At 42.7% G+C, this 132,530-nt stretch overlaps 3 protein-coding genes across 4 annotated transcripts; all 3 read left to right on the top strand.

Moving 5' to 3' along the window:
- The first annotated feature begins 10,581 nt into the window (after positions 1–10,581).
- nampt2 (nicotinamide phosphoribosyltransferase 2) lies at positions 10,582–33,953 on the top strand. The gene is made up of 11 exons (XM_029774993.1): positions 10,582–10,836; positions 14,182–14,320; positions 16,628–16,731; positions 16,897–17,025; positions 23,246–23,404; positions 25,185–25,315; positions 25,527–25,752; positions 27,952–28,071; positions 28,168–28,308; positions 32,028–32,153; positions 32,317–33,953. The coding sequence occupies exons 1-11, from the start codon at positions 10,789–10,791 to the stop codon at positions 32,488–32,490; spliced, it is 1,497 nt and encodes a 498-aa protein (XP_029630853.1). The 5' UTR covers positions 10,582–10,788; the 3' UTR covers positions 32,491–33,953.
- A 13,335-nt stretch (positions 33,954–47,288) lies between these two features.
- Positions 47,289–93,739, top strand: synpra (synaptoporin a). The gene is made up of 6 exons (XM_029774985.1): positions 47,289–47,396; positions 47,559–47,624; positions 91,568–91,695; positions 92,243–92,441; positions 92,643–92,834; positions 92,933–93,739. The coding sequence occupies exons 1-6, from the start codon at positions 47,379–47,381 to the stop codon at positions 93,188–93,190; spliced, it is 861 nt and encodes a 286-aa protein (XP_029630845.1). The 5' UTR covers positions 47,289–47,378; the 3' UTR covers positions 93,191–93,739.
- A 15,217-nt stretch (positions 93,740–108,956) lies between these two features.
- LOC115207665 (interferon-induced GTP-binding protein Mx2) lies at positions 108,957–118,784 on the top strand. 2 transcript variants are annotated; one of them, XM_029774983.1, is made up of 12 exons: positions 108,957–109,246; positions 111,648–111,785; positions 111,990–112,144; positions 112,284–112,422; positions 112,548–112,746; positions 116,025–116,103; positions 116,358–116,480; positions 116,565–116,703; positions 117,018–117,176; positions 117,825–117,901; positions 118,050–118,343; positions 118,430–118,784. In XM_029774983.1, exons 1-12 carry the CDS (start codon positions 109,057–109,059, stop codon positions 118,652–118,654), a joined length of 1,917 nt encoding a protein of 638 aa, XP_029630843.1. In that variant the 5' UTR covers positions 108,957–109,056; the 3' UTR covers positions 118,655–118,784. The 2 variants fall into 2 exon arrangements, with proteins under 2 accessions (XP_029630843.1, XP_029630844.1); XM_029774984.1 differs by lacking the exon at positions 108,957–109,246 and adding an exon at positions 109,257–109,398.
- The last annotated feature ends 13,746 nt before the right edge of the window (positions 118,785–132,530 follow it).

Genomic DNA, 132,530 nt, shown 5'->3' with positions numbered 1-132,530 from the left:
AAGTAAACCACAAATAAAAATGAAAGAATAGGATTAAGCCAGTGGCTCAGCTGAAACTATCCAAGCATTAGCATCTCCTTTAAATGTTGATAGTTGCTTGCATTGTCAACCAAACACATTTCAATATGACTTTTGTAATACGTTAACTAGCCTAAAGTTAAGGCTAATTAATGTAGCAGTATTTAATGACATTTAAAATGAGTAAACATGTCCATTGCCACATTGAGGTTACTGTAACTAAAAATGATGAAAATGTGGTTGAAAATACATTGTCTTTTAGGCATGTCATTTTGACCGAAAACGGAGTAGCCCAAATTGATATAAGATACATTTGAATGCTAAAAGTATGAATTACTTTTTTTCATTATCAAATAAAAATGTATTGGTTATGTACACAGTTTTGCAAATGTTATCGCAGGTGCAGCAAAATGCTTGTGTTTCTAGCTCTAACATCCTACACCGGGTCTGACACACTGTCAGACCCGGTGTAAGATGTGGCAGGGTTTGAAGGCTATTACGGATTAAAAAGGGAAAACCATCAGTGATTTGCCCAGTAATGCAAATCTCTCAGATGAGCTGAACGACTTCAATGCTCGCAAACAACACTGAGCCAGGCATGAGAGCCCCTACTGTTTCGTGGTATCCAATTGGTAGTTACAGTCTTGTCTCATCGCTGCAACTCCCGTACGGACTAGGGAGAGGCGAAGGTCGGGAGCCGTGCGTCCTCCGAAACACAACCCAGCTAAGCGGCACTGCTTCTTGACACAATGCCGCGTAACCCGGAAGCCAGTTGCAATGTGTCGAAGGAAAGACTGTACACCTGGCGACTGTGTCAGCATGTATTGTACCCAGCCCGCCACAGAAGTCGCTAGAGTGCGATGGGACAAAAACATCCCTGCCGCCCAAACCCTCCCCTAACCTGGACGACACTGGGCCAATTGTGCGCCACCATGGGTTGCGGCCGGCTGTGACAGAGCCTAGACACGAACCAAGATCTCTAGTGGCACAGCTAGCACTGCGATGCAGTCCCTTAGACCACTGCGCCACTCGGGAGGCCCGATGTAAGACTTTTAAATAGGTTAACACTCTCAAGGCCGCTGGGCCAGACAGAATACCAGGGCATATTCTCAGAGCATGAACAGACCAGCTGGCAAGTGACTTCACAGACATTTTCAACATGTCCTTGTCCCAGTCTGTAATCCTAACATGTTTCAAGCAGACCACCATTGTCCCTGTTCCTAAGGACCAGTGGTGGAAAAAGTACTCAATTGTCATACCTTAATAGAAAATGACTCAAGTAATAGTGAAAGTCATCCAGTAAAATACTACTTAAGTAAAAGTCTAAAAGTTTTTGTTTTTCAATATACATAGGTATCAACAGTAAATGTAATTGATAAAATATATTTAAGTATCAAAAGTAAAAATAATAAATAATTCCTTATATTAAGAAAACCAGACGGCACGATTTTCAGGTTATTTATTCACGGAGAGCCAGGGGCACACTCCAACATCATTTACAAACAAAGCATTTGTGTTTAGGGAGTCCGCCAGGGATGTCCCTTGATAAGTGCATGAATTGGACCCTTTTCCTGTCCTGCTAAGCATTCCGTAACAGCATCCTCAGATCCTCAAAAGGTTCTACAGCTGCACCATCGAGAGCATCCTGACTGGTTGCATCACTGCCTAGTATGGTAACTGCTCGGCCTCCGACCGCAAGGCACTACAGAGGTGAGTAAATCACTGGGGCCAAGCTTCCTGCCATTCAAGACATCTATACCAGGCAGTGTCAGGGGAAGTCTCTAAAAATGATCGCACGGCAAGCGGTACCGGAGTGCCAAGTCCAGGTCCAAAGGATTCTAAACAGCTTCTACCCCCAAGCCATAAGACTCTTGAACACCAAATCAAATGGCTACCCAGACTATTTGCATTGCCCCCCTGCCACTTTGTTGTTATCATCTATGCATAGTCACTTTAATAACTCTACCTACAGTTGAAGTCTGAAGTTTATATACACCTTAGCCAAATACATTTAAACTCAGTTTTTCACAATTCCTTACATTTAATCCTAGTAAACATTACCTGTCTTAGGTCAGTTAGGATCACCACTTTATTTTAAGAATGTAAATGTCAGAATAATAGCAGAGAGAATGATTTATTTCAGCTTTTATTTCTTTCATCACATTCCCAGTGGGTCAGAAGTTTACCTACACTCAATTAGTATTTGGTAGCATTGCCTTTAAATTGTTTAACTTGGGCCAAACATTTCGGGTAGCCTTCCACAAGCTTCCTACAATAAGTTGGGTGAATTTTGGTCCATTCCTCCTGACAGAGCTGGTGTAACTGAGTCATGTTTGTAGGCCTGCTTGAACGCACACACTTTTTCAGTTCTGCCCACACATTTTCAATAGGATTGAGGTCAGGGCTTTGTGATGGCCACTCAAATACCTTGACTTTGTTGTCCTGAAGCCATTTTGCCACAACTATGGAAGTTTGCTTGGACCCATTTGCGACCAAGCTTTAACTTCCTGATAGATGTCTTGAGATGTTGCTTCAATATATCCACAGAATTTTTCTTCCTCATGATGCCATCTATTTTGTGAAGTGCACCAGCCCCTCCTGCAGCAAAGCACCCCCACAACATGATGCTGCCACTCCCGTGCTTCACGGTTGGGATGGTGTTCTTCGGCTTGCAAGCCTCCCCTTTTTCCTCCAAACATGACAATGGTCATTATGGCCAAATAGTTCTATTTTTGTTTCATCAGACCAGAGGACTTTTCCCCAAACAGTACGATCTTTGTCCCCATGTGCAGTTGCAAACCGTAGTCTGGCTTTTTTGTGGCGGTTTTGGAGCAGTTGCTTCTTCCTTGCTGAGCGGCCTTTCAGGTTATGTCGATATAGGACTTGTTTTACTGTAGATACTTGTTTTACTGTAGATACTTTTGTACCTGTTTCCTCCAGCATCTTCACAAGGTCCTTTGCTGTTGTTCTGGGGTTGATTTGCACTTGTCGCACCAAAGTACGTTCATCTCTAGGAGACAGAACGTGTCTCCTTCCTGAGCGGCATGATGGCTGCGTGGTCCCATGGTGTTTATACTTGAGTTCTATTGTTTTTACAGATGAACGTGGTACCTTCAGGCATTTGGAGACTGCTCCCAAGGATGAACCAGACTTGTGGAGGTCTACAATTTTGGCTGATTTCTTTTGATTTTCCCATGATGTTAAGCAAAGAGACACTGAGTTTGAAGGTAGGCCTTGAAATACATCCATAGGTACACCTCCAATTGACTCAAATGATGTCAATTAGCCTATCAGAAGCTTCTAAAGCCATGACATTTTCTGGAATGTTCCAAGCTGTTTAAAGGCAGTCAACTTAGTGTATGTAAACTTCTGTCCCACTTGAATTGTGATACAGTGAATTATAAGTGAAATAATCTGTCTGTAAACAATTGTTGGAAAAATTAATTGTGTCATGCACAAAGTAGATGTGCTAACCAACTTGCCAAAACTATAGTTTGTTAACAAGAAATTTGTGGAGTGGTTGAAAAACGAGTTTTAATGACCTAAGTGTATGTAAACTTCCGATTTCAATTGTACATGTACATATTATTTCAATTACCTCAACACCGGTGCCCCCGCACATTGACTCTGTAACGGTAGCCCCAGTATATAGCTCCGCTATTGTTATTTACTGCTGCTCTTTATTATTCTTATCTCTTACTTTTCTTTCTTACTTTTTTGGGGTATTTTCTTTAAACTGCATTGCTGGTCAAGGGCTTGTAAGTAAGAATTTCACTGTACGGTGAAAACACCTGTTGTATTCGGCGCATGTGACAAATACAATTTGATTTGATTTGATTTAACCTGCCTAAACGATTATCGTCCCGAAGCACTCACATCTGTAACCATGAAATGCTTTGAAAGGCTGGTCATGGCACACATCAACACCATCATCTCAGACACCCTGGACCCAATCCAATTCGCATACTACCCCAACAGATCACACAATCTCTATTGCACTCTACACTGCTCTCTACCACCTGGACAAGAAGAATACTTATGTGAGAATGCCGTTCATTGACTACAGCGCAGTAGTAGTCGGCTGTCCTGTACCAAAACGCCAGTATTTTTCATTCATACTGTAGCTTGTTCTAATCTTTTTAAATAGGTAGCCAATTATTTTTCAGCAGTTTTCTTTCCATGACTGATCAAAACTCATTTTCTCATGGCTCTCTCTTGTTCCTCTGCAGCAGACAATTGTAAGATCTCACGATCTTCATAATATCATACCGTGAGGTCCCTGGAAATTCCCAGCCCTAGTAACAACACATCTGCCTAACTGACCCTCAACACGGGGACCCCTCAGGGGTGTGTGCTTTGTCCCCTCCTATACTCCCTGTTCACCCATGACTGTGTGGCCACACGTCTCCAATGCCATCATTAAGTTTGCTGATGACACGACGGTGGTAAGCCTGAGCACCGACAACGATGAGACAGCCTACAGGGAGGAGGTCAGAGACCTGGCAGTGTGGTGCCAGAACAACAGCAACCTCTCCCTCAACGTCAGAAAGACAAAACGGAGCTGATCGTGGACTACAGGAAGCAGAGTGGCGAGCACACTCCAAAACAGATTGACAACGCTGTAGTGAAGTGGGTAGAGAGCTTTAAGTTCCACATTACTAAGGACTTAACATGGTCCTCTCACAGCAGCACTGTCGTGAAGAAGGCTCAACAGTGCCTCTTCCCACTTAGGTTGAAAAGATTTGGCATGGCCCCTCAGATCCTCGAAAGTTTCTACAGCTGCACCATCGAGAGTATCTTGACTTGCTGCATCACCACTTGGTATGGCAACTGCACAGCGCTCTATCGCAAGGCGCTACAGAGGGTGGTGTGGATGGCCCAGTACATCACTGGGGCCAAACTCCCTGCCATCCAGGACCTCTATACCAGGCGGTGTCAGAGGAAGGCCTGGAAAATTGCCAAAGACCCCAGCCACCCAAGCCATAGACTGTTCAATCTGCTACCACACAGCAAACGGTACCAGAGCGCCAAGTTCGGGACCAAAAGGCACCCATAACAGCTTCTACCCCTAAGACATAAGACTGCTTAACAATTAATCAAATGGCTACCTGGACTACTGCATTGACCCTTTTTTTCCCCAATCACTCTCTTGCACGGACTCTATCCACATGCTCACACATACTTACACTGACACTCCAACACACCACACACTTTCACACACTGCTGCTACTCTATCCAGAGTGCCTTTTACCCCAACCTACATGAACATATTACCTCAACTACCTTGTACCCCTGCACATTGACTTGTGACTGGTACTCCTTGTATATAGTCTCGTTATTGTGTTACTATTTTTATTTGCACATTTTCTTACTTTTTAACTCTGCATTGTTGGGAAACAACTCGTAAGTAAAAATCTAATCAAATCAAATTTTATTGGTCACATACACGTTTGCTGATGTTAATGCGAGTGTAGCGAAATGCTTGTGGTTCTAGTTCCGACCATGCAGTAAAATCTAACAAGTAATCTAACAATTTCACAACTACCTCATACACACACCAGTATAAAGTAATGAATAAGAATATGTACATATAAATATATGGATGAGCGATGGCCGAACGGCATAGGCAAGATGCAGTAGATGGTATAGAGTACAGTATATACATATGAGATGAGTAATGTAGGGTATGTAAACATTATATAAAGTGGCATTGTTTAAAGTGACTAGTGATACATTTATTACATCCCATTTGTAATTACTAAAGCGGCTAGAGATTTTAGTCAGTATGTTGGCAGCAGCCACTCAATGTTAGTGATGGCTGTTTAACAGTCTGATGGCCTTGAGATAGATGCTGTTTTTCAGTCTCTCGGTCCCAGCTTTGATGCACCTGTACTGACCTCGCCTTCTGGATGATAGTGGGGTGAACAGGCAGTGGCTTGGGTGGTTGTTGTTCTTGATGATCTTTTTGGCCTTCCTGTGACATCGGGTGGTGTAGGTGTCCTGGAGGGCAGGTAGTTTGCCCCCGGTGATGCGTTGTGCAGACCTCACTACCCTCTGGAGCCTTATGGTTGTGGGCGGAGAAGTTTCCGTACAAGGCGGTGATACAGCCCGACAGGATGCTCTCGATTGTGCATCTGTAAATTTTGTGAGTGTTTTTGGTGACAAGCCAAATTTCTTCAGCCTCCTGAGGTTGAAGAGGCTCTGTTGCGCCTTCTTCACCACGCTGTCTGTGTGGGTGGACCATTTCAGTTTGTCCGTGATGTGTACGCCGAGGAACTTAAACCTTTCCACCTTCTCCACTACTGTCCCGTCGATGTGGATAGGGGGGTGCTCCCTCTGCTGTTTCCTGAAGTCCACGATCATCTCCTTTGTTTTGTTGACATTGAGTGTGAGGTTATTGTTCTGACACCACACTCTGAGGGCCCTCACCTCCTCCCTGTAGGCCATCTCGTCGTTGTTGGTAATCAAGCCCACCACTGTAGTGTCGTCTGCAAACTTGATGATTGAGTTGGAGGCGTGCATGGCCACACAGTCATGGATGAACAAGGAGTAAAGGAGAGGGCTGAGAACACACCCTTGTGGGGCCCCAGTGTTGAGGATCAACGAGGTGGAGATGTTGTCTCCTACCCTCACCACCTGGGGGCGTCCCGTGAGAAAGTCCAGGACCCAGTTGCACAGGGCGGGGTTGAGGGTACTATGGTGTTAAATGCTGAGTTGTAATTGAACAGCATTCGTACATAGGTATTCCTCTTGTCCAGAAGGGTTAGGGCAGTGTGCAGTGTGATTACGTCGTCTGTGGACCTATTGGGGCAGTAAGCAAATTGGAGTGGGTCTAGGGTGTCAGGTAGGGTGGAGGTGATATGATCCTTGACTAGTCTCTCAAAGCACTTCATGATGACGGAGTGCTACGTGGCGATAGTCATTTAGCTTTCTCTAATTGTTTCACGGTAAAAGTCTACAACTGTTGTATTCAGCACGTGACAAATACAATTTAATTTGATTTGAGAACACAATATGTATACTCAACAAAAATATAAAACGCAACATGTAAAGCGTTGGTCCCATGTTTCATGAGATGATGAATTTAATTAATTACACTTTGGATGGTGTATCAATATATCCAGTCATTACAACAATGCAGGTGTCCTTTCTAACTCAGTTGCCAGAGAGGAAGGAACCCCCCCCCCCCCAAAAAAAACTTGGGAAGGTTAGAATTATTTGGGGGTATGATATTTGTCACTCGTCATTATTCACGATTCATTCAGGATTATCCGTAATCATGGTAGCATCCATATTAATGTAGAAGTGTTTCGAAACATTCTATTCTTATTTACAGTAAAAGTGACTCCAAAAAGTGAGTGCTACAGGGCAATACTCATTTAGTTCAGTTACCTTCGCTTTCTTGGGTACAGGAGCAACGGTGGACATCTTGATGCAAGTGGGGACAACAGACTGGGATAGGGAGAGATTGAATGCAAGTAAACACTCCAGCCAGCTGGTCTGGACATGCTCAGAGGATGCCGCTTGGTATGCCGTCTGGGCCAGCAGCCGTGCAAGGATTAACAAGCTTGAATATCTTACTTACGTTGACCACAGAGATCGGGAGCACAGAGTCCTCTTGAGCGGCGGGAGCCCACGTCGGTGGCTCTGTGTTGTTTTGTTCAAAACGGGTGAAGGTGTTGAGCTGGCTTTCACTTTATATTCCATGAATGTCTGGATTCCCTCCCACATGCGTCTCGTGTCTGAGCCATTGAATTGAGAATCCACTTTGTCCCTGTACTGTCATTTTGCCTCTTTGATTGCCTTACGGAGGTCATAGCTGGGTTGTTTGTACAGAACCATATTCCCAGTCACCTGGCCATGGTTAAATGCGGTGGTTCATGTTGAAATTATCCACGGTTTTTGGTTTGGATAAGTTCTAATCGTCACAGTAGGAAAAACATCCAATATGCACTTCCTGATGAACCCAGTCACCGAGTCAGTGTGTACGTCGATACTATTCTCAAAGGTGACCCGGAGCATTTTCCAGTCTAGATTCCGATTGGTCAGACCAATGTTGAACAGTCCTTACTATGGGTGCTTCCTGCTAAAACGTTTCTCCCTATAGGCGGGGAGGAGCAGGATGGAGGCGTGGTCTGATTTGCCAAAGGGAGGGTCTTGTAGCCATCCCGGAAAGGAGAGTAACAATGGTAAAGCGTGTTCTCTCCGAGTGGAGTACAGGAGTTGTGTTGATAGAATTCCTGGAATGTTTCCTTTATCAAAGTCCCCAGCTACAATAAAATCGGCCTCAGGATATGCGGTTTCCAGTTTGCACAAAGTCCAGTGTAGTTCCTTGAGAGCCGTTGCAGTGTCGGCTTGAGGGGGAATATACATGGCAGGGACAATGACCAAAGAAAATGATCATTTGGGAGGTAATGCGGTCGGCATTTGATGGTGAGGTATTCCAGATCGAGAGAACAAAAGGACTTAAGTTCCTGTACATTACCACCATTTTTTTATTTAACTGGGCAAGTCAGTTAAGAACAAATTCTTATTTACAATGACGGCCTGCCCCGGCCAAACCTGGACGACGCTGGGCCAACTGTGCGCCGCCCTATGGGACTCCCAATCACAGCCGGATGTGATACAGCCTGGATTTGTTAATCATGAGACATACCCCACCATCTCTGTTTTTCCCAGGGAGTTCTTTCTTCCTGTCCACGCAATGAACTTAGTTTTACTGGGAAACTTGATGTAAAGAAGTTACATTTTATATCATTATGTGAGTGTCTAAATACCATATAAAATACACTACATGACCAAAGGTATATGGACACCTGCTCGTCGAACATCTCATTCCAAAATCATAGGCATTAATATAGAGTTGGTCCCCCTTTGCTGTTATAACAGCCTCCACTCTCTTGGGAAGGCTTTCCACTGGAACATTGCTGCGGGGACTTGCTTCCATTCAGCCACAAGCGCATTAGTGAGGTCGGGCGATTAGGCCTGGCTCGCAGTCGGCATTCCAATTCATCCCAAAGGTGTTCGATGGTGTTGTATGGACCTGTATGGATCTCACTTTGTGCACGGGGGCATTGTCATGCTGAAAAAAGAAAGGGCTTTTCCTCAAACTGTTGCCACAAAGTTGGAAGCACAGAATGTCATTGTATGCTGTAGCGTTAAGATTTCCCGTCACTAGAAATAAGGGGCCTAGCCCGAACCATGAAAAACAGCCCCAGACCATTATTTCTCCTCCACCTAACTTTACAGTTCACACTATGCATTGGGGCAATTAGCGTTCTCCTGGCATCCGCCAAACCCAGATTAATTCATCGGACTGCCAGATGGTTAAGTGTGATTCATCACTCCAGAAAACGCATTTCCACTGCTCCAGAGTCCAATGGTGGCAAGCTTTACACCACTCCAGCCAATGCTTGGCATTGTGCATGGTGATCTTAGGCTTGTGTGCGGCTGCTCGACCATGGAAACCCATTTCACGAAGCTCCCGATGAACAGGTATTGTGCTGACGTTGCTTCTAGAGGCAGTTTGGAACTCTATAGTGAGTGTTGGAACCAAGGACAGATAATTTGTACGCGCTACAGCCCTCGGCAGTCCCGTTTTGTGAGCTTGTGTGGCCTACCACCTCGTGGCTGATCAGTTGTTGCTTCTAGACGTTTCCACTTCACAATAACAGAACTTGCAGTTGACCGGGGCAGCTCTAGCAGGGCAGAAATGTTGACTAACTGACTCTTCGGTAAAGTGGCATCTTGTGACAGTGGGCATTCTATTGCCAATGTTTGTATGGAGATTGCATGGCTGTGTGCACGACTTCAAACATGTGTCAGTAACGGGTGTGGCTGAAATAGCCTAATGCACTAATTTGAAGGGGTGTCCACATAGTTTTGCATATATAGTGTATCTCTTACAGTTCTTACCATGCTCACCTTGGAACTATGGAATTCTGGCCATGTTTTTATGTCTTCTGCTAATAAATGGACAAAAGTTCCAACAAAAGATAGCTTACCTTTGGAGGGACAGACTATAAGGTCACAGCTAACGCTTACACCGACTAGCCAAAACCTAACCTTATCTTAACCTAATTTTAATACATTCTTAAATGAAATAGGTTTGGGTGTCAGGCGTGTCCTTATAGCCTTTTCCACGTTTGGAAAGCGGTTTGTTTTGCATTCGTTTATGAACATTTGCAATCCCATCTGTAGTAGTGGCAATATCAGGACTTTTGACTAGGTAGCCACTCACTAGGCCAGTCGTTCCCAACCTTTTTCGGTTACCTTACCTACAACTGAATTTTGCTCTGACCAGAGTACCCTTAAAAGTATTCCCTCATGTATTTTACCATGTAAGCATATAGTCTCATGGGTCTTCTCATCTTCCCCCGGTTGGAAACCACTGCACTAGGCCTATAATCAGAAACTTAGCACCTTTCCCTTAAATTAATGCTTTCCGGGAAAGTGAAACTTTCAGACAATGATAACCAGCACAGTGCTGAAATGAAACTTGTAAAACAGAGTGACCACGCCTCTTCCGTGCGTGAGAATATCAGAGTGGGAGCATTGACTACGTGCTTTCAAATCCGTCCTCTCAACCCAACCCCAGAATTCTCCTTCTCTGGGCGGTCAGTTTCACTACTAGAAAGACGTAACACAGGAACAACAGAGGAATAACAAAGTACGGTTGTGTAGCTGCTATTTACGCCCTAGTCAGCTTTCGATTTTGATAAATAGCGACGAAATAGAGCACCGTCGCATTCATCTCGTTCAATCATAACCATGGCAGCCCAGGATTTTAATATTTTGCTGGCGACAGATTCATACAAGGTGAGTGTCATGATCGCCCCTAACTAGTAGTTACTTACTTTCAGCAGTAGTATTATCATGTTACCAATACGATACGTGTCGCAAGCTGAAGCTGGCAACATTTTAGCATTTGCATCAGTTATATTCTCCCTTCCCAGAAATGGTTGACGAAATGTTGTGGAAGTGCGCCTAGCTAAGCTTCTGACATTCACTCGAGGGGACCTTATTTCAAGAACTAGTATTAGGAAACTAACGTTACATTATATACAGAAAATGCCACGAACCTAGCTACATAAACAAAACCGAAATAATGCAAAGTAACTAGCAAAATTATTCAGACCATGGCTGGTGTGCCGCCCTCAATCGTTAGTTCTAATTTAAACAACTCTCATACTGAGTAGCCTAGCAATTTGACGCCTGACAAATACATTACCAATAGAGGTCAAAACGTAGCCTGGCTAGCTAGCTACCTATGTGGAATCAACAACAATAGCTGACAGCTAATGCTAAATAAAGGTTAAATGCTAACTAGGTTATATGGTGTTTTGCTAGCCCTAGCTTAATACTAGCCCCATTTGCTAAAAGCTAGTTTGGTACTAATTGTCTATAGATTTTGGGGTGGCAAACTTACATGTATACAACTTTTTCTCAAGCCCAGCTAGGTAACTACCTCTGAGCGCACACGGCCAAACTTTAGCGGAGGGCAATAGCCGGGTTCAATAAATGTCAAATGTCACTACCAAATGGCAAGGGTCTGCGGGATGACTTCAAGATTGGAGCGACCCCCCAACTAATCAGTCAGTAAAAGTGTCCGTCTTAATCCTTTAGACCAACGTTTCCCAAACGTGGTTCTAGTTTTTGCCTGAGCACTACACAGCTGATTCAAAGAATCAAAGCTTGATGATTAGTATCAGCTGAGTAGTGTTAGGGCAAAAACCAAAACGTGCACTCCTTGGGATACCGAGGACCGAGTTTGGGAGATGCTGTGTTTCCCTGTCCTCGAGTATCCCCAACAGTACATATTTTTGTTGTGGCACGTGACAAGAACACCAGATTATACTTGTCAACTCAAGCCATTGACCTGTTGTATTCTGCGGCATGTGACAAATAACATTTGATTAGAAGTTGAATCAGATGTTTCTGTCCAGGGCTACAACAAAAATGTGTGCTGTTGAGGGGGTACTTAAGGACTGGATTTGGGAAACACTACTATAGACCATTGATTTCAATCTCTAGCCTAAGGATCAGTCACAGTTTTGCCACTAGATAAGCCTATTATGTTATTGATTTGATACTGATCAGAACACAGTGTTGTAATTCCTACCAAATGTAGATATGTTGTCAAATGAATGAAGACAATTCAGAATCGGCAAGCATCACCCACTTCACTGTTGTTGGCAGTGTCATTGACAGAAATGCCTGTCTACAAGTTCCCTTGGTAGTGCCAAATGCCAACAGGCATAATAACTGTAGCACTGAATGAGCAGTGTTTGAACCTGAAGCAGGTTCCGGTACTGTATTATATTTAGGTGCAGGAGTTCCATAATACTTTGAGCTAATATTTAATAAAAGGAACAGCAGCTCAAACAGTTGAAAATTTGAGGTTCCGGTACTCTGCTACAAGTGAGCTCGTGCCAAAGTCAAGCACTGTGCATGTCACCCTTTTTTCTCCAGTTTACAACCCAGTTGTCTCAAGGGCCTGGTTTGCTTCGCACATTGCCTAGTCATGGCATGTATACCTACATTATGTAATTCGTAGGCTCATGATAGAAATTATCCCTCTTACATAAGTGGAGTTCCACAGTTGGGTGGATGGTGATGCCAGGCAGACAAAGTCACAAGGTATGCATATGAATGGTATGTGTTCCTCTGAAACCCTTATTAGTTGTGTTATGTATACCTATCTGGCATATTGCCGTGTTCCACCCTTCAGTACAGCACCTGGAAAGGTAGTCAGTAGTCACACATTTATATTTATTGATTAGATGTGGTCAAGGGGATGATCTTACTGTATGTAGGCATAGCCCTTGTATAATCCCTTCTGAGAATCCTGGATCTGTGCGTCATGAGACTGTCAAGGTGAATATGATACGCTAAATATCCTTTATGGATATCCCCCAAATCTGAACAATGGTTACAGATACAACAACTTTCCATAACAGCATGGCCATAAAATCCTGGTTAGCCATCCTCTTTCTGTCCTCTCCCATCAATAGCTCTCTCTGTTGTTGCATAATCATGTTTATGCTATGGCTTACTTTTGGTTGACTTTGTGGTCCTACTTTTGTGTGACAATTGAGGGCCCAGATTGACTTATGTTTTCACTGTGAAAACTAACATCACCTGTTAACCTTTCCAAAACACCATCTCACCCATTATGGGAAGATATGGGCATCTACATTTTTTTTCTCTATTTGTCCCTGGTTGCGATGACTCCCATTCCTCCAGACCTGACACTCCCAGAATTCCAGTCATGTGACACATAATAACGTCTGATGCACTGGCACTCACTACAACATCAGCCGGAATGTTTGCAAAACATCTGATTTGTTATTGCTGAGATCATGAGCCAAAACCTTATGACTTCAAGATCAGCATCAACGGGAAAGGAGATTCTGAGAGGTAGGGTGAGTGAGAAGTAGAGGGAGAGAAAGTGAGAAAGGGCAGCTTGGAAAAAGATGGCACTGATATTGCTCACCCCTGCCTGTTTGCGCAAATTGTACATTTCCAAGTGAAGGGTAGTTGCTCTCAATTATTGAATTTGTGACCCTGGGCTCACAAAGGCCGACCTGTGTTTTGAACTGGAATGAGGAGAGAACCCCCACCCACTGGAGCTCATGTTTGGCAGTGAGAGACGTGGTACTGTGCAAAGCATCACGTTGCACACTAAGCTCTTCACTTGGCCTAATTTAAGGGCTTTTTTTTGCATTCACTCCACTTTCCCTCTTGGCACATTCAGGGGCGAACCCTTTGAAAACTAAACTCAGAAATAATGCTGTTTTTATGTGCACTAATGAGCACTAATCAGTTGGAATGATGTATATGATATAAAACAGGTTGTTCTCTAAATGTATAAGAGAAGTGCTTAGAACATCTTCCAGTGTATTAAGGTTCATTCTTAAGCTCTGAAACAAACAGCTTTGACATTAGTCACTGTTTGTGATCTTATTTTGCAGGACTAAGCTCTCGTAGGAACATGAAATGTACCTTTCTCATCATGGGCCTACACCTCATCTCTTCACTGGCCTGGCTTATTATGTCATTAATAACATGACCTCTAGATTCCAGTTAGTTTGTCTTTTCCCTTGACTCCCTTATGTTTCCTTTGTTGTAGCCTATTTGAACTGAAATTCTCCTCTTCCACAGATCACACACTACAAGCAGTACCCTCCCAATGTCAACAAGGTCTACTCTTACTTTGAGTGCCGCCGCAAAAAGGGGGGCGCCCAGTTCAATGAGATTGTGTTTTTTGGCCTTCAGTACCTCCTGAAGAAGTATCTTTCAGGTATGTCCATTTTGCCTGTACTAGAGGTTGACCGATTATGGTTTTTCAACGCCGATACAGATTATTGGAAGACCAAAACAAATGTTTGTTTTTTTTGTACAATTTTGTGTGTGTGTGTGTATATATATATATATATTACAACAATACTGAATGAACAATTAACACTTTTATTTTAACTTAATAATACATCAATACATCAATAAAATCAATTTAGTCTCAAATAAATAATGAAACATGTTCAATTTGGTTTAAATAATGCAAAAACAAAGTGTTGGAAAAGAAAGTAAAAGTGCAATATGTCCCATGTAAAAAAAAATAGCTACCATTTAAGTTCCTTGCTCAGAACATGTGAAATCTGGTGGTTCCTTTTAACATGAGTCTTCAATATTCCCAGATAAGAAGTTTTAGGTTGTAGTTATTATAGGACTATTTCTCTCTATACCATTTGTATTTCATAAACCTTTGACTATTGGATGTTCTAATAGGTACTTTTAGTATTGCCAGCCTAATCTCGGGAGTTGATAGGCTTGAAGTCATAAACAGCGCAATGCTTGAAGCATTGCGAAGAGCTGCTGGCAAACGCACGGAAGTGCTGTTTGAATGAATGCTTACGAGCCTGCTGCTGCCTACCACCGCTCAGTCAGACTGCTCTATCAAATCATAGACTTAATTATAACATAATAACACACAGAAATACGAGCCTTAGGTCATTAATATGGTCAAATCCGGAAACTCATTTAGAAAACAAAACGTTTATTCTTTTAGTGAAATACGGAACCGTTCCGTATTTTATCGAATGAGTGGCATCCATAAGTCTAAATATTGCTGTTACATTGCACAACATTGCTGTTACATTGCAAATGCGCTTTTGTTAAATCATCCCCCGTTTGGCGAAGTTGGCCGTCTTTGTTAGGTAGAAATGGTCTTCACACAGTTTGCAACGAGCCAGGCGGCCCAAACTGCTGCATATACTCTGACTCTGTTGCACAGAACGCAAGAGAAGTGACACAATTTCCCTAGTTTAAAGAAATACATGTTAGCAGGCAATATTAACTAAATATGCAGGTTTAAAAATATATACTTGTGTATTGATTTTAAGAAAGGCGTTGATGTTTATGGTTAGGTACACTGGTGCAACGACAGTGCTTTTTTTTGCGAATGCGCTTGTTAAATCACCCGTTTGGCGAAGTAGGCTGTGATTCAATGATAAATTAACAGGCACCGCATCGATTATATGCAACGCAGGACAAGCTAGATAAACTAGTAATATAATCAACCATGTGTAGTTAACTAGTGATTATGTTAAGATTGTTTTTTATAAGATAGGTTTAATGCTAGCTAGCACCTTACCTTGGCTCTTTGCTGCACTCGCATAACAGGTAGTCAGCCTGCCACGCCTCATGGAGTGCAATGTAATCGGCCACAATCGGTGTCCAAAAATGCCGATTACCGGTTGTTATGAGAACTTGAAATTGGCCCTAATTAATCGGCCATTCCGATTTAATCGGTCGACCTCTAGTCTGTACTATAGCCTTGTAAGGAAATTCCACTTGCTTCTTTCATCTCCATTCTTTTAGAGTTCCATTCTTGAGTTTCTTCTTTCTCATTGTAGTCAGTGTTTAGAGGTCACCTCAGCCCACACTATGTTCTATTTACCACCAGTGTTGTCCTTTGTCACATGATGTGCATGTATGACCCACTAAGTCACTTGGTGAAGGTTATGGAAAAACTTCCAAAACAAACCACAGATTACAGAAGATTTCATGCACACAACCTCAATGGAACATTTGCAAATTCAATCAAATGGCCACATCCACGCAACTATGACAGCCTAGATAAAGTATGTTTAAAAATAAATAAAAAGGACCAACTTCAACTCATCTAATTTTAGGGTCTCCAGACATGGCAGTCAGCAGTGTTTGTATCTGGTCCCATATGCAGTCATGTGTGAACAGTGACCTGTCACCCTGAGAGGACCACTGAGGGTTTTGTTTCTGACTGCTGAGGTCCTCCTCCAGGCTAGGGTTTCACTCCTCTATCCAATCAGAGAGTCTCCTCCAGCCATACTAGTCAACCATGCTCCACCACTGACTGTGTCTCTCTGTGGCACTTGATCACCCACTGACACTCAATTTTGACTGAATGAAAGGGAATTGCAGTAAGTGGGGGTGGGACAGATCTATTTTTACACTGTTAGCTCAAATGTTGCTTGACAAAATGTGGGCTAGTGGGTTTTTGGTTTGTTTGTTTCTGTCTGTGTTCATTTAGATTCATTAATTACTTTTTCCCATTGTCTCCCCTAATCAGGACGAGTCATCACTGAGGAGAAGATTCAGGAAGCCAAAGTCTTTTATCAGATGCACTTTAGACAGACTGTGTTTGATGAGGAAGGCTGGAGGAAAGTGCTGGAGGTAGGTGGGATGTCTTAATCAGAGACTAGACACACTCTTATTTTAGCTTTTCAATGAAGACTATTTTACTGATGCAGTCTCAACTGTTAGGCTACTCGCTGTAAGATGTTCATGTGAACACACACACACCGAGGTTGATTATAGATTTTGATGCTGTTCCATCAGAAGTATGATGGCCGTCTCCCAATTCGAATCAAAGCGGTTCCTGAGGGGAAGATCATTCCCAGAGGGAACGTCCTCTTCACAGTGGAAAACACAGACCCAGATTTCTTCTGGCTCACCAACTATATTGAGGTAATTTTCTTAATTTCCCCCTTAGTATCCCTTTCGTTGTCATTTTGTTGTACTTCCTTTCTCTAATACAGCATATGTTTCTTAACCTGTTATGGCTTGAATCCCGTTAGCGGGATCGATATGACGACAGCCAGTGAAGCTGCATAATTCCACTTTGACATTATGGGGCATTTTGTGTAGGCTAGTGACCAAAAAAATCTACATTTAATCGATTTTAAATTCAATCTGTAACACAACCAAATTGTTAAAGTCAAGGGGTGTGAATACTTTCTGAAGGCACTGTACGTTACATTACATTACTGTAGCTTACATTTATCCCTACCTGTACAGTTCATTTGGAAAGTATTCAGACCCCTTCCCTTTTTTTAAAAATTTTGTTACATTACAACCTTATTCTAAAATGTATAAAATATTTTTTCCCCCCTCATCAATCTACACACAATACCCCATTATGACAAAGTGAAAACAGGTTTTTAGAAATGTTTGCAAATTTATTACAAATAAAAAACAGAAATACCTTATTTACGTAAGTGTTCCAACCCTTATCTATGAGTCTCGAAATTTAGCTCAGGTGCATCCTGTTTCCATTGATCATCCTTGATGTTTCTACAACTTTTATTGGAGTCCACCTGTGGTAAATTCAATTGATTGGACATGATTTGGAAAGGCACACACCTGTCTATATAAGGTCCCACAGTTGACAGTGCATGTCAGAGCAAAACCCAAGCCATCAAAGGAATTGTCCATAGAGCTCCGAGATAGGATTGTGTCGAGGCAAGGATCTGGGGAAAAGTTGAATGTCCACAAGAACACAGTGGCCTCCATCATTCTTACATTTACATTTAAGTCATTTAGCAGACGTTCTTATCCAGAGCGACTTACAAATTGGTGCATTCACCTTATGATATCCAGTGGAACAGCCACTTTACAATAGTGCATCTAAATCATTTAAGGGGGGGTTAGAAGGATTACTTTATCCTATCCTAGGTATTCCTTAAAGAGGTGGGGTTTCAGGTGTCTCCGGAAGGTGGTGATTGACTCCGCTGTCCTGGCGTCGTAAGGGAGCTTGTTCCACCATTGGGGTGCCAGAGCAGCAAACAGTTTTGACTGGGCTGAGCGGGAACTGTGCTTCCTCAGAGGTAGGGAGGCGAGCAGGCCAGAGGTGGATGAACGCAGTGCCCTTGTTTGGGTGTAGGGCCTGATCAGAGCCTGAAGGTACGGAGGTGCCGTTCCCCTCACAGCTCCGTAGGCAAGCACCATGGTCTAGTAGCGGATGCGAGCTTCAACTGGAAGCCAGTGGAGAGAGCGGAGGAGCGGGGTGACGTGAGAGAACTTGGGAAGGTTGAACACCAGACGGGCTGCGGCGTTCTGGATGAGTTGTAGGGGTTTAATGGCACAGGCAGGGAGCCCAGCCAACAGCGAGTTGCAGTAATCCAGACGGGAGATGACAAGTGCCTGGAGTAGGACCTGCACCGCTTCCTGTGTGAGGCAGGGTCGTACTCTGCAAATGTTGTAGAGCATGAACCTACAGGATCGGGTCATCGCCTTGATGTTAGTGGAGAATGACAGGGTGTTGTCCAGGGTCACGCCAAGGTTCTTAGCACTCTGGGGGGAGGACACAATGGAGTTGTCAACCGTGATGGCGAGATCATGGAACGGGCAGTCCTTCCCCGGGAGGAAGAGCAGCTCCGTCTTGCCGAGGTTCAGCTTGAGGTGGTGATCCGTCATCCACACTGATATGTCTGCCAGACATGCAGAGATGCGATTCGCCACCTGGTTATCAGAAGGGGGAAAGGAGAAGATGAATTGTGTGTCGTCTGCATAGCAATGATAGGAGAGACCATGTGAGGATATGACAGAGCCAAGTGACTTGGTGTATAGCGAGAATAGGAGAGGGCCTAGAACAGAGCCCTGGGGGACACCAGTGGTGAGAGCACGTGGTGCGGCGACAGATTCTCGCCACGCCACCTGGTAGGAGAGACCTGTCAGGTAGGACGCAATCCAAGCGTGGGCCGAGCCGGAGATGCCCAACTCGGAGAGGGTGGAGAGGAGGATCTGATGGTTCACAGTATCAAAGGCAGCAGATAGGTCTAGAAGGATGAGAGCAGAGGAGAGAGAGAGTTAGCTTTAGCAGTGCGGAGAGCCTCCGTGACACAGAGAAGAGCAGTCTCAGTTGAATGACCAGTCTTGAAACCTGACTGATTTGGATCAAGAAGGTCATTCTGAGAGAGATAGCAGGGGAGCTGGCCAAGGACGGCACGTTCAAGAATTTTGGAGAGAAAAGAAGGGATACTGGTCTGTAGTTGTTGACATCGGAGGGATCGAGTGTAGGTTTTTTCAGAAGGGGTGCAACTCTCGCTCTCTTGAAGACGGAAGGGACGTAGCCAGCGGTCAAGGATGAGTTGATGAGCGAGGTGAGGTAAGGGAGAAGGTCTCCGGAAATGGTCTGGAGAAGAGAGGAGGGGATAGGGTCAAGCGGGCAGGTTGTTGGGCGGCCGGCCGTCACAAGACGCGAGATTTCATCTGGAGAGAGAGGGGAGAAAGAGGTCAAAGCACAGGGTAAGGCAGTGTGAGCAGGACCAGCGGTGTCATTTGACTTAGCAAACGAGGATCGGATGTCGTCGACCTTCTTTTCAAAATGGTTGACGAAGTCATCCGCAGAGGGGGAGGGGGAGGAGGATTCAGAAGGGAGGAGAAGGTGGCAAAGAGCTTCCTAGGGTTAGAGGCAGATGCTTGGAATTTAGTGTGGTAGAAAGTGGCTTTAGCAGCAGAGACAGAAGAGGAAAATGTAGAGAGGAGGGAGTGAAAGGATGCCAGGTCCGCAGGGAGGCGAGTTTTCCTCCATTTCCGCTCGGCTGTCTGGAGCCCTGTTCTGTGAGCTCGCAATGAGTCGTCGAGCCACGGAGCAGGAGGAGAGGACCGAGCCGGCCTGGAGGATAGGGGACATAGAGAGTCAAAGGATGCAGAAAGGGAGGAGAGGAGGGTTGAGGAGGCAGAATCAGGAAATAGGTTGGAGAAGGTTTGAGCAGAGGGAAGAGATGATAGTATGGAAGAGGAGAGAGTAGCGGGAGAGAGAGAGCGAAGGTTGGGACGGCGCAATACCATCCGAGTAGGGGCAGAGTGAGAAGTGTTGGATGAGAGCGAGAGGGAAAAGGATACAAGGTAGTGGTCGGAGACTTGGAGGGGAGTTGCAATGAGATTAGTGGAAGAACAGCATCTAGTAAAGATGAGGTCAAGCGTATTGCCTGCCTTGTGAGTAGGGGGGAAGGTGAGAGGGTGAGGTCAAAAGAGGAGAGGAGTGGAAAGAAGGAGGCAGAGAGGAATGAGTCAAAGGTAGACGTGGGGAGGTTAAAGTCACCCAGAACTATGAGAGGTGAGCCATCCTCAGGAAAGGAACTTATCAAGGCGTCAAGCTCATTGATGAACTCTCCAAGGGAACCTGGAGGGCGATAAATGATAAGGATGTTAAGCTTGAAAGGGCTGGTAACTGTGACAGCATGGAATTCAAAGGAGGCGATAGACAGATGGGTCAGGGGAGAAAGAGAGAATGTCCACTTGGGAGAGATGAGGATTCCAGTGCCACCACCCCGCTGGCCAGATGCTCTTGGGGTATGCGAGAACACGTGGGCAGATGAGGAGAGAGCAGTAGGAGTAGCAGTGTTATCTGTGGTAATCCATGTTTCCGTCAGCGCCAAGAAGTCGAGGGACTGGAGGGTAGCATAGGCTGAGATGAACTCTGCCTTGTTGGCCGCAGACCGGCAGTTCCAGAGGCTGCCGGAGACCTGGAACTCCACGTGGGTCGTGCGCGCTGGGACCACCAGGTTAGAGTGGCAGCGACCACGCGGTGTGAAGTGTTTGTATGGCCTGTGCAGAGGGGAGAGAACAGGGATAGACAGACACAGTTGACAGGCTACAGAAGAGGCTACGCTAATGCAAAGGAGATTGGAATGACAAGTGGACTACACGTCTCGAATGTTCAGAAAGTTAAGCTTACGTTGCAAAACTCTTATTGACTAAAATGATTAAAATGATACATTACTGCTGGCTGGTGAAGTAGGCTAGCTAGCAGTGGCTGCGTTGTTGACTTTGTTTGAAAGTGTAGCTGGCTAGGTAACCTCGATAGTTTCAGTATTACACCTTATGATACAAAGGCAACTATGTAGCTAGCTAACATAACACTAATCAAGACGTTCCTTTGTAATGTATTTAGTTTCTACAATGCTGCTCGTCAGTTGTAGTTGGCTAACTTCTTCTTAAATGGAAGACGTTTGGAACCCCCAAGACTCTTCCTAGAGCTGGCCTCCCTGCCATACTGAGCAATCGGGAGAGAAGAGCCTTGGTCGGGGAGGTGACCAAGAACCCAATGGTCACTCTGACAGAGCTCCAGAGTTCCTCTGTGGAGATGGCTGTCCTTCTGGAAGGTTCTCCCATCTCTGCAGCACTCCACAAATCAGGCCTTTAAGGTAGAGTGGCCAGACATAAGCTTTTCCTCAGTAAAAGGCACATGACAGCCCACTTGGAGTTTTCCAAAAGGCACCTAAAGACTCTTAGACCTTGAGAAACAAGATTGTCTGTTCTGAGGAAACCAAGATTGAACTCTTTGGCCTAAATGCCAAACGTCACATCTGGAGGAACCTGGCACCATCTCTACGGTGGAGCATGGTGGTGGCAGCGGACAGTCTGAGCACTGATGGAGGGATTGTGCGTTCCTGTTGTAACTCGGACGGTTGTTGTTGCCATCCTGTCCCACAGATGTGATGTTCGGATGTACCGATCCTGTGCAGGTGTTGTTACACGTGGTCTGCCACTGCGAGGACGATCAGCTGTCCGTCCTGTTTCCCTGAAGCGCTGTCTTAGGCGTCTCACAGTACGGACATTGCAATTTATTGCCCTGGCCATATCTGCATGCCTCCTTGCAGCATGCCTAAGGCACGTTCACGCAGATGAGCAGGGACCCTGGGCATCTTTCTTTTGTTGTTTATCAGAGTCAGTAGAAAGGCCACTTTCGTGTCCTAAGTTTTCGTAACCATGACCTTAATTGCCTACCGTCTGTAAGCTGTTAGTGTCTTGACGACTGTTCCACAGGTGCATTTTCATTAATTGTTTATGGTTCATTGAACGAACAAGCATGGGAAACAGTGTTTAAACCCTTTACAATGAAGATCTGAAGTTTTTTGGATTTTTACGAATTATCTTTGAAAGACAGGGTGCTGAAAAAGGGACGTTTCTTTTTTTGCTGAGTTTATACATCAGGTGTGTGGTAGGAAGGCCTGGAAAATCGTTCATGACTCCAACCACCCAAGCCATAGACTATTCTCTCTGCTTCCGCACGACAAGCAGTACCGGTGCATCAAGTCTGGCACCAACTGGCTCTTGAACAGATTCTATCACCCAAGCAATATGACTGATGAAATAGCTACACGGACTATCTGAGTTAACCTTGTATCCTCATTGATTGTTTTGGTCTATTCACACTCATACGACCCTACACACATTCTCACTTCTTCATCTGATCACTCACACATACTGTAACATGCACATACATTTATACTGACTACACTCACTCACACACACCCACTCACATACAAGCTGCTGCTACACTATTTATCCTATATCTTGATGCCTAGTCACCTTACCCCTATACATTTCTACCTCCATCACACCAGTATCCCTGCATATATGGTATTGAAACTGCCCCTTTATATAGTATGCTTAATGTTATTTACTTTTTGTGTTCTTTATATTTCTTATTTCTCGTGTTTTTATTTTCTTCTAGTATTACATTGTCATTGCATTGTTGGGTTTTGAGTTTGCAAGAAAGGCATTCTACTGTACTTGTGCATTTTAACATTAAATCATAACTTTATTCCTTTTTATTTTTCTATTTCAATTTTTTTCTCTCTGTTTTGTTGGGGACACCGTCATGGAGTCAAAGAAACCATTTCAATTCCCCTAATCGGGTCAATGAGGATGATTCCACCCAGTCACTCTTGCCTTTTTTTTCTGTTCAGGAGATAGCTTAGCCTGCCGGCACTGAGCCCAACACCAGCCACAGCTTTTGCTATCCAGCCCCCACCCATTTCCACTTCCCTTCCAGCACCAATGGCACAGCCACGTCCCATTGTAAAGGTTTTAGAAGTCGTCTCTGAACAAAATCAACTTCTTCTCAAATCAAATGGTGTTTTAACGATCTCTGTCTGTTTCTCTTTTTCTCTCACAGACCATGCTGGTCCAGATGTGGTATCCCATCAGTGTGGCGACCATCTCCCGGGAGTTTAAGAAGATCCTGGCCAAGCACCTGAAGGCCACGTCAGGCAGTCTGGAGGGCCTAGACTTAAAACTGCATGACTTTGGCTACAGAGGGGTCTCCTCGCAGGAGGTAAGACCCACGGCAAGCCCAGCCAGAAGAGGACTGGTCACACCTCTGAGCCTGGTTTCTTTCTAGGTTCCTGCCTTCTTGGGAGTTTTGGGCTGGGTATCTGTAAAGCACTTTGTGACAATTTCTGATGTAAAACAAAAAAGGCTTTATAAAATAGATTTGATGAAGAGCAACAGTCTAGTATAAAATATGCATATACAATGAACAAAAATATAAATGCAACAATTTCAAAAATGTTACTGAGTTATGGTTCATATAAGGAAATCATAATCTATGGATTTCACATGACTGGGAATACAGATATGCATCTGTTGGTCACAGATGCCTTTAAAAAAAGGTAGGACTGTGGATCAGAAAATCAGTCAGTATCTGGGGTGACCACCATTTGCCTCATGCAGCGTGACACATCTCCTTTTCTTAGTTGATTGTGGCCTGTGGAATGTTGTACCACTCCTCTTCAATAGCTGTGCTAAGTTGTTGGATATTGGCGGGAACTGTAACACGCAGCTGTACACGTCGATCCAGAGCATCCCAAACATGCTCAATGGGTGACATGTCTGGTGAGTGGAAGAACTGGGACATTTTCAGCTTCCAGTAATTGTGTACCGATCCTTGCGACCATTATCATGCTGAAACATGAGGTGATGGCAGCGGATGATTCACATTACAATGGGCCTCAGGGTCTCGTCATGGTATCTCTGTGCATTCAAATTGCCATCCCTAAAACGCAATTGTGTTCGTTGTTTGTAGTTTATGCCTGCCCATACACGTGGTCTGCGGTTGGACATACTGCAAAATTCTCTAAAACGATGTTGGAGACGGCTTACGGTAGAGAAATTAACATTCTATTCTCTGGCACTGCAGTCAGCATGCCAATTGCATGCTCCCTCAACTTGAGACATTTGCGGCATTGTGTTGTGAGACAACTGTATATTTTAGTGGCCTTTTATTGTCCTCTGCACAAGGTGCACCTGTGTAATGATCATGCTGTTTAATCAGCTTCTTGATATGCCACATCTGTCAGGTGGATGGATTATATTGGCAAACGAGAAATGCATATGGGACATTTCTGGGATCTTTTTTTTTTTTCAGCTCATGAAACATGGGACCAACACTTTACATGTTGCGTTTATATTTTTGTTCAGTGTAGTTGTTACCATTTACAGCATTTTGACCAGTTTCTGTTCATTCTGGTTAAAGTCACAGTAATGCTCCAGTGAGACCTAAAGGCTCTGTCTCTCCTTTGAATACTAATGAACATAGTCAGCAATAATCTGCTACAAAAAATATCTTCATTGTGGGAGGGACATCTCAAACTATGCTGAACAAAAATATAATCACAATGCAACAATTTCAATGATTTTACTGAATTACAGTTCACATAAGGAAAATCAGTCAATGGAAATAAATGAATTAGGCCCTAATCGATGGATTTCACATGACTGGGCAGGGGCGCAGCCATGGGTGGGCATAGGTGTTTATATTTTGTTCAGTATAGTTTGAGATGTCCCTCCCACTATGAGGGTATTTCTTGTAGCAGATTATTGCTGACTATGTTCATTAGTATTCAAAGGAGAGACAGAGCCTTTAGGTCTCACTGGAGCATTACTGTGACTTTAACCAGAATGAACAGAAACTGGTCAAAATGCTCTTCTCAAGGATGATGCTTAGGTAACGGGAAAGGGCCTGGGATTTTAGAGCAGACTTTCTTTCAATTGCACACTTCTGTCTGTGTGACAATTTTTGAAACTGATGATTTTCCCTCCTTTCTCCCTCTCAGTCTGCGGCGTTAGGCGGGGCGGCCCACCTGGTGAATTTCTGCAGTACAGACACTGTAGCAGGGCTACTGATGGCCCAGCGATACTACGGCTGCCCCATGGCAGGCTTCTCTATGCCTGCAGCAGAGCATAGGTAAGACTCATGCTCACAAACACATACACACACACACACACTCACGCTTTAACACACTCACTCACATATTCCCTTTCACATGTAGCATCACACATTTTGCTTTGTGGTTTTTGACTTGTACAGCAAACATGCAGCCCTAGGTGTAGGGATAAGAGGTCCAGCAAGTCTACTGAAAATCTTTCTTAAAACCAATTACATCTTCTCCCTGTAGTACAATCATCTCGTGGGGGCGGAGCAGGGAGAAGGAGGCCTTCGAGAGCATGCTGGACCAGTTCCCGACAGGGCCGGTATCAGTGGTCAGTGACAGCTACGACATCTTCAAGGCTTGTAGACACATCTGGGGGGACAAGCTGAAGGAGCGCGTGATAGAGCGGAGCGAAGACTCCTGCTTGATCATCCGGCCTGACTCAGGAGACCCTGCAGAGACCCTCATCGAGGTGGGAGAACACACACCTACCTTCTTTTTGGGATCCCTCATAGTCAAGTATGATCTTGCTTCAAGTGTCACAGGTCTGGGTTGTGGTGTGGGTCTGGCTGGCTGGCCATACACACACACACACACACACACACACACACGGTACATACAGTTGAAGTCGGAAGTTTACGTACACCTTAGCCAAATACATTTCAACTCAGTTTTTCACAATTCCTGACATTTCATTCTAGTAAAAATTCCCTGCCTTAGGTCAGTTAGGATCACCACTTTATTTTAAGAATGTGAAATGTCAAAATAATAGAAGAAAGAATGATTTATTTCTGCTTTTATTTCTTTCATCACATTCCCACTGGGTCAGAAGTTTACCTACACTCAATTAGTATTTGGTAGCATTGCCTTTAAATTGTTTAACTTCGGTCAAACGTTTTGGGTAGCCTTCCACACGCTTCCCACAATAAGTTGGGTGAATTTTGGCCCATTCCTCCTGACAGAGCTGGTGTAAATGAGGCCTTGCTCGCACACGCTTTTTCAGTTCTGCCAACAAATCTTCTATGGGATTCAGGTCAGGGCTTTGTGATGGCTACTCCAATACCTTGACTTTGTTGTCCTTAAACCATTTTGCCACAACTTTGGAAGTATGCTTGGGGTCATTGTCCATTTCGAAGACCCATCTACTAGGATTCATCTTTTGCATTGTTCAACAAATGCCTGAAAGAAATCATGTGACGTTTGTTCACTTGAAGTGATTTACCTGAGAAAGTGGAACATGGGTTCCAAGCTTTAACTTCCTGACTGATGTCTTGATGTTGCTTCAATATATCCCCATAATGTTCCTTCCTCATGAGGCCATCTATTTTGTGAAGTGCACCAGTCCCTCCTGCAGCAAAGCACCCCCACAACATGATGCTGCCACCCCCGTGCTTCACGTTTGGGATGGTGTTCTTCGGCTTGCAAGCCTCTCCCTTTTTCCTCCAAACATAACGATGGTCGTTATGGCCAAACAGTTCTATTTTTGTTTCATCAGACCAAAGTACATTTCTCCAAAAAGTACAATCTTTGTCCCCATGTGGAGTTGCAAACTGTAGTCGGGCTTTTTTATGGCGGTTTTGGAGTAGTGGCTTCCTTGCTGAGCTGCCTTTCAGGTTATGTCGATATAGGACTCGTTTTACTGTGGATATAGATACTTTTGTACCCGTATCCTCCAGCATCTTCACAAGGTCCTTTGCTGTTGTTCTGGGATTGATTTACACTTTTCGCACCAAAGTACGTTCATCTCTAGGAGACAGAACGCGTCTCCTTCCTCAGCGGCATGATGGCTGCGTGTCCCATGGTGTTTATACTTGCGTACTATTGTTTGTACAGATGAACGTGGTACCTTCAGGCATTCGGAAATTGCGCCCAAGGATGAACCAGACTTGTGGAGGTCTACAATTGTTTTCTGAGGTCTTGGCTGATTTTCTTTTGATTTTCCCATGATGTCAAGCAAAGAGGCACTGAGTTTGAAGGTAGGCTTTGAAATACATCCACAGGTAGACCTCCAATTGACTCAAATTATGTCAATTAGCCTATCAGAAGTTTCTAAAGCCATGACATAATTTTCTGGAATTTTCCAAGCTGTTTAAAGGCACAGTCAACCTAATGTATGTAAACTTCTGACCCACTAGAATTGTGATACAGTGAAATAATCTGTCTGTAAACAATTGTTTGAAAAATGACGTGTCATGCACAAAGTAGATGTCCTGACCGACTTGCCAAAACTATAGTTTTTTAACAAGAAATTTGTGAAATGGTTGAAACACTTAGGTTGGAGTCATTAAAACTAGTTTATGTAAACTTCTGACTTCAACTGTAGTTAATTTCCATTTTCCATCCAAGTACATCCAAGGTCTACTTCTCTTGACAATGGGTCTACTGCAAGGGATGTTTTTTGAAAAGAGCAGTTCGTTTTAAGTTGCTGTTGGCTGTTCTTTTATGTTTTATTGTTTCTAAGACAAACCTGCATTCTTGTTCAGATTGGATTTCAGGTTCCATAGTGTCACCCTTGGGACCTACATGCTTGGTGTGCTCTATACACTTAGCTCTTATTGATTCCCTTCGAAATGTCACTCGTCTGTGTGGGGGTTTCAGTTGCCTATTATTGTCTCTTTGATTCAAGTTTCCAAGTTTGGATGCAGTACTTGACTACCTATTCCCTCCCCAGGTGATAAAGATTTTGGAGGAGTGCTTCGGTTGCTCTCTAAACTCTCAAGGCTTCAAGGTGCTGCCATCTTACCTGCGTATCATCCAGGGCGACGGCATTGATCTCAACTCAGTGGATGAGGTAAGAAAATTATTTACACACACCACCCACGAACACCCCTCTGGATATACCCTTATTGCATGTACCACATTGTTTAACTGCTATCTCTCCCTGTAGATCCTGGAGAAGTTGAGTGACGAAGGCTGGAGTGCTGAGAATGTGTTCTTTGGCTGTGGGAGCGCCCTCCTTCAGAAGCTCAACAGAGACACACTCAACTGTGCCTTCAAATGCAGCTATGTGGAGACCAATGGGAAGGGGGTACGTTACTCACTTATTTACTTTCATATAGTGCCTTCAGAAAGTATTCATACCCCTTGACTTATTCTACATTTTGTTGTTACAGCCTGAATTTGCACATTATTCTTTAAAAAAATCTTCAAGCTGTCAAGTTTGTTGTTGATCATTGCGAGACAGCCATTTTCAAGTCTTGCCATAGTTTAAAGCCAATTTAAGTCAAAACTGTAACTAGGCCACTCAGGAATGTCATCTTGGTAAGCAACTCTAGTGTATATTTGGCCTTGTGTTTTAGGTTATTGTCCTGCTGAAAGGTGGATTTGTCTCCCAGTGTCTATTGGAAAGCAGACTAAACCAGGTTTTCCTCTAGGATTTTGCCTGTGTTTAGCTCTATTTTATTTTTATCCTAAAAAATTCCTTAGTCTTTGCCGATGACAAGCTTGCCCTTAACATGATGCAGCCACCATACTTGAAAATATGAAGAGTGATACTCAGTGATGTTGTTGGATTTGCTTTGTATTCAGGACAAAGCTCATTTATTTAGTGTAGTTTTACTTTTGTGCCTTATTGCATGTTTTGAAATATTTTTAATCTCTGCAGGCTTCCTCCTTTTCATTCTGTCAATTAGGTTAGTATTGTGGAGTAACTATGTTGTTCATCCATCCTCAGTTTTCTCCTATCACAGCCATTAAACGCTGTAACTGTTTTAAAGCCACCATTGGCCTCAATGTTAAATCCATGAGCGGTTTCCTTCCTCTCCAACAACTGAGTTAAGAAGGATGTCTTTATCTGTGTAGTGACTGGGTGTATAGATCAAATCAAACTTTATTTGTCACATGTGCCGAATACAACAAGTGTAGAGTACCGTGAAATGCTTACTTACAAGCCCTTAACCAACGGTGCAGTTCAAGAAGAGTTAAGAAAATATTTACCAAGTAGACTAAAATAAAAAGTAACACAATAACGAGGTTATATACAGGGGCACCGGTACAGAGTCAGTGTGCGGGGGAACAGGTTAGTTGAGGTAATTTGTACATGTAGGTAGGGGGTGAAGTGACTATGCATAGATAATAAACAGTGAGTAGTTGCAGCAGTGTACAAAAGGCGGGGGGTCTATGTAAATTAACCAGTGGCGATTTTATGAATTGTTCAGCAGTCTTATGGCTTGGGGGTAGAAGCTGTTGAGGAGCCTTTTGGTCCTAGACTTGGCTGGGTTGGAGACACGGGCAAAACGGACAGGGTTGGCTTAGATTGTTGACGTGGAAGCTATATTTCATCTCCAATGTTTATTTAAAAACATAAATATAATTGCACAATGAGTACTTGTCTCTCAAATACAGCATTACAGTTGTTGGTTAGCTAGCTAGCAATGTTTTTGCCATATTAGCACTGGCATGAAATCAGTCAAAACACCTCAAAACAAGAGATGGTATCAAGAACAAGGTGAAACGAGCTGAAACAAGCCACTTATGATTCCCCACATGGCGGTTTCTTGTCATTCTTGCTAGCAATCTGGCCATCCAGAATCACAACACGCTGACTTCTGCCCCATGGAAGGGTGCACATCGTTTTAGTGACATTGTCAGCTAACCCATCTATTAGATACACCATCCAAAGTGTAATTAATAACTTCACCATGCTCAAAGGGATATTCAAGGTCTGCGTTTTTTATTTTTACTCATCTACCAATAAGTAGCCTGCTTTGGAAAACCTCCCCAGTAGCAGTGAGTGGGTAAAATCAATGCGCAAGTGAAGCCAGTAAAACATCCATATTACAACCTATGTTGTGAAAATTGCATTGTTTGCTCTATAAACCTATTTGTTCATATTCCACTGTGATATACAATAAGGCTGTGACAACAAAAAGACAAGTCAAACAGTGGCAAAATAAATTAAACTATACACACGTGTTTTAATCACAAAACCAGAGAGCAATATCTGTCCACAAAGCAAATATTGCATGTAACCAATATGACCTGCAACATGGTCAAGCAAGTTAATGTTTTCCACAGTTTACTAAACAACTACTGATTTTTAGAACCACGGTGTTACCTCAGGTCAGCACAAAGACCACAGGAGCACTGCCTCCTCTATTTTGGCACCATTCCAACTTAAACATTTAAAAATTAACAAGGCTATATATGCTTACCGTAAATTCCGGACTATAAGCCGCAACTTTTTTCCCAGGCTTTGAACCTCGCGGCTTAAACAATGACGCGGCTTATATATGGATTTTTCCCGCTTTCAATTATTTTTTTTCTCCAAAAAAACACATTCTGTGACGTGCTCAGTTTTTTGGCGGCATGAAGTTTTCATTAGACCAATGAAATTGCCGAACGGGTTACGGTCAAACAACTTTTTTGTTTACTGTTTAGATTAAATCTAGTGCTCTCAAACTTCCCATCATTCTGATTACGGTAGTCATTTTGTCACCCTCATCATGGCAAAGACACGGAGAAATGCATATGATGCAGCTTTCAAGTTGAAGGCGATTGATCTGGCTGTTGGAAAAGGAAATAGAGCTGCTGCACGGGAGCTTGGTCTTAATGAGTCGATGATAAGACGTTGGAAACAGCAGCGTGAGGAATTGACTCAGTGCAAAAAGACAACTAAAGCTTACTGCTAATTTTTTATTTTTTGTTACAAGCCGTGTTTCGTTAAAGCCTGTGTAAAGTTAATTTGTTTCAATGTACCGGTAGGCACCTGCGGCTTATTGACATGTGCGGCTTATTTATGTTCAAAATAATACTTTTTTTAAAATTCAGTGGGCTTATATTCAGGTGCGCTTAATAGTCCGGAAATTACGGTAGTTTAATACACTGAAAACTAACTTCAAGATAGCAAAAACAATTTAGTCCAAACAATGTTGCTAAATATCGTGTGTGTGTGGGCGCGAAACATATATTTCTTTACTCATGCTACTTGTAGACTAGTTGAATGCTGCACCAGGTCAACCCACAGTTCAGCTCAATGCTAATTGGCTAATTGTTTTATCAAGGGAGGTCAAAGGCTTGTTGGCATCAATCAATCAAATGCTACGGCCACAACATGTCATACTCTTTTGGTCCAGACCGCATAAGATACATGGGCTACACATACTGAGACAGAGGGGCGCTGTTTCCCTCGCTCTGAATTTCTCCAGTGAGATTCAGCTACTTCCGAATTGACTGAAAATTATGAGAGAGAAAAAAAAGTCAGTCAAATAAGCCTGGCTTCCCTTGGCATCCATGAATACACGCCACTGAACCTTTGCGGTTGAATCTGTGTTTAAAATTCACTGGTCTACTGAGAAACCTTACAGATAATTGTATGTGTGGGGTACAGAGATGAAGTAGTCATTTTGAAAAATCATGTTCAACACTTATTGCACAACAGGGTTGAACTATTTATTGACTCAAGACATTTCAGGATTTTATTAATTTGTAAACATTTCTAAAATCATATTTCTACTTTGACATTATGGGGTATTGTGTGTGTGTGTGTGTGTGTAGGTCAGTGATGCAAAATCTCAGTTTAATCCATTTTAATTTTGGGCTGTAACACAACAAAATGTGGAAAAGGTCAAGGGGTGTGAATACTGAAGTCACTAAGTGCTTGAATGAAGATGAAAAGCAGCAATTTTTACCCACTAAGCCTTTCATTTGATCTAATAACGAGGGCATTGAGACATCTTTTGGGAATCTAAAATGGCAAAATATTTAATGGGTTAACATGTTTCCGTCTGGTGTGTTTGTTTTGTCTAGATGGATGTGTACAAGCAGCCTGTGACCGACCCGTCCAAGGGGTCAAAGAGAGGTCTTCTGTCGCTTAGGAGAAACTCTGATGGCTTCATTGAGACTGTCGAGCGAGGGGTGGGCAAGCCAGAGGAGGTGAGGCCTTAAATAGGGGAAGATGTTTCACCTGGGAGGAATAGAGCACACATGCTCACCTCTGTGTGATAAGTGTGTCAACAGTTGTTTAAGTCTACATTTTCTAACACACTTGTCTCTTTCGTAGTCTCATGTTTCACTGACTCTCTGGTGTCTTTCTCAGGACATGCTGGTGATTGTGTTTGAGAATGGCTCCATCGTGCAGGAGTACACTCTGGAGGAGATCCGGAAGAATGCTCGGCTCCAGGAAGACGATATCGCCCCTTCCCAACACAACCAGGACGAGCCCAAGAGCCTGGAGCTGCACCAGAAACACATCATGAACGGGGTGCATTAAGCAACCAACACACCCACCTGTAAAGCAATGCACTGACTGTCCGTAAACTGGAGGCATAACGTATAATTAACTGGGTTTACTCATTGCCAGAAGGCCTACTACAGTTCACCATTAGAGGAGTGCTCTGATTGTCAGGGAACATAAGAATGGTGTTATTGGAGCTGCACCATAAGCAAACTTTATTTTAAAATTTGGGATGCAGTAATCTTCAGCACACTAGAGTCACATAATGGACTACTGATCATCAACCTAAATGTAATTCCTTGTTCAACACATCAGCCCATTGGACCAATGACTGACCTGCTGTCTCATGGTTTAGACCATGAGTCTTTTTGTTGTACTTCTATGTTTGTCTGAAGAGCACATAATATGCATCACTATTTGTGTTATCGGGCAACATATGATATCGGGTATTTCATGGCAACATCTGTAGAGTGGAAGGATTCATCTGATTAAGCTCTTTAACAGGCTATGAAGAGCTGATATTACTGTTCTATTTCACTAGAGTTAGAGTTGGTTTTAGAATTGACTCATCCTTGTTTTTAGTCTTCCATGTTAAGCAGAATTTTTGTAGTACATTAACTGATTCTGTTTGACATTTTTTTTAGCCATGATAGCAATGCTGCACTTTGCAGAATCCTAACTTGACATCTTAATTTTTAACTTTGACTTTTGTGTGTTGATGTCACTAGGACTGGTGTGCATGTGTTGTATACATGCAAATGTAGTTATGCACGTGGGTCTCAAATTGGGATTCTGTAAGAGAAACGTGATGGGGGTTTTTGTTCTAATTGATTGATATAACTGTGTGCTATTTATGTTGACCATAAGCTTCCTAAGACTACATCAAAGACTATTGAAATGTATGGGCTCCGGACTTGTCTGACCTCATACTTTTGTTCTCCTGCCTTAGGAACCATTTCCATTCGAATCAGTCATTTGGGTTTTTATTTTCCTTTCCATTTGAATCCCCATTCTCTGTACAAATTCAGGGTGAAATTAAGTACTTTCTTTTGTGAATCGATTTGCTTCGGATGCCTTTAATTGTCTGTGATGTACATTAAATGCTGGTCTGCGTGACTGGTGCTGTCCCAGACTGCTCTTCTGTCTGGTGGAGACCCAGGTTAATTAAGACCCAGGTTAATTAAGACCATGCTGTGGTTTTGATCTTTTAGCCCTTTTGAGCCCCATATTATTTGAAGCAAAAATAATTTTAGTGTTCTGATTTAATTGGGCAAGAAGCAGTTGACCCTACCTCTTTTTCTATATAAATTATATTGTTACTGTACATGAAGATTGATACTAATGGTATACTATTATTATTATTATTATTATTATTGTGTAAATACCTTCAGAAAAGTGTGGTCTGCTTTTAGTTAATTAAATGTGACAGCATTCGTTTGTTTTTGAGTTTTACAAAATGTATATTGTATGACAAAAAATAAATATGCTCTTGACTAAAATGTTCTTGACTGAAAATGATTTAGTATTTTCTTCTGCCCAATGATATTGATCTTAAATAACACCAACCAAATATTTCACCAGTTTACTGATGTTTGTTCCTTAAGATTTCCAAGATGTGAATAGTGGTAAATCATGTACACTAATTACCTAGCTGTAGGTATTTATTATTAGGAATGGTGCAGTAGTGGACTGGATTCAAACCTACGCCAACACACAGTGTAATGCCTCATGTCCACCAGATGCATTAAACTGTTTGCATTCCAGCGGAAGTCATTCAATTACAGTGGCGAAGCCCGTAACGCCTTGTTGGGGGGGCTGCACTAGGCTGCTGTGCATTCTGTGTACGGCATGCGTTCAATATTTTGAACTCATGCGTTGCTTTACTGTGCAGTGGTACAAACGGATGTACACACAGACTTCAACTAGGTAGCTTTTAAAAGTTGAAAGCGAAGCACTTGGGTCAAGTATGGAAAACGTGGGCTAGACATCTGGCAAAATAAATACGCATAAGCATCTGATGGACATTGGGCATGACTGTACAGTGAAGGCTGCAGCCCTAACCACTAGATAATCCCAGCCCACAATATATGATCATTTCAACAAGAGTTAAGGTCCATAACTGTAAGTGGTCTTTATTTAACACACGTGAACAAATCTGGTATTAGATGGTAAGTGGTCCAAAGTTTAACATGGTAGCTAAGCAAGTAACACTCAACTCTTGATTGGATATAAATAGAGGGGTGCCCTTTTGGTTAGCCCTATGACACTGCACAGCTGTCATAACGGGTCTAGAGAACTGGAGCCTAAAAAAATCCTCTTCAGGAAAGGAGTGTGCAGGCTCACCAGGGAGCATTTTTCACCCCATTTCACCCCAAATTATGAAGCTATTTCTGTTACATGAACTCCTTTTTAAAAGGGCTTTTTAAAGGGCATACAAGCTGTAATATTAACCAACCAATCATGATTATATAATTTGACTGTTGATCAAAGTAAATTGGTTTAATATGTTGATGCATGTGATGTGATGGTTAGGGAAAATGCCTCTGGTTTCCCAGCATTCAATGCATTGTAACATCAATCGTTAGAGAGTAGCTCTGGGAGTACCAGCATGTCTCCAATTTCAGCCAAAGGTCTTTTAAGGAGTGTTTGTCATGCTTATGCCAGATTACTAAAGGTTGAACTGAAATAGAACATGACTGTGTGTTCAAAAGAGAGCCACTTGACTTGAATATGTATTAGGACAACTGGTGCCAACTTAAATTTTGCCCTTGCTAGACTTGTAGTTTCGTTTACTGCTTTCTCTCACAGTGATCAGGGGATAGGGAACACACCGGATGTGGCCAAAGCCAACTTGACCTCAGTCCAGAAAAGTCCTACTTTTTATATTTGAGCTGACAACAGCCGTGTTTACTGAGTGTGAGACCAAGCTTTCTTAAACCCACAGAACAAACTGTACCACCTGCAGAGATCAATCCATTTCTAGACATGATTTGATGACAATGTAATGATATGAACCCTGTCAGTCATTCTATTTGGACATACCAAGCATTCATCATACTTGCTTATGATTGATGCACTTTCATGCATTGGTTTTCCCATTAAAACACATTTGTAGAGTGATAGATCAAAATGTGAATGCATAAACAAATTGTACTGTGAAACAAATTCCCACACAACAGCCTTTGCTTTAAGGGAATGGTTGAGGTAATAACTGTGTGTGTGTGTGTGTGTGTGTGTGTGTGTGTGTGTGTGTGTGTGTGTGTGTGTGTGTGTGTGTGTGTGTGTGTGTGTGTGTGTGTGTGTGTGTGTGTGTGTGTGTGTGTGTGTGTGTGTGTGTGTGTGTGTGTGTGTGTGTGTGTGTATTTACGTTGTGTGAATGAGCTCGCTGGAGAAGAACAGGTCAGGAGGAGGTCCATTGGTAGTTTTGTACAGATCCTTTTAGAGAGAGAATCCCAGAGCCTGTATTCAGCACACTGTCATTACAGTAAATATGAGTTACATCATATCCACAGGGAGATACTCATAGCGCTGGACTTGTGTGCTCTGTAGAGGCGAGAGAACCGCATCAAACCCATCCCCTGGTTTGTTCCACCAGCACAGACCGACCCTAAAGAATAATAATTTCCCATTTATTAAAACCATGTAGGCCTGTGTGTTTCAAGACTCCTCTCTCAGAAGTGTTGGTTCCCAGGATAGATTACCTTTTTTTCACACAAAATTGTCCCATCTTAGCAATTGTTGCCAATGATAGACTTCAATCAGCTTGCTCAATTCAGGTTACAGTAAGATTCCAGCTCAGCACGGTGAAACACTGTCTCTGCAGAATGGTGTGCAATACTATGACTAAGCCTATCTATGGGGGTAGGACAGGCACATATTTCAGTTGGCTTAAGAGGGACTTTAAGGAAAAAGACATTATTGTCATGGAATCCTTTTCTACTGTTGGATAGTAGCTACTACACAACTTCTATGGTAGGTGATGAGAGGGAGCCCCTACTGGTCTGTTATTTCCAAGTAAAAATCACACTCCCTATTCCTTATCCTTCTATTCTGTCAGAAATGTACATACCCATTTAATTATTCAATATTTGCCATATTTATAAGCACATTTTTGTCATTAAATAATTCATATTAAATGTACTCAAGTAAACCTATCCACCGTTGTGAAATGAAATGTACAGTAAGTGAGTGAGTGACATTGGACTACTTCTCTAGCTACCATCTTTATGTTTGAGGGATGAATTGAATTGATGATACCATAGCTCGCAATACCACCCAAATCTCCCTCTGTGAACAGTGGTGGTTCTAGACCATTTCAACTGGGGGGGCCAAGCTGGGGCCAGTTGTACTGTTAGAGGGGCCAGTTATATTAGACGTTATTGTTGTCATATCGTTTTCTTCACTGCATTGCAGGCAAAATACCATGTTCCGCGTTGCCACTGTCTAATAACGGATGTAAAAAAAAAGATAGCAAAAATGTGTTATGTAAAAGTTATTTCATACTCCACATTTAGGGGGGCCACAAGGGGTCCAAAATTGTTGTCACAGGGGCACTGGCCCCCCATGACCCCCACCCAGAACCGCTAGTGTCTGTGATTCTCCTCAGTCAGTTAATTAACAGTCTCTGTTCCCAGACTGAATAAGCAGTGTGTTGATGTGCAGCCAGCTAACAGAACTGGCTATGTGAGGAGAAGATGATGAGAAAAATCACCCTTTATTTGACTGGATGTGTTTGGCAGCCTGTCTCCAGGTTATCAGTGCTCTGGAGTCACAGGGTAGCCTCTATCTGGCCTCCCATCTCCTGATACCTGCAGAGTAGATAGAGGCTCTGGTCGTTGTATGTTTCCCAGCGCTAATTTCCGATGGAGATTGACAGCAGCAGATAACCACATAAAAAAATATATAATAAAAATCATTGGAGTTAGGAAGGACGAGCCTCTCTGGCATCTGCAGTTGATCACTGGAAAACATCTAGTTGATTTATTTCTGAATATTTAGTGATGTTTTTTAACCAATGATGTGGTTGAACAATGCATTAAGGGATACATAAAACGATGTGATAGTTGACATGCAGTAGGCGGTAGGGTTCACCCAGGTGGCTTCATACCCCATTTGGCATTGAGCCTACAAATGCATCTTGTCATGTGCAAAGCCATTTCCACATCATGGGTCCTTCAGGGTGCAGACCAGTGGTGGAAAAAGTACTCAACTGTCATACTTCAGTAAAAGTAAAGATACCTTAAGAGAAAATGACGCAAGTAAAATTGAAAGTTACCCTTAAAATACTCCACGATTGAATAAAAAAATGTGCGGACAGACAGAGGCACACTCCCACACTCAGAAATAATTTACAAATGCTGTATTTATGTTTAGTGATTCTGCCAGATCAGAGGATGACAATGTGTTATATTGATAGGTCTGTGAATTGGACCATATTGCTGTCCTGCCCAAGCATTCGAAATGTAACGGGTACTTTTTGGGTGTTATGGAAAATGTATGGGAGTAAAATGTACATAAGGAATGTAGTGGAGTAAAAGTTGTGAAAATCTAAATATTAAAGTACAGATACCCAAAATATAGTACTTCAAAGTATTTTACTTAAGTACAGTACTTTACGCCATTGGTGCACCATGGCTGGATGACAACTATACAACCAGTCCAGTCCAGACATAAGCCCTGTACATTCCAAAATAAAAATTTGACATCAAAACAATTAAGAGGGCAGCAGAGAGTTTCCATGGTAATTTATAACTAAGGATTCAGAAGATTCTGCTCCTCCATTTGATGTCACACAAACAAAGCAAACAATCACTGAACATCAAAACCCAGTGATCATTTCCTACTATAGAGCTTACATCTCTCTGACTCTGATGTAGACCCTGATGGAGGATGAAGAAATTCTCCTTGTCCCCGAGGGCCATCACAGTGTTATACAGGAGCACCATCGAGAGCATACTGTCGGGCTGCATCACAGCCTGGTACATCAACTTCACCACCGCTGACCGCAAGGCTCTACAGCGGGTGCTACGCTCAGCCGAACACACCATTGGTTGCACACTGGTGTCGTAGGAAGGCCAAGAAGATCGATCATCAAGTACGGAGAAAAAAAATGTATGAAATGTATGCATTCACTACTGTAAGTCGCTCTGGATAAGAGCGTCTGCTAAATGACTAAAATGTAAATGTAAATCAAAGACCTCAGTCACCTGAGCCACAGCCTGTTCTCCCCACTTTCATCACTCAGACGGGAGCAGTATAGGCGCATCATGCCAAAAACTGACTGACTGGCCTTTAGATTCTGCCCCCAGACCATCAGGCTGCTGAATAGCCACCAACAAGCTACATGCTCCCCCACCCCCAACCCCCCAATGGACATTTATCATTGCTACAGTTGTAAATATGTATTTCTTATTTTTTTATTATTGTTTCATTCACTTCTCTTTTTTTACCTGCACTGTTGGAGCTCTGAGTTTAAGAATTGCACTGTACCCTGCAATTACATCTGCAACCCTGTGCATGTAACTAATAAACTAATCTAATCTAATTATTAGAATTTGAAAGTGACCATAGTCATGGCCCAAAGCTGAAAGCACATACTCAAATATTCTGTGACATGAAAAAGTGCATATTGTCAAGTAAAGAATAGTGTTAGGATAAATGCATTTTGTTTAATTGCAAACAATGCACTGGAAAACGTCTTCAAAGAGATAAGCATCCGATAATTGTCCATCATTGTCACAACAATAGACCCATTCCGTCCCCACTGGATTAGTTGCCTAGCAACATGTGGGCTAAACCTGTTTTCATAGAGTCGACTTCTCCTGGTGCCCTCAGAAGCAATCTACTGACCAATGACAGATGTGGGAACAGCTCTGTCTATCAGAGGCACCTGGGTAAGCGATTCAGATTTTTTTAACCTGACTGTTTTCACTGTATTTCAATCTGTGGCAAGAGCTCAAATGTCGTGTGTAGGTCTACTCAGAGCTATATGGAAATGGCTGTGGGTCTACTGTAATATGTGTGTATGTGTTTGTGGCTGAATGCACATGTTTGTTTATGAGTATTTCATACATGTGTTACTGCATATCACCAATCTTAGTTTGAGGCCATCATCATAGACTGTGCTACAGCTCCTCCTCCTCTCCCTCTCTCTCGTTCTCTTTCTGTCAGTGTTTTCCCTATCGTGCTAATGTTAATCCTGATTATGTACGCTGTCTTACTGGTGCAGAATGAGACCAGGGTTAATGCCATTTAACCAGACATATTTCCAAATGCCCGGCTTTTGTTTCAGTGTCTAATCGTGTTTCATTTCTTTGTGTTTTTGCAGGCGCATGATGGTAGGTTTGACAACTAACTATGAAAAATGTGATGGTGTCCAAAATGACTGAGCCATGACATTTCACTGCAGAAAATAAGCAAAATCGCAGAGGTCAAATACTGTATCTCCCATTCTTCCTATGAAGAAAAATGTAGTGAGACTGTTAAACAGCAAAGCACACATAGGTGTTCAGATACTAGCCCATCAAACACTACTATATAGACCATGAATGCCTCAAGGCAATGCACAGAACTTTCTGAATACCTATGAAAAGAATAGAGGAAAAAACTGTAGTTTCACACAGTAGAGGGGAGGAAGGACATAGACAAGCAGAGAGACAATCAAATACATGCTCCTCTGATCTTCATCAAAATATACTATTGACCCCAAAGCTCACCATTGGAAACGATAGACAGACTATGCAACATTGTAAACATTGGACGTTCTCTGGGACACCTGCCAGTTGTACAGTTGTTGCTCTGAGAGTTACACTGGTGTTTTCCTACAGTAGGAGGTGGATAGGTGACTGGCCTACTCTCTGCTATAATTCCTCCAATAGGTGCGATATGAAAGAGGCTTAAACAGAGGAGAAGAACAGTAACTGTTCCCAGTGTCACTGTGCTGTCTGCTCCATCCACACCCAGAGAGCGCAACACTGCTCTGCTCCACCAGCTTAACTCAGCCTGCTTTGGAACTGTCTTTCATTACATCACTCACCCACACAGAGAGAGATCTGAAAAAAGGTCATGACAAAGGCACACTTTCCCTTTTAAATTAACACTTTCTCCATTGGTCATTCGGTCATTGGTCTCTTGAAGAATTACAATGATAGCTAGGTAAGATATGATGACCTGCTTTAAAAATGTGAAGCATTGCATTCCTGAGAAAACGGTGGCATCAGTGGTGGTAGATCTACCATTTAAAGGTCCAATGCAGCCATTTTTATCTCAATTTCTGGGTAACAATAAAGTGCCGTCCGATGATTGTTTTCAATTAAAATGGTCAAAAAGAAACACAAATTTTGCCAGGACTGTCTCTGAGTGGTCTGAAGGGGAGGAGAAAACCGAAAACTAGCTGTTATTAGCAGAGAGGTTTGGAACTCTCTGTCTTATTAGTCTGTTATCTGATTTACCACCTGGTGATGTCACCAGGCAGGCCAAAACTCCATCCCACCAAAACAAACTAAAATTTCAGGTTTCAAACAGCTCTTACACTAAAAGGGCATTATCATAATTTTCACAATTTCACAGTATTATTCTAACCTCATAGCGTGGAAATATATATAAAACACAGAAAAATCCAATGTTTGATTGCGGTGGGCCTTTAAAAGTAGGCTACAGTTAATAACGAACTCCTAGTGTGTGAGACGCTGTGTTGTATGTGATCATGCTTCCACACCTTTGTTTTATTTATGGAAAAACGTATGTTAACAGTTACTTTTCATGGGGAAAATGATCGTAGAACGTAAGGCCTTCTGCAGGGTCTATAAAGGTAAGCAGCCCTGAACTTAACACATCATACAGTAAAACTGCCATCTAGTGTCTAGGAAACTCAACGCAAGAGATCCTAATTCAGATAGGCAATGGGTCGAGGGAGACATCATTTACAGTTTCCTGTATATGATTTATATCATGCAGTTGTCTGAAGTAAAAAATATATAAAATAAGGACTTTCCATTCTATGATGATGATGGAAGAGCAAAATCAAAGTACTCATCTCTCGTGGGCAGATTCTGCAAAGTTGACCAAATTACACAAGATTTTACTTCTGGTTTACCCGAGATTAGCACCTTACAGTTGTTTTTTGTGTGTTTATTTGCCTGTATGATGAACATAACAGTACTCCACAGTAGACTCAATGAATATGAATATAATACCTCTTGTCAGATCTCTAGATGATGGTTAAATCTATGAAAAATAATGGTTTCATGTCCCTGATGATACATGTGTTGCTGTATCAGGTGTGGTTATGGAGGCAGGACTGATTTGCTTTTCTCCAGTAGGCTACACGTGTTGGGGTACGCAGGTGTGAGTGCTGTGCTGTGGCTGGTCAGCACATGTGCTAAAACACACTTCTGGTCTATTGCCCTAGAGGAAGATGAGACTAAACTGAAGAGGACGTGACAAAACTGAACTAATGGATACTGTGTACTTTCTTATAATACTGCCTGCCCAAAACCAGAGAGGAACACACAGCATAATCCTTCACTCTTAATACATTTCCTTGACATATCCCCCTTTTAGGGATATTTTTGCTTTGCCATCATCATCCCAGGATTATAACTGTATGTTTACAGACTCTTTCTTAGGCTGAAGAAAAACAATTTTAAGTCTGTATAATCCCCAGCTATTCAACTAAAGCCTCTGATATTTTTCCACCTCTTTTTGTGTGACCAGCAGGGGGCGTTATGACTGTAATGTCTTCTTGACAGAGGGTTAATTGAGACACTGTAACTATGGTGACAAAGACACTGGTCAAAAGCTTTATATGATCAGTTAGTTTAGCTTTTATGTTATTAACACTTTAATTGGAGATTTAATGCACTGGCTGCGTAGGCAAATGTTGATTAGAGACACAGAAGTGTAGATCCTTGTGGCTGGTTAATTTCTAATTAAACCTTAATGTGTTTGTTGATGCTCTTACTGTGTAGTTTTAATTGCCCCGCCCTTATGGCGAGGAGTTGACAAACAATGTTTCCAGTCATTTTGACTACTGTAGTAGAAGTTAGTTGCCGGTTGTTTTTAAGTCAGCATTAATATTAAGATGGTTATAACAATCCCACCAGTTTCTGAATTATCGAATTTTACTCTCCCTCTGTCTCTCTTATCACCCACCCACCCACACACGCATGCACACGCACACACACGCACGCACGCACACACGCACGCACACACGCACGCACAGGCACACGCACACGCACACACACACACACACACACACACACACACACACACACACACAGCTCTGTCACTCTCTGGTCCCCCAGGTACTGAACCCAGGTGTGCTCGTTTCTGCCTCTGCAGCACATTTGCAGTTTGTCAAAGTATGTGTGATGAGTTTGGACACCTGCCAGTGTGTGTGACAGATTCTCCTTGATACTCCCATCCAGGGGAACCTAACGGATCCTGTTCCAGCACCAAGGAGTCTCCCCTAAAACCCCCAGAGGATTTTGATAGGGATAAGACAACTCCCCATAAGAGCTACAGTAGACAGAAGGTGGGCATCACTTTAACATGACAGTTATCATGTCACAGAATCACCCCTATTCACCTCTTCTCAGAATCTTAAAGTGCAGGAAGAGAGCGAGTGTGAGTGAGCGGACACAGCTGCGATCCCTGCAAAAAATCCCTTCAGTTGCTTTGCATCTATTTGCAGCCTTTTCCCAGCATTCTCTGAAGGGTGGTGGCACTATGTGCTGGTAGAGCGATGCGAGTTGACCTTGGAACGGTCACATGCAGCCTCCTTCAAATGAACAGTGGCTCTTCCTGAGAGGGGCAAAACGTCCATTTGCACATTTGGGGGGAGAAAGCCCCTCTGAATCTTCAGGTGGTGACATGACCACTCTGGAGGCTGTGGTCTGGTCTGGTAATGATCTAAAATATATATATTTTATTTTACCAGGGAAGTCAGTTAAGAACAAATTATTATTTTCAATGACGGCCTAGGAACAGTGGGTTAACTGCCTTGTTCAGGGGCAGAATGACAGATTTTTACCTGGTCAGCTCAGCGATTCAATCTTGCAACCTTTCGGTTACTAGTCCAATGCTCTAACCACTAGGCTGCCTGCCGCCCCAAATGAGTATAGAGGTGTTTGCCTGAGTTTACTTAATTAATATTAAAACAAAATGTAGTTACTTGGCTGAAGGATATCTATTATTAACATGAAAAGAAACATACACACACAAACACAGAATCGTGACATTTTTTATTAGATATGTTGAGATGGCACCTGTGCTCTGTGGATAAGTGATTATCTAAATCAATATCAGTCAACGTCAATATCTCCATATGGTCAATCATTGTATTGACCATTGTTTTGACCCTGGCAAGCTTGTCATTTTCTCAACATCTAAAAACGTATGGCAGGCATCCCTTTCAGACACAGCTGCCTGTGACTTGGCTCGTGAAAAAAATCACATCCAACTAAATGGATAAAGTATGCATGAGATTCTCTATTCTTCCTGCTGACTTCCTTTAGATTGTCTGTGGTGCGAAGATTAGCCAATCAGATCTAACAGTTTCCTAATCGCTAGGACAGCACTTCAGGCAGGCAGCGTGAGAGAGAGCGTGAGAGAGAGAGGTAGAGAGAGTGTGAGAGAGAGTGAGAGAGAGGGAGAAAAGGAGATGAGAAGAGAGGGATGTGTGTGAGCAGGAGAGTAAAACAAGGGGAGAAGGAGGGGTGGAGTGAGAGAAGAGATGTTGTAAAATTAGCCACGCTGTCAGCCTGGTTTTCACTCGTCTCTATTGGAATTGGAATCTCTGTGGTAGACTCAGGAATCCTCGCTCACCATCATCTTGCCTGCAGGTAGTTTACAGTCCAGCTCTCGTCTCTCTGCCTCGGCTGGCTAATTAGAAGACAAATTGCTCAACCTCCAGCGGGCTGGCTAGGAATGGCTATCGCATAGAAAGGTATGATCATATCATCAGAAAAAGACAAGGAAAAACAGGGTTCTGTTTCATCACAATAGTCACACACAGAGAATCAACATTTTTTTATGTCAGGCAAAATATACTTCACCCATGCATTTAAATATGACTGTACACTGTGACTAAACAGGAGTACAACTCAGTCTTGGAAACAGTCCCTGCTCCACATTACATAACATTATGGCTTCAGCGAGTCTGAGTCATGTTCCTATTGGCCCTTGGACTGTGTTAAGCCGACAGCCATGCTGACTGTTTGCCTGGGCTTCACACAGGGGATCCTTCAGTACCACAGAATACTCAGAACCATGCATGTACAATAGGAATATAGAGAATCACATCTAGTCCATTTCTATCTGCAATGCTCTCTGAATGTTTTGTTCTTGGCAATTTAGGTTTATTTGTCAAATTCTATAAGAATCCACATAATTTATGTAGCCTTCAAGTAATAGAAGTTGCCTAAATATAACTTGGAAAACCCATCAGAATTACAGTTCTTGACACAAACTGTTGCGCCTGGCACGTACTATTCCGTTCAAAGGCACGTAAATATTGTGTCTTGCCCATTCACCCTCTGAATAGCACACACACACAATCCATGTCTCAATTGTTTCAAGGCTTAAACATCATTCCTTAACCTGTCTCCTCCCTTTCATCTACACTGATTGAAGTGGATTTAACAAGTGACATCAATAAGGGATCATAGCTTTCACCTGGTCAGTATGTCACGGATAGAGCAGGTGTTCTTAATGTTTTGTATACTACGTGGATTTATAGTCACTTTTGATGCTTTTAGAGCCATAGTGATTTGGGTGTTATTATTCTGCACAAAGCACAGCCATTTGAGATGGGCAGAAGATGACAGGCTCATCTTGAATGGGCTAGAGTGATGGTCACAAGGGTTAATGGCACTTCACAGGATTTTTCATTGTAGGGTTTTTCTTTATTTTTAGTATTTTCTACATTGAAGAATAATAGTGAAGACATCAAAACTATGAAATAACACATATGGAATCAAGTAGTAACCAAAAAAGGTGTTGAACAAATCCAAATATATTATGTATTTTAGATACGTCAAAGTAGCCACCCTTGCCCTTGATGGCAGCTTTGTATTCTCTCAACCAGCTTCATGAGGTAGTCACCTGCAATGATTTTTCAACAGTCTTGAAGGAGTTCCCACATATGCTGAACACTTGTTGGCTGCTTTTCCTTCACTCTGCGGTCCAACATCCCAAACCATCTCAATTTGGTTGAGGTCGGTAATTGTGGAGGCCAGGTCATCTGATGCAGCACTCCATCACTCTCCTTCTTGGTCAAATAGCCCTTACACAGCCTGGAGGTGTGATTTGGGTCATTGTCCTGTTGAAAAACAAATGATAGTCCCACTAAGCCAAAACCATATGGGATGGCGTATTGCTGCAGAATGCTGTGGTAGCCATGCTGGTTAAGTGTACATTGAATTTTAAATAAATCACACAGTGTCACCAGCAAAGCACCCCCACACCATAACGTCTCCTCCTCCATGCTTTACGGTGGGAAATACACATGTTGAGATCATCCGTTTACCCACACCACGTCTCACAGTTGGAACCAAAAATCTTCAATTTGGACTCCAGACCAAAGGACACATTTCTACCGGTCTAATATCCATTGCTCGTGTTTCTTGGCCCAAGCAAGTCTCTTCTTCTTACTGGTGTCCTTTAGAACTGGTTTCTTTGCAGCAATTTAACCATGAAGGCCTGGTTCACAAAGTCTCCTCTGAACAGTTTATGTTGAGATGTGTCTGTTACTTGAACTCTGTGAAGCATTTATTTGGGCTGCAATTCCTGAGACTGGTAACTCTAATGAACTTATCCTCTGCAGCAGAGGTAACTCTGGGTCTTCCATTCCTGTGGCGGTCCTCATGAGAGCCAGTTTCATCGTAGCGCTTGATGGTTTTTGTGACTGCACTTGAAGAAACTTTCAAAGTTCTTCAAATGTTCCGTATTGACTGACCTTCATGTCTAAAAGTAATGATGGACTGTCATTTCTTTTAGCTTATTTGAGCTGTTCTTGCCATAAAATGGACTTGGTCTTTTACCAAATAGGGCTATCTTCTGTGTACCCCCCTACCGTGTCACAACACAACTGATTGGCTCAAACTCATTAAGAAGGAAAGAAATTCCACAAATGAACTTTTAAGAAGGCACGCCTGTTAATTGAAATACATTCCAGGTGACTACCTCATGAAGCTGGTTGAGAGAATGCCAAGAGTGTGCTAAGCTGTCATCAATGCAAAGGGTGGCTTTTAATGAATCTGAAATATAACATATATTTTGATTTGTTTAACACTTTTTTGGTTACTACATGATTCCATATGTGTTATTTCATAGTTTTGATGTCTTCACTATTATTCTACAATGTAGAAAATAACAATCCTTGAATGAGGAGGTGTTCTAAAACTTTTGACCGGTAGTGTATGTATATTTTACATAATACAAATTTTCTTAAAAGGGCATTGTTGGTTTAAAGGGCTTGTAAGTAAGCATTTCCCTATAAGGTCGACACTAGTTGTATTTGGCATATGTGACAAATACAATTTGATTTGATTTGAATGAGGAGGTGTGTTCTAACTTTTGACTGGTACTGTATATTTCTACTTATACGACCTTACAATGTGTGGTGCCTCGATCCAACATTAATGCACGAGAGATGCAATCACATCCCCTCAACCAACTCCGACGTGGGGAGGAGAGGCCGTTACAATCGGCAAATGTGGAAGCCATCGTTTATTTCCGTGAAGCCAATCCCAGTCTGTCTCTATGGTGTTTTATTTTTCAACAAGCCGAAGAGAGCTCGGGTTTTTCCGTGCAGTAGCAATTAAAGCCGAGAGTCTTTTGCGCGAGGCACAGACATCAGTCGGTTTGGGTAGCACTGTAAAATTGTTTACGCCTTACTGAACAAATAGATAAGTATTTTGAAAATGGAATCACCTAACCAGGTATGTTTATTGATTGTAAATGGGGTTTTGTCAGGTCTCAAAATAATGTGCGTTAAAAGGCAATTATTCAAATTTGTCAAATGATATACTAATAGTTATGGCTATTTGATTAACAATATCGTTTTTGTTTTCATGTCATTGTTGTTGTCATTATCCCCTTAGCTCGTGTCTGTTGGAACGTTTCAAGTGCTTAAATTACCCCTTGGATTTATCCGCGTTTTGGAATGGGTAAGTTGAGTGTTTGCAGAAACACTTATTTGTTTTGTTTGAATTAACTGAACGATAACATGTTTACAGTAGCCAGTCAATTTATTGATCCTATCTATTAGTGTCTGCCGATATACAGCCTAGCTGTATACATTGCACAGTCATATTTGCATTTGCTCACTGAACCCCTGTGCGATTTCATAATTGAGTCTTTGTTTTGCCTACCTAAACGGGCTTGTTGTGTTTTTGAGAGTAGCGTTAGGCTATCCTGTACGTTTTGTTTTCATTCATTTCCATTACTCTCAGGTGAAACTTTTTATTTTCATAATTGCGTTCTGTGTCGTCTATAGTGATGTTCCACTTTCTCTAACGAGGAACCATCCCAGCGCACGTTCAATCAGCGTGTGAACAATTCGCTTTACATTGACCAAATGGTTCAAGTTTATGTAATGAATTGCTGCTCTATTACGTAAGGCTTGTGTGGCTACTAGTTCGTATTCACTGGGAGGCTGGTCTGGTCACATTGGTTGCTTAGGTATAACGGTTATTCACGGTGATATTTGTGGGTCAGTCTAAAATAGCAGGCAGGTGATCCAAAACGTTCAGTCAGTCAGAGCTCGTGTGTGTGTGTATGTGCGTGCGTGTGCGAGGTCTCATGGAACAAATTGCATCCTGTCACATATGGATAAACAGTAAAGGAAAAGCAGCACTCTAGTAGCTTTGATGCAATAATGTATTGACCAACGTTGCAACAGCAAGCTGTCTTTATCAGGGGTTCACGTCAAAACACTGCAAGTCACTGGTATATATTTGGTTTCCATAATTCCATTGTAATCATGGGTGGCTGTGGCATTATATAATTTGTCAATTTACAAATAACGACAATATAAAAGCATGAAGGGATATCAAATTATCATATGCCGCCTACAATTCCATCATATGTAGCTCTCAAAATTGTATTGACTTTCTTTACAATCTTATTTAGGCCTACTTATCTAAATTACAACAGTGACATGGCTCAGGGGTCAGCTGTTGAATTAAAGTATTCTTTTTTATATAACAGTAGACAGTCAATAATTGACTGATGTTTCAGTATATGGTGACTGTTTGCAGAACGCACACACACACACACACACACACACACACACACACACACACACACACACACACACACACACACACACACACACACGCAAACAGCTTGAACTTGGTGGCTTCTGGGGCAAGGGCTGACAGAGCTCTGAGAATGTAGTGGTGTCACAGTGACATGGAGACGACAGTTTCACTTTATGAGTGTGTTGAAACAATGCAGAGGACTAGAGGAGGAAACAGCATCTTTCCCATAAGGAGCAGAGTGACACAGAGACAGCCAACCCACTGGCACACTCGGATGCTCAGAGTGGTTAAATTGGTTCAGCTTCATTTGTAGGAGTGGCCAGGGTCAGAAAAAAAAAAGATGACCGAGATGTAAGTAAAACCAAGTAATCTTCAGTACCTTTACTATTACTGATTCTTATTAGCAGTTCTTGGTCATTCTGCACAATATTGAATCCTGAGGAGTGTGTGATAATCTATTACTCAAGTCATATGTCCAAATGTATTCAAAGATCATCAAAATAGGAAGAAGTTGAATTTGACTGAAGTGCATTATTATGCATCTGAAAGCTGAGTGTAGTTTTGCCCCAGATTATCCTTGTTTGCCAGGATAGGGCCCTCAGCAGTCAGTCAGTATTAGGTTGCTAAGAGAAGGACAAAAAGGATTTGCTTTCATGGAGGACTTGTGAGGATGACCACACAATTTATTTTCATAATTTTTTATTTAACTAGGCAAGTCAGTTATGAACAAATTCTTATTTACAAAGACAGCCTACCCCAGCAAAACCCTAGTCCGGATGACGCTGGGCCAATTGTGCACAGCCCTAGGACTCCCAATAACAGCCGGTTGTGATACAGCCTGGAATTTAACCAGGGTCTGTAGTGACACCTCTAGTACTGAGATACAGTGCCGTAGACTGCTGCGCCACTCAGGAGCCCTAGTGTACCAATCATGAGCCAAATCTATTCGTGTTCTACCCAAAGTTGCAAAAGAAACGTTGTGATCTATTTAATAAACACAAGAGACCAGCAAAATGGATAAAAGTGTTTGTTGGTATAGCAGGAACAGCGGCATCTAGTCGTCAAAACCTGATACTTTCACACTACTTTATGGTAAATAATAATCTCCCATGCATTTCCACCTGGCTACCCCTACCCCGGTCAACAACTCTGCACCCCCCACAGCAACTTGCCTAAGCCTCCCTCATTTCTCCTTCACCCAAAGCCAGATAGCTGATGTTCTGAAAGAGCTGCAAAATCTGGACCCCTACAATTCAGCTAGGCTAGACAATCTGGACCCTCTCTTTCTAAAATTATCCGCCACAATTGTTGCTACCCCTATTACTAGCCTGTTCAACCTCTCTTTCGTATCGTCTGAGATCCCCAAAGATTGGAAAGCTGCCGCGGTCATCCCCTTCTTCGAAGGGGGAGACACTCTAGACCCAAACTGTTACAGACCTATCTCTATCCTACTCTGCCTTTCCAAGGTCTTCGAAAGCAAAGTTAACAAACAGATCACCGACCATTTCGAATCCCACCGTACCTTCTCTGCTATGCAATCTGGTTTCCGAGCTGGTCATGGGTGCACCTCAGCCACGCTCAAGGTCCTAAACGATATCATAACCGCCATCGATAAAAGACAATACTGTGCAGCCGTATTCATCGACCTGGCCAAGGCTTTCGACTCTGTCAATCACTGCATTCTTACCGGCAGACTCAATAGCCTTGACTTCTCAAATGACTGCCTTGCCTGGTTCACCAACTACTTCTCAGATAGAGTTCAGTGTGTCAAATCGTAGGGCCTGTTGTCCGGACCCCTGGCAGTCTCTATGGGGGTGCCACAGGGTTCAATTCTCGGGCCGACTCTTTTCTCTGTATATATCAATGATGTCGCTCTTGCTGCTGGTGATTAGCTGATCCACCTCTATGCAGACGACACCATTCTGTATACATCTGGCCCTTTTTTGGACACTGTGCTAACAAACCTCCAAATGAGCTTCAACGCCATATAACCCTCCTTCCGTGGTTTGCAACTGCTTTTAAATGCTAGTAAAACTAAGTGCATGCTCTTCAACCGATTGCTGCCCGCACCCTCCCGCCTGACTAGCATTACTACTCTGGACGGTTCTGACCTAGAATACGTGGACAACTACAAATACCTAGGTGTCTGGTTAGACTGCAAACTCTCCTTCCAGACTCACATTAAGCATCTCCAATCCAAAATGAAATCTAGAATCGACTTCCTATTTCGCAACAAAGCCTCCTTCACTCCATTCGCCAAACATACCCTCGTAAAACTGACTATCCTACCGATCCTTGACTTCAGCGATGTCATTTACAAAATAACCCCCAACACCCTACTCAGCAAACTAGATGTAGTCTATCACAGTGCCATCCGTTTTATCACCAAAGCCCCATATACTACCCACCACTGCGACCTGTATGCTCTCGTTGGCTGACCCTCACTACATATCTGTCACCAAACCCACTGGCTCCAGTTCATCTATAAGTCTTTGCTAGGTAAAGCCCCGCCTTATCTCAGCTCACTGGTCACCATAGCAACACCCACCCGTAGCACGCGCTCCAGCAGGTACATTGCACTGATCATCCCCAAAGCCAACACTTCCTTTGGCCACCTTTCCTTCCAGTTCTCTGCTGCCAATGACTGGAACGAATTGCAAAAATCACTGAAGCTGGAGTCTTATATCTCCCTCTCTAACTTTAAGCATCAGCTGTCAGAGCAGCTTACAGATCATTGCACCTGTACATAGCCCATCTGTAAATAGCCCACCCAACTACCTCATCCCCATATTGTATTTTTTTTCTCCTTTGCACCCCAGTATCTCTACTTGCACATTCATCTTCTGCACATCTATCACTCCAGTGTTTAATTGCTATATTGTAATTATTTCGCCACTGTGGCTTATTTATTGCCTTACCTCACTAATCTTACTTCATTTGCACACACTGTATATAGACTTTTCTATTGTGTTATTGACTGTACGTTTGTTTATTCCATGTGTAACTCTGTGTTGTTTGTGACAGACTGCTTTGCTTTATCTTGGCCAGGTCGCAGTTGTAAATGAGAACTTGTTCTCAACAGGCCTATCTGGTTAAATGAAGGTGAAAGAAATAAAAAAAAAAATAAAAAAATTCCTCATTAATCTACATACAATATCTCATAATGATGACAAAGCGAAAACAGGTTTTTAGAAATTTTAGCATTGAAGGTCCCCAAGAACACAGTGGCCTCCATTATTCTTGAATGGAATAAGTCTGGAACCACCAAGACTCTTCCTAGAGCTGGCTGCCCAGCCAAACTGAGCAATCGGGGGAGAAGGGCCTTGGTCGGGGAGTTGAGCAAGAACCCGATGGTCACTCTGACAGATCTGCAGAGTTCCTCTGTGGAGATGGGAGAACCTTCCAGAAGGACAACCATCTCTGCAGCACTCCACCAATCAGGCCTTTAAGGTAGAGTGGCCAGACGGATGCCACTCCTCAGTAAAAGGCACATGACAGCCCACTTGGAGTTTGCCAAAAGACACCTAAAGGACTTTCAGACCATAAGAAACAAGATTGTCTGAACTTAAAACTTTCCACCTTTTCCACTGCGGTCCCGTTGATGTGGATGGGGGGGGTGCTCCCTCTGCTGTTTCCTGAAGTCTACGGTTATCTCCTTTGTTTTGTTGACATTGAGTGAGAGGTTATTTTACTGACACCACACTCCGAGAGCCCTCACCTCCTCTCTATAGGCCGTTTCATCATTGTTGGTAATCAGCCCTACTACTGTTGTGTCGTCTGCAAACTTGATGATTGAGTTGGAGGCGTGCAGGACCTCGCAGTCATGGATGAACACGGAGCACAGGAGGGGGCTGAGCACGCACCTTTGTGGGGCCCCAGTGTTGAGGATCAGCGAGGTGGAGATCAGCGAGGTGGAGATGCTTTTTTCCTACCTTCATCGCCTGGAGGCGGCCCGTCAGGAAGTCCAGGACCCAATTACAATTGTTGAGACCCAGGGCATCAAGCTTAATGATGAGCTTGGAGGGTACTATGGTGTTGAATGCTGAGCTATAGCATAGAAGAATCTGAGAATCTGAGAAACTCACCAAATATAGGTGTGCCAAGCTTGTAGCGTTATACCCAAGAAGACTCGAGGCTGCAATCGCTGCCAAAGATGCTTCAACAAAGTACTTTGTAAAGGGATATTTGTAAATGTGTGTAATTGTGATTATGTAAATGTGATATTTCCAATTTCTTTTAAATATATATATATTGTTATTTTTGCTTAGTCATTATGAGCTATTGTGTATAGATTGATGAGAAAAATACAAGCAATTTAATCAATTTTATAATAAGGCTGTAACGTAATAAGATGTGGAAAAATTGAAGGGGTCTGAATACTTTCTGAATGCACTGTATATCCTGCATAGTGGCTCTGAGTTTTGGCTCATGTTCATTTATTTTTTTGACTATGCAGCTTCAGCTAACCATCATAAAATCTCATTAGAAATAAGGTGTTTTTGGTGTAACAGTAATGTAGCAGCCTGCTATGCTGTTCGGTTCTGTTATATAAAATATGAATTAGAGGTCGACCGATTAATCGGAATGGCCGATTAATTAGGGCCTATTTCAAGTTTTCATAACAGTCGGTTATCGGTATTTTTGAACACCGATTTGCCGATTAAAAAAATAAATATATTATTTAACTAGGCAAGTCAGTTAAGAACACATTCTTATTTTCATTCTTATTTTCAATGGCGGCTTAGGAACGGTGAGTTAACTGCCTTGTTCAGGGGCAGAACGACACATTTTTACCTTGTCAGCTCGGGGATCAATCTTGCAACCTTACGGTTAACTAGTCCAACGCTCTAACCACCTGCTTTACATTGCACTCCACGAGGAGCCTGCCTGTTACGCGAATGCAGTAAGAAGCCAAGGTAAGTTGCTAGCTAGCATTAAACTTATCTTATAAAAAACAATCAATCAATCAATCATAATCACTAGTTAACTACACATGGTTGATGGTATTACTAGTTTATCTAGCCAGTCCTGCATTGCATATAATCAATGCGGTGCACATTCGCGAAAAAGGTCGTTGCTCCAACGTGTACCTAACCATAAACATCAATGTCTTTCTTAAAATCAATACACAAGTATATATTTTTAAACCTGCATATTTAGTTAATATTGCCTGCTAACATGAATGTATTTTAACTAGGGAAAATGTGTCACCTCTTGCAACAGAGTCAGGCATATGCAGCAGTTTGGGCCGCCTGGCTCGTTGCGAACTGTGTGAGACTATTTCTTCCTAATAAAGATAGCCAACTTGGCCAAACGGGGGATGATTTAACAAAAGCGCATTTGTGAAAAAAGCACAATCGTTGCACGACTACCTAACCATAAACATCAATGCCTTTCTTAAAATCAATACACAGAAGTATATATTTTTAAACCTGCATATTTAGCTAAAATAAATATTACTCCATGTGTAACTCTGTGTTTTTGTTTGTTGTCGAACTGCTTTGCTTTATCTTGGCCAGGTTGCAATTGTAAATGAGAACTTGTTCTCAACTTGCCTACCTGGTTAAATAAAGGTGAAATAAATAAATAAATAAAAATAAAAGGTGAAATTGTGTCACTTGTCTTGCGTTCATGTCACGTCCTGACCAGCAGAGGGAGTAATTGTATTAGTTTTGGTCAGGACGTGGCAGAGGTTTTGTGTTGTGTGTAGATTGGGTGCTGGACTCTCAATTGGAGGCAGGTGTTTCTAGTTGCCTCTGATTGGGAGTCCTATAAACAGGTGTGTGTTTTTCTTTGTGGTTGTGGGTAGTTGTTTTTGCACTGCGTTTTGTTAGCCTGCAAAACTGTTCCTGTCGTGTTGCTGTATTTTCTTGTTTTCCGTGGTCAACGGCCTTTAATAAATATGTTGTTGAACACGCAACCCGCTGCGCCTTGGTCCATTCCTGACGACAGATGTGACAGAACTATCCACCATACCAGGACCAAGCAGCGGAGGAATTCTGGCGAGGACTGGGGAATACGGCGGGTAAGGGAGCCCGAGAGGCAGCCCCAAGAATTATTTTTGGGGGGGGCACAAGGGCTGTTTGGCAAGGCGAGGTTGGAGACCCAGGCCAGCTCCCCGTACCCTTGTTGGACAGAAACAGACTGGACAGGTCCCGTGCTTTGGGGTATGTGCTGTGGTGAGGCCTGGTATTTTCAGGCCGGCATGCGCAGTACCAGCGCCCCGCATGTGCCAGGGGAGAGTGGGCATCGAGCCTGAAGGGGTGACGCCAACCCTGCGCTCGAGACCGCCAGTGCGCCTCTACGGTCCAGTGTTCCCCGCTACACGCACTAGCCTTGAGGTGCGTGTCTCCAGGCTGGCACGTCCAGTACCAGCCCCACGCATCAAGCATCTAGTGCGTCAGCCCAGCCTCGCCAGTCTGGGGCCGCCAGAGCTGCCCGCCAGTCAGGATTCGCCAGAGCTGCCCGCCAGTCAGGATTCGCCAGAGCTGCCCGCCAGTCAGGAGTCGCCAGAGCTGCCCGCCAGTCAGGAGTCGCCAGAGCTGCCCGCCAGTCAGGAGCCGCCAGAGCTGCCCGCCAGTCAGGAGCCGCCAGAGCGGCCCGCCAGTCAGGAGCCGCCAGAGCGGCCCGTCTGCCTGGAGATGCCAGAGCGGCCCGTCTGCCCGGATCTGCCGGAGTGGCCCGTCTGCCCGGATCTGCCGGAGTGGCCCGCCTGTCCGGATCGGCCGGATTGTCCCGCCTGTCCTCCGGCGCAGCCAGAGTGGCCCGCCTGTCCTCCGGCCCAGCCCGAGTGGCCCGCCTGTCCTCCGGCCCAGCCAGAGTGGCCCGCCTGTCCTCCGGCGCAGCCAGAGTGGCCCGCCTGTCCTCCGGCCCAGCCCGAGTGGCCCGCCTGTCCTCCGGCCCAGCCCGAGTGGCCCGCCTGTCCTCCGGCCCACCCAAGTGGGCAACGCCGAAGGTGGAGCGAGGTCCACATCCCGCAACTGAGCCGCCTCCTATATAGGTGGGTTGGGGGGGGGTGTAGCACAGTGCCGTCGTTGACGGCAGCCACCCTCCCTTCCCTCCCTTTAGTTTAGGGGGATATTTTTTGTTGTTTGGGGGTTTTTGTCTTTTCTTTTAGGTGCATTCAGGGTCTGCACCTTTAGGGGGGGGGGGGGGTACTGTCACGTCCTGACCAGCAGAGGGAGTAATTGTATTAGTTTTGGTCAGGACGTGGCAGAGGTTTTGTGTTGTGTGTAGGTTGGGTGCTGGACTCTCAATTGGAGGCAGGTGTTTCTAGTTGCCTCTGATTGGGAGTCCTATAAACAGGTGTGTGTTTTTCTTTGTGGTTGTGGGTAGTTGTTTGTGAGCACTGCTTTGTTTAGCCTGCCACACTGTTCGTGTCGTGAGTATTGTTTATTGTTTTTTTCCTGTGGATGCTTTACTCATGTTTTATTAAAAAAAGATGAGTATCCACATTCCCGCTGCGTATTGGTCTTCTCTCCACTATGACAAATGTGACAGTTCATTGCACACAGAGCCAGGGTATATGCAACAGTTTTGGCCGCCTGGCTCGTTGCGAACTAATTTGCCAGAATTTTACGTAATTATGACATAACATTGAAGGTTGTGCAATGTAATAGGAATATTTAGACTTAGGGATGCCACCCGTTAGATAAAATACGTAACGGTTCCGTATTTCACTGAAAGAATAAACGTTTAGTTTTCGAGATGATAGTTTCCGGATTCGACCATATTAATGACCTAAGGCTCGTATTTCTGTGTGTTTATTATATTATAATTAAGTCTATGATCTGATATTTGATAGAGCAGTCTGACTGAGCGGTGGTAGGCACCAGCAGGATTGTAAGCATTCATTAAAACAGCACTTTCGTGCGTTTTGCCAGCAGCTCTTCGCAATGCTTCAAGCATTGCGCTGTTTATGACTTCAAGCCTATCAACTCCCGAGATTAGGCTGGTGTAACCGATGTGAAATGGCTAGCTACTTAGCGTAGTGTGCGCTAATAGCGTTTCAAATATCACTCGCTCTGAGACTTGGAGTAGTTGTTCCCTTTGCTCTGCATGGGTAACGCTGCTTCGAGGGTGGCTATTGTCGATGTGTTCCTGGTTCGAGCCCAGGTAGGAGCGAGGAGAGGGACGAAAGCTATACTGTTACACTGGCAATACTAAAGTGCCTATAAGGACATCCAATAGTCAAAGGTATGTGAAATACAAATTGTATAGAGAGAAATAGTCCTATAATTCCTATAATAACTACAACCTAAACCTTCTTACCTGGGAATATTGAAGACTCATGTTAAAAGGAACCACCAGCTTTCATATGTTCTCATGTCCTGAGCAAGGAACTTAAACGTTAGCTTTCTTACATGGCACATATTGCACTTTTACTTTCTTCTCCAACACTTTGTTTTTGCATTATTTAAACCAAATTGAACACGTTTCATTATTTATTTGAGGCTAAATTGATTTTATTGATGTATTGTATTAAGTTAAAATAAGTCTTCATTCAGTATTGTTGTAATTGTCATTATTACAAATAAATACGAAAATTCATCGGTATCGGCTTTTTTGGTCCCCCAATAATCGGTATCGGTGTTGAAAAATCATAATCAGTCGATCTCTAATACGAATTCATCGTTATGTGATCTTGCAAGACATTTGATTCAGCATTGATCTAACTTTACTAAACGAGCACCATTGTGAGAAGTGATAATCTTCTATTTGTAATAATAATAAGTGATAAGTAGGACTATTAAGCGTAGGCAACATATCTTGATAAGTGTTATTTTAAATGATTGGAGGGCCCTTAGTGGTTTTGAAAGGACAGCACTAAATAAACTTTGATTTGATTAGCTTGAACACATGGTTACAATATACCTATTAGAGAATAAAGGAAAACCAAGGGTTGAACCATCAATTCATATTTTTTATTTGCATAGATTGAATCATCAAATCAATTGACCAAGTAGTGAACATAAATCATTCCTACATAGAATTGGTCCATTTCCAATCCTGACGGGCCCTGCGTCTCAACCAATAGTTAATATAGGCTAAGGATTCCAAGCAGGGCTACAGCAACTTCAGAGTGTCAGGCTCTTGGGATTTACAGGGGCATTTACATTTTAGTCATTTAGCAGACACTTTTTTCCAGAGCGACTTACAGTTGAAGTCGGAAGTTTACATACACCTTAGCCAACTACATTTAAACTCAGTTTTTCACAATTCCTGACATTTAATCCTAGTAAAAATTCCCTGTCTAGGTCAGTTAGGATCACCACTTTATTTTAAGAATGTGAAATGTCAGAATAATAGTAGAGAGAATGATTTATTTCAGCTTTTATTTCTTTCATCACATTCCCAGTGGGTTAGAAGTTTACATACACTCAATTAGTATTTGGTAGCATTGCTTTTAAATTGTTTAACTTGGGTCAAACGTTTCGGGTAGCCTTCCACACGCTTCCCACAATAAGTTGAGTGAATTTGGGCCCATTCCTCCTGACAGAGCTAGTGTAACTGAGTCAGGTTTGTAGGCCTCCTTGCTCGCACACACTATTTCAGTTCCGCCAACAAATGTTCTATAGGATTGAGGTCAGGGCTTTGCGATGGCCACTCCAATACCTTGATTGTGTTGTCCTTAAGCCATTTTGCCACAACTTTGGAAGTATGCTTGGGGTCATTGTCCATTTGGAAGACCCATTTGCGACCAAGCTTTAACTTCCTGACTGATGTCTTGAAATGTAGCTTCAATATATCCACATCATTTTCCTCCCTCATGATGCCATCTATTTTGTGAAGTGCACCAGTCCCTCCTGCAGCAAAGCACCCCCACAACATGATGCTGCCACCCCTGTGCTTCATGGTTGGGATGGTGTTCTTCGGCTTGCAAGCCTCCCCCTTTTTCCTCCGAACATAACGATGGTCATTATGGCCAAACAGTTCTATTTTTGTTTCATCAGACCAGAGGACATTGCTCCAAAAAGTACGATCTTTGTCCCCATGTGCAGTTGCAAACTGTAGCTTTTTTTATGGCGGTTTTGGAGCAGTGGCTTCTTCCTTGCTGAGCGGTCTTTCAGGTTATGTCGATATAGGACTCGTTTTACTGTGGATTTTGATACTTTTGTACCTGTTTCCTCCAGCATCTTCACAAGGTCCTTTGCTGTTGTTCTGGGATTGATTTGCTCTTTTCGCACCAAGGTACGTTCATCTCTAGGAGACAGAACGCGTCTCCTTCCTGAGCGGTATGACGGATGCGTGGTCCCATGGTGTTTATACTTGCGTACTATTGTTTGTACAGATGAACGTGGTACCTTCATGCATTTGGAAATTGCTCCCAAGGCTGTAACCAGACTTGTGGAGGTCTACAATTGTTTTCTGAGGTCTTGACTGATTTCTTTTGATTTTCCCATGATGTCAAGCAAAGAGGCACTGAGTTTGAAGGTAGGCGATACAGTGAATTATAAGTGAAAGAATCTGTCTGTAAACAATTATTGGAAAAATGTCATGTGTCATGCACAAAGTAGATGTCCTAACCGACTTGCCAAAACTATATTTTGTTAACAAGACATTGGTGGAGTGGTTGAAAAACGAGTTTTAATGACTCCAACCTCGGTGTATGTAAACTTCCGACTTCATCTGTACATGAGCATTTAGGGTTAAGTGCCTTGCTCAAGGGCAAATGGACAGATTTTCACCTAGTCGGCCCGGGGATTCAAAACAGTGACAGGCCCAACAGTTACTGGCCCAACGCTGTTAACCGCTAGGCTACCTGCCGCCCCTGTGGCCATGTGTTTGGGCGTCCTCGGCAGAACAGTGTCGCTGTAAGCAAGTGGTCACATATCGTTCTGTGTTCCACCGCACAAGAGCAGGTCGGTGGAGTTTTATCAAGAAAGATAGGTGAAATTTTAAAAATATTCTGAAGTTCTAAATTTGTCAGGCCTCCAATGGGCCTCTGCAGTGCACACATGTAGCCTACAGTTCCTCATCATTTGCCAGACAGAAGACAGGGAAGAAACCATCATTTAGCTTCCTCTATGCTGCTGTAGCCTACATATTTATTTAGTTTGTCATTCTATCATTTTTCATGGAATTTTTGTGGTTATTAAATATAATTTATTTAGAATTGATCAGAATAAATGTTCTGTTCATTCTCAAATTGAAAAAATTGAGGGAGCGCCACTCCCTCGCGCTCCCCCAGCACTACACACCTGATTACTTGTGAAGCTAAGGCAGCTGCACTGCGTTATTTCATCAATAAAATAATATTTTGGGGGAGGAAGTATTTGTCGTACCACATTGCTGCACCCTCACCCCCAAACTACTTATCGTGTTTATGGCAGCTACTCTTCCTTGGGTCCAAACAGGGTTAAAACAATGACATAATACATCATACAAAACACTATTACATTATTACTCTATTAATTCAAATTTGCAATATAAAATGTACAATACTACAATATTACAATATTACTCTGTCTGTCTGCCTGCCTGCCTGCCTGCCTGCCTGCCTGCCTGCCTGCCTGTCTGTCTGTCTGTCTGTCTGTCTGTGGGCAGGCGGGCGGGCGGGCGTATGCGTGTATGTGTCTCCACAGTCCGCATGTGATGTGGATGGCGCTTTAGGCTGTAACTTAGTTCTGCTAATGCTAACCCATCATGTCAGAGGGGTGCTCACGTCTCTGGGCTCGTCTCGGTCTGTGAGTCAGGCAGGAGAAGGTTGGCCTGTCCCTTCCTTTTTGTTGGCAGGGCCTCTCGTCGGAGCGAGGAGCAGAGATCATGCCCAATGCCACTCTTCTCAACATCGATCAGTGGGTGAAACCCTACAGGGGAAAGGTTGGAGAGGGTAGTCTAGTGGTCTGGAGTAGAAATTCTGCACCAATATTGCATTTTAAAAGCCTGTTTTATTAAATGAAGTCCCTTTAATATAAACCACATGGGCTGCATTTACACAGGCAGCCCAATTCTGATATATTTTTTTACTAATTGGTCTTTTGACCAATCAGATCAGCTCTGAAAAAGATCTGATGTGAAAAGTTCGGATGTGATTGGTCAAATTCAATAAATCAGATTTTTTTGTATGAATAATGTCAGGGATTTCCTCGTCGTTTGACGATATAGCGAAATCATCGTCGGAAAAAGATGACCAATATGCAGCAGAGTTGATATAGTTCATTTTGAACGTTTAATAAACTCAAAGTGAACATACAAAAATAACAAAACGAACTCACGAATTACTGACAGTCCTGTTAGGCTCACACATGCTAAACACGAAACAATCTCCCACAACTAAACAGACAAACACACCCAACTAATATAGGACTTCCAATCAAAGGCAACACCACACAGCTGCCTTCAATTGGAAGTCCACCCCAATTAACCAAACATAGACATACAACTAACTAGATCAACATGGAAATACGTAAACAAGGAACAGTGCCCAAAAACCCCGGAATACTGAAATCAAATGCCCTTTTTAGAAAAACACCACCCCTAACCACGTAAAACAAATACCCTCTGCCACGTCCTGACCAAACTACAATACCAATTAACCCTTATATTGGCCAGGACGTGACAGTACCCCCCCCCCTTAAAGGTGCTAACCCCGGAAGCACCTTAAGAAAAACAACAACCCCAAACAACAAAAACAAAACAAAAATTCCCCCCTACTAAAGGGAGGGAAGGGAGGGTGGCTGCCGTCAACGACGGCACTGTGCTACACCCCCCCTCCCCAACCCACCTATATCTGGAGGTGGCTCCGGTTCTGGCCGTTCCAGGCAGTCGGGCCACTCTGGCAGACCCGGGGGGCAGTCTGGCCACTCTGGCCGCTCGGGGCAGTCTGGCAGCTCGGGGCAGTCTGGCCGCTCGGGGCAGTCTGGCCACTCTGGCAGCTCGGGGCAGTCTGGCCACTCTGGCAGCTCGGGGCACTCTGGCAGCTCGGGGCAGTCTGGCCACTCTGACATCTCCGGGCAGTCTGGCCACTCTGACATCTCCGGGCAGTCTGGCCACTCTGACATCTCCGGGCAGTCTGGCCACTCTGACATCTCCGGGCAGTCTGGCCACTCTGACATATCCGGGCAGTCTGGCCACTCTGACATCTCCGGGCAGTCTGGCCACTCTGGCAGCTCCTGACTAGTGGGTGGCTCTGGCGACTCTTCACTGACGGGCGGCTCTGGCGATTCCTCACTGACGGGCGGCTCTGGCGACTCTTGACTGACGGGCAGTTCTGGCGACTCTTGACTGACGGGCAGTTCTGGCGACTCTTGACTGACGGGCAGTTCTGGCGACTCTTGACTGACGGGCAGTTCTGGCGACTCTTGACTGACGGGCAGTTCTGGCGACTCTTGACTGACGGGCAGTTCTGGCGACTGTTGACTAGCGGGCAGCTCTGGTGACTGTTGACTAGCAGGCAGCTCTGGTGACTGTTGACTGGCGGGCAGCTCTGGCGACTTTAGACTGGCGAGGCTGGGTTTACGCACTAGATGCCTTGTGCGTGGTGCTGGTACTGGGCGTACCAGACTGGGAACACGCACCTCCAGGCTGGTGCGGGGAGCGGGAACAGGACGAGTCGGACTGGGCTGACGTACTTCCTGGTCCGCACGAGAGACAGGAGCTGGAAACCCAGGGCTATGGAGGCGCACAGGCGGTCTTGATCTTACCTCCTGCACAACCCGTCCTGGCTGGATGGAACTAGTAGCCCTGCACGAGCGGGGTGCTTGTACAGGGCGGACTGGGCTGTGCAGGGGCCTGATGGTAGCCGTGCGTAGAGCGGGAGTTGGGTAGCCTGGTCCTCGGAGGCGTACCGGCGACCAGATGCGCTGCGCAGGCATCCTCCTACCAGGCTGGATGCCCGCTCTAGCACGGCACATGCGAGGGGCTGGAATAACACGCACCGGACTGTGCGTGCGTATGGGTGAGATAGTGCGCTCCTCAGCGAAACATGGCGCTCTTCACCTCATACGCTCCTCCATATAACCACGGGTAGCTGGCTTCCGGCTCTTCCTAGGCCTAGCCAATCTACCCGTGTGCCCCCCCAAAAACATTTCTTGGGGGTGCCTCTCGTGCTTCAACGCCAGTCGTGATCCTCGGAAACGTTCCCGGTCCTTACCAGCCATACTCCATGGGCCCTCTCCGGCCATAACCTGCTCCCATGTCCATCTCTCCCGTTTGTCCAAATCAAAATTCCTCTGCTCCTTCCTCTGCTGCTTGGTCCTGGTTTGGTGGGAGATTCTGTCAGGGATTTCCTCGTCGTTTGACGATATAGCGAAATCATCGTCGGAAAAAGATGACCAATATGCAGCAGAGTTGATATAGTTCATTTTGAACGTTTAATAAACTCAAAGTGAACATACAAAAATAACAAAACGAACTCACGAATTACTGACAGTCCTGTTAGGCTCACACATGCTAAACACGAAACAATCTCCCACAATTAAACAGACAAACACACCCAACTAATATAGGACTTCCAATCAAAGGCAACACCACAAAGCTGCCTTCAATTGGAAGTCCACCCAAATTAACCAAACATAGACATACAACTAACTAGATCAACATAGAAATATGTAAACAAGGAACAGTGCCCAAAAACCCCGGAATACTGAAATCAAATGCCCTTTTTAGAAAAACACCACCCCTAACCACATAAAACAAATACCCTCTGCCACGTCCTGACCAAACTACAATACCAATTAACCCTTATACTGGCCAGGACGTGACAAATAAAGACTTGCTAAAATGCCAAAAATCAGCAAATTTGACATGTCGCCCTTTTCCGTCTTCTAGGAATATTTTAACCCACCACCCCAAACAAGTTTTCACCATCATTGTAAAGCCCTAATTATGTTGTTGCTTTGACAAAGTAATTTCTGAAGATTATTATTTATTTAATGTGATTTGTGATTAATTTACGTTTGATCCTCAGGTTAACCATGTTACGTGAACGGAACTCTTGTTTTAATATAGTGAAACTGTTCTTTAAAAAAACTTTTCAGAAGACACATTGGACATCTATTAGTCAAATCATAGTGTTAAAGCAGGTGAGCTGGTTCTACTATTTTTGGCCATTTTCTTTTTTTTTCTGGTGGAAAACTGAGTGTCAAGTGTAACACGTCAGCACTGTTACCCATAGATAGATAGGCAGGATTTTTTTGTTTGTAACAATTTAATGTTTTTGTGATGCTTGCATTCAATTGCCCCTCCCTGTTGCCTCCATTCCCCTTATCACAAAGGAATTTATGGCTGATTTAAGATAAAATTGTCCACCCTGTTACGGTCAACCCTGTTGCTTTATTTGGCACTTAATTGGCACTTAACTATAGTAAGTGAACACATGTTTTTATGCTCTTTACGCTCTTTATAACAGAATGTTTTAATTAGGTGTAATAAATATTTTTTACATTTTTTAACCAAAATTACACTACCCAAAAAGCACTCTATTTGTGGAATGTTTGTAGCTCTGTAACATATACCATTGTGTTAAAAGCAAATAGTATTAACAGCCTCATCAAGGTGAACACCCACTGGGCACACACTGGTTGAATCAACGTTGTTTCCACATCATTTTAATGAAATTTCATTGAACCAACGTGGAATAGATGTTGAATTGACATCTGGGTCCAGTGGGCATATACTGTAGGTGTGAACACCACACTTTTGTGTCTCATCTCTTTAGTAAAGAGAGAGAATTTGACATGCCCAGTAATATGAATGTAAAGTGACATTCAGCTAAAAGTGTCCACTCTTACATATAATACAATTACTGGAACTCTCACTCATAGGTTTTTGCACAAATATTCCCTTTCACATACACACAAAAAAATAACTGCTGTTATCTTTCATTTACAATCTGTAGAAACTATGAGAATAGAAAGGTTCAGAACTTTTGTGAAACATCACAGCACAGTTGAAAAATATATGGCAAATAGAAATAAAAAATGGATGGTGTTAAGAGATAGATGGGAGGGGTTGAGCGGAGCTGAAGGGTGGGACTAAAAACAATAAGATAACTAATGCAAAATATATTGTGCCCGTGAAATGTATATGGGTTCAGAACTTGTGAAACAACACAGTTAGAAATATATGGCAAATATAAATCAAACTGGATGGTCTTCAGAGATAGATGGGAGGGGTTGACGCTAGCTGAAGGATGACTATTGTAAAATTGTAAAATACTATTGTAAAATACATTGTGTCCTTAAAATGTATATATTATGTATAAGCTGGAAGTAGAAGCCTACATTTTGGGGAAGGGGGGTAGGTTTAGGGGAAAATAATAAAGGAAAATATATTAAAAAAATACATATATATATATATATATATATATATATATATATATATATATATATATATATATATATATATATATACACATACACTGTGTATATATGTTTACAAAAAAATAACTATCTGCTGTCCTACCATCCACACACACTTAACACTGTACCACTGCTGGGTGGTGTATGCATACTAACACACACACACACACAGTCGTATCATATCCCTGTTGGGTGGCCGAGGCTGACTAACTGCTGTGACAGTGACTGCAGGGCAGGGGATGGGCTCCTGCTAGGTCACCTGACCAAGTAGCCATGGAAACCCCATGAGGAGAAGAGGAGCATGAAGAAGCACTGTTATAAAATAAATTGAGATTTTCTGCTTGCTTGTGGTCAGTCAAGCTTGCAGAAATATATGAGAGAGAGAGAGAGAGAGAGAGAGAAAGATTAAGCAGGGCACAAAGCATTCACCATGTAGTACAATCAACTTCCATGAAAACTTGATTCTACCATAGTGTCTTGATCAGATTGTTTTCACAGTGTATGTTGGGCTAGTTATGTCACTAAATCACTTTGAAGTACAGTATTGCATATCTGAGATTGTCCTCTTTTAAGACTAAATGGGTATAAATAAGAGGACTATGAACAAAAAGGACCTCATTGAAAATGGAGGCTCACCATGGTCAAGACCATTTAAAGGCAGAAAAAAATCGTTTTTCCAAAACAGATCTGTTTGTAGCTTTCTACATTGGGCATTTGTCTTTGATTAAGCGCAAGCGTAAATGTGATTTAGTTTATTCTCCCTGTTGTCTCTGACTGTTTTTGAAAGACGGTTGCCGTTTTATTTTGTAACTTGCTAGCGTAAAATTGCTCATGTTACCACACTGACGGACCATGTAGGAGGGAACTGTGCATTGTGGATAATGCTTCCGCTCGAGTGGAAGAAAAGGGATATTTTTATCACACACACAGACACACACACACAGACACAGTATCACTGGAGACAGGCACAGCATGGGAACACGTGTGGGGGGGAAAGCCCTTGATAGGCAGTGTTGTTTGTACGTTCTTCAGAGGCTATGCTTTATCATCACATACCCATATAGACACTTACCAAACACAACAGCTTGAGTGTGTTACACTGAAGTGTGCTTTAACAGTAGGCGAGAGGTGCTGTAGCAAGGATCATGTCCCTGTTTAGTTCTTCTAACCCAAGTGGTAATAATGTTGTAATAGCTGGGTTCCTGGCTCTCAGGGTGGTTGTGTAGACCCTTTATATGAGTATTGTAATGGTGGTTCAAAACATTAAAAGGGCTGCAGACATGGTCCTCTCTTTCCCTCTCCTCTTGATAAAGACTGTCCCAGATTTCTGCAGTTGTAGAGAGAAGATATCAGGCTTTTCAGGCTTTTGGTTCCCTAAGTGGGTACTTCATGCTGTGACGCCTACGTCTTGAATAGAGCAGGTGGATAGCAGCGTCTACGGTGCCTGAGGGAACATAAGTGTTGCTGATGAATGCTGTGCTGAGGCTCCTCAGTGAGACTGACTGAATACACAGTGTCCTTAGCATGATCTCCATCTTTATTCTGCACTTGATCCCTCTCCATCTACCACTTCCTTGTTTGCCAACCCCCACACTCCTTCTTACGCTCACTCGTTCTCTCCTCAGTTCTCACCATTTCACTTTCACTTCTCCTTGTTTTCTCCCTTGCTTTCATATGTTTGTTTTCATGGGAGTGAGGGATGTACCTTGTTGTGTGTATGTGTAACTAACTGTGGTGATCTGTGAGGATAGAATTTCCTCTAGAAGGACAAAAAACATAATCATTCCCCAGCCCTTGTCCTAGCCTCATCCTAGCTTTTTTCCCAGTGTTCTCCCAGTCTCCATCCTAGCCCTCATCCCAGCTTCTCTCCCAGGCCTCATCCCTCCCCCAGGAGCCCAGCTGGGAGAGGCAGATAAACACACAGGGGTGCGGGGCTTAGCACACCCTCCCCTTCACAATGCCACGCTCTCCTGTTCAAAGGCCTCTGCCATAAACGAGAGGGGTAAACAACTGAAATCATAGGGAATGGAGGCAGCTGCAGGAAAGAGAGGGAGGGAGGGAGGGAGGGAGGGAGGGAGGGAGGGGAAAGGAGTGGGCTTGGAAGGTTTTTACCATAATGTGATGTTGGAATTGCACTCTCTCTCTCTCTCTCTCTCTCTCTCTCTCTCTCTCTCTCTCTCTCTCTCTCTCTCTCTCTCTCTCCTGTTTCTCTCTCTCTCTCTCTTCTCTCTCTCTCTCTCTCCTGTCTCTCTCTCTCTCTCTCTCTCCTGTTTCCTCTCTCTCTCTCTCTCTCTCTCTCTCTCTCTCTCTCCTGTTTCTCTCTCTCTCTCTCTCTCTCTCTCTCTCTCTCTCTCTCTCTCTCTCTCTCTCTCTCTCTCTCTCTCTCTCTCTCTCTCTCTCTCTCTCTTTCTCAGTTGTGTTTGTGTGTGTAAATGTGAAATGTGTATGCGTGTAAGTGTGTGTTCGCGTGTGCGTGTGTGCGTGCATGTTGATTTTCATAAGCCCCTTATCCCTCTCAACCAAAACAGTGTGATGTGAGCGTTAAATGCAATATCATACTTAAAAGCACTGAATATATTTTCTTATGCCCTCCTGCTGTGTTTCTTTGTGCTTGAGATTAGGAAATGAGAAGAGACTGACAGTATACTTGGGGTAATGGGGTGTTAAGAAAAGGGAGAGACCCTGACCCAGTATAGTGTAGCTGTGCTTTGGAATGGCCTCTCCTAGCCTAGCATCCTGCTCGGCTCTGCTGGACACAGTCTGTGCTCCACTGATGCCATGCCACCCCAGGGAGAATCCAGAATGCTTCACAGCAGCTAGCACACATATGGGGTCACTGTACTGTCATGGAGAGGACAGAGAGCAGGGCTGCCGTGGAGAGGACAGAGAGCAGGGCTGCCGTGGAGAGGACAGAGAGCAGGGCTGCCGTGGAGAGGACAGAGAGCAGGGCTGCCGTGGACAGGACAGAGGGCAGGAGAGCAGGGCTGCCGTGGAGAGGACAGAGAGCAGGGCTGCCTTGGAGCAGGGCTGCCGTGGAGGGGACAGAGAGCAGGGCTGCCGTGGAGCAGGACAGAGAGCAGGGCTGCCGTGGAGAGGACAGAGAGCAGGGCTGCCGTGGAGAGGACAGAGAGCAGGGCTGCCGTGGAGCAGGACAGATAGCAGGGCTGCCGTGGAGAGGACAGAGAGCAGGGCTGCCGTGGAGCAGGACAGATAGCAGGGCTGCCGAGGAGAGGACAGAGAGCAGGGCTGCCGTGGAGCAGGACAGATAGCAGGGCTGCCGTGGAGAGGACAGAGAGCAGGGCTGCCGTGGAGCAGGGCTATGGGATGGCCTGACTGGAGCTTTACCTTTTTCCAGCTTTGATTCATTAAGGACAGGTTTGTGGAATTTGGATGTCTTTTTTCATGATCCTAGTAATTGTGATTGGGTGATTGGGGTTCTCTCACCCGCGCACACACGCACACACACATACATATATACACGCACACGTGTGTGAGAGGTTGATGTCAGGACAACAACCTCTCCCTCAATGTGAGCAAGACAAAGGAGCTGATTGTGGACTATAGAAAAAGGAGTTTCAAGTTCCTTGGTGTCCACATCACCAACGAACTATCATGGTCCAAACACACCAAGACAGTTGTGAAGAGGGCGTGACAACACCTTTTCCCCCTCAGGAGACTGGCATGGGTCCCCAGATCCTCAAAAAGTTCTACATTTGCACCATCGAGAGCATCCTGACCGGTTGCATCACCGCCCCATAAGACGCTGCAGAGGGTAGTGCGTACGGCCCAGTACATCACTGGGGCCAAGCTTCCTGACATCCAGGACCAATATACTAGGCGGTGTCAGAGGAAGGCCCAAAAAATAGTCAAAGACTCCAGTCACCAAAGTCACAGATTAATCTCTCTGCTACTGCACAGCAAACAGTACCTGAGTGCCAAGTCTAGGACCAAAAAGCTTATTAACAGCTTCTACCCCCAAGCCATAAGACTGCTGAACAATTAATCAAATTGCCACCCGGACTATTTACATTGACCCCCCCCCCCCCCCTTTGTTTTTACACTGCTGATACTCGCTGTTTATTATCTATGCATATTCACTTTACAAATTACCTCGACTAACCTGTACCCCTGCACATTGACTCAGTTCCGGTATCCCCTGTTAACAAACCTCCAAACGAGCTTCAATGCCATACAGCACTCCTTCCGTGGCCTGCAACTGCTTTTAAATGCTAGTAAAACTAAATGCATGCTCTTCAACCGATTTCTGGCCGCCTGACTAGCATCACTACTCTGGACGGTTCTGACTTAGAATATGTGGACAACTACAAATACCTAGGTGTCTGGTTAGACTGTAAACTCCTTCCAGACTCACATTAAGCATCTCCAATCCAAAATTAAATCTAGAATTGGCTTCCTATTTTGCAACAAAGCCTCCTTCACTCATACTGCCAAACATACCCTCGTAAAACTGACTATCCTACCGATCCTTGACTTCAGCGATGTCATTTACAAAATAGCCTCCAACACTCTACTCAGCAAACTGGATGCAGTCTATCACAGTGCCATCCGTTTTGTCACCAAAGCCCCATATACTACCCACCACTGCGACCTGTATGCTCTCGTTGGCTGACCCTCACTACATATTCGCCGCCAAACCCACTGGCTCCAGGTCATCTATAAGTCTTTGCTAGGTAAAGCCCCACCTTATATCAGCTCACTGGTCACCATAGCAACACCCATCCGTAGCACGCACTCTAGCAGGTATATTTCATCCCCAAAGCCAACACTTCCTTTGGCTGCCTTTCCTTCCAGTTCTCTGCTGCCAATGACTGGAACGAATTGCAAAAATCACTGAAGCTGGAGTCTTATATCTCCCTCTCTAATTTAAGCATCAGCTGTCAGAGCAGCTTACCGATCACTGTACCTGTACACAGCCAATCTGTAAATAGCACACCCAACTACCTCATCCCTATTGTTATTTATCCCCTTGCTCTTTTGCACCCCAGTATCAATACTTGCACATCGTCATCTGCACATCTATCACTCCAGTGTTAATGCTAAATTGTGATTATTTCACCTATTTATTGCCTTACCTCCCTACTCTTCTACATTTGCACACACTGTACATAGATTTTTCTATTGTGTTATTGACTGTATGTTTGTGTATGTGTAACTCTGTGTTGTTGTTTTTGTCGCACTGCTTTGCTTTACCTTGGCCAGGTCGCAGTTGTAAATGAGAACTTGTTCTCAACTGGCCTACCTGGTTAAATAAAGGTGAAATAAAATAAAAATAAATAAATAAAGCCTCATTCTTGTTATGTAATTTTCTTGTTATGCAATTTTCTTGTATTACTTTTTGATTATATATATATATATATTTTTTTTTTAACTTTATTTTATTTAGTAAATATTTTCTTAAATCTATTTCTTAAACCGCATTGTTGGTTAATGGCTTGTAAGTAAGCATTTCACAGTAAGGTCTACACCTGTTGTATTCGGCAGATAAGACAAATAAAATGTGATTTGATTTGACATGCATACACACACTGTGGATATATGAAGCAGTAGTAGCTGGATGGCTATGAGCAGCTCAGTTAATTAAAGAAGGAGATGAGATTAGGCTGTCTCAGGCAGCGGCCTAACCAGGAACACATTACAATTCTATTAAACACTTCCCACACTGGAAACCCTACTGATGTCACAAAAGGTGCCGTGTTGAATAGACCAAACTGCAGCGGGAATATGGATGCTCATGTTTTAATTCAAAAAAGGAGTAAAGCATCCACTGGAAAAACAATACACACGACAGGCACATGCATACAAAAACGCAGTGCAAGAACAACTACCCACAACCCCAAAGAAAAACACACACCACTATATAGAACTCCCAATCAAAGGCAACTCAACACACCTGCCTTCAATTGGGAGTCTAATCACCAACACAAACCCCTTAACATACAAAAAACCTGCCACATCCTGACCCAAAACTGATACCATACCTCCCTCTGCTGGTCAGGACGTGACAACTGAACTGTCCAGTGTAGCTACTACGCCTCCAACTACCTTTCCTCAATGTCCATTTACCACCACAAGGTGCACAGATCACCTGATAATAATGGCTGTGGTAGTGTACAGTAAATGAGATGTTCAGTTATTATACATCAGTTCAAGCATGCATTTTTACTCTCGTTTTTAATAGTTTTTAATGCCTCATTTAGGCTTATTAAAGCGAAATGTCTTGATGAATCTGATACGGATCTCTTTTGCGCAAGCCACTCTACAATTGTTTTTTAGCCAGAAGAGATGCAATATATGACAGAAGTGGTATTTCCATGGATGTGTGTATCTTCAATGAAAGTGAATATTAAAAAAATCCAGGGGAAGTGTATGTGACATTGGAGGTATTAATTAATTGACCAATTTGATTTCCCAAGGTTATGTATGTCCTAGATACATCTTCATTCCTAAATAATAATGTAAAAAATATGCCATCCTTTGGCTTGATGACAGAGTTGCACACTCTAAGAGTGTGCAATGCTGTCATCAAGGCGAAGGGTGGATACTTTGAAAAATATAAAATATAAAATATATTTTGATTTGTTTAAAACATTTTTGGTTACTACATGATTCCATATGTGTTATTCATAGTTTTGATGTCTTCACTATTATTCTACAATATAGAAAATAGTAAAAATAAAGAAAAACCCTTGAATTAATAGGTGTCCAAACTTTTGACTGTTACTGTATGTGTCTATGAATGCGTGCAGATGTGTGTGCATGTTTGCACTTGTGCATGTATATATGTGACTCATATTCTGTAGGTGTGCACGTGTAAGTCAATGTTGATGCTTGTACCCGGGTGAATGTGTGAGGTCAAGCTGCATAATCTGATAATGGCATACCAAATTTAATTAGCCTCTCAAACTGTAATCTCGCCTCCTTTTGGTAAACTGGCCATCCAGCTGCCTGTAATGGCAGACTGGAGCTGCATACTACGTAGGTGTCAGCTCTGATTATGGTGATCATGGTTTTGAGGAGCCTGCAGGCAAAGAGATTTATATGGAAAATGGGCTTGGAGAGACCAAGATAGAGAAGAGGAAATGGTGTGTGCTGCTGAGAGGCATGGAGAGGGACTTGTAGCGGAAGTACTGCTGCTTCTCTTTTTACCTCTTGGGGGGACTCTACCTCTGTCTTGGAGAAAGAAAGTATGTTTCCCTTCCAGTTAGTCAACTTCGGTACAACATACCATGGGGGAAGTTGCCCTCTTGCAACTTCGGTTGAAGGATCTACAGTCACGCCTGACAAGGCCAATAAAATCCATGCCTCGCTGGAAGCCCTGCCTTCCACAGGTGATAAGAGTAAGGCTTGGATTTATTTTTTCAATTATTCCACCACATTTGTATGAAGAGGAACGATTCACGCTATTAAAACAAAGAATTGGAACACGAGACTGTCTTACGTTGCACCAACTTAACTGTCCCTTAGTGGTAGAGCATGCTCACCCCCTGGACGTTGTTTGCTGAAGTTTGAATGGTTCTCAGAAATGTCCTAATCACAAACATAGTTATTGTTGGAATTGCTTAGCCTGGCTATAGCAATAAGTAAGATGGTTAATGAGACCAAAACGATGAAGGCTAAGAAGATGGGTTGCCCCAATGAATTAAAAGATACTCACATTGGTTGTCTTGTACGGTGCCTTAAGAAAGTATTCATACACCTTGACTTATTCCACATTTTGTTGTGTTACAGCCTGAATTCAAAATTGATGAAAACATTTACGTTTTTTTTACTACACACAATACTCTACAAATACAAAGTCAAAACATGTTTTTAGAAATTTTAGCAAATGTATTGAAATTGAAATACAGAAATATCTAATTTACATAAGTATTCACACCCTTGAGTCAATACTTTGTAGAAGCACCTTTGGCTGCGATTACAGAGTCTTTCTGGGTAAGTCTCTAAGCGCTTTCCACACCTGGATTGTGCAACATTTTCCCATTATTCTTTTAAAAATTCTCCATCTCTGTCAAATTGGTTGTTGATCATTGCAGACAACCATTTTCAGGTCTTGCCATAGATTTTTAAGTAGATTTCAGTCAAACTCAGCCACTCTGGAACATTCACTGTCTTCTTGGTAAGCAATTCCAGTGTAGATTTGGCCTTGTGTTTTAGGTTATTATCTTACTGAAAGGGTCTGGTGGAAAGAAGACTGAACCGGGTTTCCTCTAGGATTTTGACTGAGCTCCATTCTGTTTCTTTTTTATTCTGAAATACTCTGCAGTCCTTAATGATTACAAGCATAGCCATAACGATACTCAGTAATGTGTTGTATTGGATTTGCCACAAACATAACCCTTTGTATTCAGGACAAAAAGTTAAGCACTTTGCCAAATGTTTTGCAGTATTACTTTAGTGCCTTATTGCGAACAGGATGCATGTTTTAGAACGTTTATATTCTGTATAGGCTTCCTTCTTTTCACTCTGTCAATTAGGTTAGTATTGTGGAGTAACTATAATGTTGTTGATCCATCCTCAGTTTTCTCCTATCACAGCCATTAAACTCTGTATCTGTTTTAAAGTCACAATTGGCCTCATGGTGAAATCCCTGAGCGGTTTCCTTCCTTTCCGGCAACTGAGTTAGGAAGGAGGCCTGTATCTTTGTAGTGACTAGGTGTATTGATACACCATCCAAAGTGTAATTAATAACTTCACCATGCTCAAAGGTATATTCAATGTCTGCTATTCTTTTGAGAAATCTACCAATACTGTAGATGCCTTTCTTTGCGAGGTGTTGGAAAATGTCCCTAGTCTTTGTGGTTGAATCTGTGTTTGAAATTCACTGTTTGACTGAGGAACCTTACATATAATTGTATGTGTGGGGTATTGAGATGAGGTAGTCATTCAAAAATCATGCTAAACACTATTATTGCACACAGAGTAAGTCCATGCAACTTATTATTTGACTTGTTAAGCAGTCTTCACGGGTGTCAAAAGTGTTGTGTGTCCCGCATGTGAGTTCGATGAAAAGTGTCCCTTTTCCACATTTAGACACACGGTTGTCAAGAGTCGGGGAATGGAAGAAGAACCAATCTCTCCCAGTCCATAAGGTAACGTCCCGCCCCTTCAGATCACGGGAGGCTTGCTGTCTGCTCCGACCAATGGTGCGCATGCGCAGTGTCGCCTTGGATCATGCAAACAATGACATCAGGGTACAGGGCCAATGTTCCTCTTCCCTCGGACTGCCAATGTTCCTCTTCCCTCAGCCTGCTCAGAGAAGCACAAGATTGAACTTCACTCAACTTTTTAGAGTTTTCCCATTTTGGTAAAGTGCCACTATACAGAAATCAGTCCACCATTTCCTGGTTGCTAAAATTCTAATAGTTTGCCTAATTTCAGTTTATGTGACAAAACAAACTAGTATAGTGTAGAGCAGTGGTTCCCAAACTTTTTATAGACCTGTACCCCTTCAAACATTCAACCTCCAGCTGCGTACCCCCTCTAGCACCAGGGTCAGCTCACTCTCAATTGTTGTTTTTTGTCATCATTGTAAGCCTGCCACACACACACTATATGATACATCTATTAACCATAAGAATGAGTGTGAGTTTTTGTCACAACCCGGCTCGTGTGAAGTGAAAAAGAGCTCCTTTTGCTCTTTATTTAACCATCTTACGTATAAAACCTTATTTGTTCATCGAAAATTGTGAATAACTCACCACAGGTTAATGAGAAGGGTGTGCTTGAAAGGATGCACATAACTCTGCAATGTTGGGTTGTATTGGAGAGTCTCAGTCTTAAATCATTTTCCACACACAGTCTGTGCCTGTATTTAGTTTTCATGCTAGTGAGGGCCAAGAATCCACTTTCATATAGGTACGTGGTTGCAAAGGGCATCAGTGTCTTAACAGCGTGATTTGCCAATGCAGGATACTCTGAGCGCAGCCCAATCCAGAAATCTGGCAGTGGCTTCTGATTAAATTAAATTTTCACAGAACCGCTTGTTGCAATTTCGATGAGGCTCTCTTGTTCAGATATCGGTAAGTGGATAGGAGGCAGGGGCTTGAAAGGGATAATGAATCCAGTTGTTTGTGTCATCCGTTTTGGGTACCTGCGAAATTGTGCACCCAACTCACACAGGTGCTTCGCTATATCACATTTGACATTGTCAGCTTGAGTTCATTTGCACACAAAAACTCATACAATGATGGAAACTCATACAATGATGGAAAGACCTGTGTGTTGTCCTTATTAATGCAGACAGAGAAGAGCTCCAACTTCTTAATCATAGCCTCAATTTTGTCCCGCACATTGAATATAGCTGTGGAGAGTCCCTGTGATCCTAGATTCAGATCATTCAGGCAAGACAAAACATCACCCAGATAGGCCAGTCATATGAGAAACTCGTCATCATGCAAGTGGTCAGACAATTGAAAATGATGGTCAGTAAAGAAAACTTTAACCCTAAGCTCATCTCTCAATTTAAAAAAAAACGTCAATACTTTGCCTTGATAACCAGCACACTTCTGTATGTTGTAAAAGCGTTACATGGTTGCTGCCCATATCATTGTATAGTGCAGAAAATACACAAGAGTTCAGGGGCCTTGCTTTAAAACGTCTTTCAAGCTGTCAGGCATTCCCTTGGCAGCAAGAGCCTCTCGGTGGATGCTGCAGTGTACCCAAGTGGCGTCGGGAGCAACTGCTTGCACTTGCGTTACCACTCCAATATGTCTCCCTGTCATGGCTTTTGCGCCATCAGTACAGATGCCAACATGAGCAGCAGCTACGTTTGGCTACATATGAACCGTTAGTGGAATTCCCGCGAGAGAGTAACGGTTAATGTGATTGGATGTTAATTATTTGACTAGGCTACCTGTATTTGACATTGTGTTGTTATTTCGCTGAACACTAGATGGTTGAAATGTATTTTTGGCAGTGAAACGAGGCTACTCAGGTGACAAAAAAACCTCACCCAAATGTATATCCCCATTGGAAAATATAAATGAACTGTTTGAAAATGTGAATAAAAAAAATATATATATGTATATATTTTTATGTGAATCACATTTTTATTTGGCGTATCCTTGACAGCATACATGTACCCCAGTTTGGGAATACCTGGTGTAGAGAATCATTGTGAAATATATTTTCCATAACCAAAAATATTGTTGTTTCAGCTGTTTGAAGCTTGTGTACAAAACTGAAAGTAAAAGAGGCAAAAACAAAATTTAAGCACGGTAAGCATAGCAATAGCCACATAGAACAGATCTACCGCTTCTTAGACATGCTTTGAAGTAGGATGCTAAATCTATAACTCACATTTCTATGGAAATTTGGTCGGTTCGCCCAAAAAGTTACATATTGCCACTTTAACACTATCAAAGTTTCACTCTACTGTAGAAATTGTGCTTGAATCAACACAATATTAGCCACATTCAATGTACTGAAACAAAACTGTGCAAGACTTAGTATGCAAAACTAACTGTGCAAGAGATTTTGTTGTAGGCAGAGGACATTGTAGGATTCTATTGTATTGACAGGCACAACTCTACACAGGCCATTTGCCATAACTGCAATAGGCCTATATGCAAATAGCCATTGCCATATATGGATCTGTGCCGTTCACTTTGAACTGGACTGTGTTTACAGCATGAGCGGTTGGGAGTAGATGTGCTTGTTTTGAGATCAAAGCGAGAGGTCCTTGTAGCCACCTCTGCACATTTGTTCATATTATTTGCTAGTTAGTGAGTTATTAGCCCAGTTATAGCAAATTTCTAGTCAACCATGGTGGTTGCATCCTACAGGAGCACAAAATATATGCATTTCTAGCCATCTTCGAAAGTGAGTCAAGTAAAGAGCTTTTTTATGTCTTAAAGGGGCAGTGTTGTATTTTGAGACCTTCTTGAATAAGCTTGTAGGGTTCTGTATTTATTTTCTTAGTCAACCTTGTGTTCTGTTTCGTTGTGTTCGTGAACGTGGCCCTGTTTCTTTGTGTTGTTAAACGTAGCCCTGTCTTTTATTTTTGTTCATTGATTTCACCTGTGTTAGTTACTCACCTGGTCTCATCAGCTCCTTATTTAGTTCAGTTCATTCTGTTTGAGCCTTTGTGAGGTATTGTTCATTTTGACTCTACTAAGCCTTTTCCTAGTTCATTTGTGAGAACTAGTTATAGCCTTCAGTCCTAGTTTTGATTCACCTGCCTGTTTGCCTACCTGTGCATGACCATTGCCTGCCTGTGACCACGATTCCTGCCTTCTGCGAAGGCGAAATAAACACCTGCCGCGCTCTGCATGTGAATCTACACCTTTTTCTTCCTGAGTATTCATTACAAAGCTAAGTAGCTAAAAGGCAGAGGGTCGCATAATCTGTCTGAATCTTTGTAATAACAGTATGGGAATAATAATACATTTTATTTTGTAAAATGATTTCTTGCATCAAACAACACAACCTTTTCAGTCACCTCCTTGTCTGGATGACAAGTGGATAAACAGGTTAATGTCAAGCACTTCATGTTTTTTTCTAAAATCTCATGGAATGTAGGCCTACATTGAACACCACACATTTACTTCTACTGTAGACTGGGTGATAGAGCAGCTATGTCCATGTAAAAATGTTATGGGATGCATTTTTTAAAATTGTTGTTGATGGTAGGCTACTCTGTGGTGGAAAAAGTACCCAATTATTATACTTGGATAAAAGTAAATATACCTTAAAAGAAAATGACTCAAGTAAAAGTGAAAATCACCCAGTAAAATACTACTTGAGTAAAGGTCTAAAAGTATTTGATTTTCAATGTACTTAAGTATCAAAAGTAAATGTAATTGTTAAAATATACTTTAGTATCAAAAGTAAAAGTATAAATAATTTCAAATTCCTTAAACTCAGCAAAAAAAGAAATGTCCTCTCACTGTCATCTGCGTTTATTTCCAGCAAACTTAACATTAAATATTTGTATGAACATAACAAGATTCAACAACTGAGACATAAACTGAACTAGTTCCACAGACACATGACTAACAGAAATGGAATAATGTGTCCCTGAACAAAAGGGGGGTCAAAATCAAAAGTAACAGTCGGTATCTGGTGTGGCCACCAGCTGCATTAAGTACTGCTTTGCATGTCCTTTTAATGGACTGCACCAGATTTTCCAGTTCTTACTGTGAGATGTTACCCCACTCTTCCACCAAGGCACCTGCAAGTTCCCGGACATTTCTGTGGGGAATGGTCCTAGCCCTCACCCTCCGATCCAACAGGTCCCAGACGTCCTCAATGGGATTGAGATCCGGGCTTTTTGCTGGCCATGGCAGAACACTGACATTCCTGTCTTGTAGGAAAACATGCACAGAACGAGCAGTATGGCTGGGGGCATTGTCATGCTGGAGGATCATGTCAGGATGAGCCTGCAGGAAGGGTACCACATGAGGGAGGAAGATGTCTTCCCTGTAACGCACTGCGTTGAGATTGCCTGCAATGACAACAAGCTCAGTCCGATGATGCTGTGACACACCGCCCCAGACCATGACGGACACTCCACCTCCAAATCGATCCCAATCCAGAGTACAGGCCTCGGTGTAACGCTCTTTCCTTCAACGATAAACGCAAATCTGACCATCACCCCTGGTGAGACAAAACCGTGACTTGTCAGTAAAGAGTACCTTTTGCCAGTCCTGTCTTGTCCAGCAACGGTGGGTTTGTGCCCATAGGCGACGTTGTTGCCGGTGATGTCTTGTGAGGACCGGCCTTACAACAGGCCTACAAGCCCTCAGTCCAGCCTCTCTCAGCCTATTGCGGACAGTCTGAGCACTGATGGAGGGATTGTGCGTTCCTGGTGTAACTCGGGCAGTTGTTGTTGCCATCCTGTACCTGTACCGCAGGTGTGATGTTCGGATCTACTAATCCTGTGCAGGTGTTGTTACACGTGGTCTGCCACTGTGAGGACGATCAGCTGTCCGTCCTGTCTCCCTGTAGCGCTGTCTTAGGCGTCTCACAGTACGGACATTCCAATTTATTGCCCTGGCCACATCTGCTGTTCTCATGCCTCCTTGCAGCATGCCTAATGCACATTCACGCAGATGAGCAGGGACCCTGGACATCTTTCTTTTGGTGTTTTTCAGAGTCAGTAGAAAGGCCTCTTTAGTGTCCTAAGTTTTCATAACTGTGACCTTAATTGCCTACCCTCTGTAAGCTGTTGGTGTCTTAACGACCGTTCCACAGGTGCATGTTCATTAATTGTTTATGGTTCATTGAATAAGCATGGGAAACAGTGTTTAAACCCTTTACAATGAAGATCTGTGAAGTTATTTGGATTTTTTCGAATTATCTTTGAAAGACAGGGTCCTGAAAAAGGGACGTTTATTCATAATTTTTGGGGGTTTATTAAGCAAACCAGACAGCACCATTTTCTTGTTTTTTATTTACTTACAGATAGCATGGGGCCCACTCCAACACAGACATGATTTACAAAGCATTTGTGTTTAGTGAGTCTGCCAGATCAGAGGCAGTTGGGATGACCAGGGATGTTCTCTTGATAAGTGGGTGAATTGGACCATTTTCCTGTCCTGCTAAGCATTCAAAATGTCACGAGTACTTTTGGGTGTCAGGGAAAAGGTAAGGTGTAAAAAGTAAATAATTGTATTTAGTTATGTAGTGAAGTAAAAGTAAAAGTTGTCAAAAATATAAATAGTAAAGTAAAGTAACCCCAAAAAACTACTTAGGTACTACTTTAAAGCATTTTTACTTCAGTTCTTTTCACTACTGGCCACTCTGGTAGGCCTACATTATGATCAAATAGCCATAGTAGCCTACTTGGCCACTGTTAAAACTGGAACTTAAGGTGGTTACAGCCACAGTGTTCACAGAATTTTCACAACGTTCAAGTTTGTGCTCAGCAGACCTGAAATTTGCTCGGTGCCGAAAAGAATTAGAGCGAACATTGGTACAGGCTGTAATTTGTTGTGCGTCCCCCATGCTTCTGCAGTGTCATCACATCGACTGTTCCCAAGGCCTGAGCGCCCATTTTGACGCAGGAAATATCGTCCCGTCTCCAGAAGCAGGCAATCTGAGTGATTCCTATGACGAAGATTCAGGACAATACATTATGGGGTATTGTGTGTAGATTGCTGAATTTTTTTTATTTATTTGGTACATTTTAAGGTTAAGGCTGTAACGTAACAAAATGTGGAAAAAGTCAAGGGGTCTGAATACTTACTGAAGGCACTGTACCTCTTTTCCCTCCTTCAGGGAGCAGTAGTTACAGTTATACGTTTTCAGATCAGTGTGTATGAAGGAGAGGATACAAGGAAAGAACTATTGAGATGCATCTTTGGAGTGCATATCTGAAGTAGTACAACATACTTTCTTCAAGCCACGGAGGCAAAAACAAAGTAATAATCCAACAAGTTGTAGGCCCATCGCTCCTCAGGGAACGTAGGCCATGGACCACTGCTGTCCATCACACTCTGTTCTGGGCAGTTCTCTCTTATTTCTTCCGTCCTATGTCTGATTTGTTGATGCCTGATTCAAGTTCCCATCAACATGTGTTCCGTGGACGGCCTCTTTTTCAGTTTCCCTCGTTGGTTCTAGGAAAGAGATGGTCTTGTGATGTTGGAGGGGGGCTTTTGCTTTCTTTATGTCTTTCATTTAGTTGTCATTACGTCACGAACTATACCCGATACCAATGAATACATGGAACCACAGTTTTTCACCTATAGCTGTAGGATTCTCTTCTACCATTGCCACAGAGGGTTTGTATTTTTACAATGGCAATGATAAATTATGCGATATTAAACTGCCGACCTGCATTTGTCACAGCCTGTGATTTCTCCCTATAGTCCCAGATAGAGTTGGTAACACCCCATTAGTCCTGGCCTCAGATGAAGGACAATTTTCAGTTTCCTGAAGCTTTCAGTGTTCTTTTTAAAGCAGATTCAGCCACGGACTCATTGGAATGGCTGGAGTATCATTGGAACGGTATCAAATACATCAAACATATGGAAACCACGTTTGACTCCATTCCGTTAATTCCATTCCAGCCATTACAAAGAGCCCGTCCTCCTATAGCTCATCCCACCAGCCTCCTCTGCTGCAGTCCCCTGGGCCTTAGGGTTCGGGAGCACACAAAGCTATTGCATTACTACTATAAGGACAGGATGTGTGCTAAATCACATTACATGTTATTGTTTCTCATTCTACCAACAACTCCCTTAGGTTTTATTATTATTATGATGATGATGATTATTAAGGTAGGGGAGAGTGGGGTAAGTTGAGCAAAAGGGGGAAGTTGTTTCTAGGAAAGCATACACAAAATGAATAATTTGACCAAATATTTAGGAAGAGGTCATCATTTAATGGAGTCTGTGAAGGAAGAAAACCAAATGGAAAAAGTGGTAAGCAAGTTAGGTCCCCAAAAAGTATTTTCACCAAGTCAAATTAATGTATTGTGTTAGAGATTTCATGATGCTTGTGTATAAACCAAAGTAGATAAGAGTGTTCTATTTAGCAGTTGGGGTTTCTATAAGCTTCAATATGAGGTCCTAAACCTAGCATGAAAGTGCATCATTGTAGCTGTGTGGGCTAATATAGTCAAAATGTTTGCCTTGGGGTAAACTGAGCCAATGGCATGAGGTATGTTGCGCCAATGGCAAGTTGAGAAAATTGAAGTGTTTTCTTCCAAGGCGTAATGCTAGGCATTATCGCTAGGATATGAGGTAACAACAGGTCCTGGCCTATGTTACAAGTGTAAAAAAAAAAGTACAAAGTGTTTGCTAGGTGTTAAGCCTGTGTTAAAATATGATTAATATGATTAAGACAAAAACTATTGTGATTGTGTTGAATTGTGTTTAGGAACTAAAGATAGACATGGTTTTTAATAGCTACTGGTAATATTTCTGTCATGCCTGCTCCCGCTCGAGCGCCAGTTTCCCCAGCATTGCGCACTCCTGCAATCATCATTACGCACGCCTTCCCACCGTCACGAGCATCAGCGATTATTGGACTCACCTGGTCTCAAACACCTCTGTCATTACCTTCCCTATATCTGTCTGGTTCCCCGCCCTGTTCCCTGGTTCTGCATTGATTGTCATATGTCCTTGTATACCCATGTGCTGACGCTGCTCCTGTCTTGTTTCATGTCTGTTCCTGATTGAATGTTTGACTCCCCGTACCTGCTTCTCATCTCCGGTGTCGGTCCCTGCAATTTCATTCATTACAGAAATGTGTAGGCAGTGTAACTTACCCTGTCCTGTGGCTTAACTTACCCCATACCTGGGGTAAGTTGTGCCAAGAGACCTATTTTATTGGACAAGCTATGTTTTCAAAACTGTATTGTTTACATGAATTCTGATTATTTCCAGGGATACACAACATCCTGAAATACACTATATGACAAAAGGTATGTGGACACCTCTTCAAATTAGTGGATTTGGCTATTCCAGTCATACCCGTTACTGACAGGTGTATAAAATTGATCACACCGCCATGCAATCTCCATAGACAATCATTGGCAGTAGAATGGCCCCTACTGAAGAGCTCAGTGACTTTCAATGTGACACCGTCATAGGATGCCACCTTTCCAACAATTTAGTTCGTCAAATATCTGCCCTGCTAGAGCTGCCCCGGTCAACTGTAAGTGCTGTTATTGTGAAGTGGAAACGTTCAGGAGCAACAACAGCTCAGCCGCGAAGTAGTAGGACAGACAAGCTCACAGAGCGGGACCGCCGAGTGCTGAAGTGCGTAGCGAGTAAAAATCGTCTGTCCTCGGTTGCAACACTCACTACCGAGTTCCAAACTGCCTCTGGAAGCAACGTCAGCACAATAACTGTTTTTCAGGAGCTTCATGAAATGGGTTTCCATGGCTGAGCAGCCGCATAAAAGCCTAAGATCACCATGCGCAATGCCAAGCGTCAGCTGGAGTGCTGTAAAGCTCACCATCATTGGACTCTGAAGCAGTGGAAACGCGTTCTCTGGAGTGATGAATCACGCTTCACCATCTGGCAGTCCGATGGAGGAATGTGAGTTTGGAGGATGCTAGGAGAACACTACCTGCCCCAATGCATAGTGCCAACTGTAAAGTTTGGTGGAGGTGGAATAATGGTCTAGGGCTGTTTTTCATGGTTCGGACTAGGCTCCATAGTTCCAGTGAAGGGAATTGCAGCATACAATTATATTCTAGATTATTTTGTGCTTCCAACTTTGTTGCAACTGTTTCGGGAAGGCCCTTTCCTGTTTCAGCATGACAATGCCCCCATGCACAAAGCGAGGTCCATATAGAAATGGTTTGTTGAGATCGGTGTGGACGAACTTGACTGGCCTGCATAGAGCCCTGACCTCAACTCCATCAAACACCTTTGGGATGAATTGGAACACAGACTGCGAGCCAGGCCTAATCGTCCAACATCAGTGCCCAACCACCCAAATGCACTTGTGGCTGAATGGAAGCAAGTCGCCGCAGCAATGTTCCAACATCTAGTGGAAAGCCTTTCCAGAAGAGTGGAGGCTGTTACCGCAGCAAAGGGGGAACCAACTCCATATTAATGCCCATGATTTTGAAATGAGAAGTTCATCGAGCAGGTCTCCACATAATTTTGGCCATGTAGTGTATATGTAACAGTGTAGGTTCCATCCCTCTCTTCACCCCAACCCAGGCTCGAACCAGGGACCCTTGCACACATCAACAACTGACACCCACCTAAGCATCGTTACCCATCACGCCACAAGAGCCACAGCCCTTGCAACGCAAGGGGAAACCCTACTTCAAGTCTCAGAGCGAGTGACGTCACTGATTGAAATGCTATTAGCGCGCACCACCGCTAACTAACTAGCCATTTCACATCGGTTACATATATAGAGACATATTTGTTAGAAAGAATACTATATTTCCCTGTAAAAAAATGGCTTGTCTTACCCCACTCCCTACTAACTCTCATATCTCCCTCAATGATTTAATCTTAGACATCACAGTTTTATAACACCTCTGTACGTAAGCATAGTACAGCCACTGGCAAGAGGTCTGGATCTTTATGGCGTAGGTTGTGTGATTGCCCTGTTACTGCAGGGTTGCTGGCTCAAGCCCCACTCCAGCTGGTCTTCCTCAACTGCTACAGAATTATAATTCTTGCCTAATGAAACTCTCCCTGTTGGGTCTGTGATTATGGCTGTTGTTTTCTCTAATGACAGCATTTCCTCAGACTCATTTAGGTCTGGTTTGAGTGGTGTTTCTGTGCACTTACAGTACCAGTCATAAGTTCGAACACACCTACTCATTCCAGGGTTTTTCTTTATTTTTACTATTTTCTACATTGTAGATTATTAGTGAAGACATCAAAACTATGAAATAACACATGGAATAATTTAGTAACCAAAAAAGTGTTAAACAAATCAAAATATATAAAGAAAAACCTTGAATGTGTAGGTGTGTCCAAACTTTTGACTGGTACTGTACATCAATGTCATTGGAAGAGAACGTTAGCTGGTGGTGCTCAGAATGTTGTAGTTTTGTGGGTTCTTGATGTTGTGAGGTTGTTTATGGCATGTTCTGGGGTTTCCCATGGTATGGTTTTGTGTGCATTACAGCTAGGTGTGTGTGTGTGTGTGTGTGTGTGTGTGTGTGTGTGTGTGTGTGTGTGTGTGTGTGTGTGTGTGTGTGTGTGTGTGTGTGTGTGTGTGTGTGTGTGTGTGTGTGTGTGTGTGAGGAGTCCTATCTTCAGCTGGGGTAAGAAGAGAACACACTGAATAAAGAAACTGATAGGTGACATCATATCCATATCTCTCTCTCTTTATGCCGTGTTTCTCGCTTTTTTCATATCACTTTTCTCTCTCACAGTATTCGTTGTTTTACTTTATGAAAAAGGGAGGGAGGGAGAAAGAGAGAGAGGTAGAAAACACACAACCCTGTTCAGTCTTTGGGGAGCATCTTCTTCAGTTTCATGGGATGAGAGTGAGAGCTACTAGAAAACATTTTGTGTAACAAAGTTGGATTGTAATTTTCCTTTCAAATGTGTATGGTTATATTTGCACCGGTAAGTTACATTTTCATTACACTCTACATACTGCAGTTGATTAGGTGTGGTCAGATATTCAGTTACAAAATGTTTAATGAAATTCAACAGATGTATTTCAGCATTGAGGTCCTAATGATAAGAGAATATCATGCCTCTCCCTTAAGAAATAATTGCAAAAATGTTGAGATTTAGATAAGTTGACAGAGTGATTAGGCTGTGTACCGTTCTGCATGATCAACTAAAGTTGGTGCAATATAAATGGAGATGTGTAATTCCTAGTGCGACACTCCAGCATCAGTTTCCCATTGTTCTGTAAGATATTGTAGCGATCCTCGCTATATAAGCCACGTTACAATTCCCACCAAGTGGGTTAACCCTATTGACGGGATGTTTAGGGTGTTTGCCTTTCACGACAGACACCCGGGTTCACTTCCCTACCTGCCGTTTGTTACATTATCTTCCTGGTTTGACTTGCTGTCCCACCACATGTCTTTCTGAGGAGAAATGCCTGTGTTGTCCTTTGAAGTGACTAGACATGAGAGCTTACTAATAAACCTCTCCAACATATCTTGCTCTCTCTCTAGCCCAGGGTTTCCCAAACTCGGTCCTGGGGCCCCCGGCTGGGTGCACGTTTTGGTTTTTCCCCTAGCACTACACAGCTGATTCAAATACCCAACTCATCATCAAGCTTTGATTATTTCAATCAGCTGTGTAGTGCTAGGGCAAAAAAACTAAATGTGCACCTATTGGGGGGAAACCCTGCTCTAGCCTACTTACAGCTTGCCTGTAAACCCTCATCGGTGCCTTTATTTATCCTTTCAATTGTTTCCCTGTTATATAGACCTTATTTTTGACCAAGAGAATATTTACAGTGAGCCTCTCTCAATCCTTCCCTTCTCCCCTTTCCTCTGCTCTATTAGTGGTGGCTTCATTTGAACAAAATTCAGTCTGCACAGAAATATTATATTACGAGCTTGCTAATGATAACTATTACTGCTCCCAGAGCTCTGGATGCAGGGCTGAAAATGAGACTATGGATGATTAGTGCTTATACATGTGAATCTAAGTTTCCTAGTTCTCATGGTAGTTGAGTGTTTGGCTCAGTTGCAGCATGGGAATTTTTTCTCAGGCTCTGTTTGGAGGATCCCCATAGAAACAAACCTGATATATATTTCAGCCAACAGACTGGACAAGTGTGTGTGTGTGTTTGTTGATGTATGTGCATATGCATGTTATGTCATGCGTATGTGTGGCAGTGTATGCATGTCTCCATAGCACTAGTCATTTTTCAGAGATGGATCTACAGTCTCTGCAGCCACCCCTGGGAGAGGAGAAGTTGTGGTCCTATTGTGGGCATGCTAAGTGGAGCGGAAGTCTAATGATGTCCAGGAATTTCTCTGAGTCAGCGGGTGATGAGGTCATCATTGGGCGCAAGAGGAATACAGAGGATGTCTCTGTCACGCTGACTTCTCTCTCTCTCCAGTCTGTCAGTACAGTACTAATGACTGCCGTCTGCTATATGGGTGTCTTGTGAAAGAAACCTAATGTATTTTGTTATTGCATGTTATGTGTCCAGACACCTGACGTGTCTGGAACTATAGCTGTAGCTACTCTCAATGAGAATGGGGAACAGGTTGAAGGAGCAGATAGCTGATTTGAGCGATTGATATTGTCAGATGTTTTTTATGCCGCATGTTGATACCCTATTATCCTTGCTGGAATGGTCCAGGTCCAAGTGTTAATAATACTCCTGTGTCTGTTTGTTTCATAACGGAACATTGGCATCTGAGTCATCTACTGAAATCGAATTCCCACTCATGATGAGACTTTGCTTTTGTATTAGTTTTGCAAGCAGGCGGTGAGAGGCCTAACCTCTCAGTATGAGCCCATTCTGTTCTCAGTGCTTGGCTAATGTACTTCATCAGGCCTGTAACTTACAGAGGTCCCTCACGTTGAAAATAGTTTCTCTTCTCTCTCTCTCCCTATTTCTCTGCCTGTCTCGCTATCTCAACCTGTCTCACTCTTTGGTGGGTGGGTACTCCAGACATTGCTGTCAGTAGCCGTAGCCATGTCACTGCCTCTTTGTCTAACTGCAATGAGAATCCACTACAGAAAGAGTGGTGCTGGATATGAATTACCTGTATGTGTGGGAGGGGGCCTAATTGAAATTGAACACTGCTTTGCCTGCTCGAAGACCAACAAAATCCTTGGAAGGGATTAGAGCTGCATGCTTGGTGTTCTTGTTTATCTTTGACTTAACAACTGATGGATGCATAAATAATTGGGAGGAAATTCAGGGGCGGAAATCGCGGGGACGGGGGACGGGGGGAAACGACCCCCCCCCCCATCCTGGGAAAAATATGATTTGTCCCCCCCAATATATCACTGAAACATAACTATGTAATTTAAATAATATTAATAATACGCAATGAAAGCAATTGTGCTGATTATAGACACTTAATAGCGTGTTTTTAAGTTTCAAAAGATTGCGACCCCCCCACCCTTGTCCTCACAATGGTTTGATCCACTGGCAAGGTAACAGAGGGGTCGTAGCCACTGTCTGAAAGGCACTCAATGAACGTAACTGACTTGAGGTTAATCCAGTCAATCGCGCACACACACTAGCTGAATATGCAGAGCTAGCGCGCAAATATTAACTATTAAGCTAGCTAGTACCTATTCCATTTATGTGGCCTCGTCAAAGATGGAATCTTTGCTATCGTCAATCAAGTCCCTGTGATAAGGTTAGCGATAAACTGAAGTCCAAACTGAACAGAACTACATTCTCTTCTACCATTGTCTTAAATATATTTAATGGTCTCGTTGCAAAAGCTAAATTGTTGCAAGGGAACTTTTATTTATTTATTTTATTTAACCCGGGTAGCAAAGATTATAGCAAACACCACTGAAACTGAATTGGTGCTCGCTAGCTTTGCAAATTCAGCTATTGTTGGAAGCCAGCCAATATGAAACAAACTATTAAAATTACAAAAGGTTGCAGCATATGTTGTGTAAATGGTGAACTCATACAGCTGTCAACTCTTGTCATTTTAATCCGTTTTACATTTGCTAGCTACCTTTTAGATCGAAGCCCAAATAGAATGATAAAAGATAAGATGATAGAAGCCCATCTCCTACAGTAAATAACCTACATACTGTGTGTGTGTAGCCAGCCAGCCAGGTAGAAAAATGGCAGAAAAATAAAAGACGGACATCAGAGTATTTTTCAGTACACCAAAACGCAAAGTAAGAACCCTAGTAGCCTAATATCTCAAAGACTAGTTGATAAAATGTTCATAAGAAAGAAATTAAATTCTAACGGAAATGTTTCACAATGATGTCATTAGGCAGAGCAGGCAACAGATGGCACACAGACAGCAGAGTTGGGGACAGATATGCAGGGACAGACTGGCAGAGACAGGGAGTCTCAGGTAAGTTTGTTGAGTCTTTGTTTGGCAACATTATGAAAGGTTCTCCATTTTTTTTACTTGTAAAATAGGAACATAATTGGAAAATGCCATGGATACCCCCACTCTCAACTTAAACTGGTGACTGAACTAAAATTTGTTAAAGGCAATGGTATTGCTGTTGTGAGTAGTTGTGTAGTTTTGGGTACTGGTAGTTAGGAGTACGGCAAACACCTTATTTCTTTGGTTCCTCAATATACATTTACCATATTACAATGTAGGCTATGTGTTACAGCACTACCTTTGGTGTCCCCCTCAGGAATTGCTCTTGAGAAAATTTCATGTAATTGTCCCCCCCAAAGTTGATATCAGATTTTCGCCCCTGAGGAAATTACAACAAGGCCCTTGTGTTCTTAGTGATCACAGTGCCCTCTGACTTTCAACAGATGAGTCATTAAGCCCATTTCATTCAAAATGCTGTTTTTCCTGTGTTCTGTATCATATTGTACAACAGCTGATGAAACTAACACTGTAAAAGTGTGAACAAATTTCATCAGTGTTATTTCCTCATAGTTGCTGGTTGAAAGTACAATTTACACAGGACCTTCTAACCAGCAGGTTTTGCATGGTTGGAGTTTTGGCTTGCCTGGTGACCTCACCGGCGGTATAAGTTAAAGGTCCATGCAGCCATTTTTATCGCCATATCAAATAATTTTCAGTCAAAGGCATATTTCGGGATTTTGGCAATGAGGCCCATTATCTACTTCCCCAGAGTCATATGAACTCGTGGAGTTTCACGAGCCAATGCTAACTAGCGTTAGCAGCATGCAGATATTCATAGACTTCCAGTCATTGCGCTACCACTAGTTAGGGGAAAACTGAAAATCAGCTGTTATTGGCAGAGAGGTTTGGATCTCTGTCTTATTGGTCTAACTAATTTCCCACCTGGTGATGTCACCATGCAGGCCAAAACTCCATCCCACCAAAACAGGCTGAAATTTCAGGTGGTCTTTTCAAACAGCTCATACACAAAAAAACATTACCATCATTTTCACAGTATTATTCCAACCTCAGTGTGGAAATATATATAACACACAGGCAAATCAAATTTTTGACTGCACTAGGCCTTTAATGTACCAATAAAGACAGTTCCAAGCCTCTGCCAAAACAGATTGTTTTCAGGTTACATACTGTAGGCCTCTCACTCAGACCACTCTTAGCTAAATTCTTGATTGTGAAATAGTTTTTTTGCTAAACAGTGTGAGCGGACCAAGTCATTTGGTGTCACTCTAAAGTGGAAAGGTGGAATAAACGAGTCCAGAGTAGGTTTTCTTGATTCAACACAGTTCTCTATTGAGGGATTTCTCACAATACAAACACTCCAACACAGTCAATGAGAATCTCCAAAGGAACAACATACATCTGCATCTTTAGATGACACAGGATCACATTACGATTATCTTCAAACTATAACAACAATCACATATTCGTCACCGTCTTAATTGGTCTTCTTGGATAGCACCTCTCTCTCCGTAGCCATTCTCCAGAGATAGTTTATCTTCCCCCCTTCTTGCTGGTTCCATCCTCTCTCTTGTTGGGCTACTATCCGTGAACCCAGCCTGCCCTCTGGTGGTCCTTCCACATACCTCCCCCCTCAGGACCGGACCGGAGGGTTGGGCGCCAGACGCACCGTCTTGGTCGCATCGGGACAGCGCGTCTGCATTCCCGTTCCTCGATCCGGCCCAGCCATCCATGTGAGGGGTGCATGGTCCGTAACTAATGCGAACCTCCGACCCAGTAGGTAGTACCAGAGATAATCGAGGGCCCAGTTAATGGCTAGGGCCTCTTTCTCTACGGTAGCATATCTCTGTTCCCGATCGCTGAGCTTTCTACTTATAAAGAGAATCGGCCTCTCTGCTTCGCCTTCACCCTGAGCTAGTACGGCCCCGAGCCCCGTATCCGAGGCGTCTACCTGTACAATGAACTCTTGTGAGAAGTCCGGAGCCTGTAGGACGGGATCAGAACACAGGCCCTCTTTTAACAATTGAAAGGCCTCCTCCGCCTCATCTTTCCACTCTACCTGGTTTGGCAAGTTTTTCTTGATGAGGTTTGTGAGGGGGTTGGCAATGGTTGCATATCCAGGGATAAAACGGCGATTCGTCACCGTCTTAATTGGTCTTCTTAGATAGCACCTCTCTCTCCGTAGCCATTCTCCAGAGATAGTTTATCTTCCCCCCTTCTTGCTGGTTCCATCCTCTCTCTTGTTGGGCTACTATCCGTGAGCCCAGCCTGCCCTCTGGTGGTCCTTCCACAACAGCTAATATTGTTTCTTTTTGACCATTTACCGTAATTTCCGGACTATTGAGCGCACCTGAATATAAGCCGCACCCACTGAATTAAAAAAAATATATATTATTTTGAACATAAATAAGCCGCACATGTCTATAAGCCGCAGGTGCCTACCGGTACATTGAAACAAATTAACTTTACACAGGCTTTAACGAAACACGGCTTGTAACAAAAATAAATAGGCTTTAACGAAACACGGCTTGTAACAAAAATAAATAGGCTTTAACGAAACACGGCTTGTAACAAAAAAAAAAAATAGCAGTAAACAGTAGCCTACCAAGAAAGTCATTGGTCACTATCTTCCTCCTCCTGTGCACTGAAACCACTGAAGTCATCTCCTTCGGTGTCGGAGTTGAATAGCCTCAGAATTGCTTCATCCGATATTGGATCGTTTTCATTGTCGCTCTCGTCACTGTTTGACCTTAACCCGTTCGGCAATTTCATTGGTCTAATGAAAGCTTCATGCCGCCAAAAAACAGAGCACGTCACAGAATGTGTTTTTTTTTGAGAAATAAAAATTGAAAGCGGGAAAAATCCATATATTAGCTGCGTCATTGTTTAAGCCGCGAGGTTCAAAGCGTGGGAAAAAAGTTGCGGCTTATAGTCCGGAATTTACGGTAATGGAAAACTATTACAGTAAGGTACATGTACATAATTGTTAACCAGGAATTATTTGATATTGAGATTTAAAAAAATAGATGCATTGGGCCTTTAAATAATCAGGCTAATTACTCCTGAACAGAGTTCCAATTCAATAATTTTGTTGTTTTTGTTTGTTTGTCTCTCAACAGCTTTTTGCCATTTTTGCATTTGCGACATGTGGAGGCTACAGTGGACAGCTGCGGGTTAGTGTTGACTGTCAGCTTGACAAGGCCAGCAGCAACCTCAGTATTGGCATCGATTTTGCCTATCCTTTTAGGTAAGACACTTTCTAGTAACATTTAAGACACATAATAGTAATGCAACTCGAGGACCAATACGAGCACATTTGGGTTAGAGGTATTTTTTCTCAATTTTTTCTCAATTTCCAAATTTTTAATGAACCCAAAGAGAATAGGAGCCATCTCCAACTCTGTTGCGCCTCATTCAAATTCCTTTGCTGTCTGTGTTTCTGTGTGTATGTGTGTGCGTGCACGCATGGGCGTTTCAACACCAGCCTAGCGGGATAATATTTGAGACAATTTCAGATGTAATTTCTAACACCATATGCAAGATTTTGTCTAGCCAATTAAGATCCATCTGTGTGGCACTCTGAAAGCTATTATGCAGCCAAACAAAGTGATAGTGATTAGCACCAGACAAGATGTCTAAAATGCTTTCAGTGGTAGCTTTGCTAATATTCACTCGAGACACACAAAATAAGATTATCAGCAGTCTGTTGATGTCTTTTAACAGACTTAATCTCTCCATTGTTTAAAGAGTGGCTACAGGTGTTTTAGACTCCTCTTTTCTCCACTCTGTGGCAGGTTGCACCAGGTGTCCTTTGAGGCTCCGCTGTGTGATGGGAGGAGAAGGGAGAGTCTCTTCCTCATTGGGGACTACTCTTCCTCAGCTGAGTTCTTCGTCACCATTGCTGTGTTCGCCTTCCTCTACTCCCTCATGGCCACCATAGTCTACATCTTCTTCCAGAACAAGTACCACGAGAACAATCGAGGCCCTCTCATCGTGAGCTGCTCACCTTTTCCGTGTTCAAACCTCCACTGATTATATTTCCTTTTGAATAAGATAGTATGCTATGTGTTTGTACTGCTTCCATGCTGCAATATATTTAGTATACTGTACCCAGTCCCTGCACCTTTCACATCTGCTGGTTGTGCAAACAGTAACTTGATCACTATTCAGTAACATGTCCCCCTCCCCTCTCAGGACTTCATAGTGACCGTGGTGTTCGCCTTCATGTGGCTGGTCAGTTCTTCGGCCTGGGCTCAGGCCTTGTCAGACGTCAAGGTGGCCACAGATCCAGATGAGGTGCAGGAGCTCATGTCTGCCTGTAAGGTCATGACCAACAAGTGTGGCTCAGTGCAAGGACCCCGCTGGTCAGGCCTTAACACCTCTGTGGTACGACAGACTGTGAACCACACACTACCACACTACACCACAACACACACACCACATGTATGATTTGTTTTGTTGTGATATACTCTGTCTCTCCCCAGGTGTTTGGCTTCCTAAACTTCGTCCTGTGGGCAGGAAACATCTGGTTTGTTTTCAAGGAGACTGGCTGGCATAAGGGAGGACCTGCTCGGTACGCTGGAGCACCGCCCGAAAAACAGGCCGCGACCTTCAGCCAGCAGCAGCCCTACAACCAGGGCAGCTTCGACCAGTCAGGAGGCTACAGCGGCCAGGGAGACCGGGAGCAGGCATCAGAATACAGTCCTGTGGGCGAACCCACCTCCTACTCCAATCAGATGTAGCCTTGCGGTCTGATTGGCACATCAGTGTTCTATAAGGGCAAATTCAATCAGGGGTTAAGGAAGGAAGGGGTTGAAATGAGGGAGGGGGCATGAGGGTCTAGCTCAGTTTGATCCTCTGATGCATCACGTTGTTGGTGTCCTGTTTGTGCAAAACATAAAAAATGTGTCCAAATGACCTACATGCAGTTCTTAGGTAAAAATATTGTGGTGCCAGAAAAGGTAAGTTGTCGATTGATACAGTTCCACGCGTTGTATTTTGAAGTATTGTACAAAGTCTAGAATTTGGTTACGTTTTTAGATGTTGTTTTCGTGAATGTTGTATTGCCTGTGGCTTTTTCAAACTGGTTTGTATGGTCGTGGAAGAGAAATGTGGTCTACAATTGTATAATTCTTGAAGTTTCCTATATAGTCTTGACAAAGTGCATGAAGTTGTGCTATGTGTTTCTATGCGTGTAAAGTGCTCATATTTCTTTTAATGACAACACTTTAACAAAAATAACAAAAACGACAGCCAACAGTTCCGTCAGGTACATGAACAAAACGGAAAACAACTACCCACAAAACCCACAGGAAAAACAGGCTGCCTAAGTATGGTTCCTAATCAGAGACAATGATAGACAGCTGCCTCTGGTTAGGAACCATACTCGGCCCAACACAAAGAAATACAAAACATAGAAACTGAACATAGAAATACAAAAACAGACAAACACCCCCTGTCATGCCCTGACCTACTCTACCATAGAAAATAACAACTTACTATGGTCAGGACGTGACAATACACTATATAATGTGTTTTTTTTTAAATGAAATTCTACATTTTAAAATAACCAGAATCATCATAACAATATTATTAAATCATAACACTATATAAATGTGTTTTTATTTTTTATATTTAGAATGATTATTTAAATTGTATCAAGTTTCATTTCACTGCACTAAGGAAGAATTGTTCGCTGTCTGCCATATAACCTTTCATTACACAAGATGCCCTTGATCATAAATGGGTTTTATGTATTGATTTGTGGGGAGTTTTTGATGTTGGTGTTAACAATTTTAAATGGGAAAAGTGTTTGTACCCGCTCTGTTTACAAATGGTCGCTCTTGATTCAGCTAGCTAGGCCCCAGTGAAAAAGGGCCAGAAGAACTTAGTTGCAAAACAGTGAGCTCAGCCAAGCTTGTCTGTATAACCATTCCTGAACACCCTCCATTTTATCTCATGTTTTCTCTGTCTTGAATTCTATAAACAAAGTAATTCAGGTTTGTACAACTTTTTGAAAGTTTGTGCAATGAATAAAAATAAGTCTAATGAGACGATGTCCGATATTAATGATGATAAGGAATTAACCATGTGTCTTGAGCGTCAAAGCATGTGGTAACAAAAAAACATTAATGTAGGTACTTGCTCTTCTGTCCGTGTAACATTATAATTTGAAAACCATTTACCAGTATTTGTAATCTGTTTATGATTACTGAGGGTGGAGGATATTTTACAAGCATTTTGAATAATGCTAATAAAGATGTTGGACAAATCCATATTCATGGTATATCTTCTTTCTCTCTAACAGATGTTTGCACAAGGAGTGTCTTAGGGGACATGGGTAGACAGCCTGTCCCATTAGGGATACTGGCCTAACTCCAGCACAGAGGTACTTGAGGTACCTGATTCACCCCTTACCCTGCCCCGACCCAATGCCCCAGTTAGAGCACCACCTTTAAACACACCTCGGCTTGGTTACCATAGGGATGGGAGGATGGGCAATGAACGTCTGTCAGATGGTTGAGCAGAAACAGCATTTCCCAGAGAGAGACAGGCAGTTAAGTCTGTGGCCCTTTGTTTACCATTACCAGAGTGAAGGAATTCTACTAGCAAACAAACAACCTAATCCCAGACTTTGTGTCTCAATAAAGAAAATGATCAGTGTCCAGTAAACCTGAATCAGCAGACAGGAATCCCTGGGTAATGAGTCCAGCAGTCATTTGTCCCCAAGCTTTGGAATGAAAGGTATCTGGCTGAATGTATTAGTTTAACTTGGGAATCTAACGATGAGCATCTGACCTGACAATAGAGATTCCTTATTGCTATTCTCAGGGAATAGCACTTCCGTATTTAAGATTATCCAATCTGGAGCTCAGATTGACTATTACTTTGCCCCTAACAAACAGCACCTAAGCGGGCTTGGTCACAGTAAGGCTAATGTTTGCCTAAGAACACCTGTTGCCAAGTGACCTGTTCTACACTAAAGCTTCCTGTTAATTTGGGTGGTTCAACATTAAACCAAAGAACACAAGTAAAATAGGATTTCAAACATTAGTCAATACAGCTTCCAAGGTGTCAAACAGGTATGTGAACCTATTGTACCATTACATGTTAACCTTTCTATACCAGTGTCCAAGTCGGACTATGTGGGAGTGTGCCATTGCTATCAGTTTGATGAGTACTATTTGTTCCTGGTTCTTTGAAACAGGGTTAAAGTGTCCAAACAGCTGTCCTCCATTGAAGGTAGGTACAGTATGGTCGCTGCCTCGTTGTCACTCAGCTACTGTAAGCTTATGTGTTTTTATTGCTGCATCTGAAATCAAACAATTGTTTGATTGGGGGTCTCTCTCTCTGTGCTGCTCTTTTTACAGCTCTGCCAGGTCAACAGAGGAGTGGTCAGGGAGATGTTACTCACCAAGTTTCAGGCTTTTACCAGGGCAAGAGAAGTTACTCACAGTTTCAGGCTTTTACCAGGGTAATTACACTTAACACAAATATAAACACAACATGTAAAGTGTTGGTCTCATGTTTCATGAGTTGAAATGAAAATCCCTCAAATTTTCCATACGCACAAAAATCGTATGGAAAATGTCTCTCAAATGTTGTGCACACATTTGATTGCATCCCTGTTAGTGAGCATTTCTCTTTTGCCAAGGTAATGTGTCCACCTGACAGATGTGGCATATCAAGAAGCTGATTAAACAGCATGATCATTACACAGGTGCACCTTGTTCTGGGGACAATAAAAGGACATTCTAAAATGTGCAGTTTTGTCACACAACACAATGGCACAGATGTCTCAAGTTTTGAGGGAGCATGCAATTGGCATGCTGACTGCAGGAATGCCCACCAGAGCTGTTGGCAGAGAATTTAATGTTAATTTATCCACCATAAGCCGCCTCCAATGTCGTTTTACAGAATTTGGCAGTAAGTGCAACCGGCCTCACAACTGCAGTCCACGTTTATGGTGTCGTGTGGGCGAAAGGTTTGCTGAAGTTGATGTTGTGAACAGAGTGCCCCATGGTGGAATTTGGGTTATGGTATGAGCAGGCATAAACTACGGACAACGAACACAATTGATTTTTATTGATGGCAATTTGAATGCACAGAAATATCGTGACGAGATCCTGAGGTCCATTGTGAGGCCCATATCTTTTAATGTAACTGTAACCAACAAATGCATATCTGTATTCCCAGTCATAAGAAATCCATAGATTAAGGCCTAATTTATTTATTTCAGTTGACTGATTCCCTCATATGAAATGTAACTCAGTAAAATCGTTGAAATTGTTACATGTTGCGTTAAGAAATTGAATGGTACGAATATGAAATGAAGGAAGAAAAGCTTTCCCAAAGATAATGTGTCTGGAGAAATTCAAGAAACTGGTAAAAGCACTTTAGTGCAGTGAGAGTGAAGGGCTGTAGTCATGTGCCCTCTGTTTTCTTACCCCGGTAAAAAGCCTGAAACTGTGAGTAACTTATCTTACCCCGGTAAAAAGCCTGAAACTGTGAGTAACTTATCTTACCCTGGTAAAAGCCTGAAACTGTGTGAGTACATCTATACTGAACAAAAATATTGACTCAAAAGAATGTGACTCCAGTTGAGCACCTGTATTTGGTCATCAGTTCAGACTACTATACTAAGTCTTAGGTCCATTCTAGCATGGCCATCGTGTGACTACCCTCTGACCATCATCATCAAGGCATCAGAGTGCCCTGCTGTGGTTGTGGAGGTGCACTGCATCTCTGGAGTTTTTTAGGGAGGGAAAAGGGCACACTGAGCTAGTAGCATGGCCTTCCTGACTAAATGCAGTGTGGTGCTGTATCTGTGCTTGTCTCCCTGCTCCAATAGGTTGTGGCCATTAAGAACAAGACCAATGCACACCAGCCAAGAGGCCTTAACTCCTCTCTGCAGTCTCTTCTCTCCATCACACAAGACTGATGTCTCTCTCTGGATATCACTCTTTAATCCCAACACACCCTGACATCTGAGATTATGAATAGAATATGTATAGAATAGAACATGTATATTCTCGGATGTCAGGGTGTGTCTGTTTCAGGGTAAAATTATTATATCCGGAGAGACATCTGCGACAGTGTAAACACTGTAATGACTGGACAGAAACGTTGCAAATCATATAGGCCTAATCTCCTAAATTCACTCAAGGAACATATTTGATTGATTTACGACAGCATGTTCAATAATGTTAGCATTTTGTCATCTCTTGCACAGTCAAGAGTTGAGGCCAAAGTACAAGAGATTGATGATGAACTGGAGAAAGATAGGGAAAGGAGGATAGCATTCAAAGACTTTCTGCTCCTCATCATCAGCCTGTCTGTCACTTCAGATCTGCTGCCAGAGATCCGGACAACTACACTGTAGCCTAGGTTACTACACAACCAACTCTATAAGCAACATACAGTATTTGCTCAATAGGTCCAAGACAGGCAAACCTCAAAATAAATGAAGATACAATGACAAAAGACTGCATTTTATGGAGCACTATGCTGCTTTACACAACAGAGACAAGACAGTGATATGCAGTCAGTTGACTGAGTGTGGTGCACGCACTAGTAAATTATGCTCCATCTCTATAGCTCATTAACTTGGCAATGTTCTTTCCTTAGAAGACACGGCATCTCAGTCAATCTCCAGGCAGCAGGGTGCTCCCATTGGGCTCTACAGTGTGACTCAATGGAACTGTCTTATAATGATATCAAGTGAAACAAATAGCCACACTCTCCCCCTCTCTTACTCATCAGAAACAAATTTTATTCTAACGCTATTCAGGGAGAATAATGATATTCAGTGCCATATATACTGAACAAAAATATAAACGCTACATGTAACAATTTCAAAGATTTTACTGAGTCACATTTCATAGAAGGAAATCAGTCAATTTACATAAATTCATTAGGCCCTAATCTATAGACCCCACCACTTGGGAGCCAGGTCCACCCACTGTGGAGCCAGGCCCAGCCAATCAGAATGAGTTTTTCCCCACAAAAGGACTTTATTACAGACAAAAATACTCCTCAGCAGCCCTCCACCCCCTCCTCAGATGATCCTGCAGGTGAATAAGCGGGATGTGGATGTCCTGGGATGGTGTGGGTACACATGGTCTGCGGCTGTGAGGCCGGTTGGACGTACTGCCAAATTCTCTAAAACGACGATGGTAGAGAAACAAACGTTCAGTTCTCTGGCAACAGCTCTGTTGGACATTCCTGCAGTCAGCATGCCAATTGCATTCTCCCTCAAAACTTGAGATATCTGTGGCGTTGTGTGACAAGACTGCACATTATAGTGACCTTTTATTGTCCCCAGCACAAGGTGCACCTGTGTAATGATCATGCTGTTTAATATTCCACACCTGAGGTGGATAGATTATCTTGACAAATGAGAAATGCTCACGAACAGGGATGTAAACATATTTGTGCACAACATTTGAAAGACAAGCTTTTTGGGTGTATGAAACATTTCTGAGATCTAGTATTGCAGCTCATGAAACATGGGACCAACACTTTACAAATTGCGTTCATATTTTTGTTCAGTATACAGTCGTGGCCAAAAGTTTTGAGAATGACACAAATATTAAATTTCACAAAGTCTGCTGCCTCAGTTTGTATGATGGCAATTTGCATATACTCCAGAATGTTATGAAGAGTGATCAGATGAATTGCAATTAATTGCAAAGTCCCTCTTTGCCATGCAAATGAACTGAATCCCCAAAAAATATTTCCACTGCATTTCAGCCCTGCCACAAAAGGACCAGCTGACATCATGTCAGTGATTCTCTCATTAACACAGGTGTGAGTGTTGACAAGGACAAGGCTGGAGATCACTCTGTCATGCTGATTGAGTTCGAATAACAGACTGGAAGCTTCAAAAGGAGGGTGGTGCTTGGAATCATTGTTCTTCCTCTGTTAATCATGGTTACCTGCAAGGAAACACGTGCTGTCATCATTGCCATGCACAAAAAGGGTTTCACAGGCAAGGATATTGCTGCCAGTAAGATTGCACCTAAATCAACCATTTATCGGATCATCAAGAACTTCAAGGAGAGTGGTTCAATTGTTGTGAAGAAGGCTTCAGGGCGCCAAGAAAGTCCAGCAAGTGCCAGGACTGTCTCCTAAAGTTGATTCAGCTGCGGGATCGGGGCACCACCAGTACAGAGCTTGCTCAGGAATGGCAGCAGGCAGGTGTGAGTGCATCTGCACGCACAGTGAGGTGAAGACTTTTGGAGGATGGCCTGGTGTCAAGAAGGGCAGCAAAGAAGCCACTTCTCTCCAGGAAAAACATCAGGGACAGACTGATATTCTGCAAAAGGTACAGGGATTGGACTGCTGAGGACTGGGGTAAAGTCATTATCTCTGATGAATCCCCTTTCCGATTGTTTGGGGCATCTGGAAAAGGAGAAGACAAGGTGAGCGCTACCATCAGTCCTGTGTCATGCCAACAGTAAAGCATCCTGAGACCATTCATGTGTGGGGTTGCTTCTCAGCCAAGGGAGTGGGCTCACTCACAATTTTGCCTAAGAACACAGCCATGAATAAAGAATGGTACCAACACATCCTCCGAGATCAACTTCTCCCAACCATCCAGGAACAGTTTGGTGACGAACAATGCCTTTTCCAGCATGATGGAGCACCTTGCCATAAGGCAAAAGTGATAACTAAGTGGCTCGGGGAACAAAACATCGATATTTTGGGTCCATGGCCAGGAAACTCCCCAGACCTTAATCCCATTGAGAACTTGTGGTCAATCCTCAAGAGGCGGGTGGACAAACAAAACCCCACAAATTCTGACAAACTCCAAGCATTGATTATGCAAGAACGGGCTGCCATCAATCAGGATGTGGCCCAGAAGTTAATTGACAGCATGCCAGGGCGGATTGCAGAGGTCTTGAAAAAGAAGGGTCAACACTGCAAATATGGACTCTTTGCATCAACTTCATGTAATTGTCAATAAAAGACTGACACTTATGAAATGCTTGTAATTATTCTTCAGTATTCCATAGTTAACATCTGACAAGAATATCTAAAGACACTAAGGCAGCAGACTTTGTGAAAATTAATATTTGTGTCATTCTCAAAACTTTTGGCCACGACTGTACATAAAAGTAATCCCTTTAAATAAATGAATGTCAATGAAACCTGTATGCCCTTAATGGGAATTTGTTTTGCACACGAGTCATGGACACAAAATCCATAAAAAGCAACGGACATGTACTTAACAGTTGATGAAAATACAACATTCAAATATAAATACTATTTTGCATCCTCATACTGATTTGTCTACATACAAGGCAACTTTAGACATCCAATTGCAAGATATTACACATTTCAGCAGCAGGACATAAAATAATAAAAGGCTGTGCATTTTCTTGATCACCCATTTAGATATATATTGTGTCTTTTCCAGTCCAGGCTATTCTACTGATAGAAAAACCAGACTCATCCCTTATTTATTGAGATAGGGACATCTAGAGGTATAAAAGAGGACAGCCTACCTAAAAAACCTGTTGGTTATTGCAGCCTGGTCTCATAGACTAGACGTAACATAGTAAAAGTATATCCAGGCCCCTTTGTGCTGTTGTCTGTGCCCAATAATGTTTGTACCATGTTTTGTGTTGCTACCATGTTGTGTTGCTGCCATGTTGTGTTGCTACCATATTGTTGTCATGTTGTGTTGCTACCATGCTGTGTTGTCATGTGTTGCTGCCATGCTATGTTGTTGTCTTAGGTCTCTTTATGTAGTGCTGTGTTGTCTCTCTTGTCGTGATGTGTGTTTTGTCCTATATTTAAAAAAATTTATTAATCCCAGCCCCCTTCCCCGCAGGAGGCCTTTTGCCTTTTGGTAGGCAGTCATTGTAAATAAGAATTTGTTCTCAACTGACTTGCCTAGTTAAATGAAGCTTAAGTAAAATGAAAATAAAATACCCTGAAATTAGTATGATTTGTGTAACGGCTGTCTTCGTGAAGAGATGACCAAAACGCAGACGGGATATGAATGCTCATCTTTATATTTAATTAGAATAAAGTGAACCCAGAAAACGAAGAATGACAGTTTCACAGGCTATAACAAATACTAGCAGTGCAAAATCAACAACCCACAAACCCCAGGTGAAAAACACACTCCTAATATATGACTCCCAATCAGGAACAACGATAACCAGCTGTTCCTGATCGGGAGCCACACAGACCAACAAAGAAACAGACATACTAGAAAAACCATACAACACAACCCTACTGCCACGTCCTGACCAAAATCTAATACAATTACTCCCTCTGCTGGTCAGGACGTGACAATATGTTACATTTGGTATGGTGATAACAGTCGGAAAGCACTAAATCCAACGCAGCTAATAGAAGAAAGGATTTTTTTTGCACATTTAACAAATAAAACAGATGGCATACAAAATCAAACCAACTAGTACAGTCCGCCTCCCAGACGGTTCTACTAGGTTCACTCATGCGCCAGTTGTCTTTGCCTGTGGATCTTCTCTTGACCACACAGGGTGGGTCAACTCCCATCGCACGTTGTAGGCCTGGATTATCCTGCAGTATGAGCCTCTTTCCCAGTGAGGGGGCCTCAGTGTCTTCCTATCCTAAGCTGAGTTAGCAGTGGAGCTCAACCCGGGTCACCCCTCTTGGTCTATCCCTGCTTGCCACAGAGGTTAGCTCACTTATTTCTACTGTTAACACTTTGCGGGTCATTTGTGGCACGGTATACTACGTGTCAGCAGGGGCTATTTTTGTGTAAAACACCAACGAGCAATCTAATATATATTTATATTCCGCTCTGCACTATTTTGGCGTGACCTGGCTCTTACTGCGTGTTATCTCACTGTTCACGCTGGATACGTTCAGCGTAAAGAACAATTTTTTATAAGCGCAGCATAATCTCAGACACTTCATGGCCCACGTGCCATCGGGCAACCCTACCAGCTTCACCCCAGGGGCCCGAGGTTTGACGGGGGTGTCGCCATATATGATGAACCTCCGCTGTCCAGCAGAGGATCATCTGCCTACAGTCTACCCGCACAAATCATTTCCTCTCTGCCCTTGACTGGGTTTTGCTGCTCTCCAGCTGCTTGTGGTTGAGGCCTGTTTCAGTGTTACCAGAGTTCTGTCTGAGAACTGGATGAGTCATCAGGTCATATTGACTAGGCTCATTCACGACACAGGCTGGCTAAGGGGGGCTACAAAGTAGTTGACGGGTCTAGCCTCTTAAAAACCTTGGCTGGAAACCAGCATCAGCTTTGGGCAGTGGGTGGGCTATGATCCACACCAGATCATCACACTCAAAAGCAACTTGTTGGCGTTTTGGATTGTAGTAACGCCCTTGTTTTTCTTGAGCTTTAGAGACATTGCGTCTAACCTACTTCAGCATGAGCTGTTGCCTCTCGAGCAGTGAGTGGGCATTCTGGTCAGGATCAGGTGACTTGCCGATGAGCCTTTCATGCGGACCCTTCAGCTTTGGTCTGAGAGCAATTTCTGCAGGTGTGAAACCTGTTGACTCCTGCCAGGCAGAGTTGATGGAGAAGTGAAACTCAGGCAACCAGCTGTCCCAAGTGTTGTGCTTGTCCTTCCCAAAGGTTGCGATCATGGTCTTCAATGTGCGATTGATGCGTTCTGACAGATTTGTTTGTGGATGGTACGGTGTAGTGAGCTTTTGGACAACACCCCATTGCTGGCAAACCTGTTTGAGAAGGAGGGAGGTGAACTGTGCTCCTCTGTTCGAGATGAAATATGCTGGCGTTCCCCATCTGGTGAATATTTCATCAGTGAGAATGGAGGCTGTCTTTGGGGTCTTCACCTCTCGCATGGGGAACAATTCAACCCATTTGCTACAATAGTCAAGGGCTCATGATATCCAGTCCCAGCATGTATACTGGCTCCTTGATTTCAGTAGACTGTAGATGACCCGACAGCTTAGTCAGTCGAGGCTTGTACTTCTGGCAAGTAATGCACCTCAGTGTATTCCCATACATCCTTCCTCACATCGGGCCAGCAGGCAACTTCCAGCACTTTGAGTAGGGTTTTTAGCCTCCCTAAATGTCCACCAAGGGGACTGTTGTGGAAGTATCTCAAGAACTGCTCTCTCATCCCACGTAGGAACAGTTTAAACTTCTGACCTCCCTGTCCAACAGGGATTACCAGGTATAGTTACCCATTTTCAATGGCATAGTTAATGCGTCCATGTCTTGGCCTTCCGCCCTGGACTTCGCCATTATGGTCTGCACCTCAGGTTTACACTGCTGAGCTAAAGCTATGTCAGACCAGTCCAAGGGGAGGGAACATTTGTGACTGCCAGATGCTTGGCTGGAGCAGACCGTGGCTTGCTTCTGCCTCCCAACCCGGGGTGCAGGAAAGAGTATCCGGAACAATGTTGCACTGTCCTTTTCTGTAGGTGACATGGAAGTCAAAATGTAGTCTGATCATCCATCTACCAGTTTTGAATTGGGCTTTGGATGGTTGAACACCCAGGCCAGGGCTGAGTAGTCAGTAATGACCTCGAATTTCCTCCCTTCAAGGAAAGACCACCACTTTTCCACCACCCAAATGACTGCTAGGCACTCTCGCACAGAGACAGAGTAATTATTCTCGGCAGAATTCAACAGCCTTGATCCATAGGCAATAACTCGCTCATCGCCATCAATCTCTTGTCAAAACAGCACCAGGTCCGATGTCACTGGCATCTGTTTGTACTTTGAGCAGGTAGAAGCCTTGGGAGAGTAGCATTGGTGCTTTGGTTAGGGCCTCCTTCAAGTCCTCGAAAGCCCAAGACAGATCCTTCTTCTTCAGAGCATTGAGGGGAGCAGAGCAGTTGTATTCATACTGAAACTTAAGATCAAGCTCAAAATGGCGCCGGAAGAAATGGCAGCAGTTTTACGGGCGCCCAACCAATTGTGCGATTATGTGGGGGGGTTCGCGTTATTTGTAACTTATTTTGTACATAATGTGTCTGCAAACGTATCTTACGGCAAAAAAGAGCTTCTGGATATCAGGACAGCGATCACTCACCTCTGAGTTTCATGAGCTGAAATAAAATATCCCAGAATTTTTTCAAAAGCACAAAAATATTGTTTCTCTCAATTTTTTGGCACAAATTTGTTTACATCCGTTAGTGAACATTTCTCCTTTGCCAAGCTAATCTATCTACCTGACAGGTGTGGTATATCAAGAAGCTGATTAAACAGCATGATCATTACACAGGTGCACCTTGTGCTGTGGCATTGTGTCACACAACACAATGCCACAGATGTCTCTGTTTTGAGGGAGCATGCAATTGGCATGCTGACTGCAAGAATGTCCACCAGAGCTGTTGCCAGAGAATTGAATGTACGTTTCTCTACCATAAGCTGCCTCCAACATTGTTTTAGAGAATTTGGAGGTACGTCCAACGGCCTCACAATCGCAGACCAAGTGTAACCATGCCAGCCCAGGACCTCCACATCCAGCTTCTTCCTCTGCGGGATTGTCTGAGACCAGCCACCCAGACAGCTGATGAAACTGAGAAGTATTTATGTCTGTAATAAAGCCCTTTTGTGGGGAAAACCTTATCCTGATTGGCTGGGTCTGGCTATCACATCTGTAAAGAAATACAATTTCTAGGTCAAATAACATGTATTTATTAACTTGGGGGGGGACTATATAATTACAAAATGAACACAACCAAACAATAAATCATTTTTGTGGCGGTTGTCATGACAGTCCTGTTAGGATCAGAATGGGTCAGCTGAGACTGGGGGGGGGGAGCTTTATTGGCATGGGAAACATGTGTTAACATTGCCAAAGCAAGTGAGGTAGATAATATACAAAAGTGAAATAAACAATAAAAATGAACAGTAAACATTACACATACAGAAGTTTAAAAAGAATAAAGACATTACAAATGTCATATTGTGTATATATACAGTGTTGTAACAATGTCAAATGGTTAAAGTACACAAGGGAAAATAAATAAGCACAAATATGGGTTGTACTTACAATAGTGTTTGTTCTTCACTGGTTGCCCTTTTCTTGTGGCAACAGGTCACAAATCTTGCTGCTGTGCTGGCACACTGTGGAATTTCACCCAGTAGATATGGGAGTTTATCAAAATTGGGTTTCTTTTCGAATTCTTTGTGGATCTGTGTAATCTGAGGGAAATATGTGTCTCTAATATGGTCATACATTGGGCAGGAGGTTAGGAAGTGCAGCTCAGTTTCCACCTCATTTTGTGGGCAGTGTGCACATAGCCTGTCTTCTCTTGAGAGCCATGTCTGCCTACGGCGGCCTTTCTCAATAGCAAGGCTATGCTCACTGAGTCTGTACATAGTCAAAGCTTTCCTTAAGTTTGGGTCAGTCACAGTGGTCAGGTATTCTGCCACGGTGTACTCTCTGTTTAGGGCCAAATAGCATTCTAGTTTGCTCTGTTTGTTTGTTAATTCTTTCCAATGTGTCAAGTAATTATCTTTTTGTTTTCTCATGATTTGTTTGGGTCTAATTGTGGACCAGCTTGCTTAGGGGACTCTTCTCCAGGTGTCACGACTTCCGCCGAAGTCGGTCCCTCTCCTTGTTCGGGCGGCGTTCGGCGGTCGACGTCACCGGCTTTCTAGCCACCGCCGATCCACTTTTCATTTTCCATTTGTTCTGTCTTTGTCTTACACACCTGGCTTCACTCAACCAATTACTTGTTTATTATTTAACCCTCTGTTACCCATGTTGTGTTTGTGAGTGATTGTTTGTTGTAATTCAGTCCGTCTTTGTGGGCTTGTGATGTTACTTCTTTATATTTGTCTTTTTGAGTAAAGTACATTGATTACTCATATCTGCTGTCCTGCGCCTGACTCTCTACACCAGCTACACACAGGACCCTTACACCAGGTTCATCTCTCTGTAGGTGATGGCTTTGTTATGGAAGGTTTGGGAATCACTTCCTTTTAGGTGGTTGTAGAATTTAACGGCTCTTTTCTGGATTTTGATAATTAGTGGGTATCGGCCTAATTCTGCTCTAATTCTCCCTTTCTCTTTCCCACAGAGGAGAGAGGGGGAGCTGCTGGATGGTTTTGACACCTCCACACTCGGTCGTAAATTTGAGCAGGAGAGAACTCTTTCTCTACCCTTTAGTTTCAACCAAAGGAATGCCTTTGTCTAGAGAGACTAAGCCAGCCCCACCCATCTCTAAGGATTCACATGTGAGGACATGTGCTAAACAGTGAGTAGTGTAGTAAAGATTAAGACTAAAAGTGGTAGTAGCCTACAACAAGGAAAAATTCCAGGTAAACAGAAAGTGTCCAGATATTTTATAAATATTACATGATGCTTACCCAGACACACTTGTCTAAATTGATGGGTCATGTGAAAGAAATGCTGTAACCCCCAGCCACATCCAGTGGTGGAAAAAGTACTAAATATCATACTTGAGTAAAACTCTAAATAATTTCAAATTCCTTATATTAAACCATACGCAACAATTTTCTTTTCTTTTTTTTATTGACGGATAGCCAGGGGCACATTCCAACACTCAGACATAATTTACAAACAAAGCATTTGTGTTTAGTGAGTCTGCCAGATCAGATGCAGTAGGGATGACCAGGAATGTTCTCCTGATAATTGTGTGAATTGGACAATTTTCCTGTCAAAATGTAACGACTACTTTTGGGTGTCAGGGAAAATGTATGGAGTAAAAAGTACATTATTTTCTTTGGGAATGTAGTTAAAGTAAAAGTTGGCAAAAATATTATTTCTAACGTAATGATGTGGGAAATGGTCAGTGGGGAGATGTAGAAAACGAATGTCATATTGTTTTTCATTTTGTGATGTTATTAAAAACTGTATGGACCAAATACTGTAACTTGGAAAGGATACCCCCTTTATCTGTCAAGTTTTCATTCAATATGTCGGGCATAGGATATGGTAAATGAAGGAGGTATTTTTGTTAAGATAGGAATGTGATTTTAGGAGTCATATGAGAACTTCTAATCATATCCTTTACACATTAAGTAGCCACGCCCTGAGTGAGGTCAGAACGCCCCTTTTGACCAAGAGTGGATAAAGGCTTGGAAGAGGAATCAACCTTAAGACCAGGAAACGTGAGGCAGAGAGCTGCACGTTTGGATTGGTTGACGCTTTGAACCTCAACAGGAGGTGAAGAAATTAACTCACCTTCCTTTGGACCAGAGAGATCTGTCCATCGTGGTTCGAATCGTGAATAACAACACAAGCAGGAAGAGGCGAGAAGCTTACCTCAGACAATCACTGGTACAGCTGATTAGCTGTCTTAAGTCAGATATCGAGAAAAGCGAGTCTAAGTGAGACTATCACCAATGGGAACCGGTAACATGGCTGGTTATCTTCCAGAGTGAACAACAGTAGAAGACGGGAAAGTGGAGACCCCTTTCGGACAATCAGAGCCATAAAGCTAGAAGGCCAACAATTTTCTGAGAAGGCTTGGTTCCGACTGAGATAAACGACGAACCAAGGCATTTCACAAGTAAATACATTCATGACCTCTTATTCCAAACGGGCGGCGGTTTGTGTGCAAAGTATATGGTTAATGGGAGAATAGTTATAGAATGTGTCCCTTTTTCTCTGTCTCTCTCTTTTTCCCCTCCTCTCCATCTCTGTGTAATAAGCCATCATATTTTGTCAGTCCACTAGCAACCTTTGTCTCATGTAAAGGGTGTATGTTTATTCTGTGTTATTTAGTTAGCTAGTAAATAAATAATTAAACCAATTTGTGTAGTACTGAATAATGAGTTAGGCTGGTTTTTTTTCAGATCCAAGAAGGTTACGTCTGGTCAGAATGATGATTTGATAAGAGGTAATGATTAATAAGATGACTGTTTATAGATTAAATAAGTAAAGACCTTATAGAGTTTAATTCGGGAGATGGTAACTCTCTAAACCAACTTCTTCCGTGGTGACCCAAATCCTAATGAATTGTTACATGATTAATTTAATTGGGTAGTAATTAAATGTAGTTAGTGGATTAAATCAATAAAAGTCATCAGATTAATGAAAGTAAAGTCACAACACCGCCCTAGACTCCCGCGTCTGTCCAGTGCATACTTTAGCATCAGTTCGAGGTCCCTCTACACCTGCACCTCCAGAGGGGTCAGGTCTCTTCGCTGCCTGGAGGAGGAAATCAGCCATGTTGGTTCCGACCTGTCTATTAGAGAACATGCTTATAAAATGTTGAACCAACACACACAAACAAAATGTGACCTTTCCTATTGCTCAGAAATGCTATACTCATAAGTCTATCGCTGTGTGCATGATGTTAATCTGCATATTGTTGAGTCTCTGCCACTTTGTCCGTGGTTTACAGTTTAAGACATACTTAATGTTTCACATCAACACGTACAGGCTGCAAGTCAATTAATTACTTTCTGGCCTCAGGATGGTTGAGCTATTGATATTGGAAAAAATGTATGTAAAATCGAATGAGATGAAACACTCAGGTTACCTCTGTGTTGGAGAAATGAAAGTGAAACTATATTATGGATAAGTATCGTTTCCCAGGGATTACTCTTTCTACAGAACCTGTACAGCCAGTAGTCAGTTGCAGTGTAGTCAGTTGCAGTTGCAGTGTATTAACCGTTTTTTAAAATCGCAAATCATGAATTATACGCTGAACCAACATTATGAGGAGAAGGTGCGTCCCTGTATTGACCTCATCGACTCCCTGCGCTCCCTTGGCGTAGAGAAGGACCTTGCGCTGCCAGCCATCGCGGTGATAGGGGACCAGAGTTCAGGGAAGAGCTCAGTGCTGGAGGCGCTATCTGGGGTGGCTTTGCCAAGGGGGAGTGGTGAGTGATAATTCATGAACATTCTGTATGTGCATAATTTATCGTGTAGTTTAGAGTGTTAACAGTGCCTGTAGTTGTTGTTTTTCTACATAGTGTACATGTTGATAGTGTAAATTATGTGTTTATTGTGGCTTCATCATGTCAAATTCCTGGTAGGTACATGTTTATTTTTCGTACCTTTATTTACTAGGCAAGTCAGTTAAGAAAGAAAATCTTATTTTCAATGACGGCCTAGGCACAGTAGGTTAACTGCCTTGTTCAGGGGCAGAAGACAGATTTTTTTACCTTGTCAACTCTGATCTAGCAACCTCCAATGCTCTAACCACTAGGCTACCCTGCCGCCCCATATGAATGTACTTGGCGAATAAACGTTATTTAGATTCTGATGAAACAGGTGAGATGAGGGCAGTGGGAAGTAGGCCCCTAAATGCCAGGTAATCCAATATATAATATGAGTACGCGGCCAGTATGTTGCAATCAACTATACTGAACAAAAATATAAACGCAACATGCAACAATTTCATTGATTTTACTGAGTTACAGTTCAAATGAGGAAATCAGTCAATTGAAATAAATAAATTAGGTCCAAATCTATGGATTTCACATGACTAGGAATAAAGATATCCATCTGTTGGTCACAGATACAGGATCTCATCACGGTATTTTTGTGCATTAAATTTGCCATCGATAAAATGCAATTGTGTTTGCTAGTTTCTATGTTTAGTTTCTGATGTTATAGTTGATATGTACAGTGCCTTTGGAAAGTATTCAGACCCCTAGACTTTTTCCACATTTTGTTAGATTACAGCCATATTATAAAATTGATTAAGAAGTTTTTTCCCCTCATCAATCTACACACATTACCCCATAATGACAAAGCAAAAACAGGTTTTTACAAATGTTTGCTAATTTATTAAAAATAAAACCTGAAGTATCACATTTACATAAGTATCCAGACCCTTTACTCAGTACTTGGTTGAAGTACCTTTGGCAGTGATTTCAGCCTTGAGTCTTTTTGGGTATAATGCTACAAGTTTGGCACACCTGTATTTGGGGAGTTTCTCCCATTCTTCTCTGCAGATGCTCTCAAGCTCTGTCAAGTTGGATGGGGAGCGTCGCTGCACAGCTATTTTCAGGTCTCTCCAAAAATGTTCGATCAGGTTCAAGTCTGGGCTCTGGCTGGGCCACTCAACATCATTCAGGGACTTGTCCCGAAGCTACTCCTGCATTGTCTTGGCTGTGTGGTTAGGGTCATTGTCCTGTTGGAAGGTGAACCTTCTCCCCAGTCTGAGGTCCTGAGTGCTCTGGAGCAGGTTTTCATCAAGGATCTCTCTGTATTTTGTTCCGTTGATCTTTCCCTCGATCCTGACCTGTCTCCCAGCCTCTGCCGCTGAAAAACATCCCCACAGCATGATGCTGCCACCACCATGCTTCCCCGTAGGGATGGTGCTAGGTTTCCTCCAGACGTGACGCTTTGCATTCAGGCCAAAGAGTTCAATCTTCGTCAGACCAGAGAATCTTTTTTATCATGGTCTGAGAGTCTGTAGGTGCCTTTTGGCAAACTCCAAGAGTGCTGTCATGTGCCTTACTGAGGAGTGGCTTCCGTCTGGCCACTCTACCATAAAGGCCTGATCGGGGGCCCTTCTCCCCCGATTGCTCAGTTTGGCCGGGCGGCCAGCTCTAGGAAGAGTCTTGGTGGTTCCAAACTTCTTCCATTTAAGAATGATGGAGGCCACTGTGTACCTTCAATGCTCAGACATTTTTGGTACCCTTCCTCAGATCTGTGCCTACGACACAATACAGTCTCGAAGCTCTACGGACAATTCCTTCGACCTGATGGTTTGGTTTTTGCTCTGACATGCACTGTCAACTGTGGGACCTTATATAGACAGGTGTGTGCCTTTCCAAATCATGTCCAATCAATCACATTTACCACAGGTGGACTCCAATCAAGTTGTAGAAACATCTCAAGGATGATCAATGGAAACAGGATGAACCTGAGCTCAATTTCGAGCCTCATAGCAAAGGGTCTGAATACGTATGTAAATAACGTATTTCTGTTTTTTATTTTTAATGCATTTGCAAACATTTCTAAAAACCTGTTTTCGCTTTGTCATTTGGGTTATTGTGTGTAGATTTCTGAGGATTTAAAAAAAAATTTAATTCATTTTAGTGTAAGGCTGTAACATATCAACATGTGGAAAAATTCAAGGGGTCTGAATACTTTCCGAAGGCACTGTAAGTTGATATTCTTATCTCTTTTTTCTTCTCTCTCTCACTCCCCTTCTTCCAATGAACTCTCTGACAGGGTGATGAATATGGGCTGTTTTTCTCTGGGTTTCTTGCAGTTTCATTTAATCTCTTTTACACTGTCTAACTCCTCCTCTGTCAACTCTGACAGGTATTGTAACACGATGCCCTCTCGAGCTGAAGATGAAGAGGAAGAAAGAAGGAGAGGAATGGCACGGAAAAATCCGCTACCATGACCGTGAGGAGGAGATTGAGGACCCCTCTGATGTGGAGAAGAAAATTCGTGAAGGTGGGTGTGATCACTGTCATTGTGTGGTCACACCCACTCTCATTGTGGTCACACCCACTCTCATTACCTCAAGTGTCTAAACTGAGTCACTATTCTTCACTAACATACTATTTTCATGTATACCTAAAACCATGAAAAATATCATTAACTGTTGGTACAGTTAACTATTTCTAAGGCACCTGTATTCTTGTTCCCCCCCTCCAGCCCAGGATGAAATGGCAGGTGTGGGGGTGGGTATCAGTGATGACCTCATCAGCTTGGAGATTGGCTCCCCTGACGTCCCAGACCTCACACTCATCGACCTGCCAGGCATCGCCCGGGTAGCTGTCAAGGGTCAACCTGAGAACATTGGGGAACAGGTACATACCTCCACCCCACCCCCAATATTAGTGGGGAACCACTGTTCATTTGTCACCCCAGTTTTAGAGCAGAAGCCAAAATGACACGTATCCCCCCACCACACGTTATGTACAGTATAATAATCTTTGGCATTTCCAGATTAAAAATCTGATACGCAAGTTCATCACAAAGCAAGAAACAATCAACTTGGTGGTTGTGCCATGCAACGTTGACATTGCAACCACAGAGGCTTTGAAGATGGCACAAGAGGTGGACCCTCAAGGTGGAAGGACATTAGGTATTCCACACTTTATTATTTACTCAACTATTATGAAGCAAGCTCTTGTGTAATGGTGATTATAAACCATGTGGACTTGTGTTGACTTTAATGAGTTAGACTTGTGTGTGTTTCCCATTGAACAGGCATCCTGACCAAGCCTGACCTGGTAGACAAAGGCACAGAAGAGACGGTGGTGGACATAGTTCATAATGAGGTTATCCACCTGACTAAGGGCTACATGATAGTCAAGTGCAGGGGCCAGAAGGAGATCATGGAGCAAGTCTCACTGACCGAGGCCACAAAGAGGGAGAAGGCCTTCTTCAAAGAGCACGCTCATCTCAGGTTGGTCCTGTGGGTTGACGTGTGCTTTAAATCTGGTACACAGAGGGCTAACAATTAGTCAAGAACATTCTGCGGCCAATTATTGCTCTTTACCCCACAAGATAACAAGATTTAACAAAGATTCCAGCCAACGAGCCAGACCATCTTAAGCATGAAACACACTGAGAATCTGAGACCCTATAGACTGCCGATAGGTACTTATCATAGTATGAGGCCGTTCCTTCTCTTGCTAGAATAAAATACATACCTGTTGTGTACCGACCTGGTACCGATGAAACTGCCGTATCTACTTGTAGAATTGCAATGCTCAGCAGTGACCGACAACATGACTTTGAGTCAATCAGAGAGCACGGACCTCCACGTGGGGGAGGCGACTGGACCCTTACGAAGAACGATTGCAGTCAGAGTGCAGTATAACTGCAGTATGCTGCAAATACTGCGTTCAAAATAACCCCGTTTTTTTTACTGCAGTAATTTTGCAGTGTAGCTGCAGTTACAGTGCAGTACACTGCAGTTATTCTGTAACAACTGCGTCCAAAATAGTACAGTCGACTGCAGTTTTACTGCAGTTTCAAAACTGCTATAATTTTTTGTGAGGGGAGTGACAAGAAAAAAGAAAAAAATAGGGCACTTTTTCCGGTCTCATCCACCCTTTTCATGAGAATTGTTCTTTGTTTTGTGCTTGAATAGGTTTTTTTTTGTCAGGGTTGATAATGTGCCCTAGCTTATTAGTTAGCTTCCTAACTGAGCAAGGCAGTCACACACACCTCATATGAAATGAAGGGAGTGGTAATAAGTGCAGCACAATGCGCACAACACTAAATGCTTTACCAAGCTAGCTATCTGGCCACTATAGCCAGTAACATTATAATTAAATCACAATGGATATGTTTCCATGAAGCAGCTGCCTGTAGCTGGATGCCGAGTATCAATGCAGTGTCATTACTTTACCTAGCTAGCACAACAGGTAGCTAGCAAATCATGCTAACAATTTAGCTAACGTTAGCCAGGTAGCTAAAAATGTATCTATGGGCAGTATGCAATTATGGAGAGCGAATTAAAATATTGCTAACTAGTTATCTAGCTGGTGCCATCTGGCTAGTATCAACAAGGGGTTTCTACAACAATAGCAACATTAGCGCAGCTAGCTATTGACTAGACCAGTGGTTCCCAAACTTTTTATAGTCCTGTACCCCTTCAAACATTCAACCTCCAGCTGCGTACCCCCTCTAACACCAGGGTCAGCGCACTCTCAAATGTTGTTTTTTGCCATCATTGTAAGCCTGCCACACACACTATATAATACATTTATTAAACATAAGAATGAGTGCGAGTTTTTGTCACAACCCGGCTCGTGGGAAGTGACAAAGAGCTCTTATAGGACCAGGGAACAAATAATAATAATCAATCATTTTGCTCTTTATTTAACCATCTTACATATAAAACCTTATTTGTTCATTGAAAATTGTGAATAACTCACCACAGGTTAACGAGAAGGGGGTTGTAGTGAGGTGCATACTGGCAGCAGAGAAGTCAGGCGCAGGAGAGTGAAAACTGATTTACAACGGTGTCGTTTAATATCCATAAACCACCGTCAACAGAACAATACAAATCAATGGATCAAACAAAACCCGGTAATACCAGCATACCGTGCACAAGCACTACAAGAAACAATTACGGACAAGGTCATGGGGGAGAACAGAGGGTTAAATACACAACATGTAATTGATGGAATTGGAACCAGGTGTGATGGAAGACAAGACAAAACCAATGGAAAATGAAAAGTGGATCAGCGATGGCTAGAAGGTCGGTGACTTTGACCGCCGAATGACGCCCGAACATGGAGAGTGACCAACTTCGGCGGAAGTCGTGACAGGTGTGCTTGAAAGGATACACATAACTCTGCAATGTTGGGTTGTATTGGAGAGAGTCTAAGTCTTAAATCATTTTCCACACACAGTCTGTGCCTGTATTTAGTTTTCATGCTAGTGAGGGCCGAGAATCCACTCTCACATAGGTATGTGGTTGCAAAGGGCATCGGTGTCTTAACAGCGCGATTTGCCAAGGCAGGATACTCTGAGCGCAGCCCAATCCAGAAATCTGGCAGTGGCTTCTGATTAAATTACATTTTCACACAACCGCATGTTGAAATTTCAATGATGCTCTCTTGTTCACGTATCGGTAAGTGGACTGGAGGCAGGGCATGAAAGGGATAACGAATCCAGTTGCTGTGTCATCCGTTTCGGGAAAGTACCTGCGTAATTGCGCACCCAACTCACTCAGGTGTTTCTCTATATCACATTTGACATTGTCTGTAAGCTTGAGTTAATTTGCACACAAAAAAATCATACAATGATGGAAAGACCTGTGTATGTCCTTGTTAATGCAGACAGAGAAGAGCTCCAACTTCTTAATCATAGCCTCAATTTTGTCCCGCACATTGAATATAGTTGCGGAGAGTCCCTGTAATCCTAGATTCAGATCATTCAGGCGAGAAAAAACATCACCCAGATAGGCCAGTCGTGTGAGAAAATCATCATCATGCAAGCGGTCAGTAAAGAAAACTTTAAGCTCGTCTCTCAATTCTAAAAAACGTGTCAATACTTTGCCCCTTGATAATCAGCGCACTTCTGTATGTTGTAAAAGCGTTACATAGTCGCTGCCCATATCATTGCATTGTGCAGAAAATACACGAGAGTTCAGGGGCCTTGCTTTAACAAAGTTAAACTAGATGGTTTACTAGATGGTTGAATTTTATTTTTGGCAGTGAAATGAGGCTACTCAGGCGAGAAAAAAACCTCACCCCAATGTATAGCCCTGTTGGAAAATATAAATGGACTGTTTAAAAATGTGAAGAATAATTGTTAAAAAAATGTATCAATCATTTTTATTTGACGTACCCCCAATGGCATTGCGCATACCCCAGTTTGGGAATACCTGGATAGACCATAAAGCAACACACACAGACATGCATTGCCAAGCAACACTACTGCCACCTTCTGGTTTGAGTTATTTGAACAATTCTGACTGGCTAATGACTTCAAGGTCTTTTCTGTGTGAGCACAAAAGAGATTGACTGCGACATTCTGTTCAGAGTTGCTAACTATTGTCGGACGGAAAACATCTGACAATCCTACCGGTGTGTCTGAGTTGTTAGGCTGTCTCCCCTATCATTTTCAGATCTGTGTTGTTGTTGTTGTGTTATTGTCTGACAAATGCATCAACATTTTGTGAAAGGTTTGCATTGTGTTTTCACATTTTCTCTGTCCTTTATATAGCACTCTTTATGATGAGGGGCATGCCACCATCCCTAAACTGGCGGAGAAATTAACTCTTGAACTAGTGCAACATATCGAGGTGAATTCCTCTTCCATTACATTTGCTACACATTATACTATACCTTTGTTTTTTAATTAATGGCCTCTTGTTGTTTTCGAGTACCCAGTTGGATTGTGGATGAATTCAAAAAACTGATACACAAACATGTTTTGTGTATGATTTTTAATTACATTATGATGTCCCTGTACCTCTCGGCTTTATGTGAATATACAGTGATTATTTTCAGGGTGTATTGCTATATGCCTTGTTTGAATGTCTTTCTTTGTGTTTAGAAATCCATGCCTCGTCTAAAAGAGCAGATTGAGGAAAAGCTGGAGGAGACACGCACCGCTCTGGAGAAATGTGGTACCGGACCCCCTGAAGACCCAAAAGAACGGCTGTATTTTCTGATCGATGTGAGTCCCTGAAGCTCAAAGCCATCATAGTCCCTCATTCTTAGGATACACTGACATGTGATGCTTCCTCTTTCCGTGTGGCAGAAAGTGACTTTGTTCACCCAGGATGTCATTAACCTGAGCACTGGGGAGGAGCTGAAAAGTGGAGACATCAACGTCTTCTCCACACTCAGAACAGAGTTCGGGAAATGGAAGGCACAACTGGATCGCTCTGGAAAGAACTGTGAGTACACAATTCTCATAAACATTGGCCATAAATACTGCGTCAGGAAGTTTGGTAACCGAGAGTTGCCATTTATGTCAATATGTATTATTTTCCTGTATCATCCATCATCAAAATGTCAAATGTAGTGCCCAGATATTTCAAGACAAACAAAATATCATATCAAAGTTGTAGATCGTTAACATACTGCACTAAGATGTATAAAAATAATGTAGCCTCATTGCATCTTTCTTGTAAATCTAAAATGACATTGAATGTTTACACTCACACGTTTAGGTTAAGCAACAGGTTAATGTGGATGCCTCATATTGCAGTTAATAAGAAGATTGAAAAAGAAGTGGCTGATTATGAGAAGACGTACCGTGGAAGGGAGCTCCCAGGGTTCATCAACTACAAGACCTTTGAGGTGATTGTGAAAGACCAGATCAAACAACTTGAGGAACCAGCAGTCAAGAAGCTGAAAGAGTTATCAGGTACAGTATTGAGTACATAGATCTTTTTTTTTTTTATGTTTTTTTTTTTACTTATCCTGAAACCCAGTCATTGGGTTTGATTCAACTATGAAGCCAACAAAATGATATACATTTTCCCATCCAAGAATGTAGTCTATCTTTGAGTTTGGTAGTAGTTTTGAGTCCTACCGATGTCAGTATTGTTGCAGCAAAATGTTCCTGCAGCAACAGGATTTTAACGTTTAGTCCATAATGTTGCTTGATTGGTGGTTAGGCTATTAGCCGGCCAAAATTAGGCTACAGGCAAAATGTCTATTTGTTTATTTGGATCCCCATTAGCTTTTGCAGAAGCAGCAGCTACTCTTCCTGGGGTCCACAAGAAACACATAATATGACAAGTAACAAAATAGTGATACACTGATAAACAAGGACAGTCACAGAAATGTTAAATACAACAATATACAAACAATACAAATAAACAATTATGTGTGTGTGTGTGCAATACTGTTAATATAACCTTGGGTTATTGTGTGTTTTCAGTGAAGTTATGTAAATCATGAAGCTCATCTGCATTTCCTGCTGTGCAGGAAAATTCTTAGCAACAAAAGAGTGATCAAATTAAGATCCTACATCTGTATGTATCACAGTAGTGTTTCTTCCCTTTTCTAGATGCTGCTAGGAAGGCGTTCATACTGCTGGCTCAGAACAGCTTCACAGGTTTCCCTATCCTCCTGAAAACAGCAAAGGTAACTGTTTTCATAACTGTTTCTATATACTTTTCCATATTCATGTTACGATTTAAGCCTAAACTAAAATTGCCACAGCTGGCCATCAAGTTAAACCTAAACAAGATGTGGAGTTAACACATTGAATAACTCGTTTTTTGGCCTTCAGACTAAGATCGAGACAATCAAGCAGGAGAAGGAGTCTACGGCTGAGTCCATGTTGAGGACTCAGTTCAAGATGGAGCTGATAGTGTACACACAGGACAGCACCTACAGCTCTAGCCTGAGGAAGAGGAAGAGGGAGGAGGAAGCGTTGGAGGAGGGAGAGTTAGTTAAAAATCCTTCCCTTTCTTTTGGGAGTCAGAAAGTGTTACCTGTTTTCTCTGTAAGGAGTACTGTCAACGGCCATGACACCCATGCTACCCTACGGGAGATGATGCTGCACCTCAAGTCCTATTATAATGTAAGTCAGGAGTATTTACAGTAGGCTACTGTTAAAGGAAGTTCATTGTCTCATGCCCAAGAGCTGATGTTTTTTTTCTTTGCCAGATTGCCAGTCAGCGTCTGGCTGATCAGATTCCCATGGTGATCCGCTACCTGGTTCTGCAGGAGTTTGCTTCCCAGCTGCAGAGGGAGATGCTTCAGACTCTGCAGGAGAAGGACAACATCGAGCAGCTACTGAAAGAGGACATCGACATCGGCAGCAAGAGGGCTGCACTGCAGAGCAAGCTCAAACGTCTGATGAAGGCACGCAGCTACCTAGTGGAGTTTTAGTATGGACAGCTGCTTGTTAACATTTAGGATGGTCTTGTCTAATTTCAGATAGCTTGGTCAATGGAAGTAGGCATTGGGGTTTGGGGTAGATTCTGTTATCTAACTTATAATAAAGTTACTATGCAATCAAGTTCTTTGTTATCGTTTTTTTGTTTATAATATTAAACTCAAATGCAGCTAGCCTACCTGGTGGAGTGGAAAGCTGCCTGATAGCATTTGGGAACAGAGAAGGAAGTGCAATCTTTTTATTAACAGTCAATGTATAATTTATTTCTGATATTTTCACTTGTGGTTTATAGTTTATATTTCTGAAAAAATATATTTTATTGTTATTTAACGTGCTTCCTCTTTATCATGTTTGGATGGGCCTGTGGGGTGTCAGGGAAATTGCAAGATTGTTATAATGCTTGTATTGCATTATAATGGTTGTTTTATTCCACAGAATAGAGTATTCTGTTAACTATTGTGTGTGTGTTCTACTGGCCTCTATGAGATAACACTGACAGAGAGTCACATTGGTTGAAAGGTGAGGACCAAGGTGCAGCGTGGTGAGCGTACATATTCTTTATTTAGAAAGACGCCGAACAAAAAAATAACACTACCCAACAAACCGTGAAGCTAAAGGCTATGTGCCCTAAACAAAGTCAACTTCCCACAACCCAAGGAGGGAAAAAGGGCTACCTAATTATGGTTCCCAATCAGAGACAACGATAGACAGCTGTCCCTGATTGAGAACCATACCCGGCCAAAACATAGAAAATAAAGAACATAGAAAAAGGAACATAGAATGCCCACCCTAGTCACACCCTGGCCTAACCAAAATAGAGAATAATACCCTCTATGGCCAGGGCGTGACACAGAGGAGATTAACAATGTCTTTGGGTGCTAAAACCTAAAATGCATTCCAGAGAACATGAGTTACTGTTTCTGTTCTATACCGTACCAGGGAGAGATGGCTATCCAGTTTGAAATCTTAACCTTATGACCATTCTATGTATCTGTTGTTCGTCATGTAGGTTGAAAGGGGTGTATTTTGGCTATAAAAGATCTTTGTACTTTTGTTTTGCCACTCTCAATGATTCATTAGAAATGGTGAATCGTTGAAAGTCATTGCTATTGCAAAGCTCTTATTATTAAAGATTTAGTTTAAGTATAACTCTGACTTGTGTGTTAAGTTTGTCTCTCCTCATTTGATAAGACAGAAATTAACCACCACAGGGGACCACAGAACATCAACTTACCCACTGGGCAAAAACTGGTTGAATCAACATTGTTTCCACATCATTTCAGGCCTTGTGAAACAATCCTATAGGATTATTGATTTTTTCAATAGAATCCTATAGGATTCACACAATCCTATAGGATCTCGTCACCTCCATCAGAATCCTTTTGGAATCCTATTAGAATACTTTTCTACTATAGGAAATAAAAAGTTAGCATATTGGATTCTATAGGATTCTCACAGTCCTATAGGATTTTGTGTCACCTGTATTAGAATCACATTGGAATTATATTGGACTACTTTTTTCCTATTGGGAATCAAAAGTAATCCTATCAGACCCTATACGATTCTTGCAGTCCTATAGGATTTTGTATCACCTCTACCAGAATCCTATTGGAATCCTATATTGGACTACTTTTTTTCCTGATGTTTTTTGAACAATACAAAACATCCACAAACAAACAAAAACATACAGACGCACACAAACATTCACATCACCCCACTCACCTGCTCACACCCTCATCTCCAGCGCCCACCTCAAATGGCACCATTTTGTTTCTCTCCGTCGCCCACACTCTTTCAACATTTAGATTACAAGTATTTCGCTACACATCTGCTAAACACATGACAAATACAATTTGATTTGATTTGATTAGATAATAAAGCATTTGACCTTTCCATAGTGTTAACGATGCAGGATTGATTGTTTTTTCAGGATGATTGACAAGAAAAGCATCGTCCAACCAATCGGGTATCTCACAGAAACCTCGTATGCCATCTCTTGAAATATGCAGACAGACGGATATTTTTTTATTTTTTATCCTATAGGTTTTTGATAAGTCTTGTAGGATTTTGTCACCCCAATCAGAATCCTATTAGAACATTTTTCATCCTCAGATGCAGAGCCGTCAAACCCTGTCTGCAGATGAAGAGGTCCCAATGAATGTCCCAAGAGAATAAGGGTACATCCTTGTATACCATTGATTATACACTGAACAAAAATATAAATGCAACATGTAAAGGGTTGGTTCCATGTTTCATGAGCTGAAATTAAAGATCCCAGAAATGTTCCATACACACTAAAAGCTTATTTCTCTCAAATGTTGTGCACAAATTTGTTTACATCCCTGTTAGTGAGCATTTCTCTTTTGCCACGATAATCTATTCACCTGATAGGTGTGGCATATCAAGAAGCTGATTAAATAGCATGATCATTACATAGGTGCACCTTGTTCTGGGGAAAATAAAAGGCCACTCTAAAATTAGCAGTTTTGTCACACAGCACAATGCCACAGATGTCTCACGTTTTGAGAAAGTGTGCAATAGGCATGCTGACTGCAGGAATGTCCACCAGAGCTGTTACCAGAGAATTGAATGTACATTTTTGCTTCTTCACCTGCAGGATTGTCTGATGGGTGGAGGGGGGGGGCCCTGCCCACTTTTTACTAAGACGTCAAACCTTAACATATGAGTTAGCTTACTTGTACACTTTGAAACTACATGAAAGTGTTGATTTTCGTTTCAAGTTTAGTGTTGAAATGTAATTGTTTTAATTGTTTACACAGCTGCCAACACTCCTCTGTCCCAGCTGTGGCATTCTATTACCCTTACGTCCCTGTTCCTGTTGTAAAAGTCCTTAGTGAGGCACCTTTCAGATCATCCTTAATAGTCTTCTATCTAATCAGTCACTTAAGGTCATTCATTTTATGTGAAGATGGACACGCTTACCTGGTTTCCCTCTCTGCTGACTGCCATCCAGCGGGCCCAGCCTTCACAGCCTCCCTATCAACAGCAGGCTGTCTTGGCACCAGCTCCTGCCACAGCCAAAGAGCTCTGAGAGTCCGTGATGGAAACAGGTAATTGTTAATATATGACACACACTTACTGCTTGCGTGCTGGCCAATGCGATTTTGGTTTCTCTCACCAGAACCCACCTCAAATATCTTTTACATTTTCAGAAAATGTTCCTTGATCGCAGAACGCCACTTTTCATCAAGGCTGAAAGGGTCCAATGTGGGTGTCCTGTGTGGTTAATTATTTTTCAAAGAAGTTAAGAGACTAAACTAGGAGTCAGTTTTGTAGTACAATCTATTAATCAGAGCTAAAGCTCACCGCAAAGGTAGTCAATGCCATGCAATGGAAATTGACAGCTGGCATTGTGAGTTATCAATGAAGTCACCATGAGACTGTTCATGAGCTTTGATTATTGTTGTTGCATTTGTATGTGAATACTTGTTGTATAATTTGCTGTTTGTAAACAATTACAAACATGTTAAAGGCTATGATAAATGTGTTATTTGTTAGGCTTTGCTAAATTGCAAAACATAACAATGGAGTGGAAAATATGTTGACAACAACAGCTTTGATTGATTGCAATGTTATTCAATGTGTCATTTCAATAAAAACATACACTAAAACATGCTTGGTTAAAACTTTTATTATAACATGAAGAGTATGTGTACCTGTCACGCCTTCAGACAGACCTGTACTCATTCACAGAGGGACGGAACTACCATCCACTGCGCACTGAGCAGAACTGCACTCCCAACCAGTTGTGGGAAATTGGTAATGCAAGTTCCCGCACTTGCCTGTAACCTAAGTGACAACGAAATGATGACTGCTGCTATAAACCCTAAAAGGCCATTCTGAGTCATTTGGCAGAGACATTTATCTACATGTTGTCGACTTTGTAGAGGAAATTGTGAGGGAAGAGGGAATGTTAGGAAGATACGGGAAAAGTACGCACACACGCATACCATTCCAGATACACCAGATAGGAACCCAGACAGTGAAGGGGTTTGGACGTCTGTTACCTTGACATTTCCTGCTGCGCTCTGTTGTCCATTGTTGAGAGAGAGGTTGAGAGAGGTTGAGAGAGAGAGGTTGAGAGAGAGAGGTTGAGAGAGAGAGGTTGAGAGAGAGAGGTTGAGAGAGAGGTTGAGAGAGAGAGGTTGAGAGAGAGGTTGAGAGAGAGAGGTTGAGAGAGAGAGGTTGAGAGAGAGAGGTTGAGAGAGAGAGGTTGAGAGAGAGGTTGAGAGAGAGAGGTTGAGAGAGAGGTTGAGAGAGAGAGGTTGAGAGAGAGGTTGAGAGAGAGAGGTTGAGAGAGAGGTTGAGAGAGAAAGGTTGAGAGAGAGAGGTTGAGAGAGAGAGGTTGAGAGAGAGGTTGAGAGAGAGAGGTTGAGAGAGAGGTTGAGAGAGAGAGGTTGAGAGAGAGAGGTTGAGAGAGAGAGGTTGAGAGAGAGAGGTTGAGAGAGAGAGGTTGAGAGAGAGGTTGAGAGAGAGAGGTTGAGAGAGAGGTTGAGAGAGAGAGGTTGAGAGAGAGAGGTTGAGAGAGAGAGGTTGAGAGAGAGGTTGAGAGAGAAAGGTTGAGAGAGAGGTTGAGAGAGAGAGATTGAGAGAGAGGTTGAGAGAGAGAGGTTGAGAGAGAGGTTGAGAGAGAGAGGTTGAGAGAGAGAGGTTGAGAGAGAGAGGTTGAGAGAGAGAGGTTGAGAGAGAGAGGTTGAGAGAGAGGTTGAGAGAGAGAGGTTGAGAGAGAGAGGTTGAGAGAGAGAGGTTGAGAGAGAGGTTGAGAGAGAGAGGTTGAGAGAGAGAGGTTGAGAGAGAGAGGTTGAGAGAGAGGTTGAGAGAGAGAGGTTGAGAGAGAGGTTGAGAGAGAGAGGTTGAGAGAGAGGTTGAGAGAGAGAGATCTCATACCACTCTCTTCGTGTTATAATAAAGGTTTTATTAGAACTCATTTCAAATTTGAAGTCCCCTGCCTTTGCCAGTATGTCTTCCAGCTGCTTCTTTCCAAAAGATGACGGTCGCTTGATGGCAAACTCATGCCCCAGACATGACGATGGTCCCCTCCTCAAAAGAGCGGTGGGGAACCCACCTTTTCCACCACATTCATCTAACAGGGAAGACACAGAGAACTTGGCCTGGATAACATACATACATACTGTAGATATCAAACATCAAATGTTACATACTCCATTACTGGTAACACTAAACAATACAATTACATTTAGTCTGTAATAATTGAGGTGACCAAATGTATCATGTAGTCTACTGATGTGACTAAATGTATCTGGTATCTATTGATGTGACTAAATGTACCTATAATCTATTGATGTGACTAAATGAATCTGGTATCTATTGATGTGACTAAATGTACCTATAATCTATTGATGTGACTAAATGTACCTATAATCTATTGATGTGACTAAATGAATCTGGTATCTATTGATGTGACTAAATGTACCTATAATCTATTGATGTGACTAAATGTACCTATAATCTATTGATGTGACTAAATGTACCTATAATCTATTGATGTGACTAAATGTATCTGGTATCTATTGATGTGACTAAATGTACCTATAATCTATTGATGTGACTAAATGTACCTATAATCTATTGATGTGACTAAATGTACCTATCATCTATTGATGTGACTAAATGTACCTATAATCTATTGATGTGACTAAATGTATCTGGTATCTATTGATGTGACTAAATGTACCTATAATCTATTGATGTGACTAAATGTACCTATAATCTATTGATGTGACTAAATGTACCTATAATCTATTGATGTGACTAAATGTATCTGGTATCTATTGATGTGACTAAATGTACCTATAATCTATTGATGTGACTAAATGTACCTATAATCTATTGATGTGACTAAATGTATCTGGTATCTATTGATGTGACTAAATGTACCTATAATCTATTGATGTGACTAAATGTACCTATAATCTATTGATGTGACTAAATGTACCTATAATCTATTGATGTGACTAAATGTACCTATAATCTATTGATGTGACTAAATGTATCTGGTATCTATTGATGTGACTAAATGTACCTATAATCTATTGATGTGACTAAATGTACCTATAATCTATTGATGTGACTAAATGTATCTGGTATCTATTGATGTGACTAAATGTATCTGGTATCTATTGATGTGACTAAATGTACCTATAATCTATTGATGTGACTAAATGTACCTATAATCTATTGATGTGACTAAATGTATCTGGTATCTATTGATGTGACTAAATGTACCTATAATCTATTGATGTGACTAAATGTACCTATAATCTATTGATGTGACTAAATGTACCTATAATCTATTGATGTGACTAAATGTACCTATAATCTATTGATGTGACTAAATGTATCTGGTATCTATTGATGTGACTAAATGTACCTATAATCTATTGATGTGACTAAATGTACCTATAATCTATTGATGTGACTAAATGAACCTATAATCTATTGATGTGACTAAATGAACCTATAATCTATTGATGTGACTAAATGTACCTATAATCTATTGATGTGACTAAATGTACCTATAATCTATTGATGTGACTAAATGTACCTATAATCTATTGATGTGACTAAATGTACCTGTAATCTATTGATGTGACTAAATGAATCTGCTGTTTGCTATTGTCACAAGGAAATCCCTTTAAACATATTACATTCAGAATTGAAGACGTCTTTAACCTCCTGAACTAGATCTGCTGGGCTCTATGACCAATACAAATAACATGGTGCAGAATGACACAATATACGACAAGTATAAGCACCCACCTAATTATTGTTATTATTATTATTGGTATTTATGGTAAATATGCTTAGGAAAACAAGAAACACAGCAACCGTATTGTCTACTTTTAATCTGTTTTTCAATAGTACTTTACCTGCAAAGGAAAGACCAAATTCTCTGACAACTCCAGTTCTCATGGCAAACTGTTGCGTTATGAACAAGAGCCTTCAGGCCTTTTGGTCTAACTGAAAGGTAATTAGCCTTTGCCAGCAAGACCAAAAGCCCTTGGTCAGGGTAGTAGGAGCCAGTCTGTTCATTATACTGCACTCACATAGAGCCTATTGCAGGTTACAATATGAAGCAAATGAAAAGCACTTGAAGCTGAAATCAGCAGTAGAAACAATAAAGCATCTTCCATTTTCCAGTTTGGGTAAAAAGCTATGGGACGGGGCTGGAGAAATGATACCACTCTCAAATTCATAGCCAGAGCTATGGATGCAAGGACTGACCATCCATGCTATAGTTTGAGGCTATACTGTGTTTGTTTACATTTACTTTGTTTACAAACATTGGAGTAAAACAAGCTTTTATTTGGGGTTCAGGGGCCTGTTGCACAAAACTAGGATAAGGGATTAAGCCAGGATATGTTGGTGATCCTGGCTCAATTGATCCGTAATCCGGTTGCACTAAAGATGGATAGGGGGCAGGAGGATATGTTATGGTATAAATTACCATGGAGATTTATTCTGTGGAGCTAGCCTGCTCCAGACCAGGCTAAATTCCAGGATCTATTTAATCTCATCCCCAATGTCAGTCAGCAGTCACCACAAATGGAAACCAATAGTTATTTCACTGCTCACTATACATTGTTATCACATATAACTAGACCCACTGTCATTATTTAAACGTTTGTGATCATTAATTTCAATGATTTTGGATAAAAAATAATTTTTAGATTATGTTGCTATCATTAGATAATTTACAGTTTCCCATAGACTATAAGGCTATATATAAAATGATAGAATATTAGGGCCACAGAGGGGAAAAAAACACAAGTAATAATATTGTAACCGGTTGTTTTAAAGGAGGACAGTTGTTAAAATGACAGATGTGGGGCATTTCGTGAAATTGTACTTCAGTATGGTTTCATAAACAAAGACATGCTGATGTGCCAGAATATTAAGTATCACATTGTCATAAGTATCAAAACAATATGTAGCTTTTCTGCAGAAAGAACCAGCCTCATAAATTTATGACTTTATCCTTTTTCTTCAGTGTGGCCCTAGTACTCTGTCGTATAAACAAATACACATTCCATATGAATATAAAAAGACAATGTGTAACATTATGTTCCTTTATTGAATAAGGACAAAACAAAGCAGGTAAACCATCAGCTCCTTTCGAAACTGAAGTCACAGTGACTACAAGATGGAAAGCACAGAATCCAAGCATATTATACAAAATGATACATACACATTCAAAGGTCTGTATATAACACACCCTGCATGTCTGCACACTAAAATAAATGCAGGACAAATCCATACACATCAACTGAACAGACAAATGAATGGATGCAGTAGCCTCCCTGCAGCCTTGTATTACACACAGTATACCGCACAAACATCATAAGAGGCCAAATTCGTAAAAAAACGAACCCAAAAAAACCCCAATTCCTCTGCCACCGCAGGACATATTTAACCAAAATTGAAAGCACACATACTAACTAAAATAATTCAACACATATTGGTCCCTCAGCAGCCGACCACTGTCGTCATCAGGGAAGATTGCCGGATTGTCCCAGTCCATGGCTGGTGGCACTCTGGGGGCCCTCTCCTTCCTCAGGCAGGCCACATTGTGGTGGACAGCACAAGCCACAGTAATATCACATGCCCTAACAGGGCTGACCCTTAATTTGTGAAGGCAGTGAAAGCGTGCCTTCAGGAGGCCAAAGGTCATTTCAACTCTGGCCCTGGTCCTGGCATGGGCATGGTTGTAGGCCTGCTGTGCTTCCTGGGGGTCTGTGAAAGGTGTCAGGAGAAAAGGCTGGCAGCCATACCCCCTGTCTCCCAGCAACACACCAGAGAATTCACCTGTCAACACAAAATCTCATCATTACTACCTCATAAACACAGTGATATTCTTGACACAGCCATGATGGTTATAAATAGGGGTTGTGTGGCTTACCTTGTGATAGGCACTGATAGATTTCAGAGGCCCGAAAGATTCTGGAGTCATGGACTGAGCCAGGCCATTTTGCCACAACATTGCTGATCACACAGTCAGCATTGCAGACCATCTGAAATCATAAGATGAGGAATATTACACCAATCAATGCACATCACTGGCAATGCAGAGTGTTCGTCAATGGACAATATCAAAAAGTTATGTTCACCTGAACATTAATGCTGTGAAAGGATTTCCTATTCACAAAATCGGCCTCATGGGCACCTGAGGGGGCTTTTATCCTTATGTGTGTGCAGTCCACTGCACCAATGACATTGGGGAAACCTGTCACACAAAGTAATGAGTATCCTACTATGTGTTAACAGTTGTCCTGTAATTTGTAGATCCTCTTACCTGCAATCCTATAGAACTCCTCTTTGATGTCACAGAGTCTTCTGTGGCCAGGGAAGGAGATGAAGACATCTGCTAATGCTTTGATAGCCAGACACACACTCCTTATTGTGCGGCAAATTGTGGCCTTGTTCAGCTGTTCTGCATCCCCCACTGAGTACAGGAAGGCTCCACTAGAAAAAAAGCGCAAGGCCACACAAACCATTTGCTCCACACTCAGTGCATGGCTCCGTGCAGTGCGGTGCTTAATCCTGGGACCCAGTAGTCTGCATAGATACCTGATGCCATCTGCAGAAAACCTGTATCTTTCATATAGATGGTCATCAGGGAAGGCCAGTGGGTCCAACCGGTCCCTGAAGACCCTTTCTCGCCTGAAGGCTCTCCTCAGCACAAGTGCTTCTTCATCCACCACATCTCGCACGAATGGGCATGCCATTGTCAGAGCAGAAAGGAACACACAATTTTGGGCCTTCATATAGGCTAGTGGCCACACCTGGTGCTGGGGGGGTGGGCAAAAGAGGGCGATGCCTTATAACGATGACTTGGTTGTACTGATTGCTGGGAAAATAAAAAAAACCTTAGAAAGATGCCACCGTCCTGTGTGCTCACAATAAGAGCTCATATGTCATGGCTCACTTGACTTTACGAGAATATACCTAATTTTTATTTTGAGCTGTGTCATCTTCTTGGAGCTGGGGGAGGAAAGAAAAATAATGATTAATACATTTGTGTTACAGTTAGCATACAGTGTACGTTGAAGGCATATCTCACCTCCCTCTCAAGTTTTTTTATTTCAAGGTCCAGTTTCCTAATTGTCCTCTTTTTTATTTCGGACTCCAGTGCAAGATTTTCCATCTTTTTCTTCTTGTACTGAATGTCTATGTCTGCCAGTTCTATTTGGCGCCGGAGGTGGTTGCCATACAACTTTCTGATAGCTTGTGAGCTCTGTGAACACAATACAATTAGCGCAGCTGGAATTTGGCAGGATGTGGTGTCCTTTTATTAATACGCACTATGTTGCCAGGCTGGTTTTCCCACTGTATAGCATCTGGGTCCTGTAAAAGAAATTCGATTTTTTGATTTTGATGAGGACTCCTCACCATTGTAGAGTAAATAGTACTTTCACAGTCTTAACATGATACCTCATGCCTTCTGGAATCCAGAGAGATGGTCTCCTCCTCATCATCGTCTCCATCATGTGCTGTTGCTGCTGCACTGGGGCCTTCACCCTATCACATTTAATCGGATTCATATTGAAGCTAGTAGACAAGACATGCCAGGCCTACAGTATGCCTTTGATGGAGTACTCACTGGATCAGCATCGTCTGGTGCTTGTGCTGGTGGCTCTAACAGGAACACAGTGCTGCCAGACACTGCAAGGCAATAGGTAAACCAAAGTCAGACAGTCCAAATTGATTCAATATGAATGTGGTTGTATCCCATGTAGAGATGGAAGGACATACCTTGAATGAAGCGGGTGGCATCTTGGGAGGAACCTATGCTCGTCTCTTTCCCCCCAGGGATCCCCTCTAAGACGGGCCTGCCTTTATTTAGCTCCAAGGCCATGTCCTCTGCTGGGGTAAGGTCAGCCTTTGGTGACCCACCACCCGTGCCTTGTCTGTGGGTATTCTTTTTCACTGCTAAAACAGTACAGACAATGTGTGAGCAGGCACCTTCTGGGTACAATATATGCTTGTGCTTTGTTAAATATTAGTCAGGGACCATACCATTCTGCAGAATGTTCTTGTATTTGATTTTGACCTGCTGCCATGTCCGTTTTGGCCCGTTCATGTTTAATCTACACACACACACACACACACACACACACACACACACACACACACACATTTAATGGAGTCACACTGCAAAAAATTACTTGGTATTTTTGTCTTGTTTTCAGTAAAAATATCTAAAAATCTATCATAGCTTTATACAGTGTGATGGAGTTACTTTACACAATTTCACTCATATCTGCAGTGCATTTCAATTAAAAATTTAACCGTTTCATAATTACAGTACAACTGCATTTTTGGAGATGTGAATTAAATATTTGAATTGTAATTGTGATGTTTCAGCGGAGCGGTGACTGTGTAATTGTGCACTACTTACGCATTCAGGCGGTCTGCAATACTTTGCCACGCTTTTTCTCTTTGCTTTATCACTGTGGCGGTGTTGCCTTTCTTCTTAATTATATATTTTACCTCCTCGTATGCCTCCATGAGGATTTGTGCTTCCGACGGGGAAAAGTACGCGGCTCTAGTTGCCATGGTAAATCAGTTAATCTGTGATCTGTGGCGGGGTCTATTTGAGTGAGCCGTGAGCGCGCACCTATCCAGGATTGGTTTCACCTGGCTTAATGAATCCGTGTCTGCTCATCCTGGCTTGGTCTTTGTGCAACCAATTAAGCCTGGACGCACATGTTTTGGCTTCATTGAGCTCAGCTGAGTCATTTATCCCGGATGTCTTAATTCTACTTTTGTGCAACAGGCCCCTGGTGGGGTATGACGGTTGAACTAAGCTCATAAGGTATTTATAAGGTATATCTTCAAGAATCAATGGGTACATATCATTAATTTAACAGTCCAAAGATGGCTCTAGAAACTGCTGATATCCCCTTTAAAAGCCTAATGACAAGTAGCTAGCCAATCTGACTAAATATTTCACCTGGGCCCTGTTTCAGAAAGCAGGTTTAACAAACTCTGAGTTTGAACCTGAACTCTGGGTTGACTAACTCTGAGCTGTCAAACTCAAGAGTTTTCACTTTCAGAACAGGTGATAACAATTAGTTCAATCAACTCTGAGTAAGTTAACCCTGAGTAAAGCATGTGCATGAGGAGATAAAAAGCCCTCATCAATGGAATGCAGAGAACATGATTCATCATGGCAACAGGAGAAAAAAGGGCTCAAACCTCCTACTTCTCGCCAGTGGAGTTAGAAATCTTAATGAATGCGTATGCAGAATATGAGTATATATATTTAAGAAAATAAGCAATACATTAGCATCAGCAAAAGAATGTGAGCCGGCGTGGCAGAAGATTGCTGACCGCGTCAATATTAATTGAAAAAAAGTTTTATCTCGAGTGTTCCACTTAACACACACACACACACACACACATATATACATTGCTCAAAAAAATAAAGGGAACACTTAAACAACACAATGTAACTCCAAGTCAATCACACTTCTGTGAAATCAAACTGTCCACTTAGGAAGCAACACTGATTGACAATAAATTTCACATGCTGTTGTGCAAATGGAATAGACAACAGGTGGAAATTATAGGCAATTAGCAAGACACCCCCAATAAAGGAGTGGTTCTGCAGGTGGTGACCACAGACCACTTCTCAGTTCCTATGCTTCCTGGCTGATGTTTTGGTCACTTTTGAATGCTGGTGGTGCTTTCACTCTAGTGGTAGCATGAGACGGAGTCTACAACCCACACAAGTGGCTCAGGTAGTGCAGCTCATCCAGGATGGCACATCAATGCCAGCTGTGGCAAGAAGGTTTGCTGTGTCTGTCAGCGTAGTGTCCAGAGCATGGAGGCGCTACCAGGAGACAGGCCAGTACATCAGGAGACATGGAGGAGGCTGTAGGAGGGCAACAACCCAGCAGCAGGACCGCTACCTCCGCCTTTGTGCAAGGAGGAGCAGGAGAAGCACTGCCAGAGCCCTGCAAAATGACCTCTAGCAGGCCACAAATGTGCATGTGTCTGCTCAAACGGTCAGAAACAGACTCCATGAGGGCGGTATGAGGGCCCGACGTCCACAGGTGGGGGTTGTGCTTACAGCCCAACACCGTGCAGAACGTTTGGCATTTGCCAGAGAACACCAAGATTGGCAAATTCGCCACTGGCGCCCTGTGCTCTTCACAGATGAAAGCAGGTTCACACTGAGCACGTGACAGTCTGGAGACGCCGTGGAGAACGTTCTGCTGCCTGCAACATCCTCCAGCATGACCGGTTTGGCGGTGGGTCCGTCATGGTGTGGGGTGGCATTTCTTTGGGGGGCCGCACAGCCCTCCATGTGCTCGCCAGAGGTAGCCTGACTGCCATTAGGTACCGAGATGAGATCCTCAGACCCCTTGTGAGACCATATGCTGGTGCGGTTGGCCCTGGGTTCCTCCTAATGCAAGACAATGCTAGACCTCATGTGGCTGGAGTCTGTCAGCAGTTCCTGCAAGAGGAAGGCATTGATGCTATGGACTGGCCCGCCCGTTCCCCAGACCTGAATCCAATTGAGCACATCTGGGACATCATGTCTCGCTCCATCCACCAACGCCACGTTGCACCACAGACTGTCCAGGAGTTGGCGGATGCTTTAGTCCAGGTCTGGGAGGAGATCCCTCAGGAGACCATCCACCACCTCATCAGGAGCATGCCCAGGCGTTGTAGGGAGGTCATACAGGCACGTGGAGGCCACACACACTACTGAGCCTCATTTTTGACTTGTTTTAAGGACATTACATCAAAGTTGGATCAGCCTGTAGTGTGGTTTTCCACTTTAATTTTGAGTGTGACTCCAAATCCAGACCTCCATGG

This window comes from Salmo trutta, chromosome 14, assembly GCF_901001165.1.
Source record: "Salmo trutta chromosome 14, fSalTru1.1, whole genome shotgun sequence".
Classification (NCBI taxonomy): Eukaryota; Metazoa; Chordata; class Actinopteri; order Salmoniformes; family Salmonidae; genus Salmo; species Salmo trutta.
Note: the sequence above shows the minus strand (reverse complement) of the source record. Positions and strands in the feature narration are given on the sequence as shown.

Excerpts from the sequence above, each read along its gene's own strand:
- nampt2 (XM_029774993.1), top strand. The coding sequence starts at position 10,789 with ATGGCAGCCCAGGATTTTAATATTTTGCTGGCGACAGATTCATACAAG. Across the intron at positions 17,026-23,245 it reads GGCTCACCAACTATATTGAG|ACCATGCTGGTCCAGATGTG; the intron begins GTAATTTTCTTA and ends TTTCTCTCACAG. Across the intron at positions 25,753-27,951 it reads CTGCAGAGACCCTCATCGAG|GTGATAAAGATTTTGGAGGA; the intron begins GTGGGAGAACAC and ends TTCCCTCCCCAG.
- synpra (XM_029774985.1), top strand. Across the intron at positions 91,696-92,242 it reads GATTTTGCCTATCCTTTTAG|GTTGCACCAGGTGTCCTTTG; the intron begins GTAAGACACTTT and ends ACTCTGTGGCAG. Across the intron at positions 92,442-92,642 it reads ACAATCGAGGCCCTCTCATC|GACTTCATAGTGACCGTGGT; the intron begins GTGAGCTGCTCA and ends CTCCCCTCTCAG.
- LOC115207665 (XM_029774983.1), top strand. The coding sequence starts at position 109,057 with ATGAATTATACGCTGAACCAACATTATGAGGAGAAGGTGCGTCCCTGT. Across the intron at positions 109,247-111,647 it reads GGCTTTGCCAAGGGGGAGTG|GTATTGTAACACGATGCCCT; the intron begins GTGAGTGATAAT and ends CAACTCTGACAG. Across the intron at positions 117,902-118,049 it reads TCCTCCTGAAAACAGCAAAG|ACTAAGATCGAGACAATCAA; the intron begins GTAACTGTTTTC and ends TTTGGCCTTCAG.